The following is a 144,179-nucleotide window of genomic DNA, read 5'->3' as shown; positions in this document are numbered from 1 at the left end:
AGAAATTGAACAGGAGAATCCAAAGAAATAAGTGAAGATTTTCACTGAAAAAATAACCAGTAATCAGCCATAATCACAACCTCAGATGGGAAATGGAAGTTTTTCCTTCATCATGCACAACTCATTTCCCAGCAATGAAATAATGTTAGACTCTTTGTTAGGCTTTTCCAGGGACAACATCAAGCACATCCAGCCTCATCTCTGCAGGCTGTTACAGAGCTCTCCATTTCTGTAATAAGATGTACCTTACTGAACAGCTTTCACTGCGTCAAGCTTTTGTACCAAGTCCAATTCAGTCAGTGGTGAAACTGTACAAGCCCTTTGAGAGGCAAGGGGTCACACAGTCACAACTCATTCGTTGTTTCCTCTCCTCATCTGAAGATGCCATTCCAGTACATGAGGTATTTGATAAACCTTAAATAAACACCATAAGCATCACTTTGATTGAGAGCGAAGTTTCTTCATGTTGGGAGGGAAATGAGAAGAAAAATACCTTTGGAAGTTAGTTTGCTCCCAGTCCATTAGTAAAAGGTCTGGATAATCTACCACATGAGTACTATTTGGGCCACTGAAACGCCTTTAATTACAGCTCCTGTAACTGGAGTTACTGCTATAATAAGCAGAAGCTTGATATGGATTGCTTGAAAGAAATAAAGGCCCTATTAAAATTTAATTTATAATAGCATGTTTTATTCTGTTAAGGACTTCTTCTTCAGATTGGTCTTTTGCAGTGATGTTTTCAGTAAAGGAATGCCTCTTCCTGGGGCTAATAATGCTCTGATAAGTGCAGAGAAGGTGCCACTTTGCTAAATTTGGATATAGGCAGTTGTATATTACTGTCTGTCTCAGTGTCTTCTTTTGCATTCAATATGGTTGGTCTGGTAGTGTTTGGACTGGTTTTGCACAGTGCATAATGCTTGGCTACGTGCTTTATTAAATTCAGAATAAACTAGCACATTGAAGTCACTTCCACAAAACACTCCCCTGAGTCAAGAGAGAGACACTGCTATCACATCTATCTCACTAAAGTAATTTCCACTCTCACTCTACAGTTTCTGCCCCTCTGTTGGAGTTTGTTTTGTTGAAAGACATCAATATTAAATTAACAGAAGCAGAAAGAATCCCTTACCTCAGAAATGCATCTGGGGCTTGCTAAATGAAAATAGGAAGGAGGGGGAGAAATAGAGCTGGTCAGGAAGTTTGTGGTAAATAGACTTCACCAAGGAGAAACTCTCAGAGTACAAGGATCATATTTCCAATGGCTATGCATTTTTGTTAACTTAAAAGTATATATCTCTAATTTTCCAGTCTTAAAGTAAAAACTTAAAGTTAAGTTTTTGCTTAAGACATTGACAGCATAAAAGTAAGTGTAAGTGGTGGAAATAAGAATCATAGCACAGTTAGGATTGGAAAGGACCTTAAGAGTATCAACGTTTACTAAAATATAACTATACATTGATGAAGCACATCCTTTTCTCCTTTCAAAATACATGCAAACACACAGTCTGGTTAAGAATAAGTCCAACGTTCTAAAGCTCATCTTCATCTCTGGTCAAATATCCATTCTAAGAGTCTCTATACCTGCCTATGTTTCTTTACTAAAATAGATTAGCCTTTATGCTGAAGAGTGCTGTACGGCTAAAGATAATTCAGCTTCAGTGTTATACTTGGGAACCTCCCCACCTGCGTCAGCCATGCACAAGGAATACCTGCTGGTTAAATATTGGCTTGAACCACTTAGTCACAGTCAGCATTTAAAACACTGCAATAGATGTGGTTTAGAACTACAGAGAAGACAGAAAAACACTGCTCAAAGTGCAAGTATATCTCATTGAATCCAATTATGTATTTAATAGAACACCTCTTCACAAAATGAAGCTCTTGAGAAAATCTATGACAAACAGAGGGATCTAAAAAAAGGACAAAAATCTAAAAGAATAATAGAGCAGAAGGTAAAAAAAAAAATAAATGCCACAATGTCCATCATAAACTGTGAATTTTACCTGCTTGAAAATTCAGTTTGGCAAAATTTTTGTCCAAAATTAAACTTTTCTAGATCCCAGACCAGCAAACAGAAGACATCTCGATCATTCATCTGATTCTAAACTGCCAGCTTTTAGTAGGAGACTGGAGAATTTAGTCGTAAATTGTGCTGAAAACCCAACATTTTAGGCAAATAGTGTTTAAAGTGCTCTATCAGAACATATGAAAGCTTTAGGACTCTTTTCCCATATCTATCAGTGCAGTGTTAGGTACTGAAAAACCAGAAGCACCTAAGCTAATCTGAATGTGCAAAATTATTACTTCTACAATGCTGGCCTACACAAACCCAACAATTCAGCTGTACCAGCACCTGTGCTGAATCCAGTAGCAACCAACAGAACAGCTTGCAAGATATTTTACATAGACTTGCCTTCCACATCTGGACACCGCACTAACAGCAATGTGTTTGCAATGTCACACTTGGTCGCAGATCTATGAATCTGACAAACTGCTGGGGTTTGGTGTACATTAATTTCCCACCTGTGTAACGGTACCAAGCCTGCAAGTTAAAGGATGAAGCATCCAGGTACTCTAGCAGAAAAGATGGTGCCAGAAAAACAAAGAGCAAGCAAATCTGAAAGCACTCAAAATAGCTAGCTCTTACAGTTCAGGCAAGGCAGGGAGCCATCAGACATGCACCATGTTTTCTAATTTGTGCTTTTCTGAGGCTCAGGGAATGAATTTCGTGGCTGACAGGTGCCCATTCAGACAGTTCAGGTTTCTCAGCCACAGCCCCTCCCTGGGGCAATATTTAGTCAAAACACATGAGTGATAGCAGTGACACTGTCACAGAGGGCAGTCAGACATCAATACCCAGATACCAGAAAAGGGATTTTAGGAAGTGTTAATTTGCTGCTGCAAAAGCAATAATCGAAAGCAGAGCTTCCTTGGGAATGCATTTTGACCTTGACTGTGTTACCTATCTGGTGACAGCAACAGCCACTTTGGAGAATCATAAAACCACAAATCCTGTCCTAGAAGAAAACTGTACACAAAGGTTGTATAAAGATGACCTGGGTCACAATCAGTCTGGCCATTTTCAGTGTGTCATGTTTTGCAGCACCAGTCTTTTCAACCCAGAGGTCTGTACGACTGCTCTTTTCTTGCTTCCATGCACTGCCCCTGGTTTTCCTCCCCACTGCTGGTGATGCTCAACTTACCTGTCCTGTAAACACTCCTGCGTTTCTCTTCCTCATCCTCCCTCCTCAGCTGTTCCTTGCTGCTGTGACTTCTTTTCCACCAATATCCTGAAAAGCAGCCCATTAAGGATGTCAATTGTGTATATTGATATAGTTTTTTTATGAAATATGAATACTAATTTGATGGGCACACATTTTCCCAATAGTTTTACTAAATCACTGCTATCCACTCCTTTGCCACTTAGCTTTGTCATTTTACTTTGTTACCTCCACTTGTTACCATTGCATCTGTTTAGGCTCTTCAGAATAAGAGCCTTGTTTTTCTGGAAAGCCAGACATTTATTATGTGTAAGCTTTTGTAAAATAATGAAGATTTTTCTCAAGTCTCTGTTAATATATTGACGATTTCAAAGCAGTTCCAAAGGGACAGGCAGAGACATAAATGCCTGGCAGAAATTGGTGCTCTCAGCAAGGAGGTCAGAGACTGAAAAGGCCCTAAAGACTAGCCATTTTGATGCATTTGAGAACAGCCAGCATGAAATTGGTTCCATTCTCTTTTAAAGGATTAAAAAAAGGCACCTAACAGCAGCCAAATTCTGCTTCCCATGGAAGTCAAAAGCTTTGCCATTCACATTAATGCAAACAAGTGGACAAACACCAAGTGTTCTCCTAAGTTCTGTCCCATACACCTGGTTTATATTCAGCATATGTATGTATATATCTTAATGACTGCACTTCAGCTAACATTAATACTAAAACCAAAATAAAGCTGCAGAAGAGACCAGTATTTTTCACTTACTTTTTGTGTTTGTTTCTTAGGCATAGAGCCTTATAAGAATTGCAGTATTTCCCAGTGTGAAATAAGTAAAAACCATACACATAGGAAAACATAAAAGCATCAAATAAATAAAACAAGCAAAAATACATTTTTAGCTACTGCTGAAATCAGAACACCAACTCTACACATAAAGACATTAGCACTGAAGTAGTACTACATAGGTTAATTAAACTCACCTTGATGTTCATTCTGCAGTCCCTCTTCTCTGGTATTCCAAGGACGATATAAATGCTTTTGAGACGTGTCATAAGGCACATGTCCAAACCTATTCAGTGCTAGCAAACAAATGGCTGTGAACCTGGTACCTGTTGTTGATTTAGCAGGAAAACAAGGTCTTATTAGCTCCACACATTCTCTATGCTTAACACATCAGTTGTCACATTTTCAGACCAGGCAAGTTTTGCATTAAAGGCAGGCAGAAAATGCCCCAGGGAAGTGGAGACAACACCAGCATTGACTGAAGCGGACAGAGAGGATGGGTGCTTACTGTGTGTATTACCTACCTGTTTCCTTGCAGTGTTACTTCTACACCCAAGTTGCTCTAACTTTTGAAGGGAAGCATCATTCTCAGTGCTTCAGATTCAGTAATATATTTTGGGCAACAAAGAAATAAGAGGGCACTCCCAAGCCAGGTTATTATACACTCAAACACAGCCTATTTCTGGGCTATTTCTAGAAATTTCTGCCTAGTCAATACACCACTTAAGTGGCACTACTACATATTGAACTATGGAGAGCCAAGGCAAAAGTGCGAGTAGCAAAGATTAAATCAAAGTGAGGGGAGAAAATTCCATCCCAGGTGGTACTGGCATCTTGCAGTCAAATGGGGCTCCCAAGCTGAAAACATCTGCTTTTCCAAGAGCATCCTATATTGCAGACCACTTTAAGAGATACCTCAAGCCAGATACCCAAGCATTTTTAGGAAGTGAGCTCTCAGCATGAGAGGGCAGAAGCAGGTGGGCAAGGTGGGAGGCAGCAGGTTGGTGGGGAGGTGTAAAACCTGCGACCAGGAGAGAGGAAGATATTTTCTGACCATAAGAAAAACCCCAAAGCAATAAACAAAACATCGCCCTCAAATGCCAGCTATGCAGAACAGGGCTGGTCTTTTGACTACCAGCAAGTGCCAATGCAGCATCTAAAAATGTGCTTTCTGACTATCCTCCCTTTCCTTAGCCTAAGCTTTCACATAGCTATGGTGCAACACTGGGTTTTGCCACCTGTGAAGATGCAGACAGTAGCTTCTGGGAGAACATGACCTATTCTCAACTAATCATTTCTAACAGGGTGAAAATGACCTGTTATGTAAAAGGTTTCCCCAGATTTATGCCTCAGTTTGCCCAGAAAGACAAACACAATTGCCAGAAGATATCTAAAACCTAGCTCAAACTCATGAATGACACCAGCTTAAACCCTTACCCACTCAGCAAGTCACAGCAGGAAGTCTACAGAGGATTTTGGTGAAGGCTCGGTAAGATGTTTCAACTGTAACCTCTTAAACTTGAAGTACTCTTGTTAGACTGCTACATAAACTTGCCAACTAGTCTTAGGACATCAGTGAGGATATTCTGCCAGGAACTGACTACAGCATCAAGGACGAGGTTTAAATGAAAAGGGCTTGCTATAAAACATCAGGCCAGCCTCACCCAGAAAGAGGTGAAAATCACACTGACTTTTCTCCTGCTTAATCAGCTCATTTTTTAACACATCAGACATCGATTAAGAACTATGGCTTTGTGAATAGCGAAAGACCAAGCAAGGCGTATGGCTGAGTAGCAGTACCTGTTTTCAAGATGTGGTTTTCTTTGACTTCTTTGTCTGATGAAGCAACTGCTGATGCAGAAGCAGGTTGCGCATCTTCTCCCCCAGTGACAGTGTGCCACAGTGATACCCTCCTCCCTGACAGGATTTGCTAAGCAGCATGGCACAGTTCCAGGCACTGCTAGCCCTGCCTGTGAGCTGCTCCCCCTCCCTTCCAATCTCTCCCTAGCCCTTACTGCTGGCTGACCTTCATACCCTGCTCCTCTTTCCTGTGGTAGCCAATCTGGCCAGCTATTTGTCTCATCTCTTTGTCCTCTTGCCTTTTATTCCTTTCAGGAATATCTATTAAAACTAACAAAATCATTTGCAAATTAAACAGGTTTTAGGACTGCCCCGTGCTTGATATAAACTATCTCTCCTCCTCTCAATTAGATGTCCAAAAACCTTCTCATCTTACTTGACTCCCCTCTCTCCCAAGCGCAGCCCTCAGTCTCCAGGCTTACAGAAAGCACTGCTTTCAAATGAGCTTATTTGCATGATTTTTAAACTAGCCAAAAGGAAGAAATCCTGCCTTGAACCACAGCTCCACTGAGATTAATGGGCCCCTGGGTCCATTAATGAGTTCATTTTTAGACCTTCCTAATCTTTCCACTCCTTTTGTCCTGGCCTTCTCACTGCTTAATTACAACTCCACACAGGTCAGTCTGGTTTTTTAGAATATCATTAATTTGCATTGTAAAAGAACTGGTTTTAACTCTCAGAAGTATGTGTGGGCAGTCAGAAGAACCACAGACCATGAGAGTGTGGAAGTTATACTGGCTGTGGAATATAGCACTTCACAGCCTACAGCCGCGTGTGGCCCTGCATGGGAAGAAAAATGGGAGCAAGTGGACAATGGCCATGGACATGTAATTGCCTGAATTGTAATGGGGTAGAGAGTTAAAAAGCAGTTTGGGTTTTGTTTGTTTTCCTCTTCATTATATTGTTCCTTAATTGCTTAAAAGACTTAAGACAGACTGGTATCCCAGGGAAACACATCGGTGAAGGGAAGACAAAGACGTGGCCAGCTAAAACCTGAAAGCTTTCCTTCAGATCCCTGAAAACAGTCCCAAGTCTGCTGGGGAATAAGTAGTGGAGGAGTTTTGTAGCTTTCCTTACTACTGAAGTGGAAGTAGTGAAGCAGAACTCCAAAATAAATTAAAAAGACACTTAATTTTAGGACCTGTTAATTCCTGATTTCTCTAGAGGTGATCAGGCATTTTCTGAGAGGTTAAAAATTATTAAACTGCTCACCACTTATAAAAACTAACAACTTCTTCACTGTTTTTCCCATTTCCCCCACACTAGGAACCTACAAGTAATTCATCTTCCTTTTGACGCTTGGGATTGCCCTGGTGCAGTATTCAAAACTCATGGTAGACTCGGATGAAGAGACATCACACACAATGTACATACAGGCTTCCAAACTTGGGCAGTATTGGTCAATGAAACTGAATACAATTGTATTTATTGTTAACTCTTTAAATTATTCCATGTTTCAATGCTCCCAAGTGCTAAAAAGCCCATAAACATAGCATCTTAAATTATTACCTTTTTAGTGGAGACAGAGCCTCACAGTCTGCTTCTGGGGTGCACTTTCATAAGCAGAGAATTTCTCTTCTTCGGAATTAAAAAATCTGAAGTTTAATAATCTGGCTAGCCTAAAATGGAAAAAAATATAGAAAAAGTATTAACAATGTATTAAAAATTGTCAAAAGGTTTAAAAAACATTGACTTCTTATTAAAACATTTCCCAACATTTATACACACATCTTAGTCAGACACAAAAGGCTTGGGCCAGATACATTTTCCTGTACTCTTCCCTCTTTTCACTCTCTGGATGCTGATGGGCCAAACCATGAGCAGATTTTTACCCTCACCCTGCAATAGCACTGCTGTTTTAAGGAGTTACTGTTCTTCACTCATGCTGCTTTTTACCACTCCATCACCAGAACCGGCCTAAGAAAACTCAAAAGCACTCCTCAGTCACCCAAGCGCAGAGTCCTGCTCCTCACCTCACACCAGGTCTTTGGTGCTGAGCTGTCAAGCTTTGGCCACAGAGCCTGCTGGGGGTACACCAGCCTTTGGCACAGGATGATACCACGCACCTGCAGAAACCCACCTTTCCCATCACCACACATGCTTTGGCAGCATGTGGATTCCCTAGGCTCTAGAGGAGATCAAAACCTGTTCGCTGGTGCTCAGAGACAGTGGAATCAGGCCATTTATGAGCTGGCTGTCAGTGACCTCTGCATGTTATCTTCAGGGTTTTAATTAGCTGTTCACTGTAAAGGCACAATTCCATTCCCAAGTGGCACATATTTAGACTAGGATCTCATGCGCTAAATATTCCAGTAAAGTTCCTCTCTTGAAATGTGGAGATTCCATTCTTGACCTAGGGATAACTGAATTTCACAGGGAATATCAAAGGGATAACGAACATCCTGACACCATGAGTTAAAAAAAAAAAACATTATGAGAAATGCAAACCTTTTTTTCCCCATTTCTCCTATCTAGTTGCAATCTTTAACACATTTACCTTTACTGCGCTTACTGTGTATTTGAGCTGCAAAGTATACACAGTTTTCTTGATTTTCTTATTCACATGCCATTTGTGCTAAAAAGCTAGGCAGCTTATGATTTTTTTGCTTCTCACAGAGATCAGTTTCCCAATTATTTTGAGTGGCAAAATTCCCATTTGTTTTGATCATTTGGGCTTTATTAGAAAAGAATCACCTTAATTCCAGGTGGATTTTACTCAGTTTGCACCTTTCAGTCCTAAACTTAGTGGTTTTGTCTCAGGGTTTAAGCTGCACTCAGATTTTCTATTCCACATATGCCACAATTTCATAAGACATTGTAAACTAGCATTTGCCTTTTGTATTTCAGAAACCTACACGGAATTGCCTGGTTAGCTCAACTTTCTTCAGTCTCCTGAATTAGGAAGATGCAGATGCCAAGGATCACATTAATCAGTCTCAGACTGCTCCATATAGCATTACACTGGGACTAGGGCATCTCCCCTGAATAGCGTGTTAGTTTGGGTGTGCTCCAAGACAACAGAAGGACCAGCATCGTGACTTACCCTGCTACATTGCAGCACCACAGTTCTGCTAATATGAGCTTCAATTTGATGGCAGATGAGCTGCCTAAAGCACAGCTTTTCATCAACACTAAATTTGAGGCAGTCCATTGTCCAGATACCTCAGGTTTGATATTTAGAACTGGTGAGGACATCAAAGTCCTGTTGACATTAAAGGTGAATCTACTCTTAACAGCATAGTACTACACAACAGTAAAACACTCGGAGAACTCATTTTCTAAGTGTCTCAAATTTGGTACCCAAAATAAATGGTAACTGGTGACTCCATATAGTTCCCTAGCTATATGTCCATGGAACAGGAATGACTGCACCCACAGCATGAGACTGTGGCTTCAGGAGAGAGAGTGAAAGGAGCACCTGGACATTTGCATGGAAAACCATGCAGCAGAGAGAGCACTTGATTGTTTTCTTAACCTTAATGACAAGCAACAACATAGTGCAAATAGCAGAGAAGTTATTTGTACTGTGGACTCTATGCCAGGTCTGTCAGAATGACAGGGCACTTTGGCATGATCTATTAAAGCCCACACAGCTTTTAAGGTGAGGTGGAAAGTTCAGCCTGCACAGAAAGCAATTGTTCTTTGTCACCAGAGAGCTCAGAAGGAAAAATTGTTACTCTTACCTGAAAATGTGAGCTGAACTAGAACCATACCACCAGAAAGACTGCTTGCACAGTTCTGCTTTTATAGTCACTGTCTTTTGATATTTGGATGAGGGTATTAATGTGCCATGGTGTACAGGAGCCCTCTCCAATTTATCCACTTGACTTCTCACATCTTTTCTTCCCATCTGAACTCTTGTCACATTCTTAATCAAAGGTCACAGGAGACACAGATACCCAGGCAAACCTTATATATGGCAAGGCAAGGTTATCACACCTGATAAATTCAAGCCCTCTCTAACACTTCAGATTCTCTCACAAGAGTGTCTGGACTGGGGGATGGTCTTAGTTGTTTTCAAGCAAATTCTTATATCTACATATATTTACACCCCTATATATATACACACATTTACATATAAATTTATACATAAGTATTTACACACACATATATCTACACGTCTTAACTCAGTAGATTCTAAGAAGAGCACAGCTACTTACCCATTCATTTTTTCAACTAACTAAAAAAGCTAGCATTGAAAAGACAAAAATAAAATTAATGCTTCCTATTTCCAATCCAAAAGGAAAAAAAAAACCAACCCCAACCAAAAAACCCTCTTTTACACTGCAAAACCGAACAATTCATTTTCAAAACAAAGAACTTTTCAAGCGTGTTTGGAAATGTACATGGGAAAGACCTCATATTTCATTCTGCCCTAGCTTTTGCTGTCTTGCTCTATATGACAAAAGTCACCAGCGAAAAAACAGGAATAAAATGTTCTCTCTTGGAGGACAAATCCTCTAGCATCATCGCTGTGAGCCATCTGCCATGCATTTTTAAACATCTTGCCCCTAACATCAGTATTAAGTGGCCACAGGAAAGATCTTGCAGGAAGCACTCAGCATCCCAGGCTTTTATCAGCAGATTGGACCACTTCTGGAAAACACAATACTAACAGCCCCATGCTGGGGTGAATCTAGTGACAATGGCTATGCATTTTGAAAGAGGGTCATCAGCGGGTGTAGGGTATTTTATAATGGTGCTGACTGAGGCCTTCAATTATGTTTAGCATGTGAATACATCACGTTTACTACCTGAGGGTTTAAAAAGACTTCTAGACTTAAGGGAAATATTTAACTGATAGAGAAAATGAGGCACAGAAAAGGACAAAGAATCCCTCCAGCTTGCCTGCCTGGTTCTGGTAGACCTGCAGGGAGAGAATAAGGCACACAGGACTATTTTGTTCATTTCCATGTACTGCATGGCTCAATACATAGCCTTCCCTTCAGCCTCCACTACACTGTTCTTCGGAAAGAGTCACGTGTTGTTCCCAAAAGCTGAGGTTAATGGCATTACTAACACAAAGAGATTGGGCTAGTAGTAAAAAATCTCCACACACAACAAAAACCTCTCACAAATGATAAAACAAAACTCTCTCCAGCTGAAATGGATAAATAATGGGGAAAACAAGCCATTTCAGATCAAAACTTTTACAATGCTGTGACATCCAGAAAAGTAATAAAAAGCTTAAGAATATGCAGTAGCCTTGAAGTCTTTTTCACACCCAGCTCCCCTGCTGCAGCCATTCTCATTAAAGGTGAGCATTTTTGCAGGTTGGAGTTTTTTTAAGGCATTTCTGGTATATTTATTCCAGAGAAGAATATTTAGCAACAGTCTCTTTTCTGCCTCTGTGTCCTCTGTTGCTAACTCAATGCTTCCTTTTCCCCTCATATTTGCTCTTTTTTTCCCCCTTCCGTCCTTTGGTTTTGGGTTGATTCTGATTTGAATTATGAAAATAAAACTGATAAATCCTGTTCAGTGTTGTTATAAGAACGTTTCATCTTGAATTCTGAAATGTTGACCCTATTGCAGCTGAAGGCTCTTTTCAGACCTATGGGTTGAACTTCTTCCAATTTCACCTTCTGTCTCATATGTGTCCCTTTTAGTAACATGATATTAGACCAAAAAAGACATCAAGACCCACTGTGGGATGCAGAAGAGATGACCTTACAAAGTAAGTTTCTTTCAATTGCATTTGATTATGTGTGATCTGGGGACACTTCTTCCTTCACAGGATCATCAAGTGTTGCAAAGGTTCTCATGTCATATGTATGCATATATAGACACAAAACATGCAGCTGTATTGAGACTCACATAAAGTGGATTATAATATAAAGCTCTGACATATTAACAGCTGAGTTGCTGAGTTCATTTGCACCCTGTCAAAGAAATATACTGCTTCATAAGCACATGCAAAGGTTCACAGAGGGATGTTTCATCCTGGGAAGTTATCTGTCTGAGACACAAGCAGTTTATTCCCTTCTTTTCCACATTTGCCCCCATTCTCAGGAAAAAATGGTTTTACTCAGAAGGAAAATGTGCCCATGCTGTATCTTGTCCTACTGGTAAATACTCTGCCTTTGAGCATGAAGGAGTTCTCACACTCATCTGGCTCTACCGTGTCTGTTTTCTAAGGTAGATGCTACCGCTTTGAGAGAGTGTTCTTTGTCCATTTAAAACTTATTTGTTTGCTCTTTTAAAATCTCATGCTCAGAGAAGGCTGAATGATATAGTTTCTTTTTGCTCCTGTTCAATTTTCTTGTAATCAGAATCTCCATCTTCCATACAATGCAAGAAATTCAAATGCTGGAAAAGCATAATTCTTGAAATAGTCTGAGAGCACAACAGTTATTAGGTCAATGTCACGACACAGCACCTGATTTATGGCTGCCCTGGGGAAATAATTTCTCTGGAGACACATCTTAACCTTCCAGCACCACACTACTCATCCCCAGTTTACCCATTCTTTCTGTAAACACTAGTTTTCACCCCAAGACAATAGTAACCTGGTTGACCTTTCTCTGTTCCAGCCTAAAGCAAAGGTAAAAGCACTCTGGCAAATGTATTTTCTTGGGTTAGAAATAAGGGAATCGGTCAAAGACCAACAGTCTTATTAGTTCCCTTCCCTCTAACAATGAAGAAGGTATATTAGTGGCTAAAGGACAGACAAACTTGATAAAACGTTTTTCTTTCAGTGAAGTTTGCAATACCTGACTGCCTGAACTGGGAATCAGTGTGTGAAAGAACATTGCTGAGTTTCTTATATGCTCCCATTTATTGCTGCTGCTGGTGGGTGACAGAGCTAATACGGTTAAAAGAAATCTGTTTTCAGCCTGCAGAACTTACTCTTCAGCAAAACACAAAGCATGACCTCAGAGCAGCCTTTCAATATCTGAAAGTGGGCCTACAAAGATGCTGCAGAGGGATTCTTCATCAGGGACTGCAGCAATAGGACAGGGGGTAATGGGTTTAAACTTTGACAGTGGAAGTTTAGGTTAGATATAAGGAAGTTCTTTAATGTGAGGGCGGTGAGGCACTGGAATGGGTTGCCCAAAAAAGTGGTAAATGCTTCATCCCTGGCAGTGTTCAAAGCCAAGTTGGACAGAGCCTTAGGCAGCATGGTCTAGGGTGAGGCACCCCTGCCCATGGTAAGGGGGTTGGAACTAGATAATCTTAAGGTCCTTTCCAACCCTAACTATACTATGATTCTATGACACCAACACTGGCCTATATTCAGTAACTGATGTGAAATCGGCAGTTCAGGTTACTGTTTTTTGTGTTGGACAAATTCACTGGGTGATAAGGGAAAGAAGCAGAAGAAAAGGAAGGAAAGAAATTAAATACTTAATTTTGTCACAAGCTTACTCCTGCTCTAGTGAACAGCAAAATGTCCAAGTGTTTCCATTACCTGTGACTAGCTTTCAGAGTAAAATCCACCGTGACATTTTCCATGTTCAAAGGTCATCACTGGTTGACTCACACAGGCAAGTCACAACAAGCCAGCTTCTGTTACTTATTCTTAAGATTGGTGAAATAAGTGCTTTGAAAGAAAGAATATGATGATCTGAGCATAAACATAATTCTAGTTCTCCAGATGAAATGAGATTTACTGTGTGGGTGAGGAAGACAGAATACCTTCCTGCATCCTAAGTTCCTTCCTGATATACTTAATATGGATTCAAATACCGTAAATACTTACATCCGTTCCTTTTGAATGGAGAGATGTTGACTGTCATTCAAAATCTCATTAAGCAGCCAATAGACATCTCCATTGTAAGGAACAAGTAATGCCATCAAGCAAATCTGATAACTTGTCAAAGAAAAAGCATCCGAGACATGCAAGAACAGTGTCCTCCTTCTCTGTGATAGAACATGACTCATTAAGTCCTCCTTCTCCTTTGACACACAAATGCCTTTGTACTCTCAAAGGGAAAGGGCAACAGGGGCAGAAGGAAATACTTGAAGAAATAAACCAGACAAAAGAGACAAGACATGGTAACATGAGCATATCTGCATTAATGTACACGCTTTTTGATCAGCTAGTAGTAAGCTCTGAAATGCAAAGGAAGCAGCTGTTGATGAGTAGATGAATAATACCTGCTATCATAAAATGTTGCACTGAAGAAGAGGATGGCAACCAGTTTCTTGCAACCAGTTAACTGTGGGAGGTGGAAAAGCAATCTAAAGAGAAAAATAATACGGGGTAATAGTTTCCACACCCAACCAAAATCTCATGTCAGGTGCTCTGGCAATGAATACTACAGAGATTTGATTTCCAGTGGAAATTACTGTTTATATATCAAAATAAAAAAGTCCAAGCTTTCATACTTGCTAATAACTTTTGCATGTGTCTTTCTGTGTGTATGTCTATGTAGACTAAATATGTGCATGAGTGCATTAATATGTGAATACCCCAAACACACATAAAATAGGGGCAGGAAAAAACCTCCTCCAGACAGCTGATACCATGCACAAGCAAAAGCATGAGCTTCTTGAAGCCTATAAAATAACAGATTAAAATCCAGAGGAGGTGAAAGAAGTTACAGATAAGGAAACTGGTATGCTATACATACCACTTGTGTGATACACTGCCTGTGTGTCCATGGCTGAGACCAATATAAGTGTTTCAAGATTTCAATATGTAAAACAGCTCAGACAAAACCTCTGTACAGGGTGTTTGGGGCAGACAGTGGAGCTGAGCCGCTACAGCATCACTTTGTTCTAGGCTGAGCTACTACAGCTGTATTCCCAGGGTGGGAAAAGCCTTAAGACCTTTGTAACTCTCCAATTAGATGTTTAGTGGCTTAACTGATTTCACTGTTGCAGGCAAACAGCAGTGAGCTTCTCGTGCTGTTTTCATTCTTGGTGCTCTCTAATGAGCTCATTGGGCCTTTTCTGAAGAGGAGGAAAAATACTCCTGGAATGTAACTGGAAAAAAAAAAACCCACCTGATTAACTTCTCATCTATTCCATTGTAGCCAAGAGCTCTGATGCTCAGAGAAGGCTGCAACCTCCATAAGTGTATCTCACATTACCTAACAACCAGTTTTTACCATACAGCTGAGGAGATTTAACAGCATCCTTTCCTTAGGGTTAAGACATCTTACTTTTCAGGCAGACTTAAACACATACTAAGCAGAAGACTATTTAATTTCTTTTCAGTAGGGTTAATTTTCTGCTGCCTCAGCTCCTTGAACTATCTTCCCAGCCATCACTGGTGCCAGGACAAGGGGAGAAACAGGAGTGTCTGTTGGAGACTGGAATGAGTTTGTTTCTTCAGAAGAGCCCCTTGAGCTCAGCAGCACTGTAAAGTGCACCATCACATTCCTCTTGGGCTCGCCAGAGCCGCTGTGGGTGCATACAGCCATCCACCCAAGCACTATAACTATGTCCAGCACAGCTGGTTTTGCTTTCAAGGTGGCAATGCTGTATTGCAAAGCGAAACTTCTGCTATTTCCGTAATGGAATTGCATCACTGTGCCTTACAGGAAGGTAGGTCTCCTTCTTCCCACATGACATAAGTGCTAGAGAAAAGCTAATCCTCAAGTTCTACAATTCAACTGAAAAATGAAACTGAAAGGAACAGAGATGATGGATTAGAAACATTAAGATTTCTTCTTGTAATGAACTGCCACATTGCATGTACCACATTGCATGTATGTGGAATGCAGGCCAAGATAATGATTATTATTATTTTTAGTTGAGTAATGGGAACTTCTTATGACCTGAAGGCCAGAGCTTTGTTGTTTTGGTTTTGCAGCTAGGCACCTAAACAAGAAGAGACCTTAGAAATATGGCTATAGCAAGGATGGGCAAATGATTTCCGACTGTACTTCCAAAAGGTACATTTCACTTGCATTTGCAATGAAACAGTTAATAGGATTGTAAGGCCCTGGTCTAGTCTGAGGCTTTGTTTTACTGTGCTTATCTGAGCTACATAATTTTCTCCTTTATACTAGAACCCTGGAAATGTGTTTCCTGCTGCACACTGTAGCCTCACACTGTCAAGGTATTAACAAAGGTGTTGAGTGCTTTAACCCTGAGTGACCAAATCCAATTTTCTGCCCTGTACAGAATGTTCCTCTGAAACGATGCAAGGGAATTTAATGTTATTTAGCCCAAGGCTGAGAAGCAACAAGAGAATTAGCATGCATGTCACTGTGTTCAAATCCCTATAAAAGTTGACAATTGTATTTGCAAGTATAATTCCAGACTGTCCAGGGAGATGACAGACAGGCAGGTGCAGGCTGGCCTGAGAGGAAAGCTGCTCCGAGGCAGCACATGTAACACAAACAGAATGAATCTCCCCTCTTCCCCGGAAAGATTTTAAGGGCATGCTTTAATGACTTGCTTGACATGACCCTGAGTATATTAAGGGAGAGAGACAGCAGAAGGCAAGCAAAGTATTAGCCTGAGCATCTTTTCCAAGTCTTCTGTTTGCCAAGGCAGCAATAGCATCGTTGTCCCCTGTGGAAAACTGGGGAGCTGAACACTCACAACACAAAGCAATGAAAGAAGTGCTTCTACTATAAAAATCCAGGGAAAACACTGATGGCACTGGAATTCACTAGCAAGGAACAGCTTTTGTAGCTGGCTGAATGCAGGAGAAGGCTTGACAGAGGCCATTTTGGCAGAAAAACTAGATGTTATGTTCAATGTATTCTGAACAAGTACTTGGCACACAAAATTAACTCAGTTGAATGTATTCAAGAAGCAACAAGCTGTGAAATGTGTGTTTAGATTAGTAGACTGGCAATAGCAGCCTCAGTCAAAGAAAGGACCACCTAGTTTTTCTTGGGGGTGTTTCTCCTGTTCGGAGGTCTTAGCTACTTTGTCACAGACAGTTTATACACAGTTCCTGTAGTTTATTTTCCTGTAATGTGGCCATTAATAATGGCAGGGCTGATTTTCCAGTGAAACATTTGTGTTATGCAGAAATTCACTACCTTGATAAACCCCAGTACAAATTATCACTGCAAAACGTGGTACATTTCTGCTTAGTCATCTCTCTAGCATTGGTTTTTAGCCCTGAGAGAGTCAGTGCTGCGCTTTTAACCACCACTGCGGTTAAAAGGTGTCTCTGCTGTCCCTAGCACATAATCTCTGCAGATCTGGAAGCCAGGTATAAGCAATGTCTTATGCACTGACTTTTTGCAGGGAAACATATCTCTAAGGAAAAGACAGTTACAGTTCCCTTTAGGTTTCTCCAGCAATCTGATTTGTTTGGCTAACAGTAGCTAATGGAACAAATTATACATGAGATCAAATATTCGCTCCAGGCTATAGCTTACAATAAAGCTGAACATAGACATATACTGCTATGAGACTCTAGAAGCTCACACCCGTACAATGTACAGTCTGTACGCTAGTGTAACATGGGGATGCTGCATGGACCTTTTTTTAGCATGGAAATACACAGTGTGAAGGCAACTTGATTCATGAGATTCAACAGACACAGGGAGGGATCTCTAACCAATATATTCATAGCACAAGCTTGAGAAAATTATACTATAAAAACAACAAATAAAGCACATGTATTTCCTACTTAAAAGTATCCTTTTTCTTTAAATAATGTAGTTCTGGAATTAATTTCTTGTTGTTTATGTAAGAGGTCAATCTTTTTCCTCAAACGTTTCCCTCAAATTCTCCAATGCTATCATTAGATACATCTCTTCTAGAGCTATCTCTAAATGATTACCTAGAGTACAAGAACTAGCTACAATCTCCACTTTAGGAGTATATTATATTAAATGTAAAATACAATACAAAGTTGCACAAGCTTGAGCTGTGCATTGGCTTGTTTTCTAATTTCACTGTCTCCTCACAGTGTTTTCTATAACTTGTTTTTACTCAAGGGTCTAATTGACTTCAGGTATCTCCACTCTTCCTATAAACCCTGGAAATATTAGCATAAAATCTGATATTTAAAAAACCCCAAACAAACCATCACTGTGAGTCTCCACAGTTATTCACAAGCTTTTGGCATCTTTTCTGGGCACTTATTCAATTCCCGAGGCTTATCTGTGTGGCCACTTGCTTTAAAGACATGCCATAATTTCTCTCTTCACTATGTGACCCTGACATCTGACTTCAAGAAAAATAACCTGCTATTTAAAAACATGTGATACAATCACGGGCTAGCAATGATTGACTAAACACAGGCCTGAATTCTAATAAATTTCAAGTGACAGGCACCTATATTTAACACTGAGACACTTACTCAGCAGTGCTCAGCAATATGAATCTGAGGTCTCGATCGGGTTGCCGTTCTTTCACATGCCCAAACTTAACATCCAAATTCTCTTTGGCTTCCTCTGATAGAACCACAGCTTTTTAGGATGCAAATTAAGTCTATTATGAATATATTGACCCGCCCTAATAGTAAATGCTTAGCACAGATTATTCTGCCTTTGAACAGTATAAGCTGTTTACTCATTTGACTCATTTTTAGTTTATTTAGGTGGCTGATTACTACAAGTGGATCCATATGACAGCCAACAAGATGAAGCAAAACAAGCACCAGTAAAAATCAGCCCTGTTTGCAGATTTGTAATGATGAAACGAAAGAATTCAGGCAACAGTCATCATCTTATCACTTAAAATGCAAAGTATTAAGTACAAAAGCAGATCACAACCCACAAAATTTTCAGGGCAGTGTTTCTTCCCAGGAATCCACTGGCCCCCACTATTATTGTCATGCCATTTCATGTAATAGGGCTACTTAGCACTCACAGCAGGTTAAGTGAGAGCAGAAAATGCAAAGTAGTCCACTAACAAAAAACCCAATTCACTCCATTTAGCTGAAGTTCAGTTCCTTAACTTGAAATAGCTTAAATACAGTATTGAATCAAAAAGTAAAACCAGACTTGACTACCTTAAACAGCAGATGCATTACTGAAAACCACCATGCTGAAGTCCTACATAATCCCAGCCAATGGCCAAACTCACCCGTGGTGCAATTCCTTTGACTTCAATAGAGTTGTGCTGGCAACCACCTCAGCTGTACTTGGCCCTTTGCCATTATTTATGCAAGGCTGTGCTGTGTGTCTTCTCTTGATAAATGCCAGCACTGTAGAGCTCTGAGAAATAAAGAAAGAAACATTCTTCAGTAATCACAACAAGGCGAGAAACGCAGACACACAAACTGCAGCACAGCAGATAAACAAGACTTTACAGCTGTGCTATAGACAAGTGCTTAGCAGAAGCCTTTTCTTGTATTTTAAAGGAAAATGTAAATATCATAAAAAACATGAGCTTCTTTTGAGCAAATTGAGTACAATTCCAATCTTTCATCTTTGCTTTGAGTCACAGTTTCTCAATTAGAAATAGAAGGGAGGGGGAGACAGATGCTGACTGACTTCATAGGTAGAGCCCCTGGCCCTGAGTTCAGCAGACGTCAGGGGGTGTAGGATTTGCAAATACACTGTTAACAGCTTCAAATTCTGAAATAGTTACCAATATTACCTTAGGTATGGAGTAAAACAAAAAGGCTCAGAGAAACACCATTGTCAGTTTACATTCAAGTAACCTGCCCATCAATTACAGCTACTAAGGGCTTTAGAAAACCTTTAAATACCAATGTGAAGGCTCGAATCTACTGTTTTACTGAACTGGTGTATATGATCTCTATACACACAAAAGACAGGAGAAGGCACAAGACAGCACCTACAAAGCAGGATGTGGCACCTGTCTCGCAGAAGGTGAGCACCATGTAAGGAACTATGTGTTGACTCACAGACCGGCTGAGGTGTATATAAATGGAAATTCCTCTATTAGCTCCTTAAAGCGACAGTTTTCCATTTCCTATATGTTGGAGCTATTTTAAGCAAGTCACTCCAGTGTGGGTATATATGTGTGCTGGTGTATGTATGTCTGCATGATCGGTTTACCTTCTTCTCCATTTATTTGAGCAATAATAACTTACAAAAATTAGATGTGAGCTGAAGTCAATGAATGCATACCTACATATCATTCTTTTGTCTGCTTAAAGACAATGGTCAGCCTTGTACATTTGCATACCCAATGAAACTCTCATGCCTTCCTGACATGGTCACCTGCTCATTGTGATAAAGGAAAATATGCAAAAGCCTGGTTTTAAAGAACAAAATAACAATAAAATTAAGTAGCTGTCTACTCGGTATCACTTAATAGCACATAGATCAGTAGCCTGCTAAAAAACACTTGTCACACCAAGTGAAGACAAACACAGATTCTATGAGAATATCATAGAATCATAGAATAGTTAGGGCTGGAAAGGACCTCAAGATCATCCAGTTCCAACACCCCTGCCATGGGCAGGGACACCTCACACTAAATCATATCACCCAAGGCTTCATCCAACCTGGCCTTGAACACTGCCAGAGATGGAGCATTCACAGCTTCCTTGGGCAACCCATCCCAGTGCCTCATCACCCTAACAGTAAAGAATTTCTTCCTTATATCCAGTCTAAACCTCTGCTGTTTAAGTTTCAACCCCTTACCCCTTGTCCTATCACTACAGTCCCTAATGAATAGTCCCTCCCCAGCATCCCTGTAGGCCCCCTTCAGATACTGGAAGGCTGCTAGGAGGTCTCCATGCAGCCTTCTCTTCTCAACTGTTTGCGTGCGGCCATCCAGCCCCGTAGATATGCCCACATATGTAATTCCTCTTGTTTATTCCCCATGCTACGGTCATTTGTACAGAGGCATCTGATCCGAGCTCCAAATGAAGCCGGCTCAGTGGCTGGAGCGGCTAGAATGTCACTACATTGCTCAGAGTATTTATTATAGGTGCTGGCAACTGACTGGATGTGTTGGGATGGAATGATGCCCCCCCTCCCCCAGCACAACTAGCTTAAAGCATCCTTGACAAGTCTGGCAAGCCTCCCAGCAAAGACACTCTTCCTTTTCTTTACCAGAGCAGCTCCACCAGCCCCAGTAGGCCTGGCCTACAAATGTGGGCCCCATGTCCAAGACACCCAAACCCTTGACTATGACGCCACCCTTTTAACCATTTATTAACCTGTCCAATCCTCCATGCCTTTGGAATATCCTCCCCTTGTCAAAAAGACTATCTGAGCTCCAGAGCCCCTGACCACCTCTCCCAGGGCTCTGTAGTCCTTCTTTATACTCCTCAGGCTACTACTATCTATATCCCTAGCACCCACATGTATCACTAGAAGTAGAGAATAGTCCGTGGGACTTACTAGAGCAGGCAGCCTCTCCGCAACATCCCTGATCCGTGCCCCAGGTAGGCAACCCACCTCCCTTGCGACCGGGTCAGGCCGACAGATGAGCGCTTCTGTCCCTTTCAAAGCAGAGTCCCCTACTACTACAACCTGCGGCTTTTTCCTGGCGGCACCAGCAGAGATCTTCTGTACCAGTGCACCAGCCGACTGTTTCTGATGCAAGTGCATTTCCTCATCAGCCCCCTGCAGGACAGCGAAGCGGTTCTGGGTGGGTACAGCAGATTTAGGAGGAAGCCCCTTGCTTTTAATTGCTCTCTTCCTCCTTTTGTTGGTTTTTTTTTGTTACTAATTCCCAGCTTCACTGATCAACAGCCTCCTTCTTTCCTCCATGAGTTAGAGGGGAAGCTTGAGGCCCCTGTGCTGTTTGGTCCTGGAGCAGGCAGTCCTGCTTCCTCTCAGCTCCCCTGACATCTTGCAGCTTACTGACAGCATCCAGCAGCTCAGCCCCTGCAGCAGTAGGACCTGCATCAGGAAGCATCGAGCACAGCCCTGCCCATTCTGCACCTTTCCCTCACCAGACCAGTGCAGGCACTCTCCACACTCTTAGCTCTGCTCTGCAGCCTCCCCTCTTACCAGCTCTGTCTTGGTGCCTACGCTGGGTGCCACCGGGGCAGCCAAGGCAGAGCTCCCAGACCGGACCCTGGTCATATGGTGAGTGCTCACCAACCTGCTCGGCTGCCCACACAAACTGTATTGCAAACTGCCTCGACACCCTCTGTTTGCCCGCTCTGGTCGCCACGATCCCTGAGCAGGTTTTTAACTACTCACCGTTGGTGCCGCTCATCCTGGCTCCGGCCCCGCCGAGTCACCTCCTTGTGTGAGCTGAGCTGCGGCTCCTGGGCAAGTCCTGTCAAGGACTTGAGGGTCACTCCTCAGTGGCTCTTGTCTGTCTGAGGTGGGGCTCCTGGGCGCTGATCTCCCCACGCTCCACTCCAGTGTTACAGGCGCCCTGTCTCAAGCCGCTCACCTCAGCAACTGACCGAAAATGGCGGCTGATGGCCGGTTTGAATCTGCCACAGAGCCTCCTGCCTCTGCCCCAGGTGGATCACCTCCTCGTGGTAGCTGAGCTCTTGGGCAAGTTCTGTCAAGGACTTGAGGCTCCCTCCTCAGCGTCTCTTGTCGCTCTGAGGTGAGGTTCCTGGGCACTCATTTCCCACCGCTCCGCTCCAGTGTCGCAGGCGTCCTCTCACAAGCCACTCACCTCAGGAACTGACAGAAAATGGCGGCTGATGGCCGGTTTGAATCTGCCACTGAGCCTCCTCACTCTGCCGCCATTGAGTCAGCTCTCACGTGAGCTGAGCTGCCGGCTCCTGGGCAAGTGCTGTCAAGGACTTGAGGGTCCTCTGCAGTGGCTTTTGTCGCTCTGAGGTGAGGTTCCCGGACGCTGATTTCCCGCCACTCTGCTCCAGTGTTGCAGGCGCCCTCTCTCAAGCTGCTCACCTCAGCAACTGACAAAATGGCGGCTGACGGCTGGTTTGAATCTGCCACCGAACCTCCTGGCTCTGCCCCTTGTGAGTCACCTCATAGCAGGAGCTGAGCTCTTGGGCAAGTCCTGTCGAGGACTTGAAGCTCCTTCCTCAGTGGCTCTTGTCGCTCTGAGGTGATGCTCCCGGGCGCTGATTTCCCGCCGCTCCGCTCCGGTGCTGCAGGCGTCCTCTCTCAAGCCGCTCACCTCAGCAACTGACAAAATGGCGGCTGATGGATGGTTTGAATCTTCCGCCCAGCCTCCTGGTTTCGCCCCCGGTGAGTCAGCTCCTCACATGAGCTGAGCTGCGGCTCCTGGGCAAGTCCTGTCAAGGACTTGAGGCTCCCTCCTCAGTGGCTCTCGTTGCTCTGTGGCAAGGGTCCTGGACGCTGATTTCCCGCCGCTCTGCTCTGGTGTTACAGGCGTCCTCTCTCAAGCCACTCACCTCAGCAACTGACTGAAAATGGCGGCTGATGGCCTGTTTGAATCTGCCGCTGAGCCTCATGGCTCTGCCCCCGGTGAGTCCTGAGCTCTTGGGCAAGTCCTGTTGAGGACTTGAGGCTCCCTCCTCAGCAGCTCTTGTCTCTCTGAGGTGAGGTTCCCGGATGCTGATCTCCTGCTGCTTCGCTCTGGTGTTGCAGGTGCCCTCCCTCAAGCCCCTCACCTCAGCAAGTCTATGAGGACATATTTCAAACAAGGAACAAGAAAGGCTTGAAGCAAATAGTTACTGAAATCTGACACCACTAAATAGATATATTGCCTTAGGCAGCCTGTTTAACTGCTGCCTCAGCTTACCCATTTGCAAGGATGAGAAAATATCTCCTTATCTGAAAGAACTATTTTCACAGGAAGGTAGAACAGTTTGTTATGGAAAAGACCTTTGGAGTACAGTCTGTACTGTACTGTAGTACTGTCTATTAGTCTGTAGTCTGTCACTGTACTGTAGTACTGCCCTATTCAGAGCAGGACCTATTTTGAAGATCTCAGATCCAACTTCTGAACCAAATTAGGCTGCTCAAGGCCTTACCCAGTCAAGCTTAAAGTATTTCTGGTGGTACAAATTCCTCAGGCTCCCTGAGCAACCTCCTTCCATTCTTTATGAACGTTTATTTTCCCCAGTTATAAATGAGAATTTCCTCCATTGCAGCTTCTATCTGCTCCCTCATCCTGTCACCATTCCCCTCTGAGGAGAACCTGACTCTTCCTCCCCTACAGCCTCCCAGCAGATAGAAATAAAAGCTCCCTGCCTTCAGCTCTCCCTTCTCCAGGCTGAACAAGGCCAGCTCTTGCAGCATCTCCATGTACACCCTCTGGTCCAGCCCTGATCAGCATGGCAGCCCACTGCTGGATTCTGTCCAGTACCTCAACCTTACTCTGGTACTGGGGAGCTCCAGTCTGGGCACAGTGTTCTACAGGCAGTCTCACTAGTGCTAAACACAGGCACAAACTTGCTGCTCTCAACATTATACCCATAGTGACCAACCTCCAGCTTGACTTCAAGATGCTAGTGATCCTGACAACTTTAGGTTAACCAATCCAAAGCGTATTTTGAAGTGCTTAAAGCTTCCAAATAACTGCAGAAATTGTTAAGTAGTATTTACGTAAGAAAGAATGACAACTTGTGCTTTTTATTCTGCCCTAAAGATTTACTTAGCTAAATTATCAAAATTTGAACTTTATCTGACAGAGTGTTCTCGTAGAGAGATGTCAGAGACCTTTTAGCAAGAATGTATTTATTATCACAATGTACTTACATTGCTACCAGATGGAAGATTTAGGCAGAGAATAAAAAACTTAATTTCATCATCTGAGTTGACAACTGAATTGCTTCTTCTTATTTAAATCGAATAAATGATAAGATGGTATATGTAGCGAAAGAGCAAATCAGTATTTGTCTTTTATTTCATTTAAAGCACAAGTCCCTTTCTCCTTCTTCATTTCCCTATTGCTCTTTCACCAGATGGTCCACCTAAAACATGGTTATTTATCACTGCCTTAACACAATCATGCTATAAGCACAACACAATCACCTCACTTTGTTGATGTCCTATGGGGTGTTTAAGGGGTAGCAAGAGAACCCAATGCTGCTATTGCACTGTGAATATTCATTTCTTTTTTTATGTGATGCTCTCCTTAAAATCTCTAGATAGCCAAGGTGGTGTTAAATTACAGATGTTGTCAATGGAAATGTAATGTGGCCCAACAGTATTTAGCATCAGAACATCAGAAGTGGAGAATGGGTCAAAAACTCTATCACCCATCCCACAAACCTACTGACAGCAGCTCTTCCAAAATAAGTATTAGCCTAGAAACAGGGCTTTAGGAACTCTGAGCTTGCAGCAGACAGGGTAAGCAGCTTTGCTCTCCAGCTCTCACATGTGGCATCTAAAGAGCACCATTCTCTCTTCCACTAGTTTCCTTCCAATAGCTTCTGCTCTAACAATATGCAGCTACTGTTAAAAAGTATTTGTTTATTTTACCTCCTGTTTAATAAGCTCCTGGAGAGCTGGCTTGTTGAGAGCATTTCAGACAGGTTTGTTGTTCCTATTGCATTAAACACACGTACATTATCCTTTATCTTCTGCAGACAAGAATGCACATCTGCATTCTTACAAGCTTTCTTTCCAGGGGCAAGATACACCACACCTTAGCAAGTGAGCTGCTCTTCTGGCTGATTAAAGCCATGCACCTAGAGTCACATAATACTCTATAATCAAACACAATTTTATACCATATGAGTTTCTGGACAGACTAGCAAACTAGTATTTTACCTTCCCAGTGATTCTGAGAAAAGTAAATACACCTTACAGTCTTTGTGCAAATATAGTTTTTATTTTTTGATGACTATATTAACGGTGTGTAGTTTAAAAACATGGGACTTTTTAAACTTCAACTTTTGGGGGTTTGACTTTGGCAAGGGAAGCTCAGATTAAACAGAAGGGAAAAGTTCTTTACTGTGAAGGTAGAGAGGCACTGGAACAGGTTGCCTAAAGAAGTGGTAAATGCTCCATCCCTGGAAGTGCTCAAGGCAGGATGGACAGAGAATTGGGCAACATGGTCTAGTGTAAGGCATCCCTGCTCGTGGTGGAGGGCTTAGGGAAACAGATGACCTTAAGGTCCTTTCCAACCCTAACTATTATATGATTCTATGACATATATGAGATTTCCAGGTTAGTAAATTTGGTCTCCTGCTATTGCAAACAAGGGTTTGCATACAATCCTGCTCATATTAGCAAAAAATTCTTCACAGGAAGGACAATCATGTAAATTAAAAACATGTAGATGAGGTCCTCAGTGATATGGTTTGATAGTAGTCTTGGTAGTCCTGGGTAATGGTTGGACTTTATGATCTTAAATATATTTTCCAACCTAGCTGATTCTATGATTCTAAAGATATACAATTCTATCTTACAGAGATTTGCTTTTTAAAATCCTTCATTACCACTGAAAGGCATACCTGAAATTTATCCCATCTTCTGGAATCCAGCTCAAAGGCACTCAGAGGCACTGAAAAATCTGTTTCTTGTATGTAGTTCTTTCACTTAGCTCTTCGGTTTTACTCTTCTCACTCTTTTTCTTCACTTTCCTCCTACAGCAAATGATATAAATACAGGAATTTCAGTGCCCCGACAAAGAGAGACTCCTCCCAAATCATACCTCCCTCTCTTCTGTTGTTTTTGGTTCACCTTTCATGATGCAGAAGACCAGGACTGTCACAAATGTAGTCTTCTCCATAGCAAGACAGAAACATATTAATGACTGCCTAAGTCTTTTAAAAGTATTTTGCCTGATGCATGCAGCTTTTCCATGGCCACAGCTTAACTGTAACTATCTTCTGTATGTGCTACAGGCAGACTATACGAGCCCAGTTCTGGTGAGACGAGGAAGTCTACGCTCAGAAGTATCTGAAACTGAGGAACTGCTGCATCTAGGGGTGGATAAGGAGATTTTGCTAGCACCTAGGTCGATGGTTGTTGAGAAAAATGAATTGATGTAACAGGAGAGCAATCTGTAACACAAAATGGCTTTTACACACTAAGGTTTTTAAGCTTCATAGCAGTAGGGGTAGCAGTTCAACACTGCTGCAAGTTTGAAACAACCACTTTCTGACAGATGCCAGTTCACTGGGCTGAGTAGGGTAAACTGGTCTCAGCCCAGTTCTCACCTGAAAAGTTTACTTCATGAAAAGCTTCATACTATAAATTTGCACTAAGTGGTGATTGTAGAAGAGACAAAGATTGAGTAGACATTTTGTGCCACATCTCTCATGCCTATAGGCAATCCCTCTTAGTCATGGTTGAGATAGCTTTGCTGAGAAGTAAAGACAGGGGTGTTTATCTTCCCTCCCTGTACCCAGCTGTACTCTGGAGAGGAGCAAATAGAGATGAAATGCTTTCCAGACAGAAGTTAGTCAGGTGAATTCATTTTGCTTCAAGTTCTTTTTATATGTTTATATCTCAGGCTATGTTTACAGGGAGATACACACATTTTTCAATATATAAGGCTGTTATTGAAGGTGTCATGTGAAAATTTTACCATTTACATGCAAGACAGCTTAACAGACAGGGGCAAGTGGGGAGGGGAGGCAAGGTTTTAAGTGTATCATCACAAAACAAAACTGCAGAGGTATCATTTACCTTTCCACAAGCACTAGACCACAAGAATTGGCTTTCCAGCCTTTCAACGCTCCTGAAGTTTTATTTTGTGCATGACATTATACCTTATCTGCATACTCATTTCCAAGTCTAAGATTTTCACGTCTTAGCCTCACACAAGGTGTTTTAAAATACTGATCCAATTAATATTTCATTGTCTAAGCTTTTTACTTATTTGCTTGCTCAGCAGTTTGTACTTTATACTTCTTCACATACACACACAATTAAAATGCATGAGAAGGGAGGAAAGAACTGTAAAGGTTATTTGTTTGGGGCTCCTAGTATTACCCACAATATTTCAATTTAAATTTATAAGGAAACTCTTACTTTCCCAAATTTCTTCCTTTATTTTCCAAATAATAAATGTATTCCTTATCCAGGCAAATAATAAAATGCACAAAAATGGTTTACTGATTATTTTTAACCCTTTGCTGTTTCTTCTGCATATTTTCCATTCTTTTTTACTGGCACTACCTACACAGAAAATCCAAAAGACTGCATAAACCTTCAGCTTCATAATAACCAATTTGAAGCGTTCAGGATCCAAGTACAGGAGATGAGGGAGCAATGGGTAGTCAACAGTAGTAGTACAAGGTTAGGACAAGAAAGCATTTGAAAAGCAAACAAGGTGCATAGAAGCTCTAGTGAAAAAGCTGAGGCAGAAATGCAGTCTGCATATTGAAAGAGATGAAAATGAAGTAACAAATCTGTAGCACTAGAAGAGCTGTAAAAGAAAGAAGATTAGTCCAAAACTAGGCTGAAATACAAAAAGCACAATAAGTAGTGTGTTTAACCAGAAATGTCTTTTGACAGATGTGGGTGTTACAGAAAAAAAGAATATGTAATAGAATTATATGATGGTAACTGAAGTGAGGAGGAAAGAATGACCTAGGATCTGAAATATACTACCAACAGAAATTAATGTGTTGACAAGGCTGTTACTCAAATGTGATCATCTCATTTTTGGTTTGTAAAAGAATGCCAGTATTAATGATAAAAGTTACATGTACAATGGATGGCAAAATGATATACAAACTTCAAGGTGAACTTTTTGAATTAACAGGACATGTAAGGAGCCGCAGCAAGTTGATGTGCCAAGCTTATTAGCATTCAACAATCCCTGCATGAACGACATTGCCTTTTGTGCTGTGAATTCAAACTTTTACAGCTCCTAGGATGACTCTATCCAAAGTGCAGGATTGCTGCTTTGTTTTCTGATTTTTAATGGATAAGAGAGATTGAAAAGTAAAGGATTCGCAATCTAAACAAAAGCTGTCTAACAGGCTCCTTGCTAAGGCCTGCATGGTGTTATTTACAAAGCCTGTTTAGAGAGCTTGAAGACCAGAATGTTCAACCTGCAAGATCATTCTTAAACCCTTGTCAGATTGCAGATGAATGTATTTGCCAGGGGCACATATGCTGGTCAGTATGAAAAAGTATGCTGCATATGTAAGAATGGATACCTCCTACATAACAAGTGCCAACTATTAATGCAGGAAGCACAATTTTGCCTCCTTTGGCACAAAATAAAAATCAATTGTTTTCATGACTATTTTTTGTTAAAAATTGGATTACCTTGTCTCTTTCCAGAATCTCTATTTTCTTTCCTTACAAATACATGCTGACAAGAATGTGATAAAGCACTGAAAAGATGCAAAACAATCATTTCAGGTACTGTTGTATCCCTGAATGATACAGCAATTCCCACGTTATCAGATATCAAACTGATCTTAGTCCTGCTCCTGCTAAATCAGGGATTTTACAGAACGTGGGTGCAACCCTTAATATATTTACTGAAAAAGAGAGGAGGCAAAAGTGAGAGGTTACACATTCCTTCTACTGCAACATTCAGCCTGGTCTGAGCAATGGCCACACAAAATATCTACTGATTTACTAACTCCTATTTTTCAATGCTCTGAGCATACTAAGTGATGCTGAGAATTGATCTTAGGGACATTTCTGTGTTCTGAACTGGACTTGTTTTGCCTGACAAGTCTTTGGAGGTAGGCTATTTATAAGCACAGCCGTAAGGCTGTGGAGCAGATTTGGGCAGGTCTGATTTTGGTTGTGGTTTGATTTTTGCACTTACCCACATGTATGATGACCTAATACTTGTTATGAATCAAACCTGTGGGTTAAGCCCCTTGAAACTATTGGTTTAAAGATGCATAGGCTGTGGATTCTATATTATCCTTGTATAACCTGAGAAGACTACAGCCTGACAGAAATAGTTATGCCACTATTTAAGCATATTATATTTGGTTTAAGTGGTATACCTTGGTCTTTAATTCCTGCTGCAATTCATTACCTCCAATCACAGCATGTAATAACCTACTGTGCCAATTATACATTCTTTTATTTCTCATTTCTCTGCAATTTATCATTTTTATTTCATTTCAGGTATAAAATTAAAAGTACCAACCAACAAAATTACTTAGGATCATAATGATCCAGTACAACGAAGCTATTCATCATTACCAAATCTTACTCTATACAGATCATACAATGAGTTTCAATTAATAGCTTTACACAAGTACAGCTGTAAAACATATATTAAATGCTGTGCTTGATCTTGAGGGCTGCTAAGTTTGAATTAATAACAGTTGGAAATCTTTTATGCCACTCACTCCAGATCAGGAAGTAGGACTGATTCAGCCAAATCAGACCCATTTAAGAAAGTCTTGAGCCCCAAAGCCTTTATGCATTAAATATCTCTCACAGTTTAGCAGAAATACACTGAACAACTGTGGCTCCTAAGTTAGAAATGCCACTTAGGGCATGCAGGGAGATGAGAAGAAGCACTGAAGAAGAGGAAGCCTACACCAATCATTTGATATTCTTTCATGAAACTATTTCCATACTTCCAACACTTCCATTTTTGCTTCTCTTGGATGCATTACTTAATATTACGCTAAGGCATTAGCAAAGAATGTATTTTCATTGCAATTACTAACACCCCTCTAACTTTCCTTAAAGATACTGAACACTGTACAAACACTTCAATTTGCATTAAATACCATATAGCACTACAAAGCCCACCAGCTGCACATCAGCTGCACAAAATATTTCTATATCAACATGTGGCAGTGTGCTTTGTAACCAATGAATTAAGATTTTGCAACTTTATTTTCTACCTTTTCCACATCTACTGAAAGACACCAGACAAAACAAGGCATGTTGGACTGTCAGCATCTAATATGATGGCCACGATTTACACTGTGGTTGATTTAACATACTGTATTATATTTTTGTGTAAGCCATTCTGTCTCTTTTTAGTGATATAAATGAACACAACCTCAGTACAAGCGCTGTGCTGCATGATGATTAGGTTTCATACGCACATGTAACTTAAACTTGGCCAGGATTTTTTACAGACAAAAAAGGAAAAGAACAAGCCTCTTCTCACAAGTTTTTAGTGCTGACCTATCAGCTCCAGTAAAACTGTGACTGTGATTTCAGAGACCGCAGGTAAATTTGGAGGGACAAGAGAGGAGGAGAAAGGGATGGGGTTCAAATGAACAGCCAATGGTTAGGGTAATCAGCTGAGCAAGTTTTTACACCTCCAGGTATTTGTGTAATTCAAGAGCATGAATCTTCATCTCATACCTCCTGTCATGGTTTAAGTCCAGGTGGTAGCTCAGAACTCAGGCCACCTCCAAGGAGGGAACCTTAACCATGAAGCAATTCCATAATCTAGGCTATACTCCACTTTATTGAAGAAAAACAAAACCAAACCAAAAGCAACCACCCCACCCCACCCCCTAGATCCTTCCCTCCCCCAAACCCCAATCAACCAACCAGAAATATCAAGAGCTATCCACTGCATCCCATTACAAAGGGTAACCAGGTAAAGGAATCTCAACATGCATAAACATAATGTTAATTCTCATCTTCTGACCACCTAATATTATGAACACAGTATCATAATACTTGGTTTTGGGTTTGAAGGAACCCTATAGATCATCTAGTTTCAACCTCTCTGCCATGGGAAAGAGACACCTCCCATTAGACTATGTTACCCAAGGCTCTCTCCAACCTGGCTTTGAACACCGCCAGGGATGGAGCATTTACCACTTATCTGGGCAACCTGTTCCAGTGCCTCACCACCCCCAGTGAATAGTTTCCTTCCTAATGTCTAATGTAAATCTCCCTTCTTTCAGTTTAAAGCCATTATCCCTTGTCCTATCACCACATGCACTTGTAAAAAATCTCTCTCCGTATTTCCTATCAGCACCTTTAGGTTGCTATAAGGTCTCTCCTGAGCCTCCTCTTGTCCAGGCTGAACAACCCCAACTCTTGCAGCCTGTCATCATGGGAGAGGTGCTTCAGCCCTCTGATCATCTTCATGGCCCTCCTCTGGAGTCAGCTCCAAGAGGTTCATGTCCCTCTTGTGTTGGGGTGCCCAGAGCTGAGTCAATACTCCAGGCAGGGTCTCACAAGAGTGAAGTACAGGGGAGAACCACCTCCCTGGAACTGATGATGCACATCAATGGAAATCAATGATGTTCTGAAGGTTGCACTCATGTACTCTGTATAACGTAAACCTGTTCTATTGACATGCAGACTGTGCTAGAAAGGCAGCTTGATGGCGTCCTTTTATTTGTGATGTGCCCATTCCCATTACTTTGATTGAAATGAGCAGTTTAGCTTTTTGTCTGCATGACCCTCAGGTCAGCATATCACAGTTTGCAAAGCACAATGCACTTGCCAGAGCTTGTAATATCAATGTCTCATGCATCAGCATTTCACTGCAGTCATCTCTCATCAACATTGCTTTTCCTTCTGTGTTCTCACCCAAAGCTTCTTTGGCTTTATGCATGTGCTTGCATCACTGACTCCACAATGGAAATCTATGGTGATACATGCTCAAAAGAAAATAAATAACCGATGGATGTAGGTTTTGTGGATTTTGATCAAACAAGAGGGAGAAAAAAAACCTCAAAACAGTCATCAAATGAAATAGAAGAATCATGAAAGAAATCCACAACTTGATTATTCCACAGACAAAATCAGGACAAGCGCATTGGCATGATACTCCTTTTGCTTTAGTCAAACAGCCTCATCTCTGGAGTTTACCACCAGAAAGTTTACATTAAGACCAATTACATCTAGCAACTTACATATGTTATAAAAGCCCATGTGATAGTTCTAGATGCAGTCTCTATGCTGGGATATACTCTGTGTCTTTCTGAGATCTCTGCAGCTACAAAGAGAAGTGTTTGAGTCTATAACCTGACCACACGAAAAGCAAGAATTGGGCACCAGAGTGCCAGTATAATTTCTTGGCTAACTGATGTTAATTGTCAGGAAACACAGGAAAGCAGAATGTGCCTTTCAGTCTTTCCGCTCTCAGATAAGACAGGCTTAAGCTCTATGTCTGAATTGGAAGGAGTAAAAGTTAATTACAGAATTAAATGTTTACCTCAGTATAGATCCCATCATAAAGAATATATAAGCCATACTTCATTTGAGTGTGACACCACACCTGCAGCAGCAACATTGCTGTATATTTAGAAGATATTCTGTGTCATTAACTGTCTTGTAACAAAAAGCTCTGATTTTCTGATCCTTCTTTTCCTTTATAAGTCTTTAGAAACAGCAAACCCACTTGACACAAAGTAACATTATTAATGGATGGAGGAAGAAGACAAGAGAGCTACTGAATGGCCGGAGCCTCAACATCCTGGTTTATCAGGAGTGGATTTGCTCTGTATTTAACTTGAGCTCATAACTATTGCTTACATATAATAACAAGCAAACAAGCTCACCTCCTATACAGATAGCCTTAGAAGCAGGCTAGCATGATTACAGGAATCCATTTAGAAATCCATTTAACTCTGGTGCTAGCTATAAATACACACAGTAAATTTTTATCTGAGGTCAAATATCACTGTGAGTTTGTGTAGCTGTTATGGTTATAGCATTACAAGTCTCCAAGAAAACATATTGCTAGCCCACCACCCAACTACACATTCATTGAAAATCAATACTAAACGCAGGTGTTAGTTTTCAGTGGAGAGTATTAGCATTATTGCTGACCTGTCATTGATCTGAAATAAGAGTGTCATATTGAAACAGTGTTCATATCAAGTAAATTCATATAACTTTCACTTTCTTTATAAAGCATACTGGGTAATCAGACCTGCAGTTGAAATGATCTGTGCATTTTCTGAGCAGGTACAAAAAAGATATGGGTAGCACTTCTTTCTTAACTCTGTTAGGGTACCCTAATATAAAAGGCACTATATGAAGCTTTTAGCAAATTTATTTAGCCCTTTATATATGAAAACATTCACTAACTTCCCTGGGCAACAAGAGCGAACAAAAGCAATTGTTAGCATTAACCAGGGATTTTGCTATAACAATATTGTCTTTTTTCCAGATAATTTTAGAATGAAAGTTACTTATGATAACCTACTATTTAAGAAGAAATAAATCCAAGTGATGATGACATGCCAGTGAACATCACCCTACAGTCAATTCTGAGATTCAAACACCCCTGAAACCCTATGCATGTGTGATACATAGATGTGTGTGATTTATGAATTTGAAGGTTAGTGATTTCAAAAAGTAAATGCTCTTAACAGTCTTTGGTCTATAACCCCCTTATCTGTGCTGGTGAATGTTTGACTATAATACAGATTAAACTTAGTTATTAAAGAATCCTTCACAAAACAAAGGATGTGCATCCAATTATTTGTAAACTAAGAAAAATACATTACAGATCTGCAGCACTTGAGAGCACTTCCAAATAATATAAAGTACAGGAAATAACTATAAGTTTGTAAAGTCGCAAACCCTAACTATTATTCTATCAGGATTTGAAACAAAGGAATTATACACCTTCATCCCTTAAAGGTCAGCTTACATTTCATCTCTTTCATCCAGTTTGCTCTGGATTTACAAGATGCCTGACTACACTCAGCACCTTTGCTGCGTATTAATCTTACTAAGGCAAGAGCAATCACAACTGATGTTTCAGGAAGCTGACTGAGAACTATAGACAACAGGAGCCAAATCCCCATTCCTTCAGAGTACATCTCAGCCTCTCAAAGGCATCATAAACTTCACTTGTGTCTGAAGCATTAAGCAAAGATTAATGTGAGAGGTAGGATGTTAGAGCTGATGGAATAGTAGTGCTATCCAATACATAAAATCATCATTAAGAAACAAAAGGCAAACAGAAGTGGTAAAAACAGAAGACTTAAGACATTTAAATAGGTGCATGTTTAATCATTACACTAATCCAAACTTTTCAACCTGTTTCATAATGTAAAATATGAGACATTGGGGCAGAGTTAAGAGGCTTTCTTTTTTTAATCCCTAAAAAGTACATGTGCTGTTTGTAAGCACTGACCTTCCCTTTTGTCAAGAAAACTTCCATTAAGAACAGACTGCTGGGGGTTTTCTTTGAGGGAGAAAGAAGAAGAGTTGAACAGATGAAGATGATCATGTTTTGAAGTGATGCTGGTGGAAAGCTATATTTGAGGAATTGAAAGGAAAATCTGGCGAAAAGATGATATGCTTCTATAATCCAAAGCTTGATATACAGAAGCTGCATTGTTCTCCAAGATGTTGGAACGATCCAGTGGCATTGGCAATTGAGATGCAGAGGGGTTTTTTGTTTTATTTTTGTGGGGTTTTGTGTGGTTTTGTTTTGTGAGGGATTGGTTTTAAGGTTTTTTTTGTTGTTGTTTTTGTTGGGTCTTGGTGTTTTTCATTGTTTGGTTGGGGTTTTTTAATGGTTCTGTTTTGCTCTGCATTTTAATAGCAGGTGGGAAGTGCTTGCTTATGTGTCTTAGTAATGGAAAATATTTATATGAAGACAGATGCACAGTATGTTTTAAGAAAATTACTATTCAATTTTTAAGAGGCTTTTAATCCTTTTGTCAAATTCACAGATGTTCGTGCTGTCTTGCTCATCCCCACCCTGAATGCTTTCTTAGTTCATTAACCACGATAGTAAAACTGACAGAGGAAAGATTGCTGATGTGCAGTTATCTACGTGCTTTGATTCAGTACCATTTAAGACAATGAAAAAAAATGGTCAGGCAACTTGACTTGAGAACGCACAATTTGTGTTAATCTGCAAACAACCACAGAGACACAAAAATCACTTGAAGATGGTCAAAAACTGTGCTTAATGAACAGCTGTCTCGAGGTTTCATAAAATGCTTGGGGAGCATGTAGTTACAAATTACGGAACACCCAGATAACATTTGTGGCGTGACCTAGTTATAGGCTTTATGGAGCCTTCCTGTGTTTCTGAGATTGTTCTTTATTATCACCTCTTTCAGATAACTGGAATAGGTCGAAAAACTAGTTGCTGACTTCTCTGTGGAATTTCTTATATTCATGTAGAATATCCTATATCTGACAAGAGTAACATTGTGCTATGATGTCTAAGGCAGTATACAGTGCCACTCCTCCTTGGGCATTCAATGCCCAAAAAACTGAAAGATGTTCATGAACTTGTGATGCTTTTGACTGCAACAGAATCAGGTGCCAAGAAAAAAACATTAAACAAAAGTTCCAGGTACAAGGCAACGCTCTGCAGAAAGGTACCCCAAAATTCAGACTAGACATCACAGGTTAGGATTGGATTGGTTTGATGTTGTTATTACTCGGAACAAGTGAATTACCATTGAGGTTGAACCCCACACTCAATTCATTCCCCAGCTGGGATTTGATGAGCACAAACTGCTTGTCCAGTTAAGACTATCCCCTGGCATGGAAGAACGGAAACAGATTCACTCCCTGATTTTTCCAGCTCAGGGCTTCACACTTCAACTCAATAGCCTACGAAGGTGTACCTGAAGGAACTATCCTTTGTTTCCTTAGCATTATCCCTGTTTTCTCAGCCAAGCATTGGCAGGGCATAACAGCAGTCAGTCTGAAATGCTGTTTCAGCTAGTCCTCAAAAACCATTTCAAGCTACTCCAGTTTGCTACTTGTTAGCCATTTTAACACAGAGGAGAATAAACAGCACTGTGAAGGGCCATAAATAGACGTTCCTACATCTTCTATACTAAAATTAACATAATTAATAAGTAATTTGCATCTTATGAGACAAGCAGCAGAAAAGTATTCAGAGGCTTTATAGTATCATCAAGACCTAGTGTAAAAATTTGCATAATAAACACCTCAAACTTGTATCAAACAAGAAATTCTGTTTTCTGACAAAACTAGGAAACATTTTTAAACATAAAATGTTTTGCTTTAAAAGCATTTGTTGGTAGGCTGAGAGTAATGGAAATCCTTATAGAAATCAGTAACTAGTGGGCACACAAGATACAATAAACAAATATTAACACATTTCTATCTATTTCATTAAGAATACACTAAATAATTTGATATAATGGGGGCAAAAGTGTTTTAATTAGCTGAATGCAGATACCAGATTTTTGCTTTTCTTCTTCTGATTTAGGTTTACCACTACTGATTTGAGGGATGCTAACTATATAAATGAAGCTTATGGAGAAGTGCTTTTATTAGGCATCTAAACTTCTGATACATGCAGTGGACTATGACCAAGATGTCATTCTATAGATGTAACATGAACTCTTTTACACTGTTCAAGTATGTAGTCCAACCACATTTTGTGCATCAGTGTATTTCCGGCTACGAGTCTATTTTTAGAAAGCTGGTCTTCATTGTTCCTGACTCAGGCTATGTGCAATAAGCCAAGGAACAGACTGGAACCAAGAATTCAATGATATCCAATTCATTGAGCCAGTGGTAGGACATTTTTTCCCTTCTGTCTGCATTTTCCCACCTTAAATGCAGCCACTGCTGACAGCTGAGAGGATTCATGCTTTTCCAGTACCTTGAAGACAATATACAAGTGCTATGTGATTATTAATAACATGTCAGAGAAAATATCTTTGCCCTTTTAATATTTATAGCTAGGGAGACAGTCTTGTTGAGCCAGAGAGAGAGTGCATTGATGGGACCAGCTGGCACCCTTTTAGGCTCCAGTAGATCTCCTTGCCAAAGATCTGATAAGCAACAATTTCCAGCAAAACACAGGTTAAGCACAGCACTTTTCACCTGTTTTTAGGTTTAGTTATAGTCCTTTTTCTGCTCATCTGATGAGACCAAAAACTGGTGCAGGCCTTTTTCCCCTGAGATAGTCTAATGAAAGATATTAGCTGTTTGTGTGCAGTGGATGCTGTTACATCTTCAGGCCATTATCACAGCTACAAGAAAACTGACTTTTACATATTCATCATCTACATGTGTCTGATTAGAAATTCAGATGGAGATGTCTAGAAATCAACAAAGGGTAAACAAAAAGATAGATGATTGTGTGTCTAGTTTAATTTCAAAACAGATGTGCCAACTTAACATCCTCTGCATAAGTTTTGATTAAACACTGAGTACCTGATGTTTTCCTCAGCTTATCCTTTAGTAAATAACAGATAAAGCCCTCAAGTTAATGTTGCATTTTATGAGAGCTTTGTGCTTTTTCTGTGTGTGGTGTGTTTTAAGGGTAAACCTCAGTCCTCTGTTGATTAGCCAATAAAGCATCTTTACATTCAAATTACAAACCCATCAAAACAGTTATCATTCATAAAAATCCCTCTTAGGTATACATCTGGGAATACATATACCTGGATCTGAATCAGTTTTCTGCAGGTGTTTTTGAACTGTTTATAACAAATAATTAAAGTATTTGTCCAGCAGTAGGAAGTTCCACTTAATTCTCCTACCGTAAGCCACTCTTTATGAAAGAGATGAGCTTACATCACAGGAGGAAATGTGCCTCTCTGTTTTTTCCTGCCACACTATTTATTCTCTCACTGATTTATTCTACTGGAGGGCAAACATATTGTGCACAGCCACTTGTGATGCTGTACCACTGAGATATCTGCTTCTGACTATGTTATAAAATTGTTGATGCTGCCCTAAGGGTCAATGTTTGTCCTCTAAAGAGGAAGGGTTTTTTATCTCAGGGCAGTTATAGCTGATTTCCTTATGTTTTCTGAACTCTTGCTCTTAATTTACTAAGGTGCTGGCCTAGCTCAGATGTCACTTGTAAGGTCAAATTCATTTATATTTGGAGTCATTCTATTTTGTAAATAGAATTTCAGTGATTGTGATTTTAGCCTGCTTTTATGTTTACCAATATAAGTACGTCCACAAATGTATATAAATATAGATGAGTGTATGTGTGTTTTAAACTATAAGAATAACCTGTCTTCAGCAAAAAGCCCATGTACTGCAGTGCTCAGACTGACACAGTGTGGGTAGTATGTTGTAACTTTCTTCATGTATTTTGCTGCAGACAACTGTACAACAGCAGCTGCTACATTAGATATGTTTCTAGTCAAGGGAAAACAAGGAATCTAGGCTGAATCATCTAAACAAGCACATTCCATCAGCTTTAAGATTAACTGATAAACACAGACCAGAAGTCTTGTGAGATTAGAAATTCCCATACACCCCCAATGGCTAACATTCATACCCCCTTAATACACATCTGGAGAAGTAAAATGGTAACAAGCATAAAACTTTCAGTGTTCCACTACACCTGTGTTATTTCCTCAGAGGGTAACTTTTTGTTCTGAGCATGTATAACTAAAGGATCCTGGGCCACTCCTGAGGTTTCTGGATGCTAATGAAATACAAACAAACTAAAGAAGCAGCAAGAGAAGAGATTTGCATCCATAAGCATTTAGAGGCAGAGAGTGCAAAAAGTCTTGCAATGCTTGCCCTGAATAAATATCTGAAAACCACATTTTGCTCTGTATTACCAATATAGAGCACAAATTGCTCTATATTCTCAATATTTTTCCTTCTAGACTCATAGAACTGAATATCCGTGATATTGAAGACATGACCTGATAAACTGCTGGAGACAATTTAGGCTTTTAAAAGCAAAGGCTCTCAGTAAAACTACTTATTTACATGCTTAGTGCAACACTATAGTAAAAACAAGAGGCATAAGAGCGAGAGCAAGATATGGCTAGGGAAAAGGTGTTGTTATTTTAGGGCTTAGCTGTATGGCAAGCTTTAGGAAAGGAGCTGGGAGGCAGCAGGAGGAAGAAGTGGGAATAAGGAAGAGTCTTAATAACTTTTACTTTATATTCATACAAAGAAGCTCTTCTGAAACAACCAGCCAGCTGGAGCAAGTAACTGTCTGCCCTAAAAGTGGGTTATGCTAATTTCAGCATGGGTGGATGGGGAAAGGGAATGCAGGAGACAGAAGCAGGGAAAGCATGTACAAACATCTCCCTATTCTGCTTTCAAGTCTGCTGCTGGCAGTTCTCCTGCTGCTTCTCACTCTGCATTGCCTCTCTCTGGGACTGAGCTGCCTGCTTGCCTGTGTCCTCTGCTGCTCCTGCTCGTGTTGCCAGTGCATGGGCTAGAACACTTGGCCTGCTTTTACCATGCTCTTGAAGTCAGCAGTCCTCGTCAGGGTGATAGGTGGGCTAGGATTTACAGCAGGATGCCATTTCTAGGTAGTAGTCTGACATTTGCAAGTGTGCTTTAAGCAGCAACTGGTAGCATATAGAGGTACAAACATTTCTAGACATATAGCAAATACGGAGATGATTTTCCTGTGCCACAACTAAAGGAAGAAAACTCAGAAAATGATTTTTTAAAGCATGCATGAAAAGAAAGGCCCTTTCTGACTTTGAAAAGTCAATTTCTGCCTTACGTCTTGCCCCTTAGAAGCTCAAATCAAATCCAAATAAACTCCTGGCATTGCAAATAATTGATTTTAGATTTTGATGCTGGTATTTTACTGTGTCAGACAATATAGTTATGAATTATCTATTAATATATTTACTCTGATTTAAGGGAAGTTACACCTGGTCCCGCTGAGCTGGGGATCTGATCTGAAAGAAGTAAGAGAAACACATTAAAAGAAGATAGAGAGGTAGCCAGACTGCAATCAGAAGGAAACATGCTATTCAGAAGTGCAGCCACTGTTTCAACATAATACTGTCAGGAGGAGACCACTTCCTTTGTCATGGGACACCCAAGGACAAGCACAGAGAATGTACTCTGTTCTCTTATCAGATTAGTCTTCATGTTCATCAGAAGCGCCTCTTACTTAATAGAGTTTGACTGTAACACAGCCTTAGAAGACTATTATTAAAAGATTAGGCTGCCTTCATCCTCTTGATTAATTAATTTTTCAGTGCAGAAGAGAAACTGTGAGGTCTCTATTGCTGATGTAACATACTACAGTATCTGATCACAGTCAGACTAGTCAGCCTCCACAGACATTGTGTGAGCAAATAGCTCTGAAGCCACTTCAAGATCTATCAAATAATGGACGCATAAAAAACTGCACCAAGCTCACCAGGGAAAAGTAAAAGACACACATTGCATTTTAGTCCTTCCAGCTGAAAATAAAACCAGCTTGACTGGGAGGAAGGTCTTGTAAGGACATTCTTTTTACAGAAAGTTAATAATAATAGAAATGAACTTTTCACTGGGATCTTTTAAAGGAAACTTTAATCTAAAAAAAGGGTTATGATGTTTCTGGATGGGATTTGGCATTCAAACAAAGCAAGAGCATAGGTAGTAAAGAACAAGGAACTCCATCTCATCCTCAGAGAGCCAATGGCCCCACAGTAACACCATCCACATCTGACCCTACACAATGCAGAGCAAGGATTTAACTCTTCATCTTCCCAGTCTCAGGTGATGAAACTCTTGACTTCCTCCTGATTTAGCTTGAGGACATTTATGAATCTTTGTGTCAGGTTGGCAGCCCCTTCACTGTGGCTTCCTAACCGACAAGTTTCATAGTGACAAAGGGGGGAAGGAGAAAATAAGAATCTCTAAGTGCTCAGTGTCAACCGGGAGTGAACACAAAGCTACACACTGTGTCAAACACAGGGAAAACATAGTCCTGTCCTTATGAGGACTGGCCTCATTCTTGTTTAAATTCAAATTGCTCAAGTGGATTTGCTGGGCTACTTGCAGATGAAACATTGCACCTGAATTTTGACAGCTAACCAGACAGACATCCTAAGCCACAGACATGTAGCTTGAAGGTAAAAATGCTTTTAATGCTGGCAAAAAAAAAGGAGATTGACATTTAAAAGGAGATACTTCAAGGGATGAGGTGGAGGGCAAAGGAAAGAATGAAACAACACTATCATCAAGACTAACAGAACTGTGGCAGTTTGGGGAATCTTTGGGAAAAAAATCCTATTCTTTTGGATACTTATACTGCCTATCAGCAACACACCAAAATATCATCTCTCATGTGTACTTTGCCACTTTGTTTTTTTTCTCCTCCCAGAAGAAGAACTGAAAGGATAGACTATAAAAAGGTCCTTGCTGCTTCATCTTCATGGGAAAAGGAGCTGGTGAAAGAAAGCCACTAAATCAGAAGTCAAGGTTTAAGATGAGCATAGCCCTAAGGCAGTTCGTGCTATACACCAGACATCATCCCTGAGAATACTTGTTGCCTACCATCTCTAGATGGGCATTACCTTGGAAATTTCAGGTGGGGGATACCCTATTTTCCTGATATGTGACTTACTTACAGCCAGCAAACAAACCAGTAAGGCAGCTGCTAGACAAACCCCTAAACTTAGCCTATGTACCAATAAAGAGATGATGGCATTTTTGCCATGGCTGTGACACCAAGCCCCAGGTCACACAACTTTGATGCATTAACACATTGTTATAACAAACAATTTACAAAATGGTTAATAAGGCTAAATTATCACTCAGTGACAACTACCTCACCTACATAGCTAATGCATGGCTGTCCCCAGCTCCTTCCAAACCCATACCAGCACTTCATCTACATGGGTAGGCCTTGTGGAACGAGTCATCAAAGGAGAAGATCTGTCAAACACAGAGTTTTATTCAGTCTAATAAATACTTGTCTCTGGACCAGCTGTCCCTCATAGGTAAGAGCCACATTAAATCTTGAGGAGGCCCTTAAATCAACAACTTAAATCTTGCCTTCTATTTGCAAGTTGCTATTCTTCAGTCAAAACGATGCTATTTTACTACCTCAGAAGGCTGTTATGAAGACAGATAAATTAGTGTTTGAATATTCTCAGGTATTAAAGCAGAAATTTCTACAGAAACATGAATCTAACATATAAGCTGTTCTAGATTAAGGTCAAACATCATTGACAAATCTTGTGCTTGCAGTTCTGCTCCACTCTACAACGGTAACTAAATTTATCTCACAACCTGCACGTAAATATATTATTATTAAACAAACTTTACTATGTTACACTAAAATTTTGCTTTTCTACCATGAAGAAACCTGGGTTGTTTTTGCAATATTTTTATTATTTCTGTCCTACCATATGTTTAGCATCTGCGACAGATTTGCATTTTAAACTTGGAAACATGAAAAAGTCAGACTCCTCTGACAAGCTACCATTCCATGCATAGGAAAAGACAAAGCCCACACGCATTTAAGCTTCTGACAGCTTTAGTACAACATAGTAGGCTACAGGATGAGAAGTTTTTTATGAAGTTAACCTCCTTTCCCCTAAAACCCCTCAAAACTATTTAGGCACCACTCCAACATCAAGGAAACAGGGAGAACCCCTTCCCACAATAACCAAGGGCCCTACAGACTTCTCTACTGGAATACCATGGCCCCAGGACAGTCAAGGATTTCCAGTATTGCACATTTATTCTATATCCATTATTTCCATAGGTGGTGGGGAAAAAAAAGAAGCCTAACAAAAAGCTTCAGCACCAGAAGGAGAAGACTTGCACAAAGTTCCAGCATGTAGTTTCATTAGCGTTTTTGTTTTGGCTTCTCTAACTATCCTATCATTCTTTGCTTGGATAGCTGTGCTTATTTGTAATTCTGGCTTGCTCACATGCTCCTACTATGGTAAATAATTTTAAGCACAACAAGTTTCAAATGGGTTATTTTTATTGTTAATGGAAAAAGCCTCATTAGAAGATTCTACTGTGCTTATTCAATGCCACTTCATAATGAAAAGCAGATAAACTGTATTTACATTCTGCATAGAGTAACTAAAATAATTTGCCACTGTAGATGACAATTTAATTACTCCCAATTTTACATTTTCTTTCCCAAAGTAATTAACCCTCTTGAGGCATACATACCTATATCAAAGGAGGGAGTTTTCTCATATCGCATCAAGCATTAAATCTAAGCATTATTATGTGTCAAGTGATCAATTAGGGCATTTATAAATGGATAACTGTATCATCATTACTCTATGTGTGTAATTAGGGCTTGGCAAAATTCTGACTTCACATGCTGCAGAGCAATCTGAAGCCAGGCCAACCCTAAAACTAGACACCAAAGTAACAAATTCACAGATATATATGTCCTGTTTTCAGCCCTACTGTTTTATCAGCTCTTGCTACAGTAAATTAGTAGCACATAATTGCTGAAGCAAGTGCAAGACTGCCCAAAAACGCTGATAGAACTGATGCCCCTTCACAGCACAGCAGGATTAATTAGACACATTCCTGGTGATGAGCTGCAATGTCAAGCAGTTAACTGACACCTTACTGAACTGTTCCACTATAAACATAGCACTATAATCCTGGTTACTAGGAAGGAAACCAACTTTGCTCAGTACAGCTCAGGAGATACTTTTAGCTTCTGCAGACTTACAAAGAACCCCTAACTCTCTGAACTGATTTCAAGCCTGTCTTCTGTTAATGTAAGCTCAACCCAAAACAAAGACCTTGTGTCAGGAGGTACTTGTCTGCTAAATGAAAGCAGTTGTCTCTCACTCAAGCAGCTGAAACAGCCTGAGACACCTGGTAAAAAAGGGTAGTGCTGTGAGGTAGCATTAGTCCTTTCTATTCCTGCAAAGCAGCTTTGGGAAAGGCAACCCAATAGTGGAGATCAAGGCGTTCAGAGGAATTGGTAGAGTTCATGATGGGCACCTTTCCCATACATCATGTTCTCATTCTGTCTACCCACTCCAGTCCCAAGCTGCCTGCCCCAAACAGCTAGCTGCCTCCCAGGACACCTATCTTGGCACACTGAAGTGCAGGGTTGCCCCGTATGTCTTTGAAACCCAGATAGGGTTTCACAACCTGGAACTCATGCTTTTAAAACTGTTTTTATTAATTTCCTATATTTCAGATCCCATTTTCATCTTTTGTCTCTCTGAGTTTTGATGTGCACTTTACCAATGAGACACAGTCCTTTGGAAAGACAACTTTGTGGTTAATCGTCCAAGTGCATGAAGAATTATGTCATAGCATTGCATTTGATTAAAAAGAACTCGGCCAGCATTAGATAGCTTGTTGAAACAACAAGATTAGGTTTGGGGTTTTTTTTTTGTTAGATAAAAGGATACTTTCATGTTGGTCAGAAACACCTCTGTGCTCACATTGATACAGATCTCTTTTTCCCCCCCCTTCTGACTTTAATGAAAGGAGAACAAGGCATTTCAGCTTTTATTACCTCGGTCACTGATGAAACGTGTATTAAATTAGAGACATGGCAATGCTGGACTTTTAACAGTAATTCAGACAGGTATGGAGCCACTATAGACATTAGTCTCCTATCTATGCTTGACATCTGCTTCAAATAAATCCAAATCACATATTGGCTCACCAATCCCATAGTATAGCCTACAAACTTAAATACCTTTCTAAACCATCTTTGACTAAGGATAGACATATCAACAATCCAGATAGATTCATAAAACCCCCAAACTTCTCAGACCAAGCAGTGCTCACCATTACATAGTTATTATCTGCAGCAAAGGCCTCTTTCTGAGCCACTCATGCTTTAGTTTACAGGAGAGGATGACAAACACAGACAGAGTTGTATTTTCAGGTAGCAGTAGAATTGGAATCCCTTTGGGTGCATATGTGCACATAGGCACTCTGCCCCCACCTTTCCTGAGCCTCATTTCATGTTTTGCAAGTACGATGCCACACAGGCTGACCAACCCATCCCTGCCAAAAGTATAATAAACCAGATCTGTACATGTCAAATCACAACACATCCCTAGTAAAGAAACTTTGTGAAGAAGGGAGGAAAATATTCACCTCATAACATCAGGAAGATGATATTTAATTTGATTTGATTTACTGCCATTAGCTATATATTTTAACTACACTTCTTGCCTGTACTTTATAGTGTATTTTATACCTGGCATTTTCTTTGAATCCTTGTCATGAGAATTAAACCCCTGCAAGAGGTGCAAATGACCAGGGCACTGTGCACCAGAAATTTACCTAGCACTATTCAAAGAAGCACGTACAACACCAAAGCATCCTTGTGGCTTACAGTAAAGGGAAAAAAACATGTCAGAGTGCTATTTTCTGGCACAGGCAAGCAGAAAAGGCCACAGAGACTGATGATACTCATAGTGATTCCTCCAAGGCACTGGGCAAATAGTCACAGCCACAGTAAGTGACAGATGGAAGCACATCCATCTGCTGCAGCAGCATGAGCTCAGGCCATCCCTTAAAGTTCAGCCACTGGTTCAGGATGGCAAATGTATGTTCAGAGCAGCACTGAGCTAAAGACACACATTCACATTGGAACAAGCTGGTATGCTTCTTCCTTGCCAGCTACTGGGGCAAACTGAGAGAGACTGGGCTAAGCTTGGGAAGGCAGCAGAAACAACCCCACTGTAGCTCTCCATAAGGGAAAATGCAAAGCAATGCTTTGCCTCGACAGCCTGGGTAGGAGTTTGCCTTAGCATTTCTCTCCTAGCAAATATCAGGGGTAATTGTGGTTACTATGTGCTAGTAAATAGCAACTACCCTCAGAAATCCAAAGCCTTTTTGAAAGCAAGTGTCTGAAGGGAAGCAGCTCCTCTGTTCTGCACTGCCATTTGAATTCAGACATTGGTCCTCCCTGCAGAATTTGCTACACATTTCTAATTTAAGTGTCACATATGAGCATACACTTTTATGTAATACTTTGTAATCCTCAGAGATTGATTTATTCCCTCCCTTTTTAATATGTGCTTTATGCTCAACTTTCCTCATAAAAGTCGGTGGCAAATTGCTGCAGTTAGAAAAATACATTACCATAAATTTTGAGACAGGGCAAAGGAGCGTTAGCAACAATCCTGTGGTGCTATAAATACTTTTACCTGCTTTGAATATTACAAAAGAGGGGAATAAGCAATTTCAATCCAGGGAAGGATTTAGGAGAACCGTATGAAACATGTAAACACTTCAGCACGTTCTTCTAAGTTCTTCCCTGATGCTCAATAACACAAGTAACAATTATGGGGCCTCTTTTTAGTGAGCAATATGGTGAGATATTTAGAGACAGCCAGTAAGGGAGCATATAGTGTTGGAGGCCACAAGATCAGTGCCATTAGCCTGGGTGGTACTGAGCTGTACCAAGTAGTCCAAGTATGACAACACGATGAACTGGCTATGTTGCTTCTTCCTCCTACCCTGTGAAGGGCAAAGATGAATCCAGTGCTACCCACTGGCCTAAGCTAACCCAAACTTGATCTTAGTTCTCTTGAGGACTGAGCTCAGCCTTCTCCAAACTGTGCAGCACCCCAAGCATTTGGTATGCTGAGATGGGTGGAAACATTCAACCCTTCTTTTCTTTTTTAAGGAAAAATTAGGGGGAGGAAAAGATTTTATTTTTAATACCATTCTTTCACACCTAAATGTATATGCAAACACAACCGCTTTCCAGAGGAAAGTTTTCTTGGGAAAATTGTTTAGATTTGGAATGCCTGAATGTGGGAAGATGCCCATGACTCAGTGTCAGGGTATTCACCTAGGATATGGTAAGCCCTAGTGCCTGGCCACAGTTTATTCCCCACATCCTAGGTGAGTAACCCAGCCATCAAAGTGCTAAGTCTCTTGCTATAGCTTCCATCTCCTAGTAGTAACATTTTAAATACCCTGTTTTCCTTCTGCATTGGATACAGAAGCTTTCTCATACCACGTGTGCTCCCACCTACCTCTGTTGATGAGATGTCCAATGATCATTAAGAGGTCATATGAGCAAACTGGCTGCTAAGCTATAATATTACTTCCCTTTACAGTCTAGAGACATTTAAGGGACTGCAAGAGATCAGGAGAAGACAGAGCAGGACATAAAGGAGAAAAGAAACTCCTCTCCCCAACTAAAATCATATATCTAAACAAAGCTGGAATAACATTGGGATAGCTTGGTGGGAAAAAGTGCCAAAGCAGTTCAAACGTTTTGCACTTTCTCAGATCAGTTAGCCCTACTTGGCTAACTCTTTCACAAGGCGTTAACCAGATAGGGGGGTAAGCATTCCTATGCTCTGAAATGAGAAATGGTCCAGAACAAACTTCTTTCACCTTCTTCCATATGATTCCATCGCTTGCTAATCATACCTTATGCAATTCTGCAGCGTGGAAGCAAGGCATATAGACCATTATTGGCTCTAGACTGGGCCAAAGACTATTTGATATTAGGAGATAATAGAGCCTAGAGAACTTGTGGATGCCTCATCCCTGGCAGTGTTCAAGGCCTGGCTGGATGGAGCTTAAAGCAACCTCATCTAGTGGAAGGTGCCCTTGTCTGTGGCAGTGGGGTTGGAACTGGATGAGCTTTAAGGTGCCTGTCAACCCAAACCAGTCTGGGATTCTATGAAAAGCAGGAGCTTCCCCCATAATTAAAATAGAAACCCCCCTTTTGCCTGGCATGCAGTTGCGGTAGTAGCAATGGTTATGTGTCTCAGCTAATGGAATATGCTTTCATTATCCAATCTCTCCAACAAATTAAATGCTCAAAATCATAGACAGATTAGCAAACTAGTGAGAAGCCAGCCAGCTGAATATCAGCTTTTTCATTTCTGTAGGATAGGAGGGTATATGGTAGAACCATCTGTAAATCCACTTGGATTACAGTATGGAAAGAATCAGAATTCATTAAAGGATATTTTAAACCACTAATGTCATCTTCTGTTGTTCTATAAAATGATATTTTACACAGGCTCTTAAACTAGCACTATGATGAAGCAAATTGCCATCATATCAGGATTTGTAATTTGAACAAGGATATTTTACTTGATTTTGAGTTTAATTCTATTTCTTTCCTCTGTAACAGCATGGATGGAAACTTGAATTAGTCTACTCTGATTATAAGAGATCTGCTCACTCTGGTGCATATATATATGTGTGTTCGTACATACATATAAATGAATGATAAATATATATATATATATATATGTGTAGATGAATGTTCACTGCATCTGTGCATAGATATCTTTGCTCTTTTGCCTTAAATTCTGGTGGAGGGCAAACTGAAGGAGTTGGTAACTCAAGGCATTGCACAATCACATACATTTCACTTTCTGTTCCTAGGATACCACAGTCAAGGCTGGAACCTGCTCCCATCCATGCTGATGGACCTTCCATGTACAGGTCTGTGTGATGCATGGCCAACCCCAAAAAGCTCACCTTCATGCTGTCAGCCTGGGCTCTGGACCTGCCTGCTCAACCCATAGGTAAGTGACCTGCTGGACTGTGGCAGATGTCATGCAATGGGTGTTGTTTTGCTCATCTCTGAAAAAACTTACAAAAATAGAGTCATGCTAAGAGAAAATATGAGTCTGGATGCTTCAGAGACCACAGTGCTCTTTTATACCTTGAAAAAGTGGTAACTGTGCTCTCCAGACAGCACACAGTAGCACAGTAATGGGAGTATTCAGACAGCGTTAGGTATTTCTAAAGCTTTTGGACAATAGAAAGAAAACCCCAAAACTAAAATCAGCCACTGAAAGATAACTTCTGGCAAATTTCTGTAAACATCTTATAACCAATACAAACCACACCAATAACACAATGCCTTCCCAGTGAGCACCAGAGTTCAGTGACTATAACACAGTATAACTTGGGTGGGTTATGCCTTAATTCAGTTTACAGTTTGACCTAATCCGTGAAGTACATGGTACATGGCAACTGTCAAATTTTACAGCACTGGGCTTACTGTAAAACGAGCTTTGTACTAGCACTGTATAGCACTGGTGCTCCTTACTGGGAGCAAGACTAGAATGTTTGGCCTTAAATGAATCTGTAGCGTCCATTCAGACCTTCTGTATTAACATTAAGCTATCTTGAGCAGTATGACTGGTTGGTTGAGGCTTCCTTTTACTGTCTGGACCACATCTGGATTTGTGAAGCAATGCTTTACAATGTGAGCTAGAGGTTTAGGGTTTGAAGTCAGCTTATACAGATACAATTGCCATGACCATTATGTCTGGACCTATTTACTTTTTTATGAAAATCATAGAAGCCAAACTGAAATGTTTGGTGTTCTGACATAATGGTTTGCACTGCAGTCATTCATTTCACTAGGGACTGAATTTGGCAAGATTCAGAAATGAGCACCTTAAGATGGAATTGTTGCAAGATTAAGTTTTATAGAAGTGTATATAAATTACTTCCTTCAGTCTGAAAAGATGCAAAGGTGACTCTCTCATTCCAATACCAAGCAGCTAAACCAATACAGCATATACTTTACCTCATATATTGGTTTCTTGTCTCAGTGTGGTGGGTCTCTTTGCACTGATACGTGCAGTGCCTAAACAGATATGACCACTGCTCTATAGGAATTATCTATAAACTCTACACCTCATACATGCATTTACAGAACAGTTGCTAAGGTTCAGGACACAGCATCAGTTGCGACTATTTCTGTTTACAGAAACGCCAAGATCCTAATTTCCAGAGTTTTCTGCTTCAGTAACTGCTCTTGCTCCAAATGAAAGACTGACATCAATTATCCAAGTGCCCATCCTCCCCTCCACTCAACAAAATTCAATGCTGCAGACAGCACAAGTAGCCTGGCATATGCAAAACCCAGTATATTTGTTTCTGAAAGACTGCCAAAGGCAGTGGAGAACTCATGCACAAGGCAGACCAGCAGAGCTCTCTGCAGAAGTTTGCCCACTTACAGCACATCTGATCTCAGATCAGGGTATCAACTCCTCATGCCTACAGGAGCTGTGCATCTTCATACCTCATTGCCTGAACAACTTTGAGAGTCAAGGCCAGGAAGCCTGACTGAAAGTAAGTTTCCAGATGGAGATTCAGGAACATAGTCTGATACAGGTGTTAGTTTGCTGCAGGAGCCTTCATTTTCTCAAATTGCTTGGGTAAAATCTTCCTGAACAAGAAAATGTTCAGAAATTGCTGTCAAGTTAAAATCACAATTACCATTTTATTTGCATTTATCAGTAACTTGCTCCTTCAAACATTCAGATCTTTAACGTACAAATAAAGAGCAATTTTTTTGTGGGATGATGTGGTTACACAGTGCTTGGTCACATTGAAGCCTGATAGAACTTGTCTACTGCTGATCACCTTTAGGAAAAAATAGGGGTTAAATTAAAAGCCACTCTTCACTGAATATCTCATGATATTTAGGAATAGTTAGTACATAAGAAGTGCTGATAGCACAATAGAAAGAGAAAATATATAGCAAAGTCTTAATAATATGCTTCCTTTTCACATACACGTGTCCATAGAGCTCATGTTCGCTTTTCAGCAATGCGAAAAAGCAACAGAATAAAATGATGCAATGACTACAACCATACAATTAACCCATTTGTGTGAAATTCCTGAAGAGAGAAAAAAGAGAAGTGAGGACAAAACTTAAGTCTTTAGGGGGGGAGATAATAATATAAAACAGAACAATAAGCATGCACTTGGGAAAAATGATACAGAGGCAGCAAATGGATGCAAAGAAGAAAAGAGATATAGTGGAAATATGGTCTGCAAATCCTTTCTCTTTTGTAGTTTTGTTGATAAGCCAGTGCTGTGAACTAAGAATTCTTTTAAGATAAAACATGCATTTGATTTTAAGACATAAGTTGATTACAAAATGTATATGCTGGCTAACCTATGGAGCCTTCATAGTTGCTGTCATCAATGGTTATTGTTAAGCTTAGGAAAAAGTCAGAGGAATGTGAAAAAGGATGTGATAATGTTCCTGAGTCTACTTTTTACTCATTTTGCAATACTGGGAAGCTCAGTTCAAGTCCATATGCCAGCATTTCTGTAGGACTGACACCAAAACAAACCTTCACAATATGTTTGTGGAAAGTTTCCAACTACCAAAATGTAAATATACCTTAAAAGCAGCGTTCCCCCTACCACATAGATACTAAAGATCAGCCGGCAGAAATCTTTTGCACATTATTATTCCGAGGAGCAGAATGACACAAAGCATGCGTTTGCTCTGCAGGAAGCAGTGGATTTGCCCTAATAAGTGACCATGTACTGGTTACAAAGTTTTCATGACTTTGTAATAGCAGGAAGAACTGCTTTTTAATCAAATTTAGAACATAAAAGTTTTTGGCAACTCCGGTTCCATAGCCTAATCCTTCTTTTCTGTTCCGTTAAACTGCCACATTCATCTGAATTCAGTGGTTACACTTGAGACTTGTATTCCTGATTAGCAGAAGCAATAGGTTCTCCAATTAAAAAATATATATTTGAAGAGAGAAAGAATGACAGAATAGGCACCGTATGGCAAACATTGTTATGCATTTAAGGGTTCTGTTACTTAGTATAAACAATATTGTTGACTGATAACAAATCAGCTCCACTTGAATTGATAGAACAGATTAAACCACTCGTCTGTCAAATTAAACTTGGGAAAATGAGCTCATCACCCCTTTTGAAATACAGCCTGTGAAGATTCATGCTCCAGATTGCCCCAAAATAACCACTAAAACCTTCTACCTATGCCTGAATTAACAAGCCACTATATATGATCCACGAACTTGACATATTATAAATTAAGCACCTAATGATGGGGAAGGGGAAAGAGAAAGAAATGGAGACAAAATGAGGAACATTCTATCAATAAAAACCATAAAGTGAATTCCCCTGGGATTCTTTTATTACCAGGAAAACAGGAATCAGTCCTACCACTTTCTGTCAGAACAGTTTCCAGGAGGAATCCATACTGTGCAATCTCCAGATTCCCACCTGGTCTGGCACCTTAAGCTAACACTTTCAAGCTGAACAGCACAAATGCCTACATATCTAGCACAAACTCCATCCTGAGCTGCATATGTGCTACATTTCCTCTGTAAGCCTGCACCTGATGGTAGCTAGGCTGCTATGGTTCAAAAGGCAAAACTCAAAGATCTGAGTTCAACTGAACCAAGGCTTCGTTACTTGCCAAGGTAACAGTTTAGTTTTCCCAATGTCTAGACAAAAAAGCAGCTGGTCAGGAAAATGCACTCTTCAGGCTTAGAAAACCAACACAACCTTTCCCTAGTAGAGAATAAAATGAGGGAAATACCAATCAAGAAATTATACAAAGGGAGATACACTATAATTTGCAGGTTCTGAATAGCTTTTTGAAGAGTATCTGAAATGTTCTTATATTTTGAGAAAAACTTAGGTAAAAAACTGTCATGAAAGAAATACTTAAAACAGACATGTTGAGAAGAAAAATAAAGATAAATAATTCCCTGGAAAACTCTGGATGAAAGGAAAGTGGTCTTAAAAATAAAGAGAGAGTCCCCTTCCAACACACATCAAAAGGAAAAGACAACTAGGAAAGACATTAGTTGTAAACATCACCCAGCAGGGAGCCAGTGGTTCACAAAGATACATCTTTCTACAGGCAGAAGATAAGAAACAAGCTGAGAGACTCAAGCATAGTGACTTCTAGATTAGAGAACTATTTATTCATGTATCTGCTCTGAAGCAAAAAAAAGGGGGATGAAATAGCAAATAAAGACAACGCACCACAACACAGATATTTCTGAATCTCTAAAGCCCACAACATCTGCTTCTCATAATGAATTTCAGATTAATTTAGTAAGAATATTAAAGCTTTACCACAGAAATTGATAGACATTTTATGGTACAGCACAGAGAAACACAATTTGTTCTGGTCACATCATCATGGGGTTTTTTCCAGACTTGCTGAGCAGTCAAATCAGCATGTTTTTAACAACTTTGGATACTTAAACACTTGCATGTGAGGGATCGTGGTGTACACTAACATGACAAACATTAGAGTGGGCTGGAGAGGAGAAGTTAACTGAGTAGAGAACTCAGAGCTGACAAAGGTGAATAAGTGTGCATGTAAGACTAGGTCTTCATAACAACTATTTTGGATATGGATGGCCAGCAAAAGAATCACAGAATCCCAAGGGCTGGAAGGGACCTTGAAAGATCATCTAGTCCAACCCCCCTGCAAGAGCAGGGTAACCTAGAGTACATCACACAGGAACTTGTCCAGGCAGGCCTTGAACAGAGCAATCTGCGGAAGTTTTCTGATGAATCACATTCTTTCTTCGTGTTTAACACAAATTGAAAGAAGCTCTTCCTTTTCATTAACTTATGAGGCTTTCAGACTGAGGAAGAGTATGAGCATAATGGACAAATATAAAAGCATCCTTTTTTAAAGTAGGGTATTTTTTGGGACGCTCTTAAATGGTATTGGAGTGGAGACCGAAGAATAAAGCAGCTCCAAAAAGCTGCTGGAATTAACACTGAAATGTTCCTGTTTCCTTGTGCACAACATTCAGGGAAGACAAACTTCCTCCCACCACACTGCTGCGCAAGGTGGTACATACTGTGTTTGTCATGCTGTGAACATTAGACAACAGATAACCAGTAGCCAAATTTATTGTGCTGTGCTTTGAAAAGATTTTATGCTATCATCATAGAAATCACATTTTAAGACACCGCAAAAGTACTCATAAAAGTGTAAATAGAGGAAAACAGATTGCTGAAAATGGGTTTAAGCACTGAAATTATTTATCTAAGAATGAGAGAAGTAGACAGGTTTCCTTTGTGACGCATTACAGAGTTTTTCTGTGACAGCCAGTCTTCCCTTTCTTTATCTCCCAGAAGCACAAGAACACCACCATGAAAAGAACTGTGGAATTTAAAACCAGGAAAAGAGAACATTGCTTCCAGCTACTCCCTCTCATAATCTGTGAGATTCATAAGCCTGAGAAAAAAGCACCGAAATTAAACATCCCATCTTTAAACCGAACTCTGGGTTCTAGGATCCATGTAACAACATAGTGCTTTATCAAATTAAAACACAGGCAGTCAAGAATCATACACAAAGATGTCACATTAGCCAAAGTTTTGGGGGTTTTTTATTCCTTGTGTTCTAAGGATTAGGTTTTGGCAAAACAACACTCATCATGAGGGGAAGTTTTCTCTTTTTTTCCTGGCAAACTCTTAAATTTTTTTTTTTATATTCACCTAATTTAAAACATAAAAACCAAAATCCAAAACCAACCCCCCCAAAAAAATCCAAAACAATCAAAAAAACCAAAACACCCAAGAAGGATAAAATTCAAAGACATTGATTCAATGCATTTCACAAGTGAAATCTACCATGCTCATATTTCCATGACATAACACCACCATACATGGAGAGCAGAACAACCACTTTTGCCAGGGCACTGGCAAGCGTCATTCGCTAAATCAGCCAAAGCTGTTGAATCCAGAGAGCTTTGAAATAAGAAATTAATTTGGTCTGAAAACAAAAAGATAAAGCAATGTATTAGCTTTACACAGCCTATTAGTGCTAATCTTTAACTGAATTTTCAGTTGTGATGTAAAAATGATAATCAGAAGTCTATTGATATCACAGCTGTAAAACATAATTTAGGAAATCAGAAAATTTCATTTACTTTCAAGCAATGTTTGTATATCCATAATGAGAATAAACAGTATTTCTAATGACTTCTTCCTTAAGTACACAATGGAATGCAGGGTAAATGTGTGACTGGGGCAAGTTTTAATGAAACAGCTTAATGATAAAACCAAGCTATGCTCAAACCTTAGGCTGAAGGCAAGAGAGATCATAGGCTACCAAGGCATGGAAAAGAAGAAATAAGAGTAAAGCAAGAACACAGAAATAAAAAGGGCAAGATGAAGCTTTCGTAACACTTTTCAAGCAAGAAGCAAAGTCAAAGATTCAGAAAAAGGCAGCAATGTGACAAAATAAAACAGAGAGGAGGGAGCAGCAGCTCAGCAAACCTGGATGGGTTCCTCTCAAGATGCTGCAGTTTTACTTTTCCACATCTGACTGGAAGCTGTCTGCTGAGAGAACACCAGAGACAGTGAACCTACAAATTCCACCCAACAAATCCATTAGGCTTAAGTAATTAAGGAAAATGGAATGTTAGACAACATGAAACACATGGGAAAGAAGTTTCAACCTATATTTGTTATTTTATTTCTCTCCTGTTTGTACAAAGTGCTCTTGTCTTTATATTCTCTAGCAGGGGAAGTTACTTGCCAAATTATTTTTACCTAATTTTTTAGTCTTGTGTAATATGAACCACACAAATAAATCACTTTGGCATTCATTTGTGTCCAGTCTCTTCATGCAGAGGCTCGGTTGCATTGCTCTGCTGTTTCGGCATGCCAAGTAACTGCTCAGTGCTGAAGGTGGTCACCACACTTCTCTTTCAAAAACAACTGATGCTGTCAGTCATGTGAACTGAAACAAGGAAGCTGACCTCAGGTCAGTGCTGTTTCTTACTTGTTCCTACACCCTGTGAGAGAAGAAGCCTTTGAAAGTTGAAGAAGAGGTCTAAGCAACAATCTGTTTTCAACTTCACAGAGCCAAACCAGCTATTCAACTGCTTCTGCATTTCCAAATACCGGATTATTACATCTCCAACTGATTCCTACTCTTTTCTAACAGCAGCCTTCACACACTCACATACTCACACGGCTACTTCTCAACAAAGACTCCTGCACTCTGACACCTTACACACAGAAACTATTTGCCTCTCAGGGGAAATCTGCAGCTTTAGTGCAACAGCTATAGCAGGTATCATCTGCCCATACTACAGCTGGTACTCCTTGCTTTGACAGGTTCCCAGGACAACAGCTAACTGGCTTGCTAGACTCCTTTGCTGACCTCCATGTCATGAATTTTTACTGTACATTTTGTTCCACGTTGCAAATGAATAGCAAGAAAGCTTAAACATCATCACTCACCACATCTTTTATTTGCAAAGCTGAAGAACATTGCTACAGAACAGAGCTGAGGCCTGATTCAGCACCTTTCATCTAAGAAATACACATTCCCATCATCTCCCATTTCACAGAAGCAAAATAAAGGCACCAAACTTTATCTGTCTGCTTATTTACGCAAGTAAATAAATGCTTCCAGAAATTAACAGCAAAACATAGTGCATCTGGAGGGAAACAGAGAATACATTGGAAATATACTACTAACGAAAAAGAAGGAAAACAGGAATAGAGAGGTTTATTGCAGTCTGAACACTGAATAGTATATATGACCTTAATAGGAGTTTTCCCTTATCAATTCACATGATTCAAGTGTTTCAACCTTCTTCACAATACAATCATCCAAGATGTACAGCCAATGTGACAAATACTTTTGCAGGTATTGACACACCAACTGGCATGTCCTACGCCATCTTCATTCATTTCTCCTTTAAACACATCCTTTGGAGTACATGCTCCCTTCAGAAAAAGAACAAAGCTATGTCCCTTTTAGACAGAGCAGAATCAGCTACTCTTAAGATACTCAAATGTAACTGAGGTCCTTGGTGTTCACAATGGTGCTCTTAGGGTAATGGGTTCTACTGGGAAATATGGTCATTTTTAACAGCATCACAAATGCTTTGCAAGCTCCTGCTGGTTTTTATACAGGCAGATTATATGGTTTTAATTATAGTGATTTTACTGTGTTTCTTCCAAAGAACACATCCCTCCCCATCATCCGGCATGTTTATCTATCCATGCTTAAACTACTTCATTTTCAGCTTGCTGTGGCCTTTGTTGTTATGGCACTGCTGAACTGATGGCACAAGAAATTAAATGATAGGGAAACTAAAAACCTGTTCATTTAGTTTTTACCTTTGTAGCTTATTTGACCTGTTTTGCATATGAAGAAATCATACAGTTTCACACAAGAGAGTACAGAGCATTCCAAAGAATAACAGATTAAAAGGGGAGAAAGAGTTTCAGGATCATCAGCTATGCCTAAGGTTTCCAGTCACTGCCCCTTAAGACTCTGCCACTGAGTGCATGCATCTCAAAATGTTAGCTATTATCAGAATTTACAAGCTTGCACCTCTATTGTTTTCTCTGCAGACATTTGAATTTGATTGATTTATCTGTGCAGACCTCCCAGCTGTGACAAGTGCCTGTTCCGCTGTCACCTCTCTAATAACAGTCGTATATTTAGCTGCATCCCCAAACCACCTACTGGTTGTACATTGTTTATAAGTGATTCGGCCTGGATTTAGACATCAAAGATTCTGTGTCCTAATAGCACTCCTTTAAGCCACCTACCTCTTTTGCCTTTTAAGCTGTTTACTAACCAAGATAAATGAGCTTGCCCAGACAGGACAATGACAATAGTTGGCAGATACATTGCTCACACAGCTGACCCTATTCAATTTTAAAACAAAATAAATCCATGCTGTTTTGTTTTATGTATGTCTTATTAAATTACTGATATATAACTTGTCTGCCCCAGATTGCAGGGCACCACTAATGCACCAAGATGCAGACACTACCTAGCCTTAAAACTCCAAACCAGGTTTACATTAAAATTAACATGAAAAAGAAACAGGTTTAGATGGAATGAGAGATAAGGTGAAAGAAAAAAAAGGCTTGTTTTATTGTCTTCTAGAACCCCGTAAGTATTGAAGGCTAGTGACTGGGAAAGGCAGGTATAACACATCAAAGCTATTCATTCAAAAGGTGGAGTCACAATGCTTCAGAAACTGTTGCATCCAAAAATCTCTGTTGAACCTCCATAACTAGAAGCACTCATAAACATCCTGCAGAAGCTCTATAGTTATTCCTGATTTCACTAAGTCCCATAAGAACTACCAGTTCTAGGGTAAACATTTTCAGCTAGAAACAGGAGTTTAAGAAATACTGAGTCTTAAGGCACTTTTGCTGCTTTTTATGAGATACGCAACATGCTGGTATTAGGGCCAACAAAATAAGATCTTGTTTAATTATAACATCCATTACTCTAATCCAGTTCAAGGGGAATTTACAAGCCCCCCCAACCCAACAAACAAACAAAATCAAAACAGCTCAAAAGACCAACTCTAAATCTACGTGGCATTTCATTTCCAGGTGAGGTGGATACTGGGTCCATCCCTTGTCACCATACAACTTGCGCCATTCTTTACAGGAGCGCTAAATAGAAAAGGTCAGAATGGACACAATCAAGGAAGGTCTATATAACACATGAAGAATATCAGCATCCAGCACAGCCAATGGCACAAAACAGGGGCTTTGTAGCATTCTTCATGCTTTTTTGACGCATTTCTAATAGAATCAGTGAATGCTATTATTCATTGCATTATAAGAGGGTGTTGTGTAACAACGTGGTTAGAGAGACTGAGAAATAAAACCACCCATTGCTTAATCTGTGAAGTAACTACAATAGCCTCCGTTTTAGACCAGCTAAGAAACATCAGCCATTACATTCATATGGCTGCAATAACTCTGTTTTCCTAGTATCTCCTTAACAGAAGACAGAACAGCACCAGGCAGAAAAAGAGTATTTGAAGAAATAAAACACATTACTTTGTAATGATTTAAAAAATTACATTCTACATTTATTTGACTGGGTCAACAAGCAGACAGGCCCAGTGAAAAGGAGGAACACGGTTCCATCCCTTCATATAACCAAAGGGATATTTCACTCTTTGGTCTTCAGATGCTGGTTTGCTAGAGGGTTTTTGGTTGGTTTGGTTTGTTTGGGGTTTTTTTGTGTTCCTTTTCATAAAGTAATGAACTAGGCTCTGCTCCAGACTTCCCATACTCCCTCCCCAAATTTCTTCCTTCTCCTGGGACTTCATTGTGCACATGGATACTCTGATGCATAAAATCATCTCCATTGTTCTTCACATTCTGTTAGGAAGAATACAGTTCATTTATAAATAATGAGCATATTGGATGGATAAAATACTAGTCAGAAAATACTTTAACATGGCCTGCAGCGATAACCGTTATCCAGTGATTATCCCCATCCCACTCCCTACCAGTCTGAGGGTCACTTCTTAAAACAGCACTTGAAGAGCAATGTAGGTATAACATAACAACAGAATTTTAACTGGTAGATGAGGCAGGAAAGTTCCAGGCCTCTCTTCAGTTGCTCTATTTGCTAATAGCAAAAATCTGAGTAATTCCCTTAGTTTCAGCTTCCCCTCATCTTTTTTTTGCATGGACCTCACAAATACATTACAAAAACTATGTAGAGAGGTCTCAGATGCTTGGGCTGGAGGCAACTATAAAAGTTCAAGTTCTCAGTTTTTATAGGACAAGAGGAGTCAGTTGAATAAATTCACACTGGAGAAAGACAATGAATTCTGCTGCATGAGTGATCAGAGACTTGGGGCTCAAGCATGTCCTGGAGCTCTAAGCTAAGATCACAGTTTAAATCAGCCTCATGACCTCAATCACAAAATCACACAAAGCACAGAAGTCAAAAAGGTGCCCAACTTGTAAGCAGAACCTAACTAAAGTAACAGTGACAGGAGTTCAGAGTGAACAAAAGGATAGAGATCCGAAATGTAATGTCAAAGTGGTTTTCCTAAGCACTTCCACCTGTAATGAAATATATCAAGTGATACATAGTTTCACTGAACTGTTTTGTACTAGATCAGTTAAAACAAGGTTTTTTGCTTTTTTTCCCCAAAACTATGGATTATTTCTAATATGCAGTTTCATGTTTTTGAGCAATAACTAGAATGAATCCCAGAATCTTTGTTTTGCTCACCTCTTACGTCCCTTGTTTTAGAATATGGTCACTAGCAGTAAGTCACTTCCTTTACCTCCTTTCTGAGGCAACAGTTAATTCCAAGAGACACTATGGTAAATCTAATTAAATACCAGTGCATCTTCTTGTCTTGAAAGATCCTTTCTTCTGTGTTTTCAGTTCTAGCATGCTGCATGCTATCACTAAGCACCTTCTATTTCTCTAAGATCTCATTAGCATTTGTCCTACCAAATGAAATGCCAACTTCTGTAACACCTGATTACAAGCTCCATTGCTATTTGTAAGTAGATCCATGATCACCTCTAGTGTTTCGTCATATTTGACTCAAGTTTCTTTACACACTCTCTTTGTTTCTGAGATAAGGTTGAATTGTTCATCTCATCCACCTACATCGTGCCCAAAAAGAATCAGTAACAATAGCACTGCTGTCTTAGCAACAAAAAGGAACACATGCAGTTTCATTTCAGGTAGTACAGAAGACAGCCCAAGCAGAAACAGCTAACATAAGCCAGCCGTTTGGGTACAGCAACCTGCCCTTGACTTAATTTTTATACCTGGCTGTATGAATACCCACTGAATCAGAATTCTTTACTGAGTGGTCCAACTCACTTAGCAGGAACAGAAAACAATTGCTTGGAATACACAGAAGACAGACTATGACCAGAAAGCAAGAGAGAGAAATCAAGCCTCTAGCTCAAGAGATATTTGACAGCAGCTCACTTTTTAATCAGTAACCTTTCTGTGGCTAGACTAAAATTCAAATCAACTTCAGACAAAACTAATTATATTTTCTGATTTGGTGTCTAAATTATACTTTCTGGCTTATGGATCCTTATTTAAAAACTCTGCACTGCATTGTGGCAGCTTTATGGGGAATTTCAGTGCTGTTTTTCCATGAATGCAAACTAGTATGCTTCTGAGACCCACTTAATACTTTATGATTTTAGTCCATTTCCCCGTATCTTAGACCCAAATAATAAAGCAAGTAATCCTCACTCATGGAACTTCTTCTGCCTTAGAGGAATTGGCCATAAAAGTTAGTCTGATGAGCTGAGTTTAAGGAAAAATAAAATAGGATAAAGATTGGCTTACTAAAAAGGAGTAATATAAGAGAAGAAAACTGAAATAGTTTCTGACAATGCCAAACTGCATTTTACCTTTCTGAAAGGCACTGCCTAATAGAACAGCTTGCTTTATTTATAGGATACATTTAGTATATTTATTTCTTACATATAAAGTATCAGTGGTGTCTTCTGCGCATCAATTCCATAAGCAGTAAGACTGCATCTGCTGGATGTAGCACAAACAGTATAAATGATACCTCACGTATTCATTCCATTTATTCCCAAGCAAGTAAGACCATTAGTTGAAACACACATTTTTAAATCAAAGTTAACTTTTAAATAAATACAAGAGGTTTGGTGGGCAGCTTCCAAAATGATGACTGCTTGTAAGAACAAAGGTTAAGGAGTAACAGAGTTATCTATGCAATCTCCATTTAGTCTGAAAAGCCCTTCAGGTTGGAGACAGGTCATCGGCAGAAGTCAAGGTCAGTGCTCAGAACAGGATCTCTCCATTCAGCTCTGAGACTATAAAAAAGCAGGCAACTTCTGGTCAAACAGTCATGTACTTTTAAATCTTATCTCCTCCTATCTGTCCCTTCACCTTTTCTCTCAATAACAAATGCAAAAAGAAATTAGTTTTTTAAAGAGCCTGACATCATATCCCACAGGTAAGACAACTCATGATCTTGCAACTCCTTTCCTTTCAGTCTCTATTCTCTCTGAACAGGCCAATATGTCTTGGCTGGGAAGATCATCCATTATCACAGGGACAGTTATTGATTTTAATTAAAACAGCAGAAACCAGCTGAAAATATTAAGCCCGATTCTTCCATATTCCAGGTATCAAAATAAATGGTACTGAGAATTCACACTGATACAACCATGTATTTATGCCTATGCCCAAAGCTACAGCCAACCTACAAGAGATGCCAACAGAGCACTTCAACAGCTTTAATTAGGATAGAAAGCTGATTTGATGGTAGGGACAACATGTAATAGTCTTGGCACCAGCAGCTCACCAGGAGATGGGAGTCCCTATTGCAGTGAAAAACTTGATGGGCAGCAGCAGTCACTTAATTTGTTTCTATAACCAAGCAAGCTGGGTTTGCCCTTTTGTTTCCCCCCCTCATCCCCCCTACTGCTTATTTCATGCATGCAAAGGGAACAAGTGTTTGGGTTAACATGCAGCTACTTACAACTCGAAATGTCTGCCAACTGCATAAATCTCACTAGCTATGAAAAGGAAAAAGGCCTTTTCCTAGACACACATACACACGGAAAACAGGAATATGGTTTGCTCCTAAGCAATGCATTCTGTCAAAGACTCACAATACCGTCCACAAGCAATAACTAAATCTTGACATCCCCAAGTTGCACAAAAGCATTTCAGTCACAGACTCCGGAGAAGAAAACTGATTCTTGCTGCGTTCCAGCTAAACTTGCACAATGTGTTTTTGCTGAGGGTTTGTCTTTTTCTCTGTCCTGTCAGAAATAACACCTTGTAATAGAGATTTGCTGCCCTGCAAGGACTGAGAAAATGATGCTCTCACAAGGCACAGGGCACACCATTTGGTAAGCATCAGCTAAAAAGGACTGCTGCTTTAGTGATGAAAAAAAATCCATTGATCTCTCAACCTTCATCTGATCAATGGAATCAAATTAGTTTTAAATGTGATCCTGCTATATTTCAGTGTACGCTGGCCTATGGACAGAGTTAGGCAGTCTATCTTCCTTCTTTTGGAGCCTTCAAGTTTCCATAGCTATGTAGATGGCCTGGAAGATATTTTTCTGTGTATTACATTTTCTCTGTGGAACTCCTGCAGAAGAATTAAGTGGTCACCTTTTCCCAATGGTCACTATGTGTAAAGTGCTTCAATATTAATTGGGAATTTACTTAACAGGGCAATCTTTCCTGCTTTATCTCCAAAACCATATACAATCCATAATGGCCTTGTTCCATTTGTAAGTCCATCTGGTTTTTGGTATGTGCTGTTGTAGTACTGAAGCATCTGGGGATAAACACACTGCACATAAACATGTTTAATAGGCAGCAACACAGTTTTGGAATTTAAAAGATTATAATCTATTGCAAGGTAAAATATCACTGTATTCCTGTAACAGATATCCCTATCTTGCAGCTTGTAATATGTTGTTATCTGAATGTTTGTTCCTTACTGTACAATACCATTTGAACTTCAATAAATGAAAGATGTAAAAGAACAAAAGAGCCATTTGGAAGACTGACATTTATCCTTCTCCTTTCCCCAACATCTGTAGATTTAGCTGCTTCCTTGATAGCTCTTCCTCTGTTTGATTGTCTGCCTGCATCTTACAGGCACAGAGATTTCAGGAGGTCTGATGTGACTGCAGCTCCTTTTTGGGCAATGTTGCTAAACAAACCTTTACTGTCGGGGCTGGTTGAGTGACAGATATTGAGCACAGGCACATTTCTCTGATCAGGATCGTAAAGGAGAAACAGCTGCTTCTGATGCAGTTCTGAAGTCAAATAAAAGCTTCCATGCTAGTCAGAAGCATCATCAGAACCAGTGACTCTTGTCCCTAGACAACAGTGTTAAGTAGGAAATTCACCACACACAACAGCTCTCTGTGCCACCTAGAGAGGGACTTGGCAGAAAAGTGGCAAGAAATTAACAGCTGTCACTTAGATACTCAATTTGTACAAAGAAAAATTAAACTGTTTCCACTCATTTTGAGCTTTGACAAAGGAAACAGGATGTCACTGTTTCCAGCATGCACTGTCTGGGGCAGACTGCAGCATAAACATCCATCAATCGTGAAACCAATTGCTGTTGTGATGTCCATCACAGCATGACAGTTTATCTGTATGAATATTCATGAATCAGACCATTACACATTGCAGATAAGTTCAAGGAGGTTTTTCCTTTTCATGAAAGACAGGCCAAAACTACTACGTGAACAGAAGAAAAAGAGTATTTCACCAAACTTGTGCAGCTAAAAGTAGACCAAAAAGCAGATAAAATGAAGAGCATTGAATTTCATGCTAGTAGAGGTTTTAATGACAAAAATCAATGTTTTTCCCAAAGAAATGAATCTTTCCAGGTTTTCAAGAGCTCCATCTCTCACTCTCAGCTGACAGAATACAGTCACCTTGGGGTTATATTGGACAGAAATAGCTATCGATTAGGAAAGTGTTTGCAGATTAGGAGCCTTGCAAAGGAGTTACTCAGCAATCTCTCTTCATTGGATATGCTCAGCACTTGAAACTTAATTTCTATCTCGACTTCAGAGTCAATATTGTGGAAGCAGCTAGAAAATGGGTCTGGCCCAATACACCTGCAGTTCTGTTCATATTTGCCTGGATCAGTCTAGTCAAATGCAGAATAGATCTGCTTTTATTTCAGGTCAAATAACCACTGGCCTCATGCTCTGTGAAAAGACCGTAACAATGTCCATTTAGCACTGTACCAAGGAGTTATGGACTACACCAAAATTACAGTATCACAGTTTATATATTAAAGCATCTCTGGTGGTTACTTGGTCCAAACCCATCAGCTCAAAGCAGAGTTGAGTACAACAGATTGTTCAGCTTACTTTTCAGTTATTCTCCATGTCCACATAACCAATGCATACTTCAACAGCTTGCCTACTATTGGCAGCTTTTAGAGATCACAGACTCCCAGAAAAAATCAGGTTCTGTTAAATTATGTTACTAATCCTTACATCCGTTACATGAAGAGTTAGGCATTGGCTGTGCCTACAAATAAGATCACTAGATATTGTCATCTTGTCAATCCTACTCCTCAGCTCTGTAGTAGATGACATAGAACACTGAAAAAGGATCAAGAGCCACTACACAATTGAAGGGAGCTCATTGTGCTTCTTCCCTCAAAGGCTAATATGTTAATGTGACTAAGGGAAAAATACTGAGCACATTTTCTGACAAACAACATGACCTTTAACAGGAAAAAAGCCTCTTTCTCCTTCTGCTATTCAAAACAGAGGGCTCCTGTTTGAAAACACAGCAAATCTGAGCCTTAAGCTAACATCTGGAGTCTTGCACATCTGTATATTAAACAAGTCAGAAGCAGGACATTTTCATTGAGTAACTTTCAATGCATATGTTTATGCAGTACTAAATACAAAAAGGTAAAACTTGCAGTTCTAGTGAAGATATGGCAGAGACACTGAACTCAAACATATGTTTTAGGTTGGGTTCATCCATTTACTGACTTTCAAGGTTTGCCAACTTTTAATTCTTAGAAATATGACTCCTATTTCATCCTTCAAAGGCCTGAACATCTCATGACAATTCTGCTAAGAGAAAACAGTAACTCTACTACACCTTGTTATGAGCACAAGTAAGAGATCTCCCATAAGCAAAAACTGGGGACACAACCTCCCAGAACTCAGGTCTGAATGCTGGGCTTACAGAGAGAGAGGTACATCTTCACATGTTTGAAAGCACCAACTTTTCATTGTTGCTGAAGCACATAGTCCTGCAGGAACACAGAAATTAGCTGACTGCATGCTTCTCTCATTTTGTATAGCTGCAGTAAATTTTAGTGCTTTGCCTGTCCGAGTCCGATTGCACAGCTAAAGTTACCAAAAGAAAGTATTGGTACTAAGCGAAGACAAAGCTCTCCTACGAGTCTTTTATGATGCATTCACGTGTCCATTCTTCCTCTTGATACATGTTATCATTTCATCCATGCATCCATGCCCCCCATTTTCAGTGAGAAAGGCAAACTTCATGAATATATCTCCCCTAATTTCCTGCATCCTTTTCCCCTGAACAAAAGCTTGTTCATGCTATTTTTACTGTGGTATGATGTGTCCTAATAACTTTGGGTTTCATGACTCAGCAATTGCATTTTCCTCATGGAATTATCTTTTCATAGAATCATAGAATAGTTAGGGTTGGAAAGGACCTTAAGATCATCAAGTTCTAACCTACCTGCCATGAGTAGGGACACCTTACACTAAACAATGGCACCCAAGGCTCTGTCCCAACCTGGCCTTGAACACCACCAAGGTTAGTCACTGCCAACAATGACCTGTTAGTTTTACTGTTAATGGTTAATTAATCATTTTTCTTCACTTAATTTATACGAAAATTAAACTCTAAAGGTTATGCTAGACGTTCCTGATCCTGAAGTCCAAGTCTAAAGGTACAGGTATTAAAAAGGTGAGAAGCATGAAAACAGCACAGCTATACTTGGGCAAGCATTAATAATTAGATATTACTTTGGTAAAAGGGCAATGATTCATCTGAAGATGAAGTATTATCTCCAATATCTTTTTGTGCAGTTGGTGGAACATTCCCACTGATTGTGCTTCTAATCTCAAAATAAGTTGGCAGGTTTGCCCTTTTCTAGTTGAAATATAGCGTCTTCTGGGAAACCTTTACCAACACATCCTGAGAATTGTTATGTCCTATTAAAGGTTGCTCACTGATATTTGTAGTACCTTAAATGCACACTGCATTATTAGAGGTGAACTCTACATTTGCTTAAAGATTACACTGAATATAAAAGCCAAACAAATATCCACGGGGCTACCTTGCTTAGGAAGCAGACTCATTACCATGCTAGACTATTGCTGTGTACTGTAGAGATGCTTCAGAAAGAGCAAAATCAGCTGGGCACGAAACCCAGGCAGTTGTTAAAGCCTGTGAGAAATCTCATCAGTTAAGATCTTCTACTTTCTAAGAACAAGAGGGTTCCACAGACATTTTAGACAGTGCTGTGGTTTAAGCCCAGCCAGTAATTCGGAACCATGCAGCCGCTGTTTTACTCCTCCCCGCTCCCAGAGATGGGGAGGAGAATCAAAAGAATGTAACTCCTGCGGGTTGAGATAAGAGCAGTCCAGTAACTCAGGTATAACACAAACCACTGCTGCTACAGCCAACTATAATAATGATAAGGGAAAAAACAAGGGAAGAGAATACAACTGCTCACCACCCACCAACTGATACCCAGCCTGACCAAGCAGTGATCTAGCCCTTCTGGGTAACTGCCCCAGTTCTACATCCTGGCCATGACATGCTCTGGTGTGGAATACATCTTCTGTCAAAACCACAGCAGTTCACCAACTACTAAGGAGGAGAAAAAAAATGACTGCTACTGCTGAACCCAGAACAGACAGAAAAGGCAAAACCCAGAAGGACTGACAGCTACACTAGAGTGTCACTGAAAAGTGGCCTCAATAATCTCAAAGATTATTTGTCTTTCCCACAGATGGCAGTAAGAAATTCCTGTTCCTATAGCAATATTTTTTTTTCCTTTGGAATTTTTGTTTGGTTTGTGCATTTTTGTTTGTTTGGTTTGTCTTTTTTGAGTTTTTTTTTCCAGGTTTTCTGTTTCTTTTGTTTAATTTTTTAGTTGCTCACATGAGAAAATAAAGGATTCCATCACTTTCAAGAAGGAGCAAAATGCATGTTAGCATCATTTAGTGCTTGGGAAAATTTACCTTACCTTCAATCAAGTAATTAAAGAAAATAAACTACATGCTTGTAATAATGAAGAAACTACACCAGAAACTAATGCATTCATTAAATTATCCCTTTAGGCTGGCAAAACAGTCTATGCTCCATTATACTCAGACATCTACCCTGGAACATCTGATGTCAAGACAAATTAGCTTCCATGTTCGTAAGGGTTTTAAGGTACCCATTTGTGTTTACCACAGTCCTTTACGGCAATAGTCAGGTTAAAAAGGAAAAAAAGAGGTAACTTCAATTCCTTTTTAGAACCAGAAGTTAAAGTTCAGTAAAGTAATACCCTGAAGTGATTCATTGCAAAGAGTGTCACAGTTCTGGCTAGCAGAGAGCATACTGATAACAACGTTATCAGTACACGACTGTTAAAACTCACAATTAACAAAACCCAATGAACAAACCACTAGAAGAGAAATTAACACTAGGGCCAGTTATGATATTACCCATATCTTCCATAAAATACACATAACATTTTCACATGCTACTTCTAAACCTGTGCACAGGTACCAGGAAAGCAATTATGTGATTTCTTTCACATTATTAAAAAAGCCCATAAAAGCAACTCTGCCGACATCTGTCAGCATTTCTGAGCTAAAAGACAAGTGCCACTGGAAGGTAATTGCATATAAAGTGCTATAGTATCTAATTATTGAATTGCTTTTATGTTAATAGCCGCATTTAATCAGTGAGTCTGGTCAAAATCGTTCTATCAAACATGTTTTGTCCCACTGGAATCTCAGTAGACCTATTCTGAAGACAATGTTTGCATGAAAGGAAAGAAAGTAATTTGACCTTGTATGCTATTGCATGTATAGATTTGAAAACAACACCTCCCTGTCTCATGTCACTCGCATTCAGAATGCCTCATCCTTTCTGTTTCTCACTGTGAGACAGTGTGTCCTGCTGAAGCATGCATTCTGTGCTCCTGCAGCTCTCCAGCAGCAAAATCCATGTGTTCAGGAACCCAGTAAGCAAAACAGAACAGGGGGGAATTCTCACTTTGTGCTAGTCTTCAAGCAAGTGTTATGCCCTCACTTGCAAAATATTAGAATCTATTTAGCCCATTTGTTTTTGGAAATTAACAGAATTTAGTTTGTTTGCAAGTTCCTATTAGTGTGCCCATCACATAAATAATACTTTTCAATCATAGAATCATAGAATAGTCAGGATTGGAAAGGACCTCAAGATCATCTAATTCCAACCCCCCTGCCATGGGCAGGGACACCTCCCACTAAACCATATCACCCAAGGCTTCATCCAATATTTACTCTGAAAGACACAACCTTCATTTATGACTTTCAAATGGAAACTTATAATATTGACATTTATAAATGAACCTTTAAGGTTCATTTAATGACATAAGGCTGAGTACTCTGGTCACCTCAGCTAAGTTTTCACTTTATACACTTCAAGTACTTACTTAACCCCACCATTTCTTCTTACACCCCTTGCTCTGGACATCTGCACATACTGAACAAACTTTCACAGGCAGGAAAACTAATCACAGCTATATATATTTATAAGCAGGTTATCTTAATGTGACATTTCAAGGTCATGAGTTTTACTGGGTGGAATCGGTGTGGGTCCTGAGTATTCCCTCAACAACAAAGACGTGTAAGAAATCACTTGTATCATGACTCTAAGAAAACAAAACAGTTTCATGTCCAAGAGATATTCTACTGACCTCATTAAATTAATGCTCCCTTTTTTATGAATTGTGCAAATTACACATGTACATGAATGAATTTGAGCTGTTTATCTATTTCAAAAGCCAAAATGCCTTGATTTTGAAGGGGAGAGTTGTCTGACAAAATGAAGGAGAAACCTCCAGCCTTTCATCTCCTTTTGTTTTGATCATGGGGGGGGAAAAATAAAGGTGGGCAAGAAAGTGTGAATAAGTAGAAAAAATTGTTCTTCTTACAAGAAATGCTAAAAACGATTTTCAGAACTTAAAAACCCACAAAAAGAAAGTAGATCTGCAAGTTTATGTATGCCAGACAGCTGAAACTGATGAAAAACTGAGTGATGCTGCTTAAAGCCCGTAATCACATGCACAGTTCACATTGAGCTTTCATGTTCACAGAAGTAACAAGGAATAAAAAGTGTTCCAAGACAGTAATTGAACAATAAACTATAGGCATTTATATTCTAAAATATAAGTCCACAATCCAGTTAAGTGTTTCTCACTATTCCATAATACATTTTGCAGTAACAGTATGTACGTAGTAACTGCACCTATGAGAAACAGCCCTACAAAGTATGATTTTGCATCTCTAAAAGCCTATGACCTTGTGAACTGAAGAGATATTTCAAAGGGTTTTCCAGGCAGCTGCGACTCAGGAATCTGGTTTTGACAGTGTAATAGGAAAACAGAGAGAAAGAGAACACACACACAAGACAGCATGCAAGGGAGCATGAGGGAGTGAAGGAGAGTGAGAAAATGAGATAGAGCAGTACGAAAAACCAAGCAAGAGCAAATGGGAAAGAGCATGACTGTGAGAGCATGCAAGAGGAATAAGAAGAGGAGCAGTGAGGGCAAGCGTGAGCAAGTTCACATGAGAGCATACAGGAGAAGGAAAGGTAGTCTAAAATGTTCAGTAATGTCAGCTATTAATATCAGATATAGGAAACTAACTCCAGGGAACTGTATTTTGACCCACTTATTACACAAGTCAAACACAAGCTAAAAACGTTGGTGTAGGAGCACTGAACTTCAGCTGCTAACATCATGTTTAAAAGAAGTATCAATTAGTTGGATGAGAAAGCAATTAGAAAAGGATTGGTAGAACCCAGGAGAGGCAAGAAGGAAAGTTCTGTGACTGATACAGGCTATGGGTTTCAGTTGCTGGTGACCCACAGTTGCACAGTTTGCATCATTTCTCTGTGAGTTTTGCAGAGCAAAACTTGCAAGCCCATGTTGATTAAATGACACCACAGATTGTTATATAGACTAAAGCTGTAGTCCTGAAATGTTCCAGCTAATCATTCATTTTGTATTTGAGGCCAAACTCATGCTAGACACTATAGAAGATGAGGAATGCATGTGGGAGCCCTGGCCCATCAACATGGATCAACTGATGCGAAAAGGTACAGTGCCCTTGCCCATCTCCCACTGCCACCCCGCAACCACAGGGGGAAATGGAGTTTTGGAGCTACTCCTGAGCATAGACAAGTAGCTCAGATCAGTGTTTCCTACACAGGAAGAAAAGCACTTTCCAAAAGTGAAAACAAGTTGGGAAAAGGAGTGGCTCTAGAAACCCAGTTGGAAATTAGCTGAAACTAGCTCTAGCCCTTGTAAGAACTTAAGTTTTTGGCTTCATTATGGTTGAGTTTCTGTTCCCTGTTAAATATATTTCTATCTATGAATTGCAGGTTTGTAAGTTTGATAACTTTTGAAGCATATATGTGACCTGCAAATACACCCTTCTGCTGTCTATCACATATGATGCCTGGAATCCCACTATTCATTGATGAAAGATCTAACTGCTAAACAGATGCATCTGCTATTTTGCGTTGGGCAAGCAAAAATGAGTTCAGGTCATGCTGCTCTTGCAGCTGAGTGATCAGATAGAAAAAAGGAAAAATGGACTTCCTTAAGGATTTACTTTCCAGGATCACACATAAAAGTTGGGAACTACTTCTATGTGTCTCTTTGCTTTTAATTTTAATTGAAAACCATATTATCTTCCTTTCTAAAAGTAAGGAAATACATATAATTACTCATCCAAATCACTGACCAAAGGTAGCGTTTCTCACTTGTAGCTATGTTGTATAGTATAATGTCAAAAACAACACCACACACTGAACAGGAGTCTGCTTATTGAACATCCTTCAGCCTTCTTGGAAACAATAAAATGCTTCTGCTGAAGGCACAAAATAATTCTGAGAACTAAAAAAGGCTCTTCATAGGATTGATGAGATAGCTAGCTTGTCACTACTTGCTCATTATAAAACAAGCTCAGATCAGTACTAACTAAAAGTCATTAACTTCTGGCAGAAGCTCAGTGACATATGGTGGCCTCAGCTCACTTCTTAAAGCATCTAACATTTCTCAGTTGTCAGTCCCAGCAGAAATACTGCAGCTTGAACACAGGCTGAGGAGCTGCTTTCTACACCCCACCTATTACAGCTCATGGAGTTTGGGAGCTAACAGATGAGCTACACCTGTGGCTGTGCTGTCTTCCCTGAGTAGCACACATCAGTTACAAACGGAGTAATGTGGCATCTGAATACCGTGTGGATATATACTATGTAGATACCAAGTTCTAGAGAAAGGGGTTTAAAAACAACCCAAAACCAACCAAACACCAAAACACTATATCCCTTTGTTGTGGTTTAAGCCCAGTTGGCAATTCAGCCACACAGTCTCTCTTTCACTTCCCACCCTCCCACACCCCCCCACTCCTGAAGAGATATGGAGGAGAATGGAAAAAATATAGGTCCCACTGGTTGAGATAAGAACACCCCAGTAACTCAGGTATAACACAAACCACTGCTGCTACCACCAATTAGAATAATTATGAGGGAAATAACAAGGGAAGAGAATACAACCGCTCACCATCCACCGACCAATACCCAGCCCACCGGAGCAGTGATCTAGCACGTCTGGGTAACTGCCCCCAGTTTATATAGTGGGCATGACGTGCTGGGGTATAGAATACCTCTTTGGCTAGTTTGGGTCAGGTGTCATGTATCTGCTTCCTTCTGGCTTCCCCTCTTCCCTGGCAGAGCATGAGACTCACAAAGTCCTTGGTCAGATTAAACATTACTGAGCACCAACTAAAAGCATCGGTGTTACCAGCGCTGTTCCCAGGCTGAAAGTCAAAACCACAGCACTGCACCAGCTACTAAAAAGGAGAAAAATGACTGCTACTGCTGAACCCAGGACACCCTTTAACAGCCAGAGGTACATAATCAATGAACTTACCGCTCAGGCAAACAGTTTCTCTCAAATCATGGCTTTCAAGGTTATTTCTCTCTTTTCTGTCTTCAAGAACTGTACCAAATTTGACAGCGTTTTCTTTTAATTATAGCTGTACCTGCAAGAAAGTTGGAATATGTAGCACTTAGGACTTATCCAACAGTGAGAACACACAACTCCCTTGAAATGTATTTATAAAAACATACAGGCAACTAGATAAGCTTATACTAAGGCTTTTTCAGTCATAGGGAACAACCATTAAAAATACAGCAGTTAGAGCAGAAATCTTGTTGTTAGCTTAATGGCTTGATTCACCTAACAGTAAAGTACAATTCTTTCTTCAGAGCAGGAACATTGTCAGGCATGTTGCAGCCTGAGTTGAAAGAGGCAAAATACACAGACAATGGCTTTCATTGAACTAAGCCAAAATAGCAGTAGAGGGAGGAAAGCCTATATCAGAAACGCTGACAAGCTTCTACGTATGCAAACGCTTCTTCCAGTAAGCACAGAGACAAGTAACCCTTATGGATCCTCTTTGCAAAAGCCACTATCATATTTCACATTATCTAAGTAGCAGAAGTGACAAAGTAATCCCTGTAAAGTTGCCATTTAGAAAAAAAAAACCCTATGTGTCATCTTTCTCATCAGAACAGACAAATCAAAAGCTTAAAGGTGACATATTGTTGTAAGAAAATGTTTTGGCTACCAGCTTCAACCAGTTTTACATTATGTTAGAACCCTGTATTAAGTTGCCATGCCCTGTACTGTACCCTGATGCCATCTACATGGCTGCATTTATCCCAAGTAGACACAAAAACTAAACCCAAACATTCAAACCCTTTGCCTTAGGGTATGTAGCTGCTTTTCCTCAACACTTCTCTAAATAGCTATGCCACTTTGAGAATCAAAACAGCCAGTGACAGAGAAGTTGCCATAATACTTCGCTCATGTTGTTTCTCTTGAACTGAAGACAAGATGCTCATGAAGAGAAATAGAGTTTATTTGCTTTTTTTTGCTATGAAGTACTTATTATGAAAAGTGTATTTCACTTTCATTAGTGTTCCTTATCACCAGTCTTTTAACCATGGAGTAATTCTCTGCTGCCTACACCATGACAGCTAGCAAGACTGACATGGACAGCTTTGTTTCTGTGTGTTTTAACACATTGCAACTGAAGATCCTGTACTCAGTCCATGTAATACAGTGTGAAATCAGGACAACTATTTTTCTATGAATTCAGGATCCATTGCTGTCAGTTTAGGGCCATGTTGTTGTTCATGTATCAGGGAAGATATTTGAACACAATGCACTTCACCAGTGAAAATATGTTCCTACAGATTAATATTACAATAAAAGGTCAGCTGTATTTCAAATTAAGCTAGGCAGATATGCAAAAAAGGCAGAAGAAAGAGTAGCTGACAAGCTTTGGCCAAGGGCTTTTAGCTTCTGTTTCATTCCACTGACTGTGGTAAATATTGAGCAAAGGAAGTCAGCTGATCTAGAACATCTAAGACAAGGTAAAGCGGTAGCTTAACAGCACACTGTAAATACTGGCTTCCAGAGAAGAGCTGGAGATACAATGAGCAGTCTCAAAGGACAACAGATGGATTTTCAAGAACAGAAACAGAGCTCAGTGCTGCCTCACACACTGGAAAGTGAGAAGCAATGCCACTTTTAATTAAAAACTAATTGGACAATCGTGCTGATAACCATAAATACGTTGTTGATTTGATAAGACAAAAGGTCATAGATCTTTCAGCCTAAGACCATGACATTAGTTGCAACTGTTCACAGGCATAATTACAGAAACAGAAGTCTGCTGTTTTAAAAACAAAAAGCCACTTAAAGCTGTACTGTAAAGTAACTTTTAAAAGGGGCAAGCATAGCAGATCACTTAAACCACAAAATATCCATAAATTACTCTCTTGTACAATGATGGGTATATAATTATATCCTTTGCTATGCTTCTGTAGAAAGCTTATTTGTCTTTTTAATTTATGACAAAGGTCTTCTCACAGATAGAGTATAAGACCTCAAATTCAAGTCTAAAATTGCCATGTAATTCAAAAGCTTCACCCCTGGGAAGCAAAAGGGGATGAATTTCTGACTAGTCTTGCTAACCTCCTGGGGAAGCATTTTCAAATATAGGTTTCAGAAAACATTATCAAACTGCAAGAAGAGGGCAGCTCTCCAGAGAGGTCTTAACTATGCAAGAGCTTTGAAACCCAAGACAGCCTCTCTGCAGTTTTCCCTTCCTCATATTAAATCCTCCAACAGACAGGTCATCATCTCTTCTTTGTTTCCTGCTTGCCCTGCAACAGTATCTTCCTTTTATCTGCTCTGACATCTTTATTCTTCATTCAAAATCAGCTGTGGATGCTGCCTGTTTCACCAGACTGGGTACCACATTAAAAGGGGCTTTTACTAGTTGCACATCTGAAAAAAAACACACAGTTCCACCTCCAATGGCATCCAAAACCATTGTGCCACTTAAGGAGAGAAAACACAACTCTCATACAAAGAAAGAACAAGCAGCTGTGAATAACAAATTCTTAGCTACAACAGTGAGCTTTGCATTTCTTTTGCACAAGCAGTGCAAAAATAAGGGGAAGTTACTGAAAGTTACAAAGAAGGACACATGTGCCACACTTTTGATGTTAAAGAGGTGCATTTCAGGCCCCAGCAGCAGCAGTAAATAAGTAAATACACAAAAATTCTGGTATTCTACAACAATGTCTCTTTATCCCTTCCCCAAATCCCAAATCTCCATGTCATTATGGACAGTTGGGTCTGCACAACAGCTTTCAAATGAGTAACAGGGTTAAGAACTTCCACTGTGTTTTGAAATGCCATGGACAAGCACACGCTTCAAAGCTACAGCTATGGTTGGTGGGAATTTCAGTCACTTCAGTGGAGAAAGCCTGAAATACCTGCAAGACCTGTTAGAGTATCACACACCAGGAATTAGACTGTCCTCACCAACTACTACAGCACATAACTAAATGGGGCAAAGGAGGGGCTGCTTCTGAGAGAGGAGAGTAATGATAAAGCTAATTCTTACATTGTTGATGCAATAAAACAAGACCATTCTCCAAATTACTGGGAATTGTAGAACCACAATCATTTCACAATTGTCATTTAATCCCACACAGCTCCATCTGATGCTTTGTTCTAACATTTTTTAAGAGGGCTGCCAACAGGGATTGACTCAAGATGCTAAAGCTCTCCAGTTTTGTTTGTGATCTGTAATCAGAAAGAAATGAGCAGTTGAAACTGAGAATTACTTTGGAGTTACTAAAAACCTTCATAATAGCAGTGAGTGCTCCCAAAAAATTGCCCTCAGGAAAACAAAAGAAATATATTTAGTTCCTATTTAGATGCTTGATTTCTTTTACTCCTAGGTTCAGGTTTGGCATCTCTAAGCTGTGTCTGCATGCACCAGATCTAGAACCTTATTAGTGACTGAGACCTGACACCCTGATGCAGATATACCCAAGTCTCAGACTGTCAATGAGTCACTGGCAGCACTTATGGCAAAAGTCAACCCAGGCAACTTTCGAAACCCAACAGGATTTCATAACATTCAACAGGACTCAGAGCACTTGGAATCACAGTTACTGATATAATCTGAGGCCTGATTATAGCATTGTCCTGTGCTTCACAGGACACATATTTTGTGCTTCACAAAACACTAAAACTTACCTTTCTCCTCAATATATTGCTGCATATAAGTACTGCAACTGTTTCCTTTAGAGTGCAAAGCCAAGATACATTGCAACACCTTTTGGGCATGAATCTCTCAAGAAGAAACCCATTAAGATTAAACAAAAGCCTGAAAAGGCAGCATGAAGTAACTTTATTACATTTCCAGACAGAAAGCAAGGAGTTAGTGTTAAGACAGCAGGGCTGTTCTTCCTACTTTAGCGAGAAGAACATTATTAGCTCGTACGAACTCAATTCTAAAGTATCCCATGAGACATTCTACCTCTACAGCTGAAATTATCAAATGGAATTCATTTGCAGCTCAAAAACAGTCTCATTTTCTCTGCATTGTTCAGAATGCTTTATAGAACACTATTAAAGGAAATAAGAGTAATATTAGTAACCTACATCAAAATAATATGCCTTCTGTTATGGAAAAACCCCAATCCCTGAACAACAAAAATTGGTTGAACTCCTTGGAAAATACTTCCTTTCTATAGTGAGTCTTAAAAATTGAACTAATTTTATTAGGCTATCTTTCCACAGATGTTTATTTTTATCCCTGAATCAATGGGTTACTAGGCTTAATTGTGATCCCTCTATGAAAGCAAGTGGTAACATTGATTTACAGTGTACCAAGGGAAAACACCTTCTCACCTGCCCTCAGATTTTCTACAAGCTAAGTCCTGGTTATGAGTCTATAGGAGAATGTGATATGCAGCCAAATGACACTCCAGTCAATACACCACCTGTAATGTTCCAATAAGCAACACACATAGGACAGAGCAACATTTGTTACTGAGTAATTTAACTGAAACACATAGCTTCAGTTAGCAGACATTAATTCACATGACCAGGAAATACTTTTCATTCAATTAAAACCCACAAAGCACAGGACTTGAATGGAATTTGAAGAACAGGGACCTTGCTCATCATTGTGTTTTCTATATAACAGGGACCTTGCTCATCATTGTGTTTTCTATAATCCATCTGCCAAAGATTCCCATTTGCTCAAGTTACTGATCATGCAGTCCAAAAAAAAGCAACCATTGTCCCTTCACTCTGGGAGCAGCCATCTGCTTTCCACTGCATTGTGCTGTTCACTTCTCAACCTGTTAAATTTCAAGCTATATTCACCATCCATGTTTTTAAAAGGAAGGAATAGGAAAAATAAAATGAATCAGTGTTGTGGTTTAAGCCCAGCCGGTAACTCATAACCACGCAGTCTCTCTCTCACTCCCTCTCCCTGGCTCCTGGAGGGATGGGGAGGAGAATCAAAAGAATGTAACTCCTATGGATTGAGATAAGAACAGTAACTCAGGTATAACACAAACCACTGCTACTACCACCAATAACAAAAATGACAAGGGAAATAACAAGGGAAGAGAATACAACCACTCACCACCAGCTGGACAATACCCAGCCTGACCGAGCAGTGATCAAGACCTTGTGGGTAACTGCCCCAGTTCTACATCCTGGGCATGATGTGCTGTGGTATGGAATACCTCTTTGGTTAGTTTGGGTCAGGTGTCCTGTCTCTGCTTCCTCCTGGCTTCCCCTCCTCCCTGGCAGAGCATGAGACTCACAAAATCCTTGGTCACAGTAAACATTACTGAGCAGCAACTAAAACCATCAGTGTTATCAGCGCTGTTCCCAGGCTGAAAGTCAAAACCACAGCACTGCACCAGCTACTAAGGAGAAAAATGACTGCTACTGCTGAACCGAGGACAATCAGATAACTTCTCTAACTCTTCTTTTACCTTAGACCTACTCACTGACACAGAACCAGAACTCATTGTACAGCACCTCAGATTTTTTTCCCATACAAGAAAGTCCAGTGACAGCTTCAGTTGGAAGGCCCTCTCCTCTTGTCAACAGACCTGAAAGTGTTTGCTAAATAGGTATAGGAGGCTACTGATAAAACCGTGATGATCCTACAGAAACCTGAAAAGATTGTGAATAGCACTTAATATTTTGTGAGAGTTTGGTATATCATTCAAGATAGAGATGAGCATTCACGAAATGACAGCAGTCAATCAAAGCCAATATAATTTTATTTTCCTCCTGATTTTAATTTGAAATCCCACATAAAAATGTATTATAAAGATGAAATCTAAGTCAATGCTCACTGGCAAACACACAAAAAAACCTCAATGCCAAGTATTTCCAGCTGTACAATTGTTTTGCCAGAACTGATCCATCCTGAGTGCTTGCCACAACACAAACAGCTTTAATCAGAGCACTTAATCCACAGAAAGTCTCTAAACCAAGTCGCTTGATGCTTTTTTGTTTCCTGTTTCCTATTTCCTTCCATCATTTTTTCTGTTCTTAGTAAATCCCATAGTTCCTACTGCCTTTGTGGTATATCAGAGATTTGGTACGAAGCTGCTATTGTCACATTACTGCCTTGGTTTCCAGCCACAGTAAACATACAAGTAGCAGCACACTGAAACTAAAAATTTATAGCTCTAAGAAATTATAGTTTAAGTTGCTATTCATCAACATAATTAGCTGTTAATAATAGGGTGTACAGAGCTGGCACTCATATCGGGTACACATGCTATACATTTATTAAGTATAATTCCTTCTCCTGAAGTTCTAATGAGAGTTCTTAATTCCAGCTTTAATCAAATGCCAGAGGAGCCAGAAACTCAAGCAGAGACTGTTTGTCACAGGTGGAATTTTGTGAATAAGACAGAGCTTTTTCTGCATTAAGTGTGATTACACTTGGCTTTATCTCTGCCTACATACATTCTCTTCCCTGTTTGCATTTATTTTTCTTGCAGCCTGTAACTGAAGATGAATGGAACTGAATGTTAAGTTCTGATTGTCTACTTGTTCCAGTAACTATTCTTCATTGCATGACTACCTTTAATGGATATACAAGATGTATTTTAAGACAGGTGGGGGGAAAAAGTAATTTGGAGATTTGTTTTTAAGATATTTTTGAGCTACATATTATGTGAGTTTTTTCAGCTGCATACGAACAAGCTGATATGTGCTTTTGAGCTATTATGCTAAATGCTATCATCATGTTAAGTACTCACTCTTTTGTCAGAAAGTTCTGCCATCAGCACAAGATTAAAAAAGAGAAACCAGTAACAGCTCATAATATTTGCTAATCTCTAACTGTCATCCACCATCACTGTCAGTCACAATCTGAATGCAAACTGGTACATAGACATGCTCTTAGAAGGAAAGTAAATTAGTTGATCACAGAATTACTGCATCCTATCCCCTAGAGAGGGCTGTTTCAATCCCTCTTTTCTCTGGCACATGCTATAACAAAAGATGGAACTGGATATGGTAAAGCACAGCAATGAGCACCAACAAAGTCCCTGAATATAGCAACCTTTTCATTGTCTAATATGAAGAACAAGTTTTGCATCTTAATGGTAGTAAACCTAAAACACTCGGGTGACATTCCAATTACCTTCATAAGAAACCTGCCTTCTAATACTGATTTCTCCCACAAATTCGGGAACTCATCTTCTGATTGAACAAATCTAGAATACTCCCTTATCACCATCAAGTTCTCATGTAGCATGATCAACCATGAAAACGGTTGCTTAGAAGCAACAATATACACTAAAATAGTAAAACCCCCCAGTAAACCTCTGAAACATCCCCCCAAAAAAGGTCTTTTACATAAAACTAAGCCCTGGGACTTCTTTTTGCTCTGAGAAGACTTTACCCCCTCTGGAACCAAGATGATGTTTACACAGCAGGGCACTCATATTTTGGAAGAAGCACCCAAAACCTGTGGGAACTTCAGCAAAAGCCTCTGGTCCCATCCCTGTGTTTGCTCCATGTTATTCAGTGCTAGTGCCTATAAAGGAAAATCACCAACTAATTGCAACATATGTTTTCTTGAAGTAAGTGCTCCTAGTCTTTCAGATGCCTCCCTATCCCTACTACATGAAAAAATGCAGTCTGCCATTAAAGAAGAGCTCCAAAGACATTAAACAAATCTAGGGCAAGCTTGAGCAAGTGTAAAACTTGCCATATGTCCACTACTGACACAATAAATTCTCTCTACAACAGAGGCATCAGCATCATACCTCTGTGTTTCTGGGAGCATGATACATCATCCACTGTCCCAAATGCCCTTCTAGTATCTTCAGATAAATCTGAACAAGCATTTCAAACCAGAATAAAGTCACACAGACAACATACATACCCTCTACTTAACACTAAGGGAACACAATCACTTCAATTTCTGATCTTTCATTCCTGAGTGATAATGCATAACTATACTGAGCATTTAAAAATCATAGCTCCATTCTTCCCATAGAGATAATAACTTTTTCTCCTTTCCCAACAACTTTGTACTTTACAGGCATAAGATTTTACTCTCCCTCAACCTCACTGCCCACCTGGTTGAAGTCATAAAGATTGTTTTCAACATGTATTTGGTTTGAAGCTTGCTATTACCTTCTGTGATTTGATGAGCAGCTTGTACACCTGCTAGCTTGTTTCCAAAAGAGTTTATGCTTGTTATATATTTAAAAGAGATCAACTCTACCTTCACAGCTCACCTATGTTATTGCCCTTAGAGCATCGTAAACACAACAGATACTCCACTGCAAACTAGACACAGCATGTCCAGCATGAAAGATCACTTTTTTGCTGTGGTATTAAACATGTAGTAGAATTCTCTTATGTATTAGTTGCAGAAAATACTGACATTGACTCAATATCTTTGAGATAAGCAGAAGAGGATTTATGAAAGATATAGGATATTGGTATGCAAGCACTACTCGCATCAAATATCCCTGATATTCTTCAGTCTGTGACTCATTTATTTTTAAAACATTAGAATTCTATCCCACTTTATTAAAATCAGACTCCTGCATAAATACATACCATTGCATAAATAATTCTGCACACTAGTATTTGTGAGTCATGTCAGTGTGTTCATGGGGATGCAAGGCTACAAGTTCTGCATTTGAATAGATAAATGGTCTTGTGGAGAACTGATACAAAAGCTGATGAAAAATTATGGCCTTTTTGTAATTGTAGTAGTCACATATACACCCTGTGCAATCCTAGCGATAGTCTAACAGAGCTAAACAGCAAGTAACATCTTGGTAACTGTATGTGGCATCTTTACAACTAAGTGCCACAGTTATTAATAGCATAAACCATCATTTAAAAATTAATGCATTTCCTATGCAAAATGTAAGAGGTGATCTGGCACTCTTGGAGAATGTGATTTTTCACCAAGATGTATTTGACAGCTGTTGGACAGTAGTTAACCATCACAATATATCCAAGGAGTGATTCTTCAAATGTGATAGTAATGTGGCACCAGACACCTGGTGTGTATCTCTTCCTGTAAGAATACACCCATTTTATGTACTCCTGATTCCTTTAAAGTAACTGAAAACTTCTTCTATACTTAGCAACATCTCTGAAAATTGCATTCATACAGACAGCTGATTTCCTTCTGGTAATCCTACAGTACAAATCTGGAAAACCCTGCTGACTTTCCGTGTTCCACCTTAGGCTTTAGATTTGGTTCCAAAACCAGCATTTAAACTCTTCCCAGCTATTCCTGTGTGTCACAGCCTCCTGTAATCAATCGTATGTTTTATGAGGCAAAGAAATGACCACAAAGTCTTTAAGGCTCTAAACAACATGGGGAGTTAGATCCAGGACCTGAGGCTGAGAAAGAAAAAAGGGTTCAATAGTAAGAAGGAAACTTGTTTGGTTTCATTTGAAAAAGTAATTAAGGTTGCCAAAGGACATGAAACAAACAAACAAAATGCATAATGCATAAGAGATCTTACAAGCAGCAGCCAGAAGCAGACTGATAGCACAGCAGCAGGGCAGCTTAGATAGAAGAGAATTTGCTATGGAGAACACAACAAAAAACCAGCCATATGTTATTCAAAGTGGGAAAAGATATGCTGGACTGCAGACATTCCAAGCCTGACATCCCATGATTTGTCTTCCCACACCCAGGAAAGAAAAAAATCCCCAAACAAGCATAGGCAGATGTGAAAAGCTTTTTTCAGTGTCTGACGTCTATGAAGAGCTCAAATAATGATATGTAGATACAGCCTGAGAACAAATCCCCAGCCTCAGTAGGCCTGCAGGATGCTTAGGACATGCAGCATCACAGCAGCGTCAGAATAACACAGCCCTTCCAAAGAACTTGGCTATGCAGGGCTACCTGTTACACAGCCTGGGAAGAGTGAACCCAGGGCAGCTGCAAAGCCATAAGAAGAGGTCAAGTGAATTATTGCCTGCCCACATGAACCTAACCCATTCAGCCTCCTGGTTCCCAAGTAGTGACCAATCCCAAAGCTGAAAAATCAGCCATTACAAATGTCAAAGGAAGCATTTCTATTTTGAATCTGTGTTTCACTTTAAGTATTTTTCATCCCCTTCTTTTTTCCCCTCTTGTTCCTTAGTCCTTACTTTCAGAAAAGATAAATAACAGCTTACAGCATCATCCCTGTTATAATTTTTTAAAGACAAGCTGTTCTGGTGAACAAATAGATTACATGTTCATTTCACACTGTTTGCCTTAACAATTGTCTTCTCAGAAGCAGGACCCTTGGGACATGATATGCCACAAGCCCAGAAAAGAATCAGGTTTTCTAAATTAATCAGAGAAATGCTAATTTGGTTAAACCAGCACTGTCTGAATCTGATAGCATCCACACGACTGATCAAGACATAGAATACTACCCAAACATCGCTTTTAAACAAAAACTCACATTGGAAACAAAGTGGGTAAGCCTGTTTTCCTATTATAATGCTAAAATCTTTCAAATAAAACTAAAATGTATACAGCATAGATTATTTTTTAAGGAATTTAGCAAAAGAAAAGCAGAAATGTACATAAAAACACTGTTTAACAACAGACATTTCTTACAATATTAAACAGATCTCTGGTAAAAGCTAGAACTTCAATAACCAGCAGACAAGTTAGCAAAACGGACCAAGGATGCACTTCAGAGTGGCTGGTTCACTTCTTCATCCCAGTGGTCAGCTCTGTTGTGGTTCTGGAAACACTGGAGCTGCGGACATTCAAAAGGCGTTTTGAGTACCTCATTCTATAACTCAGGGTAGAAATCAGGCATAATATATACTACTACATGATCATTTTAGGGTTGTTAGAGAACCCGAGTATACCTATATGTCTACATGCTTGACGCTCTTTGCTCTGCAACATCCGTGAAATATATGCAGGTGCACTGTCACACAGCTGACTTAAAATATTTAGCTCAGTGTTTAAATAATCATAGTCTTGGTTCAAACTGAATTACTTGCAGCCTTCTCAATTTATCCTGTAATTACTCTTGTTTTAAGATTACATCATCTCATTACACTCATTCTCCCACCTCCTACCTCAGTATCTAACACTGGCAAACATGTCTGTCAATACTAATGGTGATTCACAACAAAAATATGACATTCCAAGTATCTGAAAGCACTATCGCATGTACACTACCTGATAACCTGATAGAGACCTTCCTGCTGAAGTGCAGACACTTCGACATCTTTCAGCAGCGCTAAGACTGCTGCTAACACAAATAATCTCCCTTATGATGTCAAAGGTTGGATTTATCCTGCACTGAAAACTTCCCTTCAATTTCTTAAGAGATCAGATGCTACTGTGGATGAAGGATCTTGAATGAGACATGAAGTCAGAAAAAATAGACAAGGAATCAAATTTTTCTCTTTTTTAAATCAAAACAAGGCCCCACTGATATTTATAGAATTTATTTTATAGAATAACAGTTATTTATCTTTATAGAATAACAGTTGGGGCTACTCAGCCTGGAGAAGATTAAGCTGCGTGGAGACCTCATAGCAGCCTTTCAGTGTCTGAAGGGGGCCTATAAGGACGCTGGGGAGGGACTACTCATTAGGGACTGTAGTGACAGGACAAAGGGTAATGGGTTAAAACTTAAACAGGGGAAGTTTAGATTGGATATAAGGAAGAAGTTCTTTACTCTGAGGGTGGTGAGGTACTGGAATGGGTTGCCCAGGGAAGTTGTGAATGCTCCATCCCTGGTGTTGCTCAAGGCCAGGTTGGACAGAGCCTTGGGCGCCATGGTTTAGTGTGAGGTGTCCCTGCCCATAGCAGGGGGGTTGGAACTAGATTAACTTAAGGTCCTTTCCAACCCTGATTATTCTGTGATTCTATCCAGCAACAAGTTTACACCATATTAAAAAAATGTTATTAAGAGAACACTGAAATCCTTTTATCAAAAGAATCTAATTTTCAAATGGAAAGTCTGGAAGGCAAAAGAATGGATTTGGACTTCTTTAAATGGAATCTCTTAAATTCAGTATTTCAATTGCAATTTAGAACACCTCTATAGTCTATCTGAAACACAGGAGTAAGTTTACTCATCGCTTGTGGCACAGGAGACCATCATACACAGCATTGTTACCCTTGTGGAAAGTTTTAGCAGAAAACAGAGACTGAAACAACATCCTTATTCTCAGATGTAATATCACCATAACAAAACAAAACATGCAGAAGAAAAGAAAATGTTATAAGTTTAGGCTTACTGCATGCACAGTAACACTATCACACTGAAACACGGCTTTTTTCTGTAGGAACTAGCATGGGCCCTTCTCCATCCCTTTCCCAGAAAGACAGCACCAGCACAGAATCATCTGGGGAAAAAGCAAGCAGCACAGCAGGCTTATTTTAGCCTGGCATTTATCAGACTTAAAATAAGGAAGTCTGCTTCACAATACTGCAGCTACCAGGATAAAGTCTCCCATCAACCCACATTTAATGAAAAGTCAGTGACTCAGAGCTGTATAAAACACACAGTAAGAATCAGTGCCTACCAACTGCAGCAAAACCAGAAGGATGAGGTACCACAGGAAGCACTCCCACAAAGGCTGAAGGAAGAAGTGGCTCAATAGCCTAGACTAGCCCAGCTTTAAGCACCTGAGGTTCTCAGATGCAGATATTTCAGGCTTGTTATATAGCCAACAGAGGTATTCCCAGGAGATGGTTCAAAACTTCAAGAAAGGTTGGCTTACCCTCCAAAGATGCCTCCTTCTCTCTGCATTACTAGAGGATAAAGACTAAGGAGACTATGAACCTAAGATCACAGCAGTATGAAGTGAGGCTGGCATCATTAGGATTTAGCTAAGAATGGAGAATTTATACAGTTTGACTCTGTAAGAAAATTAAATGATAGCCATTGAATTTATTACAACTTGAATGATTGATGGAGTCACGTTAAACTATCAATGGGGGAAGCAATTAATGTTATCACTGACCATAGCATACAGCAATAAAGGGCAATGAATGCAGTTATTAGTGACCAAAAGCAGCAGAGAGATATAAATTTTAAGGGGGCGGGAAGTATTCTTTCTCCATCAGAGGGAATCCATCCATGTTTTCCCAGTTCTCAAAGACCAAGTCAATGTTTTGTCATGGACAGTGGTTTGAAAGTACTAGGAGATAAAGAAAATAATGAAAGGAAACCAAGGAAAGGATAGAATGACTGCTTTTAAGGAATATACTTGAAGTTGTTGATTTCTAATGTAAGATGGTGTTGGTGGTAGGGTTTTCTTATATTGATCTATGAATCTGAGAAATCATAATATCAAATACACACAGAAAATGTAAGGAAATGTGTTAGGACAAGAAATAAGGCTTGGCTTTACTTGAATTCAGTAAAACATTAGCAGAAGAGCAATGTTGCACCATAGTGCCTGCTGACGTAAGGGTGTTTAAGTGCTTTCCAGAACAAGGTGTTTAAAACCCCATTTGTAAAATCCAAAACTACAATTTTACTAAAATTACAGATTTTAGTCATGAATTGATGCAAAAATACTCTATGACATTTACATACCAATTGCAGCTTTTCAACTTTGAAAGGTCTGCACAAACATTAATTGGGTAGTTCTTCACCAAGGAAGTATATTACTCTAGCATAATGGGGGGAAAAGGAGAAAAACAGATGGAAAACAAGGTATAATGTAGTATTTCCCACTCCTGAGCCCTCCCCAGCCTAGAATGTCATGCTGCTTCATACAGATTTGTGATGAGATGTACCAAAACTGAACACTTTTTGTTCGAGTCAAAGGATTCACAGATCAGAAGCACAGTGTGCTAACGCATGGTTTGTGACACCTTGTCGGGATGGTATTCAGAAGTAGCTGTATCCACCTGTTTGCCCCATCCCCACCCCAACATAGTACTAACTGGCTAATGCAGGAATACCTGGAGCGCATCCACTGCTGTGCCAACATATTTCATAGCTGGGTGCTGTTAACTTCAAATACCATCTATTTCAAACAGAATATGAACTCAGCAGATGAGGGGATGCAATCACCTGTTCTGCTACTAGGCAGTCATTCCACCAGTGATGGGTAGATGGTAGGTACAAGAGCCTCTTAACTTTTCACAACCACACCACAGATCAGATTTGGTTTAGATCACAACAAAATCTTGTGGACTGGAAACAGGAATGCCTTGACATCAAGCACCTGAGTTGCAGGAGGGGGAATGACAAAAGCCATGAATATGGCTGTATCCATGGTTTAACTCCCATTTATCTCCAGAACCTTAAAATATGGAGTGGCATAAAAAAGGAGGAATAAAGATGAAAGTGTTTGGGTTTGGTAGATTCCTGAAAATATCCAGTGTTTGGTAACTTCTAGCTTGTAATATATCTGTGAAATAAACATATTTCTTCAACTATTCCTAGCATATGGGCAGCTTCAAGTCATCCCTCTGACTTCACAAAACATGTTTCTTAAAGAAGTCTTAAAATCATAATGGAAGAAGTGTAGACATTTTGCTGTGTGATCTGACAGGTTAATATCTCCTGAAAACAATGGCTGCATTGAATGACAGCAGATGGATACATCTTCTCCATATTCAGTCCTGCTTGGGTTTGAATGGAGACAACACAGCACTTAAGCAACACAGTGCAGAAAATGGTGACAGCAGGCACAGCTTTCAGTGTCCCTGTATGACAAGTCTACATAGCTTTTATTGATGAAGGATACCTATCAGTCTACCAGAATCAGCTTAAGTGGTATTCAATGAGCTATACACTTAGGGTAAACAAGCAAGCTGATCTTGAGGGGCAAGTCAGTGGTTGCAAATCCTTTCCTACACAAAACCATGATGATTTAATTGAACTCTGCTGCTACACTATTTCCAGACATATTGAACCACAGTCTGGGTTTTCCAGACAATTATTTGCCCTCTGTTTCATTATGTACATCTCTCTGCATTTTCTTGCAGCCATATGGGCTGGGGTAAAAATACCAAAGCCACCAACAACAGCTTTAGTTATAAATAGCACTATAAGAAAGTAATCAGTTTCAGGAAGAGCAGGTGTTAAAATTACATGCATCTGGTCAAAAACGCACTCTGTAACACCCTCTGATAAGACTGGCATGTATATTAGCAAACACATGCCACAGCTCCTTTAACATATTTCATTTAATTTAGCACTTACAAAATTATGGAAGCTGAAGAAAGGACAAAGACTTCCATAAACCTATGAAGAGTTTCGCCTTGCCTCCTGAGATGCAAATACCATCATTTTGCCCTAAACCCATGATCTTTGCTAAAGCTATCCTTTTAAGCTAAAATAAAAAGTTATTAGTATTCAGCAGTAGAAGCTCTGGAGAGCTATTTCTAACAGTTTAAAAATAGAATTAAAAATGTTCCTTTAAACACCACCAAGGGAAATTGCACAGTCAGGAGAGAAATTGCTTACAGTTATGCACAAACCAGTGGTACTTAAGAGGAAATAAAGCCCTTCAGTCACAGAGCATCCATTTGTGTCCTTGGGAACACAGGGAAAGGGGAAAGAGAACTTGAAGCTAAGCGTGTGCAATGTCTTTTTGAGAGTAGGTTCAAAGGACTTGGTGCAAAAGAGCTGTTCACATGCAGCAGATAGAGTACAGAACTGTGTGCTAGGGGCAAACTAACTGACAATTAAAGGTCATCTCATTTGGATGAACAGGTCAGGGAATTCATCATTCAAAGAAGAAAACTATTTCCTAAAAGCATCTTTATCATTCAGACCATATGGAGTTTTCAGGTAACTGAGGTGACCATACACCTTTCCTATCTTTCCCTTTTCTGGGCACTCTTCATTCACCAAGAAGCAGTGTAGCATAAAGATACAGGGACTCATAGCTCAAAACTCATATCTAGTGATGAACATGACCACATTACTACCACCCCATCAAGTTTTGAAAGGTTCATTAGGATCCCACGAAGGTGAGAAGTGAAGCATATGGGTCAAATAGCAATGTGGTGGGTATCGAAATCTGTGAGAGCCCTCCTAATACCCCATTCATAACATCACTGTGTTTATGGACCAGAATGAGCTATATATAATGGCATTTCAAGACAGAAGAGGATAATTCTTCACAAAATACAGTCCAGAAAACAAAATCTTTCCCGTGTTTAAGGGTGCAGGACAACTGACAGTTTATGTGTCCAAAATGAAGGGAGATGAAAACTGCTGTCGCAGCTCTACTCCAGCAACAAGACTCAATAGAGGCACACACTGATTCTGGATAATACTGAATTTCTTCCCTTCCCAGACCCCTCTTTTTATCCCCTCAGACCTTAGATCACAGTTTAATGGCACGTTACACTGATACAGTTCTTTTCCACGTATCCGCTTAAAAGGATTTACTGTAGTTCCACACAATACCACGTGTTTATTTCTCTTCTGAAATTATGTTTCCTTTCTGCTAAGCTGAAGGTAATAGCTGTTGAATACTGATTAGGGCTTTCCTTATTTGATTACTGTTAATTAGAGTCAAGCATGTAGTTCATCATACTGGAAGACTGCAGATCATCGTGACACTTCAAACAGCCTCTTTAACTCAGCAGAGCCAGTTCGAAGTTGGGGTCGGGATAAATCTTGAGCCAAGCTGTTTATGCATAGTTGTGTAACGTTACACAGCATGGGGTAACTGGACTGTTTGGTTAATTAGTTGAAAAGCCTGTCAGGGGCAGCTTACCTTCAGGTTTACAATTGGAAATTGCAATTAGCATGACACAGCTTTCTTTTTTGGTCCAATTTCTCCCCCAGATCATTGTAAGAACACAAATCGTTCTTACAGATGGAAGAAACAGCCTAAGAAACCCAGGAGTGTAGTCAGGCAGCATTCACTCACTTCCTTCAACTGGTGTCTCCATGGGATGTCTAAAGTAACATCAAAGGGTTAGGCTAATCCCAGATGATCTTGGACAAAGTCCAGGGTTTCCTGAGGCTTAAAGGCTGTGATTAAAGAATACACCTGTCTGCCACAGTAATGAGTTCAGACTACCCTTACCAACAACAGGCAGCTTTTTACCCCGGGTGATGCACGTCCTGCAGGAGCTGTCAGGAAGGGGTGCAAATATGAAGCAGTCAAACAGGCATTCAACTAACAGTCTCTACAAAACTACACCTTTACAGTTACTCCTCCCAGCCAATCTTGAATCAGCTCTCTCTTCTTCACGTGGCAACTAAACTGCAAGTGACACCTGGGGCCGGATTACTTCACACACAAAGCTGGAATTTGTTGATTTTGTCTAGGTTGGTTGAAGGTGATGCAGCCTACACAGAAGTTATCTTTGAAACAGGGGCAACTTAAAACTTACTTGAACACCAAACCTAAACATAAATACCATCCTTTCCCCTCAGTACTCAGGGATATAGACTTTTAGCAATTAACCTGTAACTACGCAGAAAGTCAATCATAAAGTTTCCATTTCAGTTTGCAATTGGCATCTTTTCCTATGTTCTCAAAACCAGACAGTAATTTATCTTACAGCCTTATCAGCAGAGCTTACCAGGTTACAGATGCTAAACAACTAATCCCCCATATATATATATATAACCCATCATATCAGCCTAAAAGGGAATGAAAAGGACTGGAAAGAGAAATAAATTATTGCAATCAAGGAAACAGTTTCTCACATACTACATTCTACTGACTACATTAGTTGCCTTTTCTTCTGTCTCATGTCAGACTCACTATCTGTCTGGCCCATCTGCTTGTGCTAATTTCAGGGTCAAACAATTAAGACGTGAGAGTCTTCTAAATATTTGGGTCACAGTTATTCAGGGGAATGAGTGGTATTCATTAGTCACGTATAAAATTAGCTGCACTGTATGCCAGACAGAGAGGCCTATCAGATGGGATTGAACATAAAACCATCTATTTTCAAGCTATCCACCCTTTCTTGTAAAAATATATTTAATAAGAGATGGGATTAAAGGTAAAGACACACTTTTTGGAGAAAACAGTTTCAATTCTTAAAGCTTATATTCCTTTAACACTTATTGAAGGCAGAGTTTCAGCCTTCAGCAACTGCAGGAAAGTCTTTCTGCTGCTGATTTTATTGACCCTCCATAAAGCAACAGGGTTATTTTGTTAGTGCAGATACACCTGAGACAGTTGTCTCTGCCACTAACCATATTCCCAGGGCTTTGGCAAAGCTTGTCACAGCCCTTCCTCCTACCCCCTGCCTCCCAGAGGGGAACCACAGGACCTGTCCTGAACATTAGCACAAGAGGCTGAATTCCTTAGGTCATTCAAGAGCTTGCCAATGCCTCCCTGGTACCCTGCTCATAACAGGGGTTCACCTGCCCCTGTGAAGAAAAGATTATGGCATGCTGCTTATCCACACAGCCACAGGGAAGGGCTATGGGACTTTAAGCGATAAAAAATGCCTTGCTTTTCTTTGGTATTGAGGCTTTGTTAGTTACAGTGCCTTCAACATATTGAAAAGAGGCAATTACTCTGCTTTTTAAAAAGGGTTTCACGTTTTGCTAATCCTTAGTATGTTATATTAAACAGCTTTCAGTAGTGTTTATAACATAGATCTTGATCTATTAATATACTTAACTGTCATGATAAGTAAATACATCCATGAAACTTCTCCAAGTTTGCTTTCTTAACACTTTCCTTGAGATTCTTCACAGAGCTATATTAAGAGCACACTGAAAAAGTCTATCTTAAATGGACACAGGAATCTTAAAATCCTAAAGTAACATACCCATTTCCAAACCAAAACACAAATTATGCCACCATTCTTTTTCCCCTTTCTATAACTATGGGATTAAAGACCCTCTGTTCATTATTCTCACCTTTAATCACCATAATATGATTCTGCTATATTACACCTTCCTCTTGCCAACTGCACTGCTTGTTTTTCTGCTTTCAGTAGTTATCACTTCATGAAAACACTTTAGATTCTGCCACATCTATAGCCATACAGACTTATTTGTGTTCTAGGAGACAGTTACAAACCAGTCTACTCCTGGCCACTAGTTAATGCGAACACAACCAGATCTATATGGTGATTCACACCTCAGGCTGGAAGACATTCTGAGTTTGAGAAAGAAGATGATGTTTTGTCTATCATTTGAGGCAGAGTGGTGGTGGGGTATATGGTCTCCCACCATCACAAGGGAACTAGCTTATACAGCACCAACAACCAAAGGCAGCTTGATAGTAAACAGTTGAAAGCAGAGAGCATAAACTTAGAGCTCTCTGTGTGTGTTGTGTTTTTCTTCTTAGCATATTTGCAGTATCTTTTCATTTTATTTTATTTAGAAAATACATGTGGTTTATGTTGTTCTAATAATGCATTAAAATGGTTACTGTAAAACAGAATGGACTGTCAGTAAGCAAAGAAAACTCAAAGGGGTATTGGCACATTTAAAGATATTAGATATTCCAGTTATATTAATATTTAATTTATAATTAGGGAGAAAAAAGTGCTGTTCCATCAGATACCTACCTATTACAGAACTCATCCCTAATTTGTCATGAATTCATTTTGTTTAAGGCTTGAATCTCCAATTATGTTTTCACAGCATTAACAACAAGCATTTGAAACACGGCAGAATCCATTTTAGGGATTTCTTTTAGTCATATTTTTTGTGACTGTTCTACAGTCACCATGAAATGTATGAGCTGTCTGCATACTGTGTTTCTACATAGCACTGGATGATCTTTTTTCTCCAGTCTTGGGAAGCACCATGGCTGGTAGGCTGTGGTAGAACACAGAATTGGGACCATTGACCATAAGTTTCTTCCAGCTGGTGATTAATGGACTGTGTGATGAGCCTTGCTTCTCATCCAGCTCATTGATTTCCTTAGGGAAGCAAGAAATAAGCAGAAGACCAGGACAGAAAACAGCTTTAAGCTTTTTGACAGAATCCACATTAAGTCCATCCTCCCATCCTGTTGGCATCACTGCCAGCACTCAGGCACTTTCTGCTTCCTTCTTACCAAAGCTCTTACTGGCTGCCATAACTTGTCCAGACAATCTGTATTACTGCACAGCATCTACATGGCAAAGCAGTTTTTTCCTAATGTTTATCTGGAATCTTGCTGCACTTCAGGACCCTGCTGGTGCTGAACAAAGAATATACAACTCTCAGTATACACCAACAGAGAAGTTAGCTTTTTCCTCATCAACATAGCACTATTCATTGTCTTCCAGCCTGTGACCCTGCCAGATCATGCTGTGCAGTTGATCATTCCTTTTCCTGCAAAGAAATTGCTCCCTCCTGAATAGCATCTTATTTGTTATAGTCAGTTTCTCCATTTGCAGAAAGAGTTTTCAATTCTAACCTTGTCTTCTGTCATTCCTGCAGTCCATCCTAGCTTCAAATCTAATAAACACATATGCTGTTCCATCATCCAGGTCATTAATAAATACGCTGAGCTGTATTATTGCCTAGACAGGTTCCTGCAGAACACCATTCAATTCTTTCTTTCATTTTGACAATTGATCACTGATAGTTCCCTAAATACAATTTTCAAAGCAGCCTTGCACTCTCCTTAGTAATTTCTTCCACATTATTTTTCCCAAGTGACTGTCATATAGGACACTGTAAAAAAGCTTTAACAATGCCAGGGTATGACACCTACCATCCCTTCTCTAACCACAAGGCTGCTACCCTGGGGAGGATTTGAGAAGGAAATTAGATTGGTTTGACATTATTTGTTCTCAACAACTCAATGCTGACTGTTAGTCATTTCCCTGTGTTCTTGTCAGGACTGTTGACTGACTTGAATGCTCTTGACAAAAGCAACATCACAGTATTGATAGCAATAGCAGGACCCATTTCACACTTCTGAATTCCTTTATTAAAATTTTACAGAATGTGGGAACTGACATCACTCAGCTCTTAGGGATAATAAACACAGAAATATTCAGTTATCTGTAACTTTTAAATGAGAAAAGAGGCTGAACAAATAATAAATCCCTAGTGTCTTAAAAGAGACCAAATTAAATTGGATTAATAGCTTCAGTTGTCATCATTACAAAATTAGAGTATTAAAAATAAAAGCCAACTTGCCAGAAAGACATGGCATTAAACTATATTGCTAGTTCTGAGTCTCTCATTTAAGTGAGAAAGGCTCTTACTAACCACAGTGATATCCTAGCTCTACTCACCACTCACTATTTAAACACTTAGTTACTACAGTGTGAACCAAGGTTTCAGATAATCAGCAATACCAACTGAAAGCATCGTTATCTGTTTTATCAGAAGAACTCCACAGAACATAGCCCAGAGATCCCAGATGGAAGCCCATTTGGCCACTACTATTTCCTGCATGTCTCTAAAAGAGCTTCCCATTTATTCTACACAGCACATGCTCAAGGATCCGTGCTCTTAATTTGGGCTGCAAAGCAATTCACTTAGGCCACAACTCTCTTCTGCAGGCCTTCAGATGTGAACAATAATTCAGTTGTGTCTATATGAAAGATTCTGGCAAACAGCTTCCTGATGACCTGTTTCCCAAAAACCCTGGTCATCAGATCAAGACACAGGCATATCAACAGGTAGCACAAAGACATCAAGCTGTAACAAAAGAATGTATGAATGGCAAATATAGTTACAGGATTGCATAAACACTGTCAAGTAATGACTTAATTCTTCACATTCTGGGCATTCATTTCAGTCACAGGAATGCAATTTCAGCAAGATGAGGAGAGGTTAGCACTGAAGCACTTCCAAAATGTTCTATTGCATTTCTAGCATGAAAAGCTGAGTACATAAATGACAACTGAACACGTCAGTTACAACCAAGGATGTAATCTCAACGAAACCACACTACCAAGAAAACTCACATCATGCAATGAAAGATGGGATTTAAGTCCATCATCCAAGACACTTTGGGGTTCTTTACAGCTAAAGACCTATCCACTGATACTTTACTGCTTGTTTTCTCACCTACAAAGATGCTGAAGGAGCATAAACTGTCTCTATGAATATTAAGAACTATGAAAACCCAAAACATCCCCCTCATGTAGAAAGGTAAGCTCCACACTTGACAAGAACAGTTTTGACCGATTTGTATATAAACAGAGAGACTAAGAATAGCTGAAAGATGTAATCTCTAGAAAAACCAAAAAAGCCTTGATGTAGACATTGCAAAAGAAAGCTGCAGGGCTTTGTTTGCATTTACATTCATAAGCACTCTCATCCTACTTTTAAGCATCTTATCAGAACAATTTGTTCCTTTACCTCTGCAGCTTCTATTGTTTCCTCCAGCTGCTATTCTAAAAACTCTCATGTTTGACAGAAAATCAAGCCTGTAAGTATCCAGCACGCAGCCTGTGTTTTTATTACTCGTTAGTCTAAGAAATCAAAGAAAAATGACTACATCAGCTTTCCCTTAAGACAGTTCTCATCTTGGAGAGTAATCAAGGGTGTTGTAAGAAGAAGAGGGAGACATTACACAAAGAGGCAATGAAGGAAGATGATGTTAAGGATTAAGCTGAAGTTAAGGACTGGGCTTTCAATTGCTCTCAGTGTGGAAGATTTGACTCACAATAAGCCTATGTCTACAAGACACAAAATTGAGCCTGAAAGGCTCTCAAGCCTTTCGAAACAAAGGTCGCAAACAACAGTAATGTCTGAGTAGGTTTGTTTCAATGAATGGCCAGAAGTACAACAGAAACAGCTCAAAAAGCAGGGGAAGAGAACAGTGGTATTCCTGGAACATGCAGTGGTGGACAGCTCACTTTCATGCTAGCAGAGTTAACTGGGGCTAAAGACAGGAGAAGGCAGGTGACAAGAGCCCAGCATGGTGGATGCCCTGAGTCATCAAACAGGCACAGAATTGATCCATCATCTGTTACTGCTGGCCTGCAAGTCTGCATGCCCAAATGGGCTTCGCAGTGAATACTTATTCCAAAACATGTGATGTCTGCTAAAATTAGTTCAGAAATGATGAGCAGAAGTCAATCTTTCACAATGATGATTGGGCTTGCTCATTTATAGAACACACAGACTCTCATACAACTCTGCAGACTCCCACAGTGGATATTATCAAAGACTTAAGAGCTTAGCCTTTTCACTTGGATCCATTCTGCAAAGCAAGTCTCCTTGTAGACTGCTGATGCAGATCAACATCAGCTGTACACAATAAATACAGGCTAACAAATAGAACATGGATTTCCTTGAAATACTTCTCTTTTAAATAATCAAAGAATCACCTGAGTTCCTGGCTCCATTCCTGCACAAACAAAATGCCAGTTCTTATGTGGCACATTTATCTGTAATTTTCAGGGCTACATTCCTGGAAAAGGAAACCCAGTCATTCTTAGCTATGCTCAACAGTCTGGAGACTGATAGCTCATCTCAGTAGGTGATTTTCATCTATGTTTACAGCACCCAAATGCTACCAAAGATCTTCTGATGGTTTGCACTCATCTGTGAGAACTGCACTGATAAGACAGTATAACACTAAGCATCAGTTTCCAATGATCAAAGTGGGTTTGTTAAATAACTCCATCAAGGAAACTGGCAGAAGCTCCCAGAGAGAGACAAGAAGAAAGCTAAGCAGGAGAGGCAGTATTTTCAGTCTGCGACAGGAGAGGCCTTTGGCTGTGTCTTATTAAGCTTCCCAGAAAACAGATTATTTCACAGCACAGACTTTAAAGCTTTTTCATTCTTCCTTTTTATGTGTTTGGTTTCTTTTTAAGGTCAAGGATTATTGAGCAGCCAAGGGCACAGGGTAAACTTTTGCTCCAAAACAATGCAGCTGTTGTTAGCAGAAGTTCCTTCCAAGCACTAGATCCCCAGTTCCAGCTCCAGCACATCCACCTCCCAAGCTATAAGCAGGTAGCTGTTTCCAATGCACATTTTGCAGTTCCTGGGCCAGGCTTAAGAAACTAAGGCTTGTGGGTGCCTCCAGGGCCTGATAATTCCAGGTAGCCAGGTTTCCAGTGGCTGCATATCTTGTCACTGTGACTAACAGGAGCCATGGACCATTTCATTCAGAAACTGCCAGGTCTTCTATGGCTTATTTTAACCAAAACTCTCTGTGTTTCTCTCCTTACCAAATTTACATTTGGGAAGCAGGTTAAAATTAAACAAGAATTAAATTAAAGCAAAATTCAAGTTTATCCCCCTATAAACTGAAGCTACATTTTGATGTTACCTGTGAAACAAATATCTGAATTAATTGTGCCTTTAACTGGGCAAGAATGGGATCTTTGGGTGTGACACCTGAAGTGATCCCAACAAGCAGCTCCTCATACAGTTTAAGAAACTTGCCCTTGATCAATGTATGAAGCCTAAGGCAAAAGCCTGAAGAAAACCCAAGTTCTGGTGCCCTTATCACATGTTCCTATCAGTATGTCCTTTCCTACAAGGTTCACATTAAATCCCTATGTTTTCATGGCCAAAGTAGCATAAAGAAAGCATAACCAACCTTTCCACCACTCAAAAGACCTGAAGTGCATAACTCAATCCCCTTCCCAAGGCAAAAAAAATGACCACAAGACAGGGAGGTCTTCATTGACTGTTGCCCCCGGGTAGCAAAATGGGGTCTTTAGCAAAAACTTTGTATTGCAAAGTAGCTTTGCAAGTAACATATAAATAGTATTTACTTAGTTGTAAAATTACACAGCTAAACTTATTTACCCTATTTTACAAACCGAGTAACCATATCAATCTAGAAGGACACTATATCAAACGTAGCTCTCAATAAAAAACTGTAAGGTAAAGATGCTTGCTTGCTGATGACTAAAAAACACAACCCAAAACCCAAAAAGCCCAACTAAATAAACCCATACACTTCAAGAGCACTTAAGAATAAGACTACTTTTCCCAACCTATCGCAGATTATACACAATTTTGTTTCTAAACTGGCACCTCCACAGAAACATAAGCATCTAAACTGTTATTATTCTACTAGACCTTAATTAGCTGCCCACATTACAAACACCCTGAGATTTCTCTCAGTGTAAGGGTCTGCAATTAGTGTAATTAAGATAATATTTTGATTACATGGCTTCAATCTTTTAGGCCACATAATGGTCTAAAGACTGAATACATTTTAAAGTGACTCTCCTTTGAAAACAGACGAACAAACCTAACAGGCTGATGGACTCATTTGTTCCACATCATCACACTGGCCTGTCCCTCACACCATGTCACCACTGCCCAGCAAGCTGTAACCAGCTGCATTAGGATAAAGTTGGGCTTTGCAGAAAGACCAGTTTGTATGAAATGCTTGGCTTACAGCCAAAGTCTATTAAATGGAAATATAAATATTTAGCTGATTTATGGCGTCGTCTTGAGAGTTACAAACATTTTCATCATTAACTTACTGAAGCACCAGCAACCAAGTTTTCACTCTCAACTGTGTTCAAAACTGGTCCTCAATGTAAAATATTCAGCATCTCTCTTCCACTTTTATTTGTCTTTATCCCCAGTTTTACTAAGTAATGAAGCTCACTTACAGAAACTACCAGCCAGAGCAGCCTCAGAGGAGAAACATGCATCAAAGAGAGAGATATGGCACCCTGCATCTGTGTCAATGTGCTTTGCCCTGACATGTAGCTTGAGTAAATCACCAAGGCAAGATTTTGTTCCTTCTCAGGTTGCCATTTTTCTGGTTTAGACTGCTGCCCATGTCTCTAGGAGAGCCACAGAAGTCTGAGACATGAACTGGGGGTGACACATACCTCTTTTCTCCTCCTAATATATGTTCTTCTCTTTTCCCTAGCTTCTTGTTTTAAGAATGATACCTCAGTCTATTACATAAAACAGAGAGCTTGGCTAAAACACAGAGGCAAGAGGTAGTTAATTCATCCTTAGTATTAAAAATATATGGCAATGTGCAGGTGGGATTCAGCTAAGGTCTTCCCCATGAGTGATAATTCAGCACTGCATCTAAAGACACAGGTCTCTGAACATTTGGAGTTTTAATAGTACCAACAAATTTCATAAAAAATTTATAACCTTAAATCCCTCAACCTTTAAAAACTCAAATATTGCTCAGAAATGAAGAAACACCAGTGAGGAAGATGTCTCAAATTCAAATCTTTGGAGGATTGAAATTTGAGGGATTCAAATTCAGCCTAAACTCTGTAGGAAAAGCCAACAGAAATCCCTCGTGTCTTGACTGGTTCAAACCTTATCTTTGATCACAAAAGCACTTGTGATGACAGGTTTCAGCAATCAATAATTCCCTCAATGTCCTTCCGCTGAAGGGACTCTCTTGTGGAAGTCAATCGCTTATCTTGAGATTTATAGGTCACCATTAAACCCAGAACAGCCAGAAAATTAGTCCCCATTGAAAAGTGTTAGATTCAGTCTACCTCTGTGTTGATTCCTTAACTGTGCTTTCCCCTCCAGCCCATGAAGCTGGGGAGCTGCACACTAAAGTGGCTCTGGTTGGAAGAAAACTTTCCTCTTTCTATATCAAGGTCTAGACAAACAAGCATTCCCAAGGCCTGAAACATGCCTAGGGAGTTTTAATGTCAGATCCCACTCTCTTAATTTTCTCTAGCCTGATTCTTAGCACAATTCTCCCGGCTCTTATCTCCAGCTTCACAAAACTACAGCAGCAGAATGACATTAGGGGAAAATTAGCATAGAACTGTCAAACACTTTACAAATTATGGAGGTATTAAAGCTATTTCTTCTTCAAAATTTATTTATTTTAATACATGAGAATTTGAAAGTTTTTAGAATTCTACAGCACAGCAGCAAAAATGCCTTTCTCAAGCTGCTATGCTCTAAATGACTTGTAATAGCAGTTAATTGCATCAGGCACTCTTGTACTTGCTGGTTATCCCACAGCTCTTATATTCTCTTGACAGTGAGCACACCTCACACCGTATTTATGCTCCTGGGGTGATTAATTAAATGCTGTCACCACATACACCAAAAAGAAACCCTAAGATTTGAATTACAATTCTGGATATCCCAAACTGGGGAGGAAGGGGCAAGCTTGGAAACAGTGGTAGAGAATTCCTGAAGGGAGAGCCGATTCCTTCCCCAGTTCCCTTAGTTAAAGGCAGGTTACCTGTAAACAATTGTGTCTGCTTCTCCCATAGGTCTCACATTATTCCCAGCTAGGGATAACGCATTCACTGCAACACTGAATAGAAAGAATGGCCACTGTAGATACCTGCCTTGAGTAATTTAGCACTGGCTGTCTGTCAGATACTTCTGCTTTATCACGACAAGTATTTAGTCCAGCTATCCTTCCAGAAACTGGTCTAGCAATATGAAAATGTGTCATAAACTGGTGGCATGTTCCAAGGCCTAAGAAAATCCTTCAAATGGATGCCAGCCTAGTATCCATAAACTCATCATCATATTTCCCTTTAAAAGCCTTTAGAAGACACATCTAACAAAGATGCCTTCCTCATGAAAGAATAACATACACATATTATTCTGCCACTGGTTTCCCTCAAGCCTCTGAGAGCCTGAGAGGTGACCACAAAAGTTAGGTAAGCAAACAAATACTCTGCCACAATATCAGTGGAGAAAGGTGCAACCACAAAGCATGCAAAAGAAATCCTCATCATACCTGGATTTACCACTCAGGTTATTCATCCATCTGCTATTTGCGCTCAGCTCTCAGATCCCAGAACTCAGTTGTCTGTATCAGTAGCATAGATACAGGACACGAACTTATTTGCTCATGTGAGTTGCAATGATTATTTCCATGGGGGAATTGGCTTTTTAAGACCTCTCACAAAGCCCAGTACGGCAGACAAAGCAATAACATTTTCTTGTAACCTTTCAGAAGTAGAGAAATGGTGCTTCCTTTCCTTTTATATCCCTCAAATAAGACTAATGCCTTAAAAAAACCCAAAACAAAACTGAAAGTTTTAACATCAAATGACACAATGATATTGTCTCTATGTTATGGCTTATACATTCTATATCCCAGAAGACCTAATCTTTTGGGGTTAATGACACTTTAGAAAGCCAACTAAAATCAAACATCTTCTCTGTTGCTATCCACAAGGTGCCAATTGCTGTAGCAAGAGCAAATAAATGCAAGCACAAGAACTGCCTCAAATTTATACAGACAAGTTTATATAAGGCATTATTTCCTTATACAGGCACCAAGAGAGTCAGGCCACTTTTTAGCTTCTCTTAATCATTTTAAACATCCATGACAAACACTTGTTTCTGATCCACTCCTGCCCCATCACTCTTGGCAGAAATAAAAAGATAGGTAGCTGTCAGGGTGAACATTGATGGTCAGGGTGAATACTGACCCAGATATTCAGCCACAAACTAGGCTTTTTTATTGTGTTCCACTAAAGAAACTCAGTCAATTGATGCTGTGCTATAGAAAAACACCACCTTCAATTTTATTACATAAATCAAGAGGTACATTACAATGATTCCTATCCTTCCACCTTCCCTTGGTAGAATTACACTAACAGAAATAATGCCACCACCTAAGTAATGCATTGCAAATACACTGTGGATGGATAGACATGAAGTTTTTTGTTACAGAAGTATAAAACTGATTAAACTGATATAAAATGACTTTCTGTTTTACTTTCAAACCCATTTGAAAACTGAAAATGAGCAAGCATTTATCATCCTGTTATATTCACCTGGGGGATGTTAATGATTTTGGACTACTGCCTCCAGCTCTTACCTCACCTCCAAGTATTATGTGACGACAGTACGCATTTCATAAGGATGCATTGCTGATTATATTTCCATTAAAGAATATAGCCAAATCTGACTTCTCATTTTCCCAGACTAATCTGCCACTGAGAACTTTCCTGCACTGACGGGTTCATTGCAGAGAAGGGATTCCTTTCCTCTCCTCTTGCAAGTTGTATAAATACACGTCCAGAGTGTGAGAGTAACTTAACAAGGATTGGCCACAATAAGGATCAAGCTCTTCACACAAGCTCTTCAGTTTAGAAAGGGCTTTTCATTCAGTTACTCTTTTTACTTCATAGAAGCTTAATCCCCCTTTTACTAAAACACTGTAAAAGAACCAGAATTTTTGACTAGGGGTTTTTTGTACTTCCCAAAAGGAATTTAAGTTTGAAAGGACGACATAGACATTGCTAAAAATTACAGGCTTATACCTAGTCAAAATAGCAATTCTTTACACAGACTTTTTTTTCCTTTATCCCAGTACTAAATTAACATGTAGGAAATACACTAGGGAACGATACCACTTTGAAAGCAGCACACTTGTCAATCAGATATTGAATTCTAGCAGGCAGGCATTAACATTTGCTCAAAGAGCAAATTTCCTTGTCTAAATAATGGTCTTAAAAGAAAGAAAGTCACCTTCCTTGCAGTGTTGTTTCTCAAATGCCCTAGTACAAAATAACAGCCTGTTGAGCATCCTACCACCTCCAGGTTGGCTGTAAAGATAAGCTTGCTTGCTCTGGACTCTGTTTATCTTCTTCCCAGATCTGGAATTGTGTTATTTAATTGTTGCCTTTCCTGCAGGGAGATTCATACTTGTGCTGTGCTTATTTCAATAAAAGAGGGTTACTTTCTATTGATGGACTTGAACAGAAAGAGCTCGGACATCCTGGGATTTCCAAAATTGAGGATACACTTGAAATACCAAAGAATTCTCAACCCCACTTAGAGCAAGCAAAATAAGGGGTATTTAGTGCATGAGTCACACTAGCTGCATATGGTGACAACTCCTGAGTTATGTTCTAGTATTTGTTTTTAATTATTAATGTGTTTTGCTCTGTCAAGATTTATTTGTTCTCACAGATCCATAAAGCTCATCTCACATTAACAGCACAGATTCCTTGGCGAGGCTGTTCTGCATTCCCTACTGTTTGGAATGTTAACATTCAGGTGAAATATCTCTGTTTGACCCACTTTCATAGTTCCCTAAAAACATAAATATCTTACTGTAATTGCCTTCACCAAGTATCATTAAGTTGAGTCATGGAAAAACAACCCTGTAGATCATGAAATACAAAGCCAACAAGTACACAGTCCAAGAACAGCAATGTGGGGAACGTGCTAATTTCCATATGGAAAGATATGGTAAACATTACTTAGCCTTTGTTTTTTAATATGTTTTCTCTATAGGCATTTACATAAATTCTTGTTTGTCCAAAACTGGCAGAATACATCATATCAGGTCCTAAGATAGGTTTCTCTTGTAAGCAAAGCTGATATGCACCATTCACATGAAAACAATAGCTTAAGAAACCAGCAGAATCTTACTACAAATGGATTGATAAATTAGGTAACCTGGAATGTTCTTCCTAAGCACAGTTCCCACACTGGTTCACTATGGAAATCACTTATACAGGACTATGAAGACTTCGATCTCCTTGTAGCTGTGTACACGTAGCCTGGTAAATATTACTGGTCTCTATCATGTTCTCTGCCTGAGTTGCCTCATTTGTAAGATGCTGACATTGCTCTTCTACTTACAGTGTTTTGAGTATATTTCTTAAGCAAACAAACAACAAAAAAACCCAAAACAAAACAATGTATGAGAGAGATATGCATGAGGCTGATAAACAGGTGAACATAGAACATATCTTTCTGGCTATAAACCCCTGAAAAGCAGAGCAGTACCTTCGGCAAATCAGGCCTGACAGTTCAGCTGCAATTGTATACTCAACTGAAGCCAAAGTGAAATATACAACAGATGTTCTCTTCATTTTCCGAGTTATGCATCATTACTAGGTGATTAAGTATGATTTTACTTTTCAATCCTGTTATCATTGCAGAGCTATGTAAAAGAATTATAGCTCTCCAATCAGTCAACAAAGCTATTCATCAGAAAAAAGAGAAGAATTTAAAAGGTGTGAAGTCTGAATACCCATCACATCTTCCAATAAACATGATGTTTTAAGAGCTGGAAGAAGTATTAGTGTCGAATGATGCTATACATCCATTATTTGTGGAGTTTTGAAGATAAGAGATGAGGAAATGATCTGGAACAGAGGTGCATCAGCCCCATTAGAAACACTCAGCTTTGTAAATAATTAAAAACTATCATATTAAAGACCTGCCTTCCATTTCATTCTTCCTGGAAGCTTAGCATATACAGAAATCCACAGTCACATGAAGCAGTCAAAACTCTCCATATAGTCTGAGCTGTTTAAAAACTCTCTAAGAAAAAAAAATCACATACTACAGTGATGAATTTAGTCTCAAAAAGGGGATTATTTGCCCTTTAGACACCAAAGAACTTGAACAGCATACACTCACAAAGGAGGAGGAATCAAGGTTTAAAATGATCTTTCAATATCCTTTTCTTTTTACCGTCCTAACCAGGAGAGGAGCATCACATCACTGAAAACCTCACAAAAATAACCTACTTGTATTATGATACTAAGCAGTGATTGGAATCCAATATAAAAAAGGAGAGTGCCAAAAGATAGACTTTTGATAAATTGAAAGGTAAATTATAAGGTTTAAAATTTGATTCTGGTTCTGACAAAAAGAAAATAATAAACTAAAAGAATAATAACTTATGAAGCTTTTTTAAAAGATTTCTGTAACAAAGCAAACCATGCAATGGGATTTTAAAGGAACACGCTGTAATCTATTGTATCTTATATTGATTTGTCAAGCTTTTCCTAGGGTTCTCAATTACATAGTATTTTTTGCATTAAAGTCTGGATTTGAAAAATGCACTTACAACATGCTTAACTGCATATGATCTAGATTTGCTGACATACACAAAACACTAGGCTGATAAAAAAGCAACTCATCCCTTTCATTGTTTAGATGGCAAAGCCAAAAACCGTCTGCTCAAGAACAGAACAGCATCTAGCATAATTAGGTCACTCTTTCCAGAAGCAGCTGCTTAACTTGACCATCATATATTTCACTCATCGATGTAAACCTTGGGAGTTACTTCACCTCCAGCAGGTTAGTAGTACGGAGCGATTACAGCATTTCAAGAGTGTTATTCATTTACAGTTTGCAGAGCCTTAAATAAGGTTGAGTCCATTTAAGAAGATCTTTAACTTGAAAAAATAAAAAGAGAAAAGTAAATACAAACTATTTCAGAGTTTTTTCATAATAGCTTAATGAAGAATTAATAATGCAGAATTTGTGAGCACTACACTCTTCAGGGATAGAAGTATGAATAATGAAACACTATACTGACAATTCCCAAGAGCCTCCTCTTTCAACTAGGGGAAAACTGTCAAGGGGAATTTCCTGGCATTGTAAAAGTAATAACTACTAGTTCAGCTCTCAGTCAGCTCTTAAAAACTCTAACATTATTATCAAAAGCTAATAAGTCCTAACCCAAATGCTAGCAAGGCAGACATATTGACCAGCTCTTCTTACAATCATTAATGGCTACATCTCCAAAGTTAAAGAGTGAGAGAAGTAACACAAGGTCATACCATGAGCACAGAAGTTGTGTCTAGCTCTGTCCCCCCATCTTCTGACTGCCCTCTAAGGTGACACCAATGAAACTGAGCCATTGTGAACTGTTCATTCTCCAAAACCAGGTAATGTAATTCCCATCCTGCACATAGGGGAAGAATGTGCTATTCTTGATCAATAACACTCTGCAGCTGCCTATTAAACAAGATGTGAACCATGTACTGGGAAAATAACAGTCAGGAGCCTGATGCCTATTTTCCAGCCCTTTTCAATCCCAGGCAGCATTGTGAGGTTTTAAGGTGCGAACAAGGTCACTAGACTCAGACAACAGGACAAGCATGGGGAAGACATTACAACCTTGCCCACCTTAGACAGCAAAGTAGTAACTGCAGAAAGAAAGCGTTTCATGTAGAACTTGTAACAGGGATGCTACGAATATTCATGATAGAAAAGTGGTTCATAGAGAGGCTCTGCATCACACCTTTAGCAATTTGCTGCTTCCAGCAATACTTTCCTTTAGGACATCATCTCCATAGACTGCAGCCTCTAGCCCATCTCCCTAGGAAGCACTGCTGGTACCAAGCAGCCTGTCTCTGAGACTGCCCAGGTGCATCCTCACAACACAGACAAGTTCAGGTGATTAAGACATCCTTGTCAGTTAAAAGCAGAGGCTGTTTTTAGTTCCTTCATAACTTCAGCAGCAGTTAATTGGGGTTAAAATGTTCCTGACATGCATTGTCTATTGCACATCAGGGCTTTTCAGAACCTTGAGAGAAAGCAACAAGATCAGGAGCATACACAGCCCTCCAGCTTCTGCTTTTAATTCTCATGCAGGTGCAACTCTTCTGTTCCCAACATCAGGAGAATGACCCATTTGGCTACACAAAAACTATATAAAACAAAATGCTAGTACCCTACAAAACAAGAAAACCTGCTCTGAGCTACAGGAAAACTGCTTCCAAAAGTACCCAGGTTTGACTCATCAAATAATGTCATCAATTTGCACAAAATCATAGAAACTAACTATTTGTGGCTAATCTAAGGAACTCAGTATGCATCTCTGCTAGGTATCTGCAGGAGGGTAAAGCAATACAGCTCTGCAGTGTAACACAACTTTAACTGTGTCACAGCAATATGGTTAACTAAGAAACACAGAGCTTGCTCTGCTTTCTGACAGCTAGATTTGTCTTTCAGTGAATAAGGTCTGTCCTGCTGCAGACTATTATTTCTAACCAGTTTGATTTGGTTCCACTGCAGACTTAATAGGTAACTTAGACATGGATTATTTTTCTTCCAATGGGCTGCTCACAATATGAACACCTACCATCTTCTAGCCTGCATTTCATAAAATATTTAGAGACAAAATCTGGTTCCAATAAACAACATTTAATCTAGGAAATGCTGTGCTGACTTACAGCTTTATTAGCTTAATGAGATGAATGTGGGTTTAGTCATAAAGCAGTGCTCTGGTGCTGTCCTGAAGTAAGTTTCCAAATCATTTTTAGAACATGTTTGATTTTCCCTAGGTGAAACTCTGATAGCTCATGCAAGTTAGCAAGAACAGTCCAAAGACAATGTGGAAGTCCTAGTACAGATTGCCATTAATGCAGCTGTTACAACTAAATCATGAAATCCATATCCTTCCAATTATTAGTAATAAAAGTCAAGTGAAGTCCAAGCTGGTGAATTAATTATCACAATAGAAAATACAATTTTCTTATTTATTAAAAAATTGGTTTTGACTAATCCTTTTTGCTAATAAAATGCTCAACACCAAATTTTGGGCATAAAGTATTAAGCAGCTATTGTAGCAACTTTGGTGCTGTTACAGAACTGCTGAGGTTTAGATGACCATTGCACTAGTTCAGGCTGAGAAATATGAACACCACCACAGAACACCAGAGGAAACAAGAAGGTCATATACACAATATCTAAACACTAGACTGAAATATCAACTAAGCTATTTGCAAATGTTAATACATTAATTGTCCATGGCAAAGGGCATAAGGTTTAGAAAAGGGCACATTTCTTTAAAAACAAGTATATGTGGCCAGATCAACTGCTTCGAAAGAAGCTTTTTCCATGACCACAGATACCATGTACTTTAAGACTTATACTCAGTCAAATCAAACAACCCCCAAATAATAAGATAAACAAAAGACAAATAAGAAGCATTTCTTCATTTTACATAGGTAATGCATTTGGCAAGCAAGACTGAGATTAACTTTCATTGGCATAAGGCAGAAGGTGATGAACTTTTAAAATACTATCTTTTACCATTCATGGAAAGTATAATCCAGATTAACATGCAAATGTCTATTTGCTCGGTATCAGTTTTTATAGACAGAATAGCTAGTATTGAAAAACTTCTGCCAATACAGATAAAGTGAGATTTTGTAGGTTTCTTTGGGCACACAGATCAGGTTAATCTTGTTGCTATTTACATACCAAAGTGCTATTTCCTCCTAAGGTAAATTTAAGATTTAGAACTTGATCTTTAAATAAAAGTTTATTCATGACTTTTCATTCAGTAACAGTGCCTCAGACACGAGGTTTAAACAGCACCTCACAAATAAATTGCTCTTAAAACAGGACTTCTACTATAACTGATAGAGAACTTGGAAACCTATCTTATTTATCAGGCTGTAAGACTGCTCTGTGGCTCTGAGGAGCAACATGGTTGACTTAGGCTCATGGATGAATGAGCCCAGTTAGTCTCTCTTGGTGTACATATAGCCAAAGATGACAAAAATACAAAGCATACTTCCAGGCTGAAAATACAAGAGAAGTTACAAGTTGTACTTTGTCTATGTTCAGCCTTTTTCCTACAGCTGCATGATTAGGCAAGAGCAGAGATTATAACTGGAAACTCAGAGATGATGTGGTCTCTCTACTATCACCCTCAAACACAGCAGGCAACAAAAGTAAGTTTCCCCTCAGTTCCTGCAATGAATATTTGCCTCTGATAACTGTATCCCTTTTCCTGAAAAGCTGGCAGAGACCATCTGAAAGGTTGTTACCACATAAGACATCACAGAAGTTATCATAGAGAATCAAACCGATGTTTCTACCTTTTACATGACAGAAAGAAGAGCTATTTCTGCCCAGTCTTCATGTACTGAGTACCATGCAAGTGTTATAGAAACACAAAACCTGCAACACATTAATTGGCAGGGAGCATAGCAATGACCAAACCTTTTGAATAAAAATATTGAATACTTATTTCTACTCTTAAAATGTAGATATAGATAGTTTTTAACCCATATCTATTATTCATGTAGTCCTTGTTTTCTCTTAACCTCTCAGACTGCAAAACTAAAGCCAACAGATAGGCTAGTTATCTTACGCAAGGTTAATAAAAATGACAAAATAGTTCAATAAAAGAGAAATAAGGCATCAGAATATGATCTCGGTCATATGATGCTCATTATTATGGAATAAGAGAGTTAATTCTATACGAAGTTAAAGTCTCTCAAAATAAAGCTACCAAATTCCAGCTTAGCAAAGTAATGATGATAACTAGATGAAAAAATCATGTCACCCTCACAGGCTAAAGATGTGTGCAAATGGCAGCATCTCTGACTACATAACCTCTGCTGCCAAGTTTAAGGCCTGATGCTGCCATAAAACCATTCACTTGGTATGTGTTCACAATCAGGACTGAAATGTGAAACACTTGAGCTCCCTTCAACAGTAATTGTAAGTGTAAGAAGCCTTGCTTGTGTGTCACAACTGCTTGTCATGCCAACAAAAGAAAGCTCAGTTGGATGGTAGTTTTCAAGTCAGACATGAGAGGTTCATGGTAATTCAGAAGGGAGAAAAAGCTACTTAAAACACAGTTGGTACCTTACCCTTTGAGAGGGTTTATTGTAACTTGTGTTTCCTTTCCCTAGCATTTTTAGCTCTTATAAACTTTTTGGTGTTAATGACTGAAACAATGAAGTGATGTTTACCTAGGACACATAACATTAAACTAAGTATCAAGTCATTTTGAGCATCAGAAAATACAAAGAAAAACAAAGGAAAAAGTAGACAGAAATACATCATCATGAAAGTCATCTCAAGTGTGATTGGCATTGGACAGCAAGCAATGAAGTGAATGGGACCTTAAAACATCAGCCAGATATCAAAGTTCAGACTTTTTATACTGTTGCTACATGTTGCTGTCTTCTTTATATGAGAGTAGATATACAGGGCAGACTCTTTTACTGAGACATCTTTTTTGCTTCTGTGCATAATGAGTCGCATGAAATCAGCCATTTTGTTTCAAATTATCCTTCCAAGCAAAGCCTTTTGTCTGTGGAACCTAATGGAAGGTAATTAATCCCTGGCAATATAAAGCTTTAATCAGATGAAAAATGTCTAATCACTGTGTTTATAATCTCTTGGAGCAGAATCTAATGCAGAAACTCAGAGCTCAAGTCCTAACTTTCCTTTTTAATGAATGTCAAACCCCAACTTCCTTTAAAGTTTAAGGTACCCATTAGTGCTAATACATGTTTCTGTGAAACACCGAGTTACAGCTTTCACTGAGACAAACACTGGGAAGTGAATGGGATTATTGTTTCAATCGCAGGTTGTTGGCTAGGTCAGTGAACTGCCATGCTGGGAGTCTTGCAAGAATTTGTGTGATGTCTCTAATGAGAATTTCATCATTATGAGCTCAGGGATCTTTGGGGTTTGTTGGGTTCTTTTTTCCCCCTACTTATCAGCTTTTTGACACAGTAGTGAGATTTTAAACAACAATAATGCTCTAAAACCTCTTAGAGTTCTACACACAAGAGAGAAATTGCACAGTGCTTATAGTTTGCAAATTTGCTTTGGAGTTTAACCATGAATCTCTGGAAACTTCAGATAAGATACAGATTCCCATGCTGAAATCGTGTTTCTTCACAGAAACACCTTTGCCTCTCAAGTGACAAAACAACCTTCCCTGCCACTGTGGGGGCCGGTCCTACACTCCTTGACATTCTGAATAGCCAGAACAATTGTGTACAGGAGCATGTACAGCTTTGTGTGCATCTCCTCAGTTCCACAGACAAAAACCACTTTTTGTCATGTGGGCAGCTGTTCTTCAGCAACAGGACTGAAGTAACCAGTCTTAGTCTCATGTGCTGCTCGATGCACAAGTGAAGAGACAATGGCTGAACAGTTTTCAACTCCTAACTGGGGTGATCTCTTTGAAAGAGATGGTTCATTAAATAAAGTATTTCTCATCCATGCTATTTTGGTTTGCTGTCACAAAGAAAACAGTTTCAGCAGTTAGAAGACCATTTCAGCTGTTGATCAAGAGCTTTGTCTAGTCATGTTGCTGAAGATAGAACTCATTTGAACAACTACATTAATTTTCACCAATGGCATTGGGTTTGCATAGCGAGGTTTTGGAGCAGGGGAGGGTACACGGGTGGCTTTTGTGAGCCACCCAGCTCCAAGATGGATCCACCACTGGCCAAAGCTGAGCCTATGAGAGATGATGGTAGCACCTCTGGGATAACACATTGAAGAAGGAGGCTGGGGAGAGGGAGGGAAAACCCTGCTGTGCAACAGCAGCAAGAGAGAGGAGTGAGAACATGAGAGAGAAACAGCTGTGAATGCACCAAGGTCAGGGAAGAAGGAGGAAAGGAGGTGCTAGAGGTGTCAGAGCAGAGGTTCCCCTGCAGCCATGGTCCACTCCATGCTGACACAGGCTGTGTCCCTGCAGCCCACGGAGGTCCACAGTGGAGCAAATATTCCCATGCAGCCCATGGAGGACTCTACACTAGAGCAGGAGTATGTCCAAAGGAGGCTGTGAACCCATAGGAAACCCATGCTGGAGCAGGCTCCCAGCAGGACCTGTGCAGCCATGGAGAGAAAAGCCCACACTGGAGCAGGTTTGCTGCAGGACTGATGACCCCATGAGGGACTCACACTGGAGCAGTCTGTTCCTCAAGGACTGTACCTCATGGAAGGGACCCACACCAAAGCCATTCAGTCCATGGGAAAGACCCATGTTGGAAAAGTTCATGGAGGTCTGTTTTTGTTAGAGGGAGCCCATGATGCTGGAGCAGAAGAAGAGTGTGAGAAATCATCCCACAGAAAAAGGAGCAGCAGTATGTGATGAACCAACTGCAACCCCCATTCCACATCCACCTGTGCTGCTGACAGAGAGAAGGGGAAGAAAAACTAGGAGTGAAGTTGAGCCTGGGAAGAAGTGGTGAGGAGGGGGAGAAGGTGTTTTAAAATGCAGGTTTATTTCTCATCATCCTACTCTGATTTGATTGGTAATAAATTAAATTGATTTCTCCAAGTTGAATCCTTTTTTACCCATGAAGGTAACAGTGAATGATCTCTCCCTGTCCTTATCTCAGCCACAAGACTTACATCATATTTTTTCTCCTTCTGTCCAGCTGAACTAGGGAGTGATGGAGCGGCTTTTATGGGTACCTGGCCTCCAGCCAGGGTCAGCCTACCACGACAATACATTCATTTCCCTAACACTTGCTACCCTTTTTTATATTCACTGAATCCTAAATATCTCTGGGCTCAGTTGAAATAATGAGACAAGATCAATTGCAAAGAAATATTCTCTTAGACACGTATGCTGTTCTATCAAGAATAAATGGCTTGTGCAATTGAGATCTCATTAGAAAAAGGCCTTCAAAAAGCTCAGCAATGCAGAGGTGTAGAAATGGTTCTGTACTAGTCAGACATTTTAGCATGTCATCTGCAAACAGTCCAATCCCAGGTACCAACTTCAGATGGTATATATAACACAGCTCCACTACTACCATTGCCACAGACTATAGGTGGTACTTAATGTGCTGGCTCTTAAGCAGCAATAGCTGAAAAAGAAGGCAAAAGGCAATTTCGTTCCTCCTACTGTTGACAGTTTTATGTGCTCTCCAGCTTTTGATGAACAGCAGAATTTCCTTCTTCCTCCTTTCATCTCTATTCACATGTCAACTTTTTGAGCTCATTGCTGAAAAATGTCACTTGTCATATCCAGGCTCTAGAAATACTTTCCTATTGACTTTCAGGCAGTTACAACAATGCTGTTTCAATGTATATTGACATACCTGGAACAAAGACACAGCTTTCAGTTTCTCCACAGTTTTGTATTCTCTGATGACACTATCTACTGCTTCAAGTCTTGTCATTGCTCAAAAGCTGGATTATACATATATGGCTGAACTGAAGATGGATGCTTGGTGCAAAAAATCCCTTTGTCTGAATAATGTTTTTAATCTTAAAATCTCAAGCTGCTGTGTCATATATTAGATGAATTAGGCAATAAGCAAAAAAAATCCCTCACTTTTTCTTATCCTTTAAAAAAATAGAACAAATAAATAAAAAAAGAATATTCAACACACGCTGATACTGAAGAGAATGTTACTCCACTCATTGCCTCAGGTTAAGTACTCATCATACAGTCATGACCGTTTTTCTGAGTGACAAATGGATACACGAAAGAATTGAGACTCCATTCAACTTCCATTGCTCCTGAGGTACTGAGGTTCCCAGAGAAAGACCCCTATCTCACTGACATTCCCATGCTAACTTCCTCTTGGCTGCACTCATGTCTACAGTTCTGGTTTTACTTTTATTTTATGGTTTTACTTCCAATAAGGTGGAGTTTTTAACTAATTTTTCTTACTTTAGAATAAGGAAAAGATGCTTTTGACACCATCTTTCAGGTTTTCTGTTCTTTTTAAACAAAAGAAGAACACATCTTCACACTTCCAGTATTTTGGGAATACTACAGAGGGCTCAGCTACCAAAGTTAGTTCACAGTTGAGCTGGCAGTTATATTCTTATTCCTCATCACCAAGCCATTTTGTCCAAACAGCAGTCTCCAAAATATAAGACTGTGTTGTTAATTCATCACTTATGAGTCAGACACAAACATTTTTGGAGGCAAGAAAATACAGGAGCAGTAGCCAACAGCAAAGAGAGCTTTCACCCATAAGGTTGTAGAGTTAGCACACATCATGCCTTCATACAGAGGTATGTGCAGCTCAGGAAAGACTACACTGCTTATCACTCTTCCCTTCTGCTCCACCCCTCCACTCCATTTGATATCATCATATAAAGCAAAGCACTACCTGTGGAAGCTTTCACTAAGTATTCCTGAAGAACTTTGTGGCAACAGTCTCTAAAAAGCCATTCAAGCCATATTGCATTTGTTCACAACAGCTACATTCATAAAGCTCCACCCTTTACATCAACTTATACACACCAGTGTGAGAAGGAAAATATGAAATCCACATGATATATTTACATTGTAGTATCAAATTCTACCAAACGCTAAGTTCCAGTTAGTCACAAAGATCTTTCTTTAATCTAGCCTCAGTTGCTCTTTTCATGACTCAAATTGTCACTAAATGTCATTTCAAGACCACAGGCGGTTCTCTCAAGTACAAAGCATTTACATTGTCTGAAAGTATAAATATTGCCACCAACTCTCAGAATTTACCTTCTTAACAGAATAACATCTGCACCAAAAGAGTTTTACTATCCCATGTTTGACAAGTAAAAAGTAAGTTCAACTACATTCTCACATCACCATGTATTCCTCAGTCTCCAAAGTATCCATTTAGATTATTCTTGTTTTGAATAGGAACCAAAGAAAGTTTACTTTGCAAAACTGCCTCTCACTCGATGGAGAATTATACTTGGTGTCCCAGGAAGATACTTCATTAACCTAGGTCACTGTGACTGTACACTGACAAATTGGTTTTGGATATACATTAAATCTCTGCCCTGCTTAGCCTTTAATTTCATAATGAAACAAAAAGTTCTGTCATACCAATTTGTTTCTAAGACACCCTGGATATCTTGCTGCAACCTGCTCAAGAAGTTATTTCTGCCTTTTTCAAACGCAGCAGCCCATTTTGATTCCAAAGACAACCTTTACGAAACTACAAGGTCATCTTGTGTAGACAGATTGAAACAGCAAATTGCTCCTAAGTCAAATCCTTCAGGTCTTACCGCTGCAAGATCCTTTGATTAACTTCAATGGCAATTTTTCACAGTTAGAGATTTCATTACAACAATTGCTTATGCTAAAAAAAAGAAAAAGAAAAGGAAAAAGTCCATATGCCTTTCCAGCTAATTCAGCAGTATCCTTGGCACAGGCAGAACACGCTAAAAGGGCTGCCCGTGCTGCCATTACATCTGTGATGCTCCTGAGCTTTTCAAGCAGCAACAGCTCCCATACTGACAGTTATTAACGACATCTCGAAGAACACTACAACTATTCCATTAGGGAAAATCTAGTATCATCTAAAGATTGCCAATTATTCCTCTTTCTCTATAATACAAAGGTACTTGTCAGTAAGTGTCAAGGGGAATACATTTAGGACTTTTACAGTCAGATGATAGGAGTTAATATAGGGACATCTTTGTCATGAGGGGAAAAAGGGAAGCAGAAAGAGACTAAGCAGACTATTTATTTTATTCTGTGTGGAATATCATAAAAAGATTTTTTTTCTTTTTTCCTTTTCCTAAATGAGAGAAAAAGATAAAAGCCATAAAGGTGGTCACATTTTCAATATCAATTCAATATTCAATATCAGGACAATATGATTATGACCAAGGTAAGACACCAGAAGGAGCTCTCTTATCTTCCTCTTCCCATTATTTACGTATTCATACTGCAATAACCATTCCCCTATCAATAAGCTTGTCACCTTCGTATCCAGATTGAAACACCAGACTGAATACTGTCACTTCCAGAATACAGGTACTGAAAACCTGGCTTTGATATAAAAAGAAACCCAGATGAAATGTTATAATTTAAAATGCTATTTCTTTAATTAAAAGCAGATTTGGAGATGTGCAGTATTTTTAATCACAAATCTAAACTTCTTACACAGAACCATTTAATAGAAAGCTTCCTGCTTAAAGTTATTGGAAAATAGAAGAATAGTAACACAATTGACTGAAACAAGCCCTTCAGCTGAATGATTTTTATAAACACTATTTACAGTCTCCAGAAGTCCATCTTTTGAAACTGCTTATTCTATTCTTCTATAGTTACCACTTGTTTTTAAAGGAAAAAACTGTTCTTCATCCTTAGCAATGTAAAATGTAAATTATTACTTTGTGGGCTGGTTTTTTTGCATCCCAGCATATTTTCATCTATCCTCAAATTAGCTCAGTTGAACTTTTTTTTTTGGGGGGGGGGCAGGAGAGGAAAAGACTGAGAAATTTTAGTCTAATATTAGGGAAAAGAGATGTACAAGTGTGTTATTTTTTTCATCCTTTCACTTAAGGAAACAAGGTAGGAAAATATGAACTCTTCCATAGTCTGGCTTTTTCCATGGAACTTTTTGGTACAGGGTGAATAATCAGGTTGCAGAGTAGAGTTCTGCCCACAAACTCCAGTGCATCAGCACTCTCCCAATTGTAGATATACCAGGAGGACTTCAGATTAGATCTTCTGTGATGATTTTCAAGATCATCGATTTTGTCCAAGAGGGAATGTTTTTTTCTGTTGCTGTCAGCATGTCTGCTGAAGAGCAGTTTACATTGTCCTTGGCTTCATTAATTCTTTCCTCACTTGCAGTTATTCTTGCCACTGTATCAGCCAAGGTCAAATAAACTGTTTATACATCTGCTTTAATTGCAGGCAAACACACATTAAATGGCAGATATTACCTGCTTTCATTTCAACTAAGATCACTTGGAGGTCCGTGTTTTTGATGTAGTCTTTTCTTAGATTCCATTCTAAGCTGCTAAGTGCATTAAGATCACTACTGATTGCAGACACACTGTATCTAAAAGAAAACATCCAAATCACAGCATCTGAGGCCTGCAATTGATTCTCAGAATGAGAACCACAATGCTGAGCATTCAGCAAATGGTTGATTACTAGAGCCCTATATAAAATACTTTCCCATCCTCATTTCTATATACTAATGGTACCTAAAAACACATTGATGCAAGATGCATGGGCGTAGTGTGATAAACACTGCCTGCACCAAGAATTTTGACAGCCATGGACATATGATGGCAGCATGCCACAATACCATCTTCTCCTTAACATGGCATAGCATGCTCTAGCTCTTCCATTATGTTACCCCATGTGTAGAAAAGTAGGCAACTGGCTTGAGAAAAAACTTGCACATGCTTCCATTTTGTTCTTTCAAACAACAAATCAGTAAGTTGAGCTAAGCATTTAAAGTAATTAAGACCTAAAGATACAATTAAAAGCCTTTGATTTTCTAAACTAAGTTTTTTCTTCCCCCTTTGTCAAAAATAAGATAATATTCCAAAGAATAGAAAATTTCATGTAAAAAAATACAACTTCTCCCAGAAGGCTTTTCTACCAAAGAATCTCTACTTGGTGAAACCAGAACCAAAGAATCTCAGGCAGGTAACCTCTTCTAGAACATTCTGGTTTTAATCTCTTTATCACTACACATCATTTTAGTATAATGAAACATAAGAAAATGCAGACAGGATTCCTTCCATTTCCTTTCTGTAGCTGGCTTCTTTGGCCAGGCTCAGCCCCAGCAGAAGGGACAGTAAAGTGAGTCAAGGGAGTCATATACATGGATTTGCTGTGGAATTTCTGTGCTCATAAAGGACCTATCACCCAGCTAGAGAAGCTTCATTTTTAGTGAATAGATGTATAAAATCCAATTACCTCTTCAAAGAGATTAATGATGCTTAAAAGAGAGAATATATTTATTTCTGGACAGACTGAAGCATAAAAAGAAGACTTAGTGTTATTTTTCCTATTCTCACGTATATTTTGGGCTGCCTTGTTGCACCAAAAACCTTGGTATTTCAACTGAAGAGGCACTTAGCTAGGAATAGTGAAGCTTCAAGAATACTATTGAGAAAGCAGTCTTCTGATATAACCAAAGATAGGAAACCTGGCTGAAGTTTCCTATCACTGTGCTCACTGCATCCCTTGTTTATCACTCCTCTTTTCTCTTGGAGATTTTAAGTGTCAGCAAGAAAGAAGCGACATTTAACAGCTCCTCTAGAGAGCATAAAGCTGGTACCTCTTGAGAAAGGGGCAAGGGCTTAACTGCCTGCATTCATGTTACAGACAGATCACAACGTACAGGTTTGAGTTTTATGCTACTTTCAACTTGAATGATATGTGACTCTCTCATACATCAGCAGAGACACCAACAGTGACATGTGCATAGACATTAGTGATGCACACAAGTATGATTCTTCCACTGTGAACAGATGCCACTGCATAACCAATTAATTTCATTAGCTTAAATATTCAAGCTGGATACCTTAAAAACTGATTAGCTTAAGGTTAACTGTCTAGGGAGGTAGACTGAAGAACTATTATATTAACAGGTTCTGGGACTAAGTACCTTTAAGTCACTGCCACCTGTTAGTCAAATTTAAACTTTCTTCTTTTCCTACTATTCTTATTAAGTATAACACATGAAAAAGACAAAACAAGATTTAAACTTACAAAACAGCTAAACAATGTATTTCCAATGATTTAATGAATTAAAATCTCTGTCAAGCCTTATGTGACCTACCAAAAGACCCTGTTTCCTGTTCTCCTTACATGCATATCCAGGAAGAGAAATGAAATTCAGGGAGTGAGGGGAAAACGGGTAGAGGAGTGGGAAGAATAAAGAGCATCTTCCCACATGCCCAAAAAGCAATCTGTTTCCACAGAAAACACTTTCCCTTGCCACAGTTCATTACCAAAATAGGAATACATAGGTAGAAATATTCATTTCCTTTTCAGGACCATAAAGTTATGCTGCATTTTACTGCTTTACTGGGGTAGCTTTAACCTACCCTACCTCCCACACAACATCACCTTATTGAGTAATACTGGCCCACACTCAGTGGTAAAATGAAAAGAAAAAACTCATGTTCTGACATATGGATATTTTCGATTGTTGAGAAATTCAGCTCCCTCTTTTACTTGCTTGCATGTTTTAGCTGGGCATTTAAGTCCCTGTGTAAAGCAAAAAGCAGAAGAGTTGGTTAAAATTTCACACTGTTCTCTGGACTAGAAAAAAGGTGGAAATAAACCTTTCAGGAGAAAAGATTCAAAAGGTGATATGTTCCACTTGTAAACAGACTGTGAATACAAGCTTTCCCTCCACCCTACTCTAACTCTGACATTATAATAGCACATTGTGCCACACATTTGTATTCTCCCAGCTGTCACCTACTTGGTTGTCTTGTATGAACAGGCCAGTTTTCATCAGAAGACATATGCCTACACTTTTGTGGAATGAAGGACTCAGATGCTTGAGGAAGAAGGGAAAAGCAATTAAAAAGAAGTGCACTTACAACCCCAACCCTTACAACACAACAACAAAACGCCTCTTATTGGGTATTGCAAAGAATACCAAATAGCTCTGTGCATACAGACTTCTCAGGAAAGCTTGATTTCCATGTAAAAAAGATCCTGGAGTTTACCATGTTTTTTAATCAAATTGAGGTGCTTGTGCTCTTTCAGGATTTGGTGACTATTTCAGAGAAGCCTAAAGAAGATATTACTCAAGAAAGAAAAAGAGTGAGGAAGATATGACAGCCATGAAACCGGATATTCCACAGCTACTGGAAGTGTCCCACTGCAGGCACACATTGGAACACTGTTTTCCCAGAGCTGGCTATACTCCATACAGCTTTGATTACATTTGTGTTACAGAGCACCTTTAAGTTGGGAAAAAGACTATCTGTACACACTGAGCATGCACCTCTTTTCTTCTGTGTGTGTGCCTATGACTCCAGTGTGGTACATGCACCCTCAGCTCAGCCCTCAAGAGAGCCATTGACAAAACAGCAGCAGTCTGTGCTGAAGTGTGCTGAGCTCAACAGGCACCAAATCCCACTCCTGAGAAGCAAGGTAACACTAGCACAGCTCACCTCTGTCAAGTTCTTGTTAACATACCCACACTTTGCAGACTAGTTCACCTTTCAGTAGGTGCTACTAGGTTTTGTCAGGGTAAACAAAGCAAAGTTATTATAGAATATACATTTTCATTTGCTTTATTCAAGCTGATGCTCCTGATGGAACACCATAACTGCCAGGAATTCAGGAAATGGAGCTTGCCATGCAGGAAGACTTGGGCGCAGTATTTGGAAAGCATCATGCTTGTAGCCAAGAGAGATCTTAAGCTGAAATGAAGTCAGGTCATTAGCAGAAAAGACTAGTTTGACATAGTGTGAAAAGTAGATATGCAGCCTTCAGAGGAACATGCTGAGAGTTGTTGAGGGCTTTTCGGGTGGGAGAAGAAGCAACAGACTGGGAAAGGGGAGGGGAAATTCACCTGGTATGTGAAAAAGCTCTATCTCTACCACCTCTTCCACAGAAGCAATGCCAGCTGCAATCAGATGGAGTACTGCAGGAAACTGCACATTCAGATAACCATGGAGGTAATAAAAGCTACCAGCTAGATCAAACTCCTGACATCAGAAATCATCCTTAATTCCCATTTGCTCGTCTCTGCTTCATGTAGAACTTCATGTTTATGATAAATACTTTGCAACTACTCCCACAAACATGCACATGATGGTTTTGCCTTTGGGAAAACCATTTTCCACCACTAAACTCCATATATTTAAAAGCTTTTAAGCCTGTACCATTAGCTGGGTACCAAAGTGCCTGTTGGCACCAGGATACCCAAGTACAGTATAGATTAAATATATCAAGTGTTTCTTTAGTTATTAATTCATTTCGCTTTATTGACACAGATGACACATCCTCCTTTGTTTATGTATAATAATTAAGTCTTGGCTGACCTTTATGCTATTACTTTGGCTGGTGTTATAAAGATTTAATGAGGTGGGATCCATAAAGCACTTCAGGAACTTGATGTTCTACTCATATTCACTATTTAATAAGAAATGAGGCCTTCCTATCAGGCTTCCAGGAGGCCTTTTAGCCTCTACACCTCTGCTTTATTACTTGTTTGATAGGAAAAATCAAAGTAACTCAATGGTAACTCAGAAGCTTTCTTTTAGACAATTCACAAACTAAGTGAAGCAAGCAATCACTGTTAAAACGGTTTGGCTTCTCATTTTGGATATTGGTGGTTTGTACATACCAAATCCCAGTATGTTGCTTGAGCTATTTGCCAAGAGTAACTTGTGGAAAGATCCTTTAATATGACAGTTCAATTGCCTCTTCCCTTTTACTTTTAACCAGTTCTGGAACTCTGGTCTGCCATTACAGCAAACGCTGGTGAGTTCTATACTGAGGGCATGTGCTTAGCAATTACATATTAGTAGTGGCATACAAATTGTTTCCTTATTTGTCACAGCACTATTTCAGCTGGTACTTTGCCAGTGTGCCAGGATCTTCATGGGATGAGCTGCCACAGCTGTCTCTGCTGAACCTTCAGTGCTATTGACTCTGCTGAGATGGTTCTCAATAACAACTCATGCAGGAGCCATTTATATCAAATCCTAGACTCCATGTCTCACTGCTGCTTGGATAACCTCATTAGGATGATGAGCAGCTTTTGCAGGAAGGAGAAAGGACTTTATGTTACCAGCAATAATTTCTGTATATTTTATCAGCTATGGGATTTTCCAAAGCTTCTCTATAGTTCCAGTGTTTCAGAAATACATCATGGTGTTGGCATTTCCCCTTTCATTTCTAGCTTTCTGAAACTTCTAAGCTGGGAACAGGTTTTCCCATATTGGTTTTTGCTTATAATTATTTCCATCCTCCAACACTGAATGAAAATATACATCAGTTTTAAGAAAGTGCTATCATAATATAACTCATATTTCTGCATATATTGGAGGGGTAGTAATTTGATATGGAAGCAAGAAAACATATCCTTACGCTATGTGTTATCTGAAAAACACCACACTGAACAATTATATTGTATATTTAGATGGACACTTAGATAGAGGCCATGACAAAGTAACACAAAATAGATGTGGAAAGACAAAGCAGCTTTAATCCAAGGTCACTCAGCAAACCTGTGGCAAAATGAGGAACAAAGAGAACAGGACTCCTTGTTCACCAGGCTTGTCCCTCAGCAACAAACCCTAGAGATTGCATACACATTCAGCAATTCCCCTACCCATTTCTTTATGAAGTTTCACATTTTTCTATACTAAAATTATCCATATATCATGTTGATTTCCCAGGGCTGTATGGAAAGTGGTTCCACAAAAGAAAGTGCAAACATCAAGAGCGACTAAGCGTAATCCTTCTCCAGGTAAATCAATGTATGAGGAGTCAATCTTTTCCCAAATTAGGCTGAGTGCCTTTAAATGCATCACTTTTCTATGACACATAAACTGTTTAAGCCCAGTTTTTAACCATTCATGATAATATTTGATGTGGCCCTGTAATATAAGCACCTTACTGCACCATTCTTTTTAATGCTAATCATTTCATACTGGTGCAGCTGGGAGCAACCATGGCATGAGTTTTTCAAACACACAGATTTTGTTTTCTCGCAGTGGATCTGAGGTTCAGCAGAACACCAACCTGGAATTCATGGGAAAATACACCTCAATTAATTTTTCATTTTATATTAATGCTCTTTCTGCAAAGCAACTCACCAGCATTTGTTTTATCTTTATTATAAGCTTTCACTGCATGGCTTCCCAATCAAAACACATTACAAGGAAACGTCTCCTTCCATGATTTAGATATGGTTTAATAACAATAAATGAAACACTGTAATATAAAAACAATCCTCCTCAATAAACAGATGAAATTTCTTAGAGATCCAGAGCCAGAAAGCTTATTCAGATCTATTACTTTAACAGATCTGCATTCACAAAGGTCCCAGTTCCAAGCACTAAAATCTGTGGCACACATGAAAGCAGCTACATATGAGTAACTCAATAGGATAGCACTCTCATGAGCACAGATTGGTTAAAACAGAATTTCTCCATACCTTGCTTTCATTCTTGCACCAGTGGTTATTTAGGAATGAAAGCTTCCCTCCCCAGAAGAAGGTCTCTACACACCAATATGGAATTCTAGGAGACAAACCTTCTGGCTCTCAAGGAGATATTTCAGTCTTCAACAAACCTCCACCCATAAAAGCTCTTTTTGTATATTTAACTGAAGTGCTACCTATTTAGCACAGATAATGAGCCTGAAATTCCTGCAATTTAGAAACCCACAGCACCAGGACATTCATACAGCTTGAGGCCCTCTTCAAAGCAGCAAGTAGTTGTGTGTTTATCTACAGAACAAAAAAGTCCTGCTTTGCAACACCTAAAGTTGTTATCAATGACAATCACTCTGGTTGTGTTGATGGTGTCAGTAACATTTGGCATGCATGGCTGCACTATGCTATCCAATAAGACTAGCTTAAGAAAGAAAAAGCCAGCCATAGATCAAGCAGCTCCCTGACAACACAGGAAAAGGTTGTACTGGAGCCGCTCTTGACAAGCTTGCTTAATGATTGCAACGTACTTTGTATGTTTGCTGTCTTCTAAAAGACATTGAGAACACTTACTAAATAACACATGCACAAGTACAACAGAACTCTAGCCCCTTCCAAACAGCATTACCCTTATTGAGGCTCCAATAAAAGACAAAAATGTTTAATTCAGAAATGATTGAATGGGAGAGCTGCTGTGGAATGAAATACACAGATACACATATACAAGTTAGTGGGTTTGGTAATAGCTTGTAGTCAATTAAGTAAAAAAGCAGTCCAATAAAACTGTCTCTAAAATGACTTATGGAATTAGCAAAGATCGCCAAGCCCTTGAATAAAGGGCACTACAAAGCCACTCAAAGCATACTTAAACATGTATGTATGCAATAGCTGTAATGAAAGAGCAGCATCTCCCCCCACCAGCACTGAGTTGCTTTCTGCCTTTAGAAGAGACTATATTCTTGTCTCCTCTCCCTAGGCAGTAAAAGGGGGCAATGCAGTGTCTAGCTTTCCATTCCCACCCTACCACTCACATTAGAGAACACATTGTATCTCCTGAAGTACTTGCCAGATAAATTTAACACTCAAGAAAGTTTTATGTTTGTAATTAGTCATATTGGGAAACCAGAAGCCTACCGTTTATGTGTCCCAGCACAGCCAAGCTTTTAACAGAGACAGCAGAAGAACCAAACCAGAGAACACTCCTCTGCATGCTAAGCAAATGATGGACCCTTTGCCTTCCTCTTGGTGTACCTTTCCCATACCCCACTTATCCTGCATGCTTTCTCCAGGTGAAAACAAGATAACCTAGGAGAGCTGAGTAAGGCACCTTACACAGGCAGGGGTTAGTTTGTTCACATTAAGGATTATGAAGTTACTAGAATATCCTGACAAATTCAGTATAATTCTTCCTCTAAAGAAAAGCTGAACTTGAATTCAGCAATTCTCCTCTTAAGCTCTTGCTTAAGTTTTCAGTTAGATACTTTCCCTCACAAAATTGACATTTTATTAGAGGAAATGAGCCAAAAAACAAAGCTGGGAGACAGGATTTAGTTCTGGCTACAGGGTCCATGCAGCGTTATACGCACCTGAAGTTTTAATCCTGTCAGTTATGCATGAACCTGAGCAGTAAAGCAAATACAATTGCTCAAACTAACTTCCATGCACATACATCAGAGAAAATATTCTAAGCAGATGAAACCTGTTCACCACAGGTTTAACTGGAGATTTCTGTTTATCCACATGTCAAGTACCATAGCCAGATCAAACATTCAACCTTCTCTTTAGTATCAGTCCCTAGGCCCCAAAACTTCATGGGGTGATCAGACTTTTGTTTCCCACTAGCAGAAAATCTCTGCCTCAATTATAGCTCTTTACAAGTGCTCTACACAAGACCTCATGTAAGGTGCTCTTTTCGCTCCTCAACTGGCAAGTTCGATGGTTTTGTTAAAGCACTGAGAATTATATATGCATGTATTATATTTATGATGCTGTCATGGTTTAAGTTCAGCTGTAATTCAGAAACATACAGTCTCTCTCACTCCCTGCCTTTCCTTCCTCCCTTCTCTCCCAGAGGGATAGGGAAGAGAATCAAAAGAATGTAACTCCCATGGGTTGAGATAAGAACAGTAACTCAGGTATAACACAAAGCGCTGCTGCTACCACCAATAACAAAAATGATACGGGAAATAACAAAGGGAAGCAAATACAACTGCTCACCACCCGCCGACCGATACCCAGCCTGACCCGAGCAGTGATCAAGCCCTTCCTGGTAACTGCCCCAGTTCTACATCCTGGGCATGATGTGCTGTGGTATGGAATACCACTCCTCCCTGGCAGAGCATGGGAATCACAAAGTCCTTGGTCAGACTAAACATTACTGAGCACCAACTAAAAACACCGCTGTTATCAACGCTGTTCCCAGGCTGAAAGTCAAAAAGCAGCACTGCACCAGTTACTAAGAAGAAGAAAAATGACTGCTACTGCTGAACCCAGGACAGATGCATATAAGGTAAAGATTATATTTATAATATTTATGATGTACAGTATGTAAACAGACAAAAAGGGTTTGGTTTGATCAATTTGCTAGGGAATTGCATGTTGAATTTTCCAGCTTTGTCAGTTAACACAAAAATCAATAGTTTTCTACTTGTATATGTCTTCCTCTCATGTCACACTCAATATTTATCTGAGATAATAGATATTAAAGATGAAGACTTTTGTTCCTTGTGAATCTACCCTTCTTTCCAAGCTTGATTTTTCCATGAAGACATAATGATAGGTTTAATTCATATAGCAACCTATACTGAGGTTAAAACACTGCAAATTCATTATATTTTAAAGTATAAATAAAAGAATATATGTTGAAAGAATAAAGTCTTCAGAGATCTACTTCGCTTGTTAAAGATTAATAAAATTAAATAGAAAAGTACAATACATTGCTTTGTACATAGGTTCTCCCTGATAGTCAGGACCTAATAGGTTTTTCTTGAGGTCTAGACAGCAAATACAAATGAACAAACTGGAATGCTGTAAAATAACAGTAGTGTAGGGGAACTAACAAGCACTTTGGTATTTCCGGCATTTGAGAAACTCTGATGTGATAGATACTGTGATGATGAATGCAGATTATTATTTCACTAACAGCTGCATATTTCCTTACATTAGAATATTGCCTTGCACTTGTTGAAGAAAGGTTAAAAGTGAAACCCAAATTGAAATCAAAATTGGTAATTCCGGAAAAATCCTACAAGGATGCTTAGGAAAAAGAAGAGTTCTTGCCAGTGGCATTCTGAAGCTTTCTTTGAAAGCATTTTTTCCCATGTATGATGCTTCCATGTTATTTGTTAGGTTGGTGCTACAAAGAAAAATAAGGACTTTCATAAGATGAGCTTCTAAATGTTGCTCAGTTAGATGCCTCAATATATTGCTTATTAACATTTAGCTTGCTTGCCTCTCGTGTTCACACAATATTTTAAGAGGAAATATGAATGTGACTAGGGTAATACTTCCCAAAGTAAGTGTTAGTGTCATTCTTTCCAGAAAAGAACACCATGATTTTGACAAAATAATTAGTTTTTGTTGGCATGGCTAATTAAAGTTCCAGTTTTACTCAGAGCAATGGATGTTCTTTTCTTTCTGGTGACACAAGCAAGCCGACGCATGGCACTATTATTAAGCAATTTCTTGAGATGAGAATCAGTTTTATTTCTACCTACAGAAAACTACATTACTGATTCATAAAAGAATAGTGCAAAAGAAAATAAACACAAGAACTCCTGCAGCAAAGACTCAAATGCCTTACAAAGATGACAGATGTATCTAATTTTATTAGGCACACAGACACTACATTAATAATTGCATTGACACACGTACAAAACAAAACTCTGCTACAACACTATTCATTTTATCAGCTCATTGTAAACAGGCAAAGTAGTTTTCTTCCTCACCTTTAAGAATTCTAATTTCTCATTCTGAAAAGAATCATCTCCTTAAGTAAGCATCTCTTCCTTGCTACACTGCCTGATGAGGGACTGCAAGAAATAGTCTACCTATGTCTCCAGGGAAAGGCATACATCACATCAAATATTCTTAGGAGAGATTACAGTTCTTAAGCTATCCTTTAGAAATAAGAATTCCAAGAGTATAGGCCCCAATCTGTATCAGGATGTGAAATTTCATCCCAAAACCATCACATAAAACTTTATATGTTTAATAGAATACCTAACTGTATATAAAAGACAGCCTGCAGGAATGATGCAAAAGCACTTAAAGTGTCTACAGATTTTCTGTTTTCACAAATATCCAATTTCAGAACTTGTTGCAGAAACATAAACAATGAATTTCTTCTTCCTTATCAGTGCTGAAGGACTTCTTTCTCATTTAAACCCAATTAAGCTCATAACCTAATTCAACCATTCCAGAAGTATTTATCACACAATATAAATGCCAAACTGCCCAACAGACATAGGCTTTGCCTTGCTTCCCACAGAATAAAAATACCTCAAACTGATAAGCTGCCTTACAAATAACCTTCTGTCTTTATATTCATTGCTCAAGGCCATCATTAGGGTTCAAGGAACTTTGGAGAGCAAGGAGAACACAAAAAGGTGAGTGTCATTGAAAGCTAAGTAAGTTTAGCTAGCTTGGCAAAAGCAATAGTACTGCTTACTAGAGGGGTGAAAAAGTAAAGATTAACAACACAGTTTCTGCAGCACTACCAACCACCCCGCAAGCTAAAACTTAAATTTACTTATACTCCTGATGACCTTGTAACAAGATCATTACTTCATGAAACATAAATAATATTAAATAATAAGAAACCAAGAACTGTTTTACATTGGTCCCAGTAAATGGTTATCCTTCAGGCTTCAGAAATACAAAGGGATTCATCGTACTGCTGGTAGGCGGCTTCACAGGGCTTAAAGTACTCAACTGATCAGTAAAAACTCATTTCTGTCAAATAAGAATAAAAGAGCTACTAACAAATGCAGTAGAGTACTTTTACCAAGCAGTAGTCCCAAATAGATGGTGGAGAAAAAAACACGACAAACTTGGTCAATAAATGGTGGAGGAAGGGAAAAGGAGAAATAAATTCCTCAAACTTTGACACACAACTCCAGAAGAAAAGCACAAACCAAACACCACCAAAATCCATTATGATTATTCCATCTGCCTTGGCTCAAATCTATTTCTGTATTTACAAATACATCGCCAGTTTTTACTGGCTGTCGAGCCACAGTACTTGCTGCTGAACTTCATTCAAATATTTGTATGGAGAAATCACATCCACAATAGCATCATTGAGCTGATGCTGAAATTTCCACATCCCGTCTCTGCTCCCTCCCAGCTTCCTGTGCCCCTTTGCACTGGCAGAGCACAAGACTAACAAGTCCTTGATTGGAATAAGCATTACCTAGCAGCAACTAAACCACTGGTGTGTTATCAGCCTTGTTCTCAGGCTGAAGTTTAAAACACATGCCTTTTTTAATCATCTATGATTTACTACACCATTATACTATGACCAGGAAGACTTACTGGATTAACAAGAAAACACTTGGATCAAAACATCAGTAGTTAAAAAGTTTCCAAAATGTTGGCCTTTGGATGCTCTGATATTTTCCTTATCCTGTCAATTGCATGGAATGTGGCTGTTCACACTCGAGTACCTGACCTCATATTTTTAATTCCCTCCCCTGTAACCTTCCCTTTTCCTTAGTTTCTGAATCTAACCTTCTCACAGCATATAATCTAACACCTGTTCTAAACAAGGTTGTGTTCAAGGCCAAATGGCCATCCCTCAGACAGGTTATGGGAAGACCTTAGGAACTTAATTGCTAACAAAATGTATTGGTGGGGTTTCTCTCTCCACTAAGACAAACTACTTTTTTTCATGTGACACTGCACCTAGTTGTTTGCTTGGCATGTCGTCATTTCAGTACATCAAGGGACATGTGAAACTACGTCCTAAAGCCTTTAGAAAGTGTAAACAGGAAGAAAACAAAGCCAAATCTCCAGCAACAGGGGAACACCTTAGTTTACACTGGTAAGGCTTTAGAAGCTCTAAGGCAAATCTAAAGCATATTATTTCTGAAACATATAATTTCCTCTAATCCTTCTCGTAGGACTGCTGTTGGCTTGGTTATTACATGCGTAACTTTTTACCCCAGCAGCATAGCTTATCTTCATTTTTAATATACCTTAAGCATATCAAGACCACTGATCGGTAGGCACAGCCTGACCCTTCATCCTCAAATCAGATATTTCTACAAGCATCTAGACTGTAATAATCCATTGGGTTAACACACGCTTCACTGAACCAACAAATTAACATGCGAACTACAAAGACAATAAGCTAGGAAAAAATACTCTTAATCCATTAAACCCACTCCTCTTACGTGATTTAGTCATGTGTATCAGGCAAAAAGGTAGGAGTCAAAGAAATTGAAGCAGCATTAGTCAGCAACAGTCTGAATGTTAATATCAAAAAGTAAATGAAAAGGGAACAAACAAAACTACAGAAATTTACAAATCTATATAAAAAAAAACATATTACACAGCCTTTACAAATACAATCTTCTGTGAGTTAGACAGAAGAGTACCTAAGTGAGTTTCTAAACTTAGTCTTCCAAGCACATTGACATCCTGTAGCTCTGTTGGGATTCAACTCAATACTAATCCAGCAAAAAGTTGCTCCTGGCTTAGAAGATACATCAGGGATCAGTTTGGCCTTAGGACTTTGATAATGAACCCACGGAATCACCACACACAAAGAACAAAACAAAAACCCTAAAAACAATGAATCGCTAATGCTCTTTGAGAAATGTGTTCAAAATATCTGCCATCAGAGCTTTTAGAGAATGTCACAATGACAAACAAAATCACAGGATGAAACCTATCCACACATTCCATAATTTCAAGCACTGAGTTTCCATAGGCAGCTGTTCACGTTGTCACTTCTCCTGACCCTCTGCAAAACCAAAAAGCACATACAAGTAACTGCCAGTCATATTTACACTAGCTGATGTGCTACTACCATTAATTTCCCTTATCATATGCTATTTCTCAGTGTGCAGTGTTAAAACCGCCAAGATATGTTTCTGCAGCTCTTGTCCTGTTAACACATGACAGACCAGCTTCCATGGCTCTGGCAGAGACTGAAGCTCCGTTTCTAAAAGTTACAGGTAGATAAAATTCATGGAAAGAAAACTACCAGATGGAAAGAAGGAATAAAAGCATATAATTCTCTTGCTAAATTTTGCTGCATCCTTAAAACCAGTCTTACTTATTTCATACATATAAAAGTATGTTTTGGTGGAAAAGATTAGTTGAAAACATATAAGAAGCATTCTTGGAAATGATGTGACAACATATTATATGTACTATTCATGACTGGAAAACAACATTGTTCTCCAACTTCAAGACTGTTTACATTTGAAGAGCCTCCAATACCTGTCTGCATCAGCTGCCGTGTTGCAGTTCACAACAGACAGTTACACAGTGTCTGCATCCTCTTGGAAATGCCTTTACTGAGCTTGAAATCCATAAAGAAAACCTAACAAATCTGTCTGTCTCAAATCTTCATTCAAGAAATAAGCCCACATATATTGCAAATTCTGCTATAAGACTAAAAATACACATCTCTCCTGTCTCCAGAGTAAATTACTGACCATTCCTCTTGACAGCCTTCTGAAAACACAGTTATGGGATAATACAAACTACTTTAAAACAGCAAGTCCTCTGGAAAATATTAGCATCTGTTACATTGATGCAGAACATGAACTCAGTTTACTATGAAATTGTGCTGTTTGTAAGCTAGTTTCACTGTCTGGCTGTACCAGTCCCTGGTTAGGGGAGAGGCACCAGAGAGCCATTCAAGTAGAGAGTAGCTTAGAAAGTCATTTAGCTCCCTGCTCCTGGGAAACATTAAAGCTCCAGCTATCAGCCTAACTTACTTGAAAAGGAAATAACAGGAGATGCCCCTCTTTGGACCTCAGCCTTGGAGGGGCTGTATGTTTGCATAGTGCTAAGGAGTACTGGGACTCTGTACTTCACATGCCCAAGATGCCAGAGCTCAAAAACTGACCTCAAGCGCTGAGACTTGACACACACATACAAGACAGCCTCTTTGAGAAGTTCAGTGCTAGAAATACTGCCAGGCTGGGCTTATTTTCATACAAAGGCAGACAAAACCCACTAAATTACACACATAAATGCTCCTAGTCATCTCATCTTAATTTCAGTAACTTTTGTACATGTATTTAAGGATGTTGAAAGTAAATTCCTATGTAAGTAATTTCTCAAGAGCTTTGCATGTGTTCGCATTTATCAGTTTGTGTCTTCTGCTTGCTTCAACCTTACTTTCTATGGTCAAAGTTACTGCTGTTGCAAAACACCACTCTCATCAACCAAATACTGTATCTTATCGCCCAGCCTCTGCACATGTAGAGAAATTTCTATAGATAACATAGCTACATCTGCACATCATCATTCTGTCACAAGAACAGATGGATTTGATCTTTTGTTCACTGCTTTTAACAGAGATTTGTACAGTTAAATCATGCTGATAGACCAAGACCTTTACATATGCATATGCAGACTGAAATACAGTTTCAGAAGGAGAACTGAGGGCTCAGGAAGGAAGCTGCATCAGCCTTAGACTGCTTTTAGTATTTGTCTTATGTGGTTTTACCTCAGGCTTTCAATACTTCTTCACAGGCTAACGTACCCTACCAATCTTGTAGTACCACAGAAGTCATTTCATTAACAGAAAAAGCACCACCATCATATGAATGAATAAAGATTAGTCATGTTAATAGAAGTGGTGAAGAAGAGAGCATTCCGCTTTTTCATTAGACTAGAAATTTATTAAATTATCCTACTAACTGAATGTAAGACATTCTTATAATCCTCCCTTAATTCTTGTCGCATATTCAATTCCTCCAATACATTTGTAAGCTTCTTGGAAGAAATCCAACTGTTTCATTCAGTTCTGGTTTAATTTGCTTTTGCAGCTCCATCACATGAACAACAAATTTCTTTGGGACAACTATTTCCAGTTAAACACTACGAACATTCTTTCTGTAAATTTGGCTTCCCAAATAGAAACAGTTTCCCTGTGTTAAATCCATATAGAATTATCTGGGGTGTCAGTTTTACTTTTATGAGGTATATTCTGAGTTAGTTGGTACCTAATTACCCAACATGAGCTTGGACTCACTTCACATTCATATTTTTAAAGCCAGAAGCCTAAACTCCAGCACCTTATGATCAAACCTTGAGGCCAAGGGCCTCTGCTATGTTGCTCATAAAAAGCATCATAAGGGAACTACTCTTACTCATCTCCCAGTCCTTGGCTGCCTCAGCTCAGTGGACCCTTTCTAGATGCATCAAAACACTGTTTTCAAAGCGCATGCACAAACACAAAATGATGCAAGAAACAATAGGACAACAACATTGAAGCAAAGCTTCAAGCTCTGCCAGCATCTGGGTTAGTTTAAATAACTAATAACTCAATTGTAATTATATTTGCAATGCTACCTTTAAAGCTTTTTTAGTAATCCCACCAGAAGGGTGTATTCTTAACATTGGCTTAATGGGAACCCTTGAGCCCAACGAGATTTATAGCAAAAAGCAAACAAACAGGCCTCATGAACCCTCTAAGGGGTTTTTCAAAGTAAAATGCACTTATGGTATTGATGCAGACAAGCATCATCCTCAAAAGCCCGTTCTTTTTACAGCCAATGACTCTTTTCTGCCGCTGAATCCAAGTGGTTTATATTTTTCCAAGTGAAATTTTTATTCATCTATCTGTTCTGGTAGGTTGGCATCCTATAATTATATTTTAATTCAATAATTACACAAGGTAATGTGCAATGCACACAACAGAGTAATGTAATAATGAATTACTGTCTAACAATACCTACAGCAACACTTTAATGGCCTAAGTGAAGGAGAAGAATCAGAATCTCGTATCAGAAACAGATTAAACAATAATCAGAAAGCCCAAAGTAAAATGGGAAAGTAAAAATCTATGAGATTTACTGGAAGCTCTATTAGTGGATCCCTGTATTAGTCCTCATAAAGGAAAATGCAGCAAAACAAGAGGTGCACAGTTGTACCCTAGCACATTTTCCACTCCTGGCAATATTACTTGCTGTTTTGCACTTGTGTGTTCAAACTCATCTAGGTGGGGGGATGCCCTTGATTGTGTACAGTGCCCTACAGAACTGCTACAACTCACTGCATAGAACAGAGGAATAGATTAGATTACCTTGAGGGATGGTTTAACAACCTAAGAGCAAGAGTACTGTCCTAAAAGAAGCAAAATGCTAAATCTCCTGTGAGTTTGATGATCCCTAGTTCAGTATATGCTGGCAGTTGATACTCTACCCACTATAAATAATTCTGAGGACTGAAATACAAGAGTTTCTGTTCTCTAAAGATTAATTCAGCATCCAAAACTATTTCTTCTGTGCAGTGATTTTTGAATATGGGCTTTTAGCATTACTAAATGATTGGGTGGGACCCGGAGTAGAAAGGTATCAAGCATTTTTAAATACCTTTTTACATGGTGACCTCTTCAGTATTAACAAACAAAAGAAACACATAACTTCTACCTAAAGCATATCAGACACAGGCATTGCATTACACTTAGTTGCAGTGCAGTGAATGCACCCCTGTGGCAGTCAAGAGCTCATCTGATATTAAAGGTCTATCACCAGCAAAGCACTCTTATAATAACAGCAGTATGACCAAGAATAACAAAGAGCAGTTTTTTGTTGGTTTGGGGTTCTTTTTTCCTTTGTTTGTTTGGGTTTTTTTCTGTGTGTGTATGTTTGGTTTTTAAACCCTTTGAACAGCTAGAAAACATGTCCACTCAGACAATTTACATTCTTAATGCCACAGCCCAATGTCAGACTGCTTATTGCCATATCCAAGTATGAGAATTACACCCTAAGATGCTTGACATCGATATTTCAAACAATAGTTCAGGCAACAGCATCCTAAATGAAGTGTATAGAGACAACCAAACAGTTACATCCTACTGATTTTACAATCACTAACCACCAGCTTGGTCACCATTCCTGCTCCCACTGATACCTTCCTACATAAATAACATGTACTGAATAAGAAAGGTAGGAAATCACAGCATATGGGGGAGTCGTTTGGCTGGGGGGTTTGGGTGTGTGGTTTTTTGGTATTAACTTTTTCACTGAGGCTGATAATGTATTTCAGTTTACAACTGTGCTGGGTTATGGGAATGCACACAGTTACTTAAGGTGTCAGCTGGCAGATGGTGACTTGGAAAACCATTTAAGAATCATGTTCTGCCACATATCCATGCAAGTGCCTGAATAATCAACGCAAACAGTAGGGTAAGCATGTTACGAATTACAATATTCAGATGTGCCAACTCAAAAAAGTTAAAGATAATACATAATGAAAGAAAAAGGAAAACTCTCACACATTTTACATCTTTGTAATTTATGCAAAAATCATCAAGTTCTTTACATATTATTTTGTATTTAGACATTTGCAGCTCTGTAATGAAGATCATGCTGCAAGCAGATATTTAGCCTGGGAAATCTGGTAGCTGCCATCCATTCTGACACATTAGTTCTTGTACTCATCATGTCTGAGAGCATCTCTTTGTTCAGAGTGCTGCAAGGAAATGCCAAATCTTTCCTTTTACTGGTCAGGTAGCAGATAAAACTATGAGCACTGATTAAAATATGGGTTACATCGAGATATGGAAATGCAGCAGAAGCACAAATCTCTCCTTGCAGAGCCACACAGAACCAAAGAGAACTCAGTGGCCTTACATCACTCAGAACATCTGATACTTTTATAAGTTAAGATTACACATGATGTTTCCTGGAACCCCATGGTAGTTATCCAAAGCAACTCTCTAAACTTCTCCAGTGTAAATTTCCCCTCTTATTTCTCTAGTTCTTTATATGCATACAGCCTAATCCCTCCTTATAGCACTGGTTTCTTGAGACTGTCCCTCCTTGGCCTCTGGGTTGTGTCTCACTCAAGGGCAGCAGAGTGCAGCCATCTCAGTGCTGCTGGTTATTGCCAAGACCCTGTTCACCTTCTCTGTTCTCTTTGGAAGATGTGCCAAATTTTGTTCCTGTGACTAATGCATAAGCTCATCCTTAGCCTTTCCCCTGTAAAACTATGAAAAGTAGTAAGTCACACTGATTTATTGTCAGTGCACCCTGAGGTATCTGAGTAGCTTCTATTTCAAAACATGAAGTGCATAGTTCTGGAAATCACTTTATTATCCAAAAAACCTAACACCCTCAGTTTAAATACCTGAGTTAGTGCCTGAAAGATACCGGTAAAGAGATGATCACTGGTTTTGTTTAATCAGTTGAGTAAGGAAGGCCGGTGTGATCTTGTGAATATGAGTCATCATAGAAACAAAAACAACACAGCAATTCCAAATGGTTTAGAAAATAGGTTTGTTTCTACTCATTTCAAGGGCATTTGGAATCTTTTGTCTTCTGGAGAAGACAGCAAGATATGAAGTGTTATAGTGTTATATATAATGTTAATTTCAGAGACTTTTATGGTATTTGAGGAGACTGAAGGCAGAAGATCTGCCTGTGTTACTCAATGCCAATCTCACCAGAGAAGAACACGTATATCTTACAATAACAGTAATAATGAAACTTCAGTTAAAAAAATAACTAAAACTTTACATTAACTTCCTGCAATTGTCTCTCTTAGTAAACCACTTGCCCAAACAGGAAACTTAATATACAATGATGATACTGAGGTTTACTTGCTCCTCCTAACCATCCAAAGTCAGCTTTGCTCTTCAAAGAGAAATAATGTTACCTGCTTAGATCTCAGAGCTGTTGAATAGAAACATGCAACAGGAATGCAAGTCTTCATGCAATGCAGTTAATAACTCATCCCTTGACTAAATCCATTTCCTAAGCACCAGGGGAAACTAAACAGGACAACGACTATTTTACTTCTGTACCTTTTCTTGTGTACTCTGAAACGCATCTGTCAGGACATCATGGTAACTCTACCAAAAATTCAGGGATTCAGTCCTCTGACCTTTCCCTGTTTTCTTGGTGATTATATCTTGGGATCAGTAAAATGCCCAAAAAATTCATGCCAGGCTAGATTTTAATCCAATTCCACAAAATTATCCCAATCTTTGTCATACACAGTCAGGTCCCATTACATAAAAGACTGAAGTTTAGGGAAAACACAGAGACATAATTAAATAAAATAGCAACCCAAAATCAGATCATTGAATCCATAGAATTTCAGGTTTAGAGTATAATCATTTAGTAATACTAAAAGCCCATATTCAAAAGTAACTGCACAGAAAAAATAGTTTTGGAAGCTGGATTAATCTTTAGAAGAACAGAAACTCCTGTATTTCAGTCCTCAGGTTTATTTATGCTAGGTAGAATATCAACTGCCAGCATATACTGGACTAGGGAACACCAAACTCGCAAGAGATGAGTCTTATGCAGTTCTATAGGGCACTGTACAGCATAGCTTTGATTTTAAGCCTTCACTCATTTCATCAAATCATAGAATCATAGAATAGTTACGGTTGGAAAGGACCCTAACATCATTCAAATCAGTCTGATGAGCGGAGCGCTGTCAATACCTGAGCTGCCTATACAGTGAAATCTCTAGTTGATGCAAGAGACTTTTAAGGCATTACAAAAACTGAGGAACCTACCTATAGCTTTACTATTATATACACAAATGCCTTACCCACAGACTTCACTAGAAAGCAATCATATAGGTTGCTGGTAACCACATAATACAGCACAGCATGCCACCAGAAACTGCACTAAGCAAAGAGCCTGAGCCATGCTGTGCTGGAGTGAGTAGCGCCCCATCACTACAGTAAACAAGTAAGTCACAGTCTAAGTTAAATCTGAAACTTCAATTTAAAGACCTGAGCTGATGTTAAAGTCAATGCACTAACAGTTCAGTTTCTGTTAGCAGCTCAGGGCAAAATCATCTTTACAGCTGAGGTAAACTGAGGTAAAACCCATCAGGAAACAAAACAAATTCCTAAAGCACAACCTAATTCCATGGTAAAAAAAGAGAAAGAAAAGCTTGACAGAGCCTCCGTATCTGCAGGTAACTCTGGGCTGCCTGGAGGCAAGGCATCGATTACAACTAAGTGACCTCTTGGCCCAGCAACATCCCAAGATGCTGTCCCAAGATCCCAACATTTCTAAAGCTGAACTAACAGCTTCACTAATGAGCACACAGACCTAGCACAGGAGAGAAGTTTTGCACATGTCACGATGCTTGAGATGAGCTCTGGATTCCTGACAGAGAACCAAGCTCTTAAGACACTCTACTGATTTAATATATGAAATATCACACTAGCGCTGCGATAACATATTGCTAACATGCATAGGTAACTGGGGCATCAACATACTGAGTATGATTAGGCCAGTCAATTCGTACCACACTGTGCAAAACTGCATTTCAGTATTTATAGGTTACTGGGTCAACTGTATCCCGTGCCCAGGAAAGCCAATCATCTATACCATGCTTAATGCCAAGGCATGTTGAAATCTGTCATTTCAGTAGTCCTACAGAAAGTATATTCACACACTGACAAGACCCCTGGCTGGCTGCTACTTCCATCTGTCAATACTATCACCTTCAACAGTATTGAAATGCTGAATGTTTCAGAGATAATGTAAAGAAATGTTGACATAATACAGCTAATATATCAAAATGTAAAAACTATTAGACTCAAAATAATCAGCTTTGAAGATGAGAAATTAGCATTCTCTTCAATGAGAAGTGTAATTTTTTCCCTTTTTCTATATCTTTCTACAATAATCCTAAGGCTTCATCACCTTCATCAAAAAAGCTTTCATACAGAGCTTAAAAGTAGTTTGCTTATTTTAAATCCCTCAATAACCTGTTAACAATAACTTTGTGTAGTCATTGAATCAAGCTGCCTTTCCCCAAAGGAGGGGGAAATCAAAAGTCACAAGGAAGAAGAAATAAAGTAGGCATCAGAATGCATCAATACTGCTTCAGCTGGATTTCTGTCTAAAAGAAAAAGAAATTGAAAATATAAAAAGTCACATATAAAAAAATCTCAAGCTCCTGTGAAGAAAATAGATGTTAGAAAAAGAAATGTAATGTTAGTCTAGAAAGTAATACCACTAATAAACAAATAATGGCACTTAGCAGTAATGCTAAGAGAAGTGGCAGAACACTGGACAATCACTGAGCAATATGGAACTGCAGAAGGAAGAGTGAATAGTTGGATACCAACATAGGAATTTATACAGTAGTAGCCTGCACCAGAAACATGACCATGTCTTAAATGAATGAAGAAATATCCCTGTAAGAGAATGTATTACCATGTATTATTCATCAAAGAGGCTAATAACTTCCAGGAAACATTAGTAGCCTTGCTTTAGGATATTCAGTCACTATTAACACTGAAAGTTTACACCAACTCTATTATGATCACAGAGCAATCAAAGCTGCTTCTGTGCCTGAAGAACTTTCAGGTACCCTTCCATACTGTTAGAAGACACAGCTCTCCATAGCCAAAGCCTTCAAATGTTATTTCACTGGGTGGTCCACAAGTCTACCACTAACCATTATTGATCTAAACCAAAAACCACCGCAGCAAATTCAATCATACAAAAATGGGCTTGCATATCAAGAAAAGCTCCTAAACGCATTTTCTGTAAGTATCTTCTCTTATATTTGAGCAATTAAATTGCTGACACAGGGTAGGTTTGGTTACTTGTATGAGCAAGATGCTGTGTATGACACCAGGCAGAACTGCATCCAGAATTATCAAAGGAAATGCCAACTGTAAAGCCAGCTTTGTTTACCATTTTTCACTATATTACTACTAATTTAAATGGCCCTAAAGAAAGCCAGTGTAGACAGAACAAAATTAACTTTTATGTTAATAAAGAAATAAAGGGCATCTCTGAAAAATATTTGGTTAAAAAGAGCCCAAGCAAAGCACAATCAATTCCAACTAGTTTTTAGTGGTTTTATGATACTGAAATGCTGCTAAATAACAGCTTGGGAGGAAAAAAGCAATCTGACAAAACAAGTAAACTATTTAACAGGCAAATCTGATTTACAAGTAGGAAACAATGTCTTGTTCACTAGTCACCAGAATTACCTAAACTGAAAATCTCTGATTCCATGTGAAATACAACTGTGGGGCGAATAACACAATGAATATTCATTCAAAACTATAAATGAATTTGGTTTATAACCACATTCCTTTTGTTTGCTTTATACAACTGCAGAAGAATGTCAAGCATCCTCCAGAGTATGGCTCATGAAAACAAATTACAGCTTTCTGTGTGTGAGTTCCTAGGGAAGCTGCTGTTTTTCAGAGAGTATGTATGCAGCTCTTCCCTGCAGGAGATCTTTGGACAATGTTTTCTCATTGTCTGAGGCAAGAACAGTACAGAAACCCCATCTGAGTATCTCAAATAGGTAATAGTTTGGAATTTGAATAACAACGTATCTACGGAAAGTCTGTTTTCCAGAATTACCTATTCAATAACTCAATCACCTGAGGACAATGTGAACTGTTTGTACACAGCTCTGCCAAGACAAGATAAAGAAAAATGCATTTTTCTGCAGGTTTTATTCTTGTCTAAAATGAATGGGAAGAATACCTGGCTGTAATCTTAAGCCTTGAGAGAGATAAGTAAGATAACATAGCTGAGTTTTGCAAGGCTCCAAAGTAGGACAGTGACTTTTATGATTTATGACAATTCCCCAGCAGAGAGAACAAGCTCAGTATAAAGAAGAGTGTAAGTAAAACTCCCTAATCGTCTTGATTTGTTCATCAGCATTTCTTAGCATTGAAGCACCTTTGCCCTTTACTGTTCATATTTCTCCAAGCAGAAACAGTTTTACAAGTTGAATTAAATGAAGGACTGAGGCTGTAGAGCTGAGGTCCTAATGCTACCACTAATAAAAGCAGGTCAGCATCACTGCAGGATGCCTAGCTGCTTCCCTTAGCTGACATGTTGCTATCAGCTTTGGACTTGATTTAGTTCTCCACAACACTGTTCTGCCTAGCCCCCAAAGCATAACTGGATTGCAGAAGGTCATCTCTAGTACAGTGCTGCATCAGGCAACTCTCAGAAGAAACATCAAAAAGCATCCCCAAAAGGTGAGTTAGCTTTTGATGCTCAAAAGGAAAACATGTGGGGAAGGCCAATTGTAAAATGGCTCAAAAGCAACATGAAAAAGGAAAACTGTTTATGTTTGGAAATCAGCAAGCATAAATGTAAGCGAAGGAAGTCACAGTTCCTTTCTCTGGTTGTTTCCTGAGCAATGCTAGGCTTAGGCTACCTGTTCAATAGCTTGGGATAAACACAACCATTTTGTCCCTTCCTGTACATGACAATCTGTGGACAACCAGAGGAGCTGAAGCATTCCTTACAGAAGCAGTCACTGGATGCAATGCTCCCATATATGGATCAAATCCAGAGACTTTGCAGGGTACATACTAACCCACAGCTGTACATCATTATTTCTGAATCCATTATTTTAGCTTCTCCTTTGTTCTAAGTCAAGACAAAAGCTAATTTAGGTCAATAACCCATTGATGTAAGGCAAAGTCTCAATATACCAAAGTCTGCCAAATGTATACTTTTATGGTAGCAGTGTGTTAATGCTGTTATACCATTTCTTCAATCCCTTTCAATTTCTTGAGCTTTATAGAACTTGAGCATTTACAAACATCTCAAACCAAGTGTTATGTAGCTACATTTAATTACCAACCTCTCTTCAGCTACTTGCAGCCACCGAACATTCCAGGGTTAACTAACCTGAAAAGCACCAGGTGATATGTTTGAAGTCTTTCCTACATGAGCTGATGAAACACATAGAAATACATCCACATGCAGTGAAAGGCTCAAAAATCTGTCCCAGAGCATCCTCAACACAGGATGTCTAATAAGATGGTAATGAGCAAGAGAAGTATTCTACACTTCAGAGGTGCCCTTTCCATATGCCAGTAACATACAACTGACAACACACACACAGCTCTGACTGTAAGAGCACACAGGGGCTGTCTCTTCCTCCCCCAGGAGATTTTCACTTAACACATTGCCAGCTGCCTAGCTCCAAAAGGCTTCAAGTTGTGAACTAGAAGGTTTCATTCTACACTATGGAGAAAAGCCAGGCACACTGCTAAGGACAGTCTAACTACACACGGAATGCCTCTGCCTGCTGCTCCAGGAGTGTGTGACAGAGATCATGGTAGCCCTCAGCAATGGGATGGTAGTGCTCAGTTTCAAGAGCATATCTATGAACAGTAAACTCCAGCCTTATCTTGCCCTGCTAAACCCTGGGATGCTCTTCGGTGCAGTTTTTCCTGCACATCCTGACCATGTAACACTAACACCAGATGGAGTTTAAAATGAAAGGACAAATGTCACTTCTAAATTACCTGTCACTTCTAAACTAAATGTCACTTCTAAAGTACAGTAGCAAAAGGAAGTTTTAATCCTGGTGTTTTATACTTGGTCTGGACTACAGGGAGGGGGAGGGAGTTAAAACAAAGTGAAACAAAGGGATGGAATTAGGGCTGCTGGAAAAAAGATGAATAATTTGAAGGTGGGTTCGAACATCACCAAGAAAGGCTGCCCAATTCCACCCTTCCTTTCCATCATGTGTAAGACTTGTCCTCTACATGCACATGAACACATTTAGGATGAACGTTTTCAACATCTGACAGAGGACACACCAGTATGTGCTGGGCACTTGTTCCCTGGCAACGGGGCTTTTTCTCTTAGCAACAGAAAGAGAGGAGCAAAGCTTTTCCAGAGAGGAAAAGAGTGCAGACATGAAAAGTGAAAGCAGAGAAGTCCAATGTCAGTAGATCCTTTGGTCTGGATGATGAAAGAAAGAGATCTTAAACCAGCAAACCTAAGTTTTATAGTACAGCTCTTCATAGGAAAGATGTCTGCTTTAGATCTCTACAGCAATGGCAATAGAAGGATACTAACTGTGTCAGTTTGTGGACATCAACATAAGACTGCTAAAAATACACTTACAACTAACCATTCAATTAGTGGATTTAATCTGCAGCTCTAATGAGCCTTTGAATCCAGGAATGTGTCAAAAATACTTACTCTGGGCATTTGAAACGTCCAGAGGGGGGAAAAAAGAAAAGCTATTATTTTGCCTTTTTTCTGCTCCCAAAAGTTCTAGCATCGTGTCAGCACATACACATGACTGCTCTGACAAAGACTCATCCCAGTCTAAGCAAAACAATTCAGTCATACACTCAGCTAATTTTAGAACTGCTTTTTCAATAAAACCTTTACAGAAATGATACAGTAAAATTGAACCATTTCCCCCTCCCCATTCATCCATTCATCCATCCTTCCATCACACCTTGCTTCACCTTGTAGCCAGGAGTCATCTTGCTGTGCTTTGGGTGGGAGTCTGCAGTGCCTGGGATGTTCATGCCAGCAGAGCAGCACTGCCCCTCACTGTTGCTTACTCATGGTCCTAAATAAGTAAGTGACTTAGGACCGAAGCGATGCCTCTCTCTTGATTTCACAAGGTCCTGGCCACCTCGGCTGTGGTTTGAGCTTCATTTGTGGATTTTCATTTCTGTGCTAATTTAAGGTGCTCCTATAGTGCTATTGACTACTGCAGCTTCCTTCAGGTGATATCCAAGGGGGTTTTCAGGATCTGTGGAAGGACTCATTTATTCACTTGTCCCTCAAGCCTGTCCTGGAGATCTTTAGAGCAACCTGTTAAGACCCCAGGATGCTGTGAGGCCTTTCAAAGGAATGTAAGAGGATTCAGGAGCTGGCCAGGACACAGGTTACAGGAGCAGGCAGGAGGAAAAAGTCCTTCTCCATTACTGCTTCAGACATAGCAAACTGCAAGAGCCAGCGGCAACACAATTAGGGAAAGTCAAACCTCTTTAAGCTTACCCTCTTAGAAACCAGTGCCTAGGCAGTTGGACTGACGCTGTGTTTCTCTCCCAAGACATTTCTAACTTCATGACTAAATTTCATTCCAATTGGCGAAATAACTCTTCTAAGTAATAAACCATTATATTCCTATGGCTTTTTTTGCAGAACGGGCACCTAAAGCAGTGGAAAAGTGATTTCACAGTCTACAGGCAAGCTCAACTTTTCCATGGTACCACAAATACTCCTTGAAAGTCAGAGGAAAATACTTGAGTCAGAAATACCATCTCAGACAGCAGAAAACACAGGATAAGACACAGATACACAGGAAGCTGAGATGAACCACTCCTGCAATGACCTTTGTCAAGATAGTTCCTGCTGCACAGATTCATCCCAAATATTTTGCCAAAGTGGGTAAAAAAGAATGCAGTTTGCGTGCGAGTGTTGGAGGAGGGATGTCTGGGAAAACACAGGCAGAGATAAACACTCTTGTAAAAATCAGAGGAAAAATAACAAGGAAAAGAAATATATCTAAATCTCTGAGAAACTCAGCTGTGCAATTGGGATGGAGGAGCTGGCACTGAGTGTTGCCCATGGCATTTTCTATTCTGTCCAAGGAATTATGGCCTGCACCAGTTCTGAGGGAGTAAATCTAACTACCAGCTAAAAACTATCTGTCACTCCCTTTCTGATACCTAGGAATAGATACAGAAGTGTGGACATCCAGCTCAGAATTTCAGACAAACCATAACTGTTTTTACAAGTTTGCTTTCCTACCTATTCTGTAGATGTAATTTGTGCAGCTGGATCCCTTTGTCAGCCAAAATGGCGAAGTATTTGGAAGCATGTTTTACTTCATTCTACTGGAATCCCATTTTAGATTTACCACTGCTATTCTCCAGACATGTATTTTCCCTTATGGTGCAGTCTGCCACCTGCATAGAGCATAAGAGGAGCACCTACATAGTAAACAAGAGTGAGTCCAAGGACAAGGATGAGCAAGCACCGCTACCCTCTCTAGAAAAGCCAGCAATAGATGACAAGCCTGTGCTGCACTGTGGTTAGCTGTCACAGGAAACCAAGAGAGGGAACAGACACAAACAATAATACTGTAAAGAGCCTCCTTAAAGTTCACAGTTACAAAAATCCACACTTCAGGGGGAAAAAAGTGCCAGGAGATGAAGATTTGGAACTGCTGAATTTTGTAGATGGCAAGAAAAGCATCACATCAGATGAACCTAAGTGACACCACGTCTGAAGCAACATCAGGACGTTCTGACCTGAAAGACATGATTGCTTACATTCAGGCTTCTTTCTTATTTATGTGGTATTTCATTTAGGTAGGCACCCAGTCCCCTTCAATGCCTTAATGTAATCTCAGGTCTGATATTAATCAGGGGTTATGGACCATAGGCACGGGCTGCAGATCAGACCATCAACTTCTGTTTTACACATTAAAGGCTTTTATCTTTCCTCCTGTAAGATCAAGTGAAAAGGACAGAAAAAGCAATTCCGAAGATATACAAGTGGAAGTATGAACAAATACAAATTTGCATCTTAATAACTTTGTGATACAGAGCTCAGCATAACGATTTGCATTATTTGCTCTGTATATCTCCTTGCTTCATGTCCTTACCCACTTGTTTAAAAGAAAGGTTACAGGGGAAATATTTTCTGAGGACTTAAGACTTATCAAATTCCACAATGTCTTTTACAAGTTTATATACATTGATAATATAGCTGGATCACAACACAAACCAGATAAGGATTTTCTGTCTGATATGATGACAAACAGAAAAACCCTTGTGATTGCAGGATTAGATATATAGATAGCACACTGGTTACTGTCATAGAGAATATATACAGAACATATGTATTTATTATCTATACACAGGCATGCACTTGAGCTGTCCACGTCAAGGGGTTTCTATCAAAAACAGAGAATTAGCTAAAATTTAACATGACAATAGAAAGCCAAAGACAAACGACAACCTGCTTGAGGAGGGAGCAGAAGTGTATTATAGAAAGACAGCTTAACTAAACCTGGTGAATTTATATACTCTGAACAGTTATTCAGTGGGAAGATATATTGTGGGAAGATAAATGGATAAAGAACTGACTGTGGCTTCAATTTTCCCACCTGTTTCTTAAGAAATGAAAGTTTTTAGAGAAATAATATGGGTCTCTATGTAGAAAAGTTACTTTGCATACTTGTCCCCACCTCCAACAAAAACAAGGGGTTTACTAAGTTCTCATACACTTTTTTTGCCACTAAAAATCAATGCATCTCAGTACAAGAATATTAGCAATATTATACTTTGAGATAAACTGAAAGAGCTCTCTCTAGCTTTCAGAAATGAACTTGAGTAAATGGATTCAACCCTGCTCCTATTTTCTCACCTGCAAAATAAGGATAATGACACCTATCTCTTCCAAAAAGCACTAGGATGGGGAGATGATATGTAAAACCTTCGTACCCACCTAAGATCTGGGTAACGTTGCTGCTATGGCAATCTCTTGTTTTGCTTGAAGAAGTGCAGAAAAGGAAACCTGATGTTTTTAAAAGGAAAAAAAGAAGGCTAAAAAGTAGCAATTCTGAACATGTTTTGCTACTCTTTTTACCTTATTGAAGTGCTACAAAAAGACTCAAAGCTGATCTTATCTGTTTTCATTCTGCTGCTTCTCATCAAATCTGTTTGCTTTATCAGGTAGGCAAACCACAGGACAGCTTCTATCTTGC

This window comes from Melopsittacus undulatus, chromosome 2 (genome assembly GCF_012275295.1).
Source record: "Melopsittacus undulatus isolate bMelUnd1 chromosome 2, bMelUnd1.mat.Z, whole genome shotgun sequence".
Lineage (NCBI taxonomy): Eukaryota > Metazoa > Chordata > Aves > Psittaciformes > Psittaculidae > Melopsittacus > Melopsittacus undulatus.
This window is presented reverse-complemented; position numbering follows the sequence as displayed.